The 131,831-nt window shown below is 39.0% G+C and overlaps 1 protein-coding gene and 2 pseudogenes across 5 annotated transcripts; 1 reads left to right on the top strand and 2 right to left on the bottom strand.

Annotated features, from left to right (window-relative positions):
* On the top strand, positions 2,682 to 3,400 carry Gm18960 (predicted gene, 18960; annotated as a pseudogene).
* On the bottom strand, positions 18,878 to 120,250 carry Homer1 (homer scaffolding protein 1). Of its 5 annotated transcripts, NM_147176.4 has the most exons (10): positions 118,705 to 120,250; positions 82,095 to 82,251; positions 77,307 to 77,438; positions 74,710 to 74,802; positions 67,928 to 68,067; positions 37,627 to 37,662; positions 36,327 to 36,483; positions 32,206 to 32,316; positions 30,899 to 30,979; positions 18,878 to 21,966 (listed from the first exon to the last, which is right to left on the bottom strand). In NM_147176.4, exons 1-10 carry the CDS (start codon positions 118,707 to 118,709, stop codon positions 21,778 to 21,780), a joined length of 1,101 nt encoding a protein of 366 aa, NP_671705.2. In that variant the 5' UTR covers positions 118,710 to 120,250; the 3' UTR covers positions 18,878 to 21,777. The 5 variants fall into 5 exon arrangements, with proteins under 5 accessions (NP_671705.2, NP_001271118.1, NP_687036.1 ...); NM_001284189.2 differs by lacking the exon at positions 37,627 to 37,662; NM_152134.3 differs by lacking the exons at positions 37,627 to 37,662; positions 118,705 to 120,250 and adding an exon at positions 115,647 to 115,973.
* On the bottom strand, positions 129,060 to 130,244 carry Gm2076 (predicted gene 2076; annotated as a pseudogene).

The following is a 131,831-nucleotide window of genomic DNA, read 5'->3' as shown; positions in this document are numbered from 1 at the left end:
ATAATAAGAAAAGAATGGTTCCCTATAGAAATCACAATTGTGGGCATTGTTGAAGTAAAATAATAGGAAGTTGACTGACTCAGGCCATCTGTAGGATGCCAGATTGCAAATGTCTCAGATTGTTGTTTGGAAGGGGTTCTGTAACCTGTTTGATTAGGTCTATACATTTTAAAAATAAATATTGCATAACATGTCTTTAAAAATGTTTTTACAGTTCTAGAAATTGCTCCTAGAATTCAGTTACTGAATTCTTTTTTTTTTTCAAAAATAATTTGCACTGTTATTATTAACAGCACTGGGGACCATATCTATCTAGCTGCTTCACTTTTTATTAGCTGGCCACTAGTGAGCCAGATCCAGTGCCACAGTGCTCTGGTGGCAGTAAGGACAGTGCAGGCTTCTCAAAGTAACCTCTGTACTGTTTTAACTGGGACTCTGTGTGTGTGAACTGTTCTGTCAAAGAGTTTTTGTTTTTGTCTTTTTAATGTATTTTTTCAAGTCAATATAGTTGTGATTTTTAAGAACGAACTCTGCTGCAATGCATCAGTGTTCAATAAGGAGTGAGGACTTGCCTGGTCTTGTAGCTCAGGCAGAAGGGTGTGTCTGTGCATCTCATTATTTGAGAGCTCTGTGAACCAAATAGTGTCCTGCCACACAGACCAGTATTGCTTGTCATTATCCGGAAGACAGTTTAGAAAGAAAAATGCCCAAGAGTAGAACAATGTCCTGTGGTTCTGAAAAAGCAAAAGTTAATGTTTATTTCCTCAATACTGAGTATTCATATGGCTTGTTTGCATCACAAAATAAACACTATTCAGTAAGTCACATTTTAAGTTAATAAAGACGGTAACTTCAGCTTTGTGGAAGGAATTGAGTACAGTCATGCACATGCCATCTGGTGTCTAAGACTTCCTGTACAGTCAGCCCCAAAGAAAAGTCCATGGGTTGATATGTGGGGAGGGAGGTTGTTAGGTGACAAAGTTGGCTTCCCACACTGCTGCTCTACCTAAAGCTTCCATCGCATACTGCAGTTAGAGGCACTGTCAACATTTCCACTGCATGGACGCAACCAAAACAGCAAAAAGGAATTAAAAAAAGAAAAAAACATAACAATTTGGAAATCTGGAAGGGGGATTAAAATCACTTGCATGCAAAAAGTAAGATAAAATACATCCATGAATATATTTTAATAACAATGATTATAATAACAACGATGAACACCTGGAAACCAACTCCATGACTGTTGAGATTACAAATTCAGGCAGGTGGATCTCTGAGTTTGTGCCTAGCCTGGTCTATATAGCAAGTTCAGTCCAGCCAGGACTACATAGTGAGATCCCAGCTCAAAAAATTAAAATTGAGGCCTGACACTGAAGAAAAGAAAGCTGCCCAGAAGCGAAGAGTCGACAGTTGGGAGGGTTAGCCCACCAGGACACGGCTAATTCTAGCCTGGGAGGAGGGATTTTCCTGTTGGTAGGAATTCAGGCTGGACTCACCTCCCTATGGAACCGCAGTTACATGAGGGACAGTTCAGCAATACAAGGACTTCAGTAGCTTGCAGGGGGAGCTATAAAGGACAGTCCTGATTACCTTAGAGGGATCCAGTGAAGTCTACAGAGTGAAATGGATGATATTCCATGAATATAGCTCCTAATACATTGTAGAGAATTGGGCAGGGTGTGTTTAAGGTAAAAGGCTTGTGTGATGTGCTAAAAGAGAAAAAGGCAAAGTAATAGGAGTCACTGTGCTCCCACTAGTTCGTTTATAATTAAGCAGAGAGCCAAGCATAGTGGCACCCAGTTGTAATTCCAACATTCAAGGGACAGGAGAATCTCAGGCTCAAGACCAGCCTAGGCTACATAGCAAGACTTCCAAGAAAAAGAAAGCTGGGTACCCCAGCACCTTTGCAGTATTATTTCACGAGCTAGATGCGGTGGGAAGAACATGCTCCCTTCTCCCCCATACCTACCCAAGTTCTCCATGGTGGTCATAGATCTGCTGTATTCATGAGAGGATTTTCCTTTGACAGTTTCTGTTGCCCCTCTGTATTTAAATTTTAAAAACAAAAACAAAAACATCACCAGTAATGGGATCCTACTGGATCACACAAGAGGAGAAGTTTTAATGCATACTCAGTAATTTGGCAATTCTACAGAATGTACTATACACACCTCAGTTTATGTGTATTCACAGAAAGAAGTCCAAGACACTTCCCTCACAGTATCCATCATAGTAGAAAGCTGGAGACCCATACTAGCTCCATCTGTGTTACCCATAGCACCTCCAGGCCTTAGACGGCAGCTCTTTCAGGCACCAGGAAATCCTGATTCCTTCTGCCAGGCTGATTTTCATTCCTTGTCTTCCTCTCAAAGTTCCCATCCTGATTACTAAGCCAAACTAGGTTTTCTGGAAAATCAATGAACACTCACATTATAGGTACTGTAGATACTCCAAGGGCCAGATCATAGCTTCCAGCCTGTGTCCTATGCCCATGTCCCCTGCACTGTCACCTGAGAATACAGTGTAACCTACAAAGGTAGTGGACTACCCAGGCCTGACAGCCCATGCAGTGGTGGGGAGAAGGGCAGAGCTATGGCTGACTATGGCTTGCCAAGCTGTCACTAGGCAATTACCAAGACCTAATTTATTCCCTAGCTATGACTGATTCACTACAAGAATGCAATACTCAAGTGACCCAAGCCAATTTCTATAGCCATGCGGAAGCAACAAAGCACTATTTCGATGTGCTGGACTTAAATTTCCACTTCCGGCAAGCCAGAAAGCACCTGCAGGGAGATGCGTGCACTGGAATGAGCATGCGCACCGCAAGCTCTCCTACCTGCTGCTGGCCCACATGGCCGATGCATGGGATGTGGAATTGCCCCAAAGAGACTCATGGGAGCCTGGTTTTGAGGCATGGTAAAGTTCAAGCCAGGTAGAGGAAAGGCAGCCCCAGGACAACCTAGGACCTCAGGTGTTTGCCCCGTCTCTACATTGTCCTTTTAGGCCACCTCCCCTTCTCCCATCCCCTAGCTTGCCCATAAGGCCCCCACCCCTAGTAGGATGTCCCCAGCCCCAGCCCCAGCAGATGCCCCCATTCCCACTCTATCCTCAAGTTTCCTATTTTTCCTCAGACCCTGTTTTCCAGTCAGACGAATTCTATATCCATTCCGATAGCCCCCCACCTACCCACACTGGATCTGCCTCTGAGGGTAACTTTAGCTTTTATCCCCAGCCACCTGTGCCCAACTTCCGCCCACCCTGTCATCAGTGTCAGGCCCCAGTAGTACATAGGGGCTTCCCAAGGCATTTTGCTCGTGGCCCCTATAATAATCCTTGGAGAGACAGACCCAGGCGACCGCCAAAACATTCCCCAGCCTGCCTAGAGTCAAGGCCCCAGTAGTGTTCTGACTAAGCCTTACCTCTGGATGGGGCCGTGTGACGTCTGTATTTTTTTTTTTTTTTGTCTCATTGTTGGTCTAATACAGTGACTTTGCTAACCCAACCCCAGCTAGTCCTGTCTTGGACTTCTCTTTGTTTATTGCTGTTAGAAACTGAGGCAGGGAAGAACAGACTGGCCCCCTCCTGCTGCCTGAGGCCATCTCTTCCCCCTAAGTGACCAAGCAAGCATTCTTACTACCTCCCCCTTGCTATCTTGTTGCCTTTTTGTAAAAAATAAAATTGAAGTACAGAAAAAAAAAAAAAAGAATGCAATACTCCTTCAATACTCCAAGAATATGTTGGCATTAAAATACTTCAATAGTCACTAAGAAAAAAAAAAGTACGAAGAAAAAGCATTACTGATAAAGCGACATTTAGAGGTGGTTCCTACTGAATAAGCAATTTTGTACTGTTTTTGCACATATAAATATGAATGGAAATTTAACATCCCATTTGCACCATGCAATGAACTTTTATAATCGCTGCCAAATTCTACAATAGTCTAAATGCCTCCCATTCATTCACAGGCTGAGGTTTGCCCATTGCTACCTCACAGCAGGCAGAGCTGAGAGGGCAATGCTTGGCTAGAACCCAATCATTTTATAGCTTGTGTAGGGAGTGCACTGAACACAGCCGTGGCACTCCAGAGGGCAGTGACTTTAGACCTTTTCTGGCTGTGCATGCAGGCCTGCCCCTTTCCTTTTCTGTTTGTGTCCCCACTTTCCTCCTCTGAGACATCAGGCTTGACAGAATCTCTAGTTTTCAAATCTTCCATCTTGTAGTTTTTGAGTCATGCTAACTCACAACAGGCCACTGCAGGTGGTCAATGAAATGGGAGTGCTTTATAGCCTCGGGCTTCTGCCCACCAGCACCAGGGGAATGGAGCCTTACACAGACGAGAACGGGTGCCAACTGGAGGCAGAATGAAAGAAGACAGGGAAAGACCAGAGGCTGTCTACCACTGTCTGTCCCCTCCTTTCTGTCCAGGCAGCCGGCTCTCAGAATCCACAGGGCCCCGGTGAAGAGGAAATGTCGCACCTGCCTGGCACAATGTTTCATCCTGAGGCAGATCTTGTTTGGGGGAAATTTTACCCAACTATTCATGTGTTTCCTACAAAGTCATGTATGTTGGTCATGGCCATAAATCCAAGGGGTCTTACTCGAAAAGGTTGCTTCAGCAACACTTTGCCACCTTGGTCCTACAAAAGTCTCAGTACATATATATCTCAGTACATATATATATATATGTCTTTGCTCCTAGTCTCAGCTTTAACAACAGCTTACACAACACCCCAACACCACCCTGGGAAATAATTTACATCTAAATTGTATCTACCTAAAGAAACACACTGATGAGTTTCTATGTTGTACTCACTGACAAATGCCAACAAGACAGACCATCCATAGCAACCTGTATTTCCCACTAGAGTCCTCCCTTCCCTCGATGGCTCCTCCATCCCTTCTCATTCTTTGTTGTGGATGGACCCTGCTCCACCACAAAGCTCCACCCCTGGCCAAGTCCTACACTCTACACTGTAGTCTTGTCTGCTCTGATTAAGATGCCACTGATCTGCTTGTTTGTCACGAGGGAGGTACACTTGCCACCTTTCACCCAGCATGGGACTCAATATTCATCATTCCCTTTTAATTTACCGGGTAAGCAGTCTATTGTACGGATGGAGTACTGTGGTCTGTTAGCTTACACCATAGTGATTTGTGCTTCGGATCCACTGAGAACCGATTCATACGCTTTGTCTATAGGATTGTGCACCTTTACTTTTCATAGTAAATAACTGGGAGCTGAATGTTGACTTGCATGGTAGGGGTATATTTAATATTTACAACATTTTGAGGTAACACAGGACTTCTGGGCCATTGCTTAGCCTTTGAAGAGAGAAAGATGAGTTTCTTCAGAGGCACAATCCTCAGCTCTCTCCTGTTCCCACAATGAGATGAATGACATGGGGACAAAAGGGGAGGTAGTTGTAAGCTACACAGCATTTTCCACATCTACAGAGGAAGAGGAGGCGGCCAGAGCTGAAAGCATTTGCTAAAACAGTTACAGGCTGTGTCAGCTGTTCAGGGAGTGTCCATGGGATGAGTAACAAAGGCAGGATGCATTCTTTGTCAAAGGCCATACCAGGAAAGGTTTCTGTGTCTCTCACTGGAAGCTCTGTCCAACAAGATTGAATGACCTTGGTCAACTGTTACTATTGGGTGGCACCTCTATAGTCTGCAGCTGGGGGATAGTGTCGATGAGGAATTTTATGAATTTTATTGACTTCCTGAAGTTTATGAATTTTCAAGAACTCTCATTTCTCTAGGCCAGCCTATGGGAGTTGGGAACAGTCCCACTCCTTTATGGGGACACCTCATGCCACATGGAATGTAAGATGGCATTCCTCATTATAATAAAAATGGAATCAAATCACTACTTGACAAAATATTTAGCTACAGACCTTTTAATATTAAACTATTTCAGTATAGGATTCTAGTTGAAACTCAACATTCTTCTCCATTGTGGTTGCTGGGTATTGTTCGCGGAAGGATATTTAAGTGAATTTTTAGTGACAGAAGCAAGTATCTTATTTTAGCTGAACATCCCTTGATACATGACATTTAAAGTACTGCAATTAAGTAGTCAAAAAAATAAATATTTTGAGGACAAAAAAAAAATCAAGTCACTTGAAGACTTAATCATAACCTCAACAACAAACAAAATTACACTTAATCCTTGTTCTGCCTAGTTTTGTGTCAACTTGACACAAGCTAAAATTAAAATCATCTGTGAGGAGGAAACCTTAACTGAAAAAGTGCCATCAGACTAGGTGGTAGGCAAGCCTGAGGGCATTTTTTTAGTGATTAAAGGGGAAAGGATCAGTGTGGGTGAGAACAGCCCTGGTCCTGTGTTCTATAAGCAGCTGAGCAAGCCATGAAGGGCAAGGCAGTACCCAGCCCCCTCCAGGGACTCAGCATCAGTGCCTGACTCCAGGTTCCCACCTGGTTTGAGTTCCTTTCTTGGCCTCCTTCAGTGAATTCTGATTCTGGATATGTACGGCAAAACAACCCCTTTCCTCCTTAGGTTGCTTTTGTATGTGTTTCACTGCAGCAACAGGACTATGACACTCTTCTACAAACACATGTTGGGAATTTGAGATGTGAAAAGATTATATTGGTTAGGTTTTCCTTGGTTTATTTTTTCTAACAAAGTGAAAAGGAATGGAATGAAATTCAGACATTCTTTGAACTAAACAATAAAAAGAATAAGAGCTTCTTGAGAGTGCGCTCTTCCTCTAGCTGTCGAATTTGTCTGTTCTAACGGAAGCCAGGCTCACAGGAAAACAAAGGCTCATCACTGCTTGCTGTGAGCCTCAAGACTAAGCCGAATCTCAAGGGCACAGGGTGTTACTATGTGGCTCTGGCTGTCCCAGAACTCATGTAGACCAAAATAGCCATAAACTCGAGAGATTTTCCTGTCTCTGCCTGCCCAGTGCTGGAATTAAGAGAGCATCACCAGCACCTGGCTTCCAAAACTCTTCTTGAACCTTCTATCAGGCAGAGTGATAGTGACCTGGTGTGCTTAGGAAGTCAGTCTCACTACAATGGCTCAGAAAAGCAAGCCTTACTCAGCTTACCTCAGAAGAACAAGCTATCTCATCCTTACCTTAGAAGAATAATTTGAGATGAGAGATCTTTTCTTACAAGGGAAACTAGGCATTGCATTGAAAACATTTCCCACAGCAGATCCACAAAGCCTGCAGCCATGACTCTTGACATGAATGGCAACTTTCCTTGCAGTAAATAGCAGGAGAACCACACAGGTCACAGAAGAGTAACCTAACTTTAGTCCTGGAGAGAATCCTGGCATCACCACACAGTCACAATTCAGCCTTGGGTTTTGATATGAGCAAAAACCAGTTTCCAATTAAGAGATTTTAAAAAACAATTGGAGCATCTACCTCGCAGTTTCTCTCATGCTGGTTGTTCCTACCTGGAAGCTCAGAACCAGATGTCTGCTGTCACTTTTTCAGGCCATGCTGGACTGTCCTTCAGAGTGTCCTTTCTAATTCCTTTCTCCTTGCATAGGGTTTACAATCAGGGCTTTCATGGGCTCCTGTCCTCTCTTCTCATTTTTCTGTCACGGTTGCATCCTTTTCTGGTAACCCTGAGTCAATTACTCCCACTGTTCTCCTGTGCAGGCATTAGATCAACAAGACCCCTGAGAAGCAAGCAAGCAATGCAAATTTATGTGGTCCAAAAGAACTCACCTTCAGAGTGGGCCAGGGGCTAGGCAGGTCTGTCCAGCAGCCTCCTTGCAAGTTCATGGTAGCAGATTCATTTTCTCAAGTTTTAGCTAGGAAATACAAAAAAAGTCTAAACGTCTATCTATTCACGGGTTAGAGAGCTGGCTGACCTCATCCCTGGATTCCACATGAAGTTGGATGGAAAGAACATAAATTTTTCCTCTGACCTTCACATGAGCAGGCTCATCTTACCCTAAACACATTTTAAACATTTATTCTGTTCAGTAGAGGAAAGCATGGCTTTTGTCAACCCAAGATTTAGGCTTTCTTTTCTTCCTTCTCTGGAATTTATCCAAGTTCCATGCCACGGTGATGGTACTTGGTGGGAGGCTGGGCGTGTGGTGGGCCTCCATCCATGCCGCCATGTGCAGGAGCACCCAAGCTCTTCTAACATTCACCAACAGGTCCCTCTTCGTGTTCTAGATCAGCCCGTGACCACATGCTCCTTATCCTGGCCTCTGTCTAGGCACAGCAGCCTTTTTCCTATCTCACCTCTGTTAAGGGCTGAGCAGGGACCTTTCGTTAGGCGGCTCTCTGGCTGGAATACTGCGTAGCCATTTATCCTCTATGGAGAATTATTCTGTAGGTCAAGCATGGACCCCTAGTTCTACTGACTACTTCTAGAGACTCCTATTTGTCATCAATGTCCATGGGATGGGAAGGAAGTCTGGGCCCAGGGTCCCTCCCTAGAGACTTCCCAACCCCAAACAGATGCTGCTTCTGCTGTCTTTCCCTACCACACTGAGTCAATTCTCAGCAATCCCAGGTGACAAAACTCCAAAGTGGACACAGTGCAGGAACCACTCTCCTGGGGGTCACCGACCTGGAAAGCTTTTGTGGGTACGGAGTTAGGGTGGGGTTGAGGAGTGAAGGGAACACTGAAAAGAGAATATTAAATATCAGGGAAGACGCAGCAAGTAAGAATGCCAAATGCCTCTGTCACTTATCTCTTGGCTGTGTTCTATGCTTTGTTCAGTGTTTTGTCATTTCCACTTCTTTTTTTTTTTTTTTTTTTTTTTTTTTAACCTGGACTGCTACAGTGAAATACCCTCTTGAATCTGACCTTGTGGAGTTTTTGAGCCTCTTTTGACTGTAATCCCAGTGACTTAATTTCTCTTTAGTGCAACTGTAGTCATGTTACTTCGAGGGTTTCACTGATTCTTATCCTTGGGAAAGTAGAGCTACTGAAGACACGGGCCAAGCATGCAGTCTAGACTGTCCTCTGTGCTGGGCCACTGGTGTGCCAGTCAGGGTCTCAGGGCTGAAACGGACTGTGTTCTCATTTCCCCTCATCCCTTGAGTTTTCAGTGGGCTACTACTACTCTTGACCTCTTGACAGCACAGTTCAAATGCTACCCCTTCCAACACATGACCCTCACATGCACTCCTTCCCCGAATGAGCTCTTCCTGCAGTGCTGATGGCAGGCATCTGAGTGGCTCCCTCACCAGTCTGTGTGCTCTTGACAGGAGGACTGGCCTTCTCATCTATTTCCTGGGCTGATGCATACCTCACAGGTGCTCGTGAAATGATGGGTGACCAACATATGGCATTGGATGCCAGCAGAGGCAAAGTGAAGGATGTGGCAGGTGGCTCCTGACCTGAGAGGGAGGCACTGTACTGACTGGCCATAGCCCTGGCATTTTTCTATTTCTTTCCATTCTGCCCCACCTTCTTGTTTGTTGCTTTAAAGACTATACGTATTATAAATCAAGACTAAAAAGCACCATGAACTTTAAACTACCTTATATTTTTTTCATGGATACCCCTGGTATTTCCAGGATTCAGGGAGTGGCCTAGCGAAGAGGAAAGAAAACAAGAGACTTTCTACTGAACTGTGCTTACCCATGGCAGTATGCCTGAATCATGGCCTGCAAATACTTGTAAAAAGGCAGTAAAATAATTTTTGAATTTATAACATTTGGTTCAGTGTGTTAACAGTACTTTCCCCATCACCCTGCAGCTCTGAGTCTGATCTCTAGATTGCATATAAAGGCAGAAGGAGATGGTGGCACATACCACAGTTCACAGACCTGGTCACCAGGCAAAGATGAGACGTTACAGTGGCTGCCCCTTCATCTAAGTAGGCAGTATGTCCAGCAGTTCCAGTCACTGTACCCTGTCAAACACACACTGCTGGACAGTGCTATAATTTAGAAGCAGTTTCACCAGGGGACGTCAAACATGTATTTTTCAGCTTTCAGGATTGTTCTTTACAGAGTTCATACTCTAATAATTGTGGAGTTTTACAGGCACTGTATATATTTGGTAACTGGGAAATAACCATGAATACTCTTAAAACTTCACAAATAATCTCCAGCTAAGGAATAAAACATGGAAATGCTTAATCTTATGTCCAAAATAGAGAACTCTATAGAGAAGAAAAAGGAATAAGGATTTATATGTACCAACTTGAACACATCTAATAGCATGAAACAAGGAAACAGTAGAAACCCCTATAAGTTATGATACAATTTACCCCACAAACTAAAGCTCTTAGTGTGTGTGTGCATTTATATCATTGTATATAGATGCACATGTATACATACTGAAAGAATGTCATTCAATGCATCATAGTAATGAAGTCAAAAGACAGAGAGGGCAGTCAAAAGTGATCTTTGCTTTATCCTTATTATTTGAAAGAGAGAAAATGCATGTCCAGTAAGATAGTTCAGTGGGTTAACAGTGTTTCACTTGAATTTGATCTCCAGAATTCATAAAGGCAGAACTGATTCCACATATGAACCGAAGCCCACATGCCTCTCTCCCATAATAATAAATAAAAGTTGCTTTTTTGAAGGCACATGAACCACTGTACAATTAAGACAATTTGTTTTGTAAAGGAGAGAGGTAGGGAGGTCAGAGACATAATATCATGTGAGATGGAAACAAGCCATTTGATTCTTCTTTTGACATGCTGATAAGTGTTATACATTGACAAATCTTTATACTCCCTTTAAAAAGGTGTTTGTATACATGGTTCAAGCCTGCTGCCATGAGTGAGCACTGTGTAGCAGAAGGCCTGTGCTTTCAGGTTGCCTCTCACCAGGCCAGTCCCTAAATTCTGTCCAAACTGGCTCTCCAGGTTAAAATTGGGGGTGACAAAACCACTCTGGTCATAAAACTGCTGTGAAGACTGTTATACTGAGCCAGCCACACCCCATAAACCAGGCAGCCATGTTTATGCTCACACAGTACTCATACACACAGCCCTGGATCTTACTGCACGAGCATACTCTAAAATAAAGGCTCTGACACAGGAGACAAAGATGAACAAGACAGAAAAAGATGAACACAAGCAACTTTAAAGTTATTGTTTATTTGACAATTCCCAAGTTGACTTAAAAAACTTATATGATATTTTCAGCAAACTGAATACTGGTGGCTTCTTTTTCCTTTCTGTAATGTCAAACATGCTCAATTTGTTGCTCAAGTGACAAATAATGTCTACTCAAATATTTCAAACTAATTATAAATGTAACTCAAACTAGAAAAAAAATCAAATACCACAGCAGACTAAAACCAAGTACAAAGAATATTTTTTGTTGCTACCATTTGAGATTATTCCTATGAGAGAGTAATTTATAAGTAGTTATGCTTCTGAGTTCATAAGAAAGAGGAACACTTAGGATAACAGAGTCATGAACCTTCTGAAGCAATGCAAATGTACATTGTTGACCTGGTCCTAGTCATGAATTTACTATCAAATTCACAAACTGAAAGACGTAACTTTCATGAAAGACTACAGACTTTAGCCCCAAGAACTTGACCACATGAGGCAGGAGAGCCACAGGAAGGCAGTGGCTCCCTTCTTCTGGCTGTAGCCTTTGAACCCGCCCCCTCCCCCCCCCCCCCCCCCAGCCTGACATAACAACATGAAGTCCAATACAGTGACAAACAATGGTATGGAGAATCTGATCAGCTCACCATTAAAGACAATAAGGCTGTTGTTATAAATGTTAAAATGAATCTCAAGGAGACACATATCACCTCAGGTGCCATTTCTGTGCTACACTGAGAAAGTCCTGATTCCTACAGAAATCAGCAGCAATCCTACCAATTTGCCTTAAAAATTAGTTAACCCAGATTTCAATATTTTTCCATGTTATATGTAGTGGATCTCAGTATTCTAAGATAGTACATTTCAGTTTGTTGGTTTTTAATTCCTTTAAACCTAAAATATATTTAAAACAAATAAAGGATCTCAATGGAACACATTTTAAAGCATCACCCTGAGACCTGAGTTGAGTTGTGGCTTTATTTTCATGTGAAATATGGCTTTCTGGAACTCCACTCATGGCTTCTAGAGGCCCACCATGCAGGCCAAGCCACCCCTCTGTCTACTCTTCTTCAAGCTGCACCTGGCCTTAATTCTCACCTTCACTTTGGGTTCTCCCTGTCATGAGGCTCCCAAGTGCTGCCACAGTGTCGACTCCTAAGTAGCTAATTTCAGCTCCCATCTCCCCCCTAAGTTTCACACCTAGACTCAGTTTCACTTGGGTATTTTTCATACACACTAAATTCATTCACACTGAAACTCATTTACTCCAGTCACGCCCAATCTTGCACGAAAGAGCAACAGACATGAATCCATGCTTCTGGTCTCTGCCTTCAAGCTTTTCCTTCTTGTTCAACTCACCCCATGGTTTAAGATGCCCAGCAGTCACCTTGTATTCTCCCACAGCACCTGGACAAGTTAGGACAGCCTACTCATTTCACCCCCTAGACACTCTTCAGACCCATCACTGCATATTTTATACCATCTCCAGGGCCAGACTCTCAGCAGGATTACTGTCATTCCCATAACTTCCTGGTTTTATAAATGCTATTTTGCATTACTTCTTTACAACAAAATCCCCTCACCATCTCTCCAGTACCGCAGAGTGAGCAATGCCTCGTTCAAACCTTGTATATAAACAACAATGTTCTAATGTGCCTCTGCCCCTCTTTGTCATGCCCTTCCCCATGTCCCAGTCCTCTGCACTGGCCCACTCTAAAATGGCCCCAGTGTTTTCCTGTCTGAGCCTTTGCATACGATGCACTCTCAGTCATTCTTTTACTCCTACAATTGACTAGCTCTTGTCCCTTCGGCAAGAATTAAGGAGGGTTCACCTCCTTTGGAAACTCTTCCCAACCTTCTCTGGGATGTTTGCTACCAGAGTCCTCTTTTACCACAGCACTTACAGTATAAATAGCTCTGTCTTGTACTCAACTATGGCCTTTTTTCTGTAGTTTCTATTTCAAAACCGAGCCTGGGCCATAGCTGGTGCTCAATATCTATAGAAGGAATGTGTAAAAGGCATGTGGACTGGCTGGTGAGATGGCTCAGGAGGTAAAAGTGCTTGTCATGCAAGCTTGACAGGCTACGTCTAAATCTCCACAGCTCAGTGTGGAAGGAGAGAACCAATCACAAAAGCTGTCCTCTGACCTCCACATAACGTGCACACACACTTTTTAAAAAGGCACGTGGGTCAAATATGAACCGATTACAAAACACCAGCTTGGAGACTCCAATTTCCCTGCAAGCTTACACCTTATCCTACAGCCTATTTTTTATATCTATCTCATTGAAACTTAAATCTTCTGCTTGCTCCTCAAAGAGTTAAACTCAGAGTTACCACCCACATGAACTGTTTATATCTTAGGTATGTAACTCCCCAAACTGTGACACAAAGACTCAGATCTGTATACACACGTTATTCATAGCAGCATTATTCACAATGGTAGAAACAATCGAACATCCATCAACAAGTGACTGGATAAACAGTATGGCTAATCTTCACACGACAGAATCTCATCAGCCTCAAGAAGCAATAGAATTCTGAGAGATGCCACAACACGGATGGACCTTGAGAACATTCTGCTACATGAAACAAGCCAGACACAAAAAGACAAACATTGTATGACTCCATGCATACAAGGACCTAGAGTAGACAAATGCACATTGGGAAATATACAGTCACCAGGAATGACAAGAAGGTAGACAGTGGTTATAACAACACCATGAAAGTATTTAAAGCCACTGAATTGTAATCTTAAATAATTTTATGTTTAAGTTATGTCTATTTAAGTCAAATTTGATGGAAGAGAAAAAGCCACCAAGAAGGCCTTCACAGCCCCACACCCAGCACAATGCAGATACTTTAGTGATCATTTACTGACTGTGGTCTCACTGGGACTATGCTATGTGACTTGCTCCTTCTCCATGCTTTCTTGCAGTCTTGATTTAATGGTTCAGAGTCAGCACTGACTATAGCCATCCAGAATGAGCAGCATACGTCTCAAGTGAGCTGCCCTCAATGCTAGGATGGGTTTCCAGGTTCAGTGTGTTTCACAGAGAATTTAAGAGTTGAGTTGTCTTCCTAAGGCCTTATCAGCTTGCTGCTTTCTAAAAAATATTTATTTCATATGTATGAGTGTTTTGCATGTATTGCCTGTGCAGTTATGTGTATGTCTGCTGTCTGTGGTGGTCAGAAGAGGATGTTGTCTTCCCTGAACCTGGAGTTATGGATGGTTGTGAGCAGCCACCTACATGGGTGCTGAGAATTCAAACTGGGTCCTGTGCAACAAGTGCTCTGAACTGCTGAGCATCTCTCTAGGATCCATTGGTTTTCTTTGTTTTTTTTTAATTTTTATTTTTTTGGTTTTTCGAGACAGGGTTTCTCTGTGTAGCCCTGGCTGTCCTGGAATTCACTTTGTAGACCAGGCTGGCCTCGAACAGAAATCCGCCTGCCTCTGCCTCCTGAGTACTGGGATTAAAGGCGTGCACCACCAACGCCCGGCTGTTGTTTTTATCTATCTATCTATCTATCTATCTATCTATCTATCTATCTATCTATCTATCTATCTATCTATCTATCTATAGGCGGGGTCTCTCTATGTAGATAAGGCTAGCGTTAAACTCATGGACATTTGTCTGCCTCTACTTCCTAAGTGATGAGATTAAAGGTGTATTCCACCAAACTCAACTTCTACTATTTTACTTTATGATGGGTTTTGCTAGGCATCCCAGGTTGGCCTCAAATTTGTAATCCTCGTGCTTCAGTCTTTCAAGTGCTAGGACTACCAGTATGTGGTTCCAAAGTTAAGCTGTTACTTAAGTTTAAGGAACTGGAATTCTGCATATGGACAATTAGTTTCTTTTTTTCTTTTTCTTTCTTTCTTTTCTTTTCCTTTCTTTTCTTTTTCTCTTTTTACTTATATGAGTACACTGTAGCTGTCTTCATTCACATCAGAAGAGGGCGTCAGATGCCACTACAGATGGTTGGGAGCCATCATGTGTTTGCTGGGAATTGAACTCAGGACCTATGGAAGAGCAGTTAGTGCTTTTAACCACTGAGCCATCTCTCCAGCCAAACAATTAGTTTCTTTAAAATCACTGAAAATTTGTAAGCTTTGTTTTCTTGAAATTGGAACTAAAACATGGTCCACGAATAAGATACCTGTAAAAATATGATGTGTAATTTACAATGGCAATAAGCATCAAGGAAGACTTAAGAGCAAACGTAAGATATGCAGCTATGAATCATCTGAACGGGGCTAGTGCTGTCACTCAAATGACAATGTTTCCCCAGGATGGATGAAGCCCTGGGTTCAACACCCAGTGCCACACAAAAGTTGACAGGATGGCACATGCCTACGACACTACAAATTGGGAGGTGGAGGCAGATCATCCTTGGATGTCGAGTCTGAGACCACCCTGGACTAGATAAGACATTAAAAAAAACAACAACAAAACAAATAAACAAGTGTAAAATAAGTTCTAATTGGTATTTTAGGGAGGCAAGGCAGATAAGTTAAGAAAAAAACAACAAACCCCGCACAGAAATATGCTCAAGAACTGTACCTCCTAACAGCCGTGCCAGACACCAACTGTGTGTGAACACAGCAGGGGCCATCATTTGAACCTTTCTCCTTTGCCCTCCTCTCCCTATGTCAGTGTAGTGACTGTCACAAAGTAGATGTACCCACTTACTTCCCTATAGAGGAAGCCCACACCACATACATCTCACCTCTGGTCATGCTTTCTGAGATGTCATCCATGAAAAGCCAGGGGGACAAGCAAGCCCACTTACAAGTCCAGAGACAGGGTACTTACTGAATGAGTTCCTAGCAAGGCAGTACCACTACAGACAAGACCAAAGATGTCAACAGGAAAATACCATAAAGACAGCCATGGCTTGTACTTATGAAGAGACCTGAGTACCTTCACTTGATGCTGTCATGAGAAAGCAGAGTAGAATTTCTATCTCTGGGTGTATCAGACATGAAAGTGTCTGACAAAGGTAGGTCAGAAGCCTGAGAACCGTGAATGTGGAAGCTAATGTCTTAGAGTCAGTTATATATCCTAACAAGTGTCAGGATTTTCTCAGTCTTTGAAACCCCTCAGGGCAATCCCCATTTATTTGGTTAAAAGCAGCAATGGCTAAGTGGTGTGGCACATGCCTTTGATCCTAGTGGTCTGGAGGCAGCGGCAGGAAGAGCTCTGTGAGATCCAGGGCAGCGTGCCTGGTCATGCAGCAAATGCCAGGCTAGTCAGGGCTACACAGAGAGACCCTGTCTCAAAAAACAAGTAAATATGTAACAGATAAGAGCAACTTCCAATGGAGTACGGTTTGGGAAGGAGGGTTTTGTGCCTCGCCATCTCGATAGACCTCAGATAAATCCAGTACTGGTGTTCCCATTGGCTGCATTCACGTTCATAATGGTAGTTCTGTCTCCCTCTCTCTTTTATTTATTTACTTTTAAAAAGAGACAGGGTCTGTCTTGCTCTGACTGGTTCCCAACTCCTGGCCTTAAAATCTTCTCCAGGCTCAGCTGTCTGAGCAGCTGGGAGTATGAACATGACTTGAAGTGTCAGCTATAAAGGACAGAAATCTGATTTTAGATTTTCTCTCTAAAGATAAGAAAAGCCACAGGAAGGTTTTTGTGTTTTTGTTTTTTTTCATGTTTGTAGCCTTTTATTCTAGTCCAGATGTGGGTTTCTTCACGTCACAAATATCTTTGATAAAAGTGACTTAAAGAAAAAAAATTTCTGTAATTTTATATTTTTATTTGCTTTTACTAAGGATTTAATGCATGCCTTTGCATATACTTAAGCATGTGTTCTCTCTCTGAACAATGCCTATAGCTCCCTTAAAGGCCATCTTCTTCAAGTCTCTGACTCTGGAAACTGTCCAGTTGTGGGTCTGTGTTACTATCTACTGCAAGCAGCAGCTTCTCTAATGAGGGGTGAGCAATGCACTGATATATCGGTCATATATCATCATATATCATCATGAGTCACTCACTGCTAAGTTCTCGCACAGAATAACAGTAGTAGGTTTTCCCCTAAACCCCCCACCCCATCTAGTCACACGTTCTCAGTTTCATTGATACTGTTTCAGCCCCGAATGAGACGTCTTTATCACACTTCTCCCCATATGCTCATGACCTATGCAGAAGAGGGGGCAGAAGGACTCTAAGAGTCGGGGTGGTGGATGATTTTATAGAAAAGACATTTCCTAGACAGTACAGGCCTGATGTCCATATGGATGCTCAAAGACTATGACACTCTAAGACCTGCACAAACCCCAGCCAGCCACAGTCCTAGCACTGAGGGGGAGAGGTAGGCACTAAGAGTCTCCACTAAACAAGCCCTCTGCAGCTGCTAGCTGCTGGCCGAGGGAAAGCTCCTGACTGTGGAGACACTGACTGTGCCAGGCCCAGTCCAGGCAGGTCTCATGCAGGAGCAGTCGGCCAACCAGGTCAGATCACACGTTTAAGTGGCTTCTCCCATGTCTCTTTCTCTTTCACTCAAGAGAAAGAAAAAGAAGTTGTGCAGACATGGATGGGGGAGATCTGGGAGTTGTTGAGGAACCGAAGAGAGTATGATAAAAACCATGTATGAAATAGGTCTCAAAGACTTAGGTCTCAAAGACTTAGGTGGCTCTGTGGTTGGGAGCAGTCTCTTGCAGAGGCCCTGGGTTCAGTTCCCAGCACCCACACAGCAGCTCACAGCCAACTCCAGTTCCATGGAATCCAATACCCTTCTGCACTTTGTGAGCACCAGACACGCACTGGGTACAGGAGCACATGCACATACGCTCACGTGTATCTTCTTTTGAAGGTACCTTCTTTACCTAGCAGTTTAACACATCTTTAGGTGGCAAAACTGTCAGTGATCTAGTTTCTCCCTGCTTATTAGGCTTAAATTTATTTTTCTTTATTTTTGAGACAAAGTCTTACTGTATACAGCCCGGGATAGTTTTCAACTCTCAGTCCTCCTGCCTCAGCTTTCTCAATGCTGGGATTAAAAGTGGGAGTACTGATGGCCAGTTTAAAACATATTTTTGTTGTTGTTTTGAGGACAACAGAATGAGTGAGTCTAAATTTTTAAAAAAATAATTCTTAACAAATACTACTAGTAGTCATATAGCGTGTATCCTATTAAAGATTTAAAAGAATGTTTCAAACTCAACTATTTCTTACCTGAAATTTTTCTTCTTTGTGAGTTTATATAGGGCTGGGAAGTAGCTCAGTGACACAGTACTTGCCTAGCATGTGCTAGGTCCTGCCTGGCTTTGACCCCAAGCACCATGAAAGAAAAAGAAATGATGTTAATTTACTTCATGAATCCTAAAAGTTTATGTTAATGCACACAGGAGACAAAAGATCAACGAAGTCTATTTGGTCTTTAAGAACAAAATTTCAAATGTTAAAATTATTTGGTATTCATCATATGCAAGGCTCAGAAAAATAACTCACAAGTGTTCCCACGGCCTGCCTCCTACTCGAGTCCCAGCATCCAGAGATGCAGCCTAAACCACATTCCAAAGGCAAACAACAGCACAGAAGGTGGAGGCTTACCTGCTGAAGGATAATGCAATCTTAACAGAGGAAAGCAATGGCTTCTTAAAGGTCATGTGGTAGCTTACCATTTCAGAGTCACCTGAAAAGACAAGCGACAAGCTCCTCCCCTAACTGCTCCCAACGTCCAAAGACAACAGAGCATCGCAGTTCTGAGGGTGCTGCAAAGTTCCTTTAGGGACAAGGAGCAATGCAATGTCATGAATGTTCATTTTTAAGTCTAGAGAGGCAGAGCGAGAGAAGGGGATGAAGAAAGAAGAATAAAAACTAATTTTCCAGGCAGGGAAATACTTATAAAACCTTTTATGTCAAAGTTAGGATTTTAAAACATCACATACTAATGCAGAATCCAGTAGCACCTGTAGGGTTGAAGTAAACGCTGCCGTCCCTTAAACGCTTAAGTAGCCTTAGAAGACTGAGGAGACGATCAAGTACATTCTCCAGAGAACAAATGTATTTCAAAATAAAAACTGTATTTTTGTTTTTTTTCCAGTTTTTGCTTTTGTACAAGATTTCATAGTTATAATAACTTATACACAGATGGGACTGACCCCTGCTCTCCTCCTGGGTCACTGCAAGTCCACATGTTCAGGCTATAGTCCCCAACACTATGTTCTGATCAATATATTACCACAGTTTGATCTAAATATAGATACACTATATAATATTTATCTCTGGGAAAAATCAAATTTTAATATGCAAATGTCTATATAATACAGCGGTGGAAAAGCTACAGTAGGCACACAACCTATAGCTCAGAGGCGATGAGTTCTGGAGGCTCTCCTTGTGTGAGTGACGTACCTATAGCTCAGAGGCTATGATTTCTAGAGGCTCTCCTCATGTGAGTGAAGGTTTAAAATAGTCAAGAAGAAGGTTTTATTTATATGTGCACTTGTGTCCACCTTATCCCAAACACTGTACATGTCTACTGACAAGCTGGGAATTTATAGGTGCAGCCCTCAAGAGATTGTTAAGTTACTAAAAAAAGAAACAATTAGGCTCTATTGGACATGGAAAACACTCACAAAATTTTCCAATTTTAAATTTCACAGCAGTAGGAAAATATTAAAAATAATTTCTGTATATACATATAGGTATATGTATATATTGAATTACACATATGCCTCACATTATCAGTACAATTCAAGTGGAGACATTTTGGTGAGTTATTTTCCCATTAAATGATCACTATGCCAAAATTTAAAAATATTTTATTACATCATTAAAATAATTCGCTTACCATATCAACAGCTTACACTGTTTTTTTTTTTTTTTTTTTTTTTGGATTTTTTTTGAAACTCTTCATAACTAAATTCCCTGATCCCTAGTGTTAGTCCTCTATTTAAATGAAAACGTGGTATTCTTTGATATTCAGAAACTCATAGATAAAATCATATGTTTTCAAAATTCTATCCATCAAATAAATTTTATTACCTGATTTCTCAGAGAAGTATCTCATCTCTGAGCATGTGTACCCAAAAGATTCCTTCTATAATAGACAGGTGAGGGAAATACCCTAAGGTTGATGGAGGTGACAGGCAGGATGGAATAGCACAGAGAATACATGGTGGTCCAGTGTCTGATACACATGTGTCAGAGACACCTTACTGTAGAAACTACCTTTAGAAACAAACGATTTATTTTCATTCTAATATAAATTAGTATGTATGTATTGACATACATACACATAAATATAAAACATACTAAAGAATCTGTTTGAGTGAGAAAGATGGGTTAATCTGCTTAATTTGTATTTAACAATTCAATCATTTGGGGTACAAACAAAAAAAATTGGGTGCATTCATTGACTCCAGAGTTAGGTACCCAAGCATACACTAAGAAGAACCCTCTTCACTATCACAGGCATTGTACAGCAAGATACACGATTCTGATGCAGTTCCTACTCGCAGAGCAGGCAGCACTTGGCTTACTTTTAAATTGTTTTGTGAAAGAAATGTATCATATAAAGAAATGCATGTTTGCTAAATGTCTTAAAATTACATCAAAAAAACAGTAAAACCTGCTCTTGGAGAAGAGTCTGTTGAAGGTATCTCCTGTTTTGAAATGCCTAGTTAACAGTTCAAAATATAGCCTTGTGAAGTTTGAATAAAGACATGGTTTCTGTGAAGACCCATCTGCCACAGTCACAATTTAGATGCAGTCCTCTCGGCTTGACCGCTAGGTGGAAGTGGCCGTCCTTGAAAACAGTTATATACCTTAAAATTATCTATAATAAACAGTGCCCCCTAACCATTATTTTTCATAAATTGAAATGCATTGATCACTCAGAAAAGATTTCTTGCCAAATATATAAATAAATGTAACTGCATATTTTCTGTAAATATACTTAACATTGCTAGACTAAACCGTCAAGGACGGACTGCTGTATTTCAGTTCTGTGTGTCAAATTTACTATAAATTTAAAAAGAAAAATATCTGAGGGACTCAGCTGCCTTTGTTTAGTTGGCTTTAAAATGTATAATAAACTGGGAGACAGTATCCTCTCATAAATACATGGAATCAATATGGAAAAGTAAACTATATAACAGACAAGATTGGAGATAGCAGAGTGTACCAGAGTAGTCACTAGAGTGAAAACACTCTCAGTACAAAAAGGGAAGAACTCCAGACACCCGTTGATAGTGAGTTTCACTTAGAGGCATAGCTCCCCAACTCCTGGCAAGGATTAATTGGTAATGGCCCTTTCTCAGCAGCGAAAAATTATCCTGAGAAATTATTCAGATAACAACAAAGACAGGGCTTCCATTACTAAGTTTTTGCACAAAACACAGCTGTAGATATCATAAATAAATTTAAAAAGCATATAATCTTCACTGTGTTGAACAAAAGAGGAGAAGGGACCCAGACATTGTTAATTCTCCCATTGGCTAATATCAGGGGGAAAAGATTGCATTAAAGTGTCTACTTATAACTTTCCAGTTAACTATGGCCAATATACATGGAGGTAATTTGTAGTTCAAGTTTTTCATGTCTTTTTTTTTCCCCAACTAGCTATAAGCTAAATTCTAAAATTTATACTGAAATATACAATTCCAATTTTCAAAACACCCTCCTCCTGGAGGAATGATATTCAAAAAATTTTGTGCAATCTTGGTACGGAGCCCAAACAGTCCTAGGAAGACAGACAGCATCTCTCCATCTATTGGCACTGAAATTTCACTCTCTTTAGCTGCATTCCAGTAGCTTGGCCAAATTATCTCGTAATTCTGTTAGTTCAAATATTTTTCCATCCAGAATTTCTAGGAGTGTCTTCAGGTTACTGCGGAAAGCCTCTTGTTCGTTCTGGCTCTTCTCCAGGCGCTGTTCTAGGTCAGACAGCTGCCCCTCCAGGTCTTTATTTCGAATTTCAACTTCCTTCAGAAAGAAAAGTATAACACACATACATGTCAGTTCATCCTTCAGACGACAATGCATTCCTACCATTCCTAGTGTCCTCCTGTAAGTCTGACAATCAGGCTGTGCCTCTGACATTCAACTTCATACAATTTAAGGAGATTTGTATTCAGCCATCTCAGAAAGCCACGGCTTGGTTATGATACACCTGACCTCTCATCAATAGCAAACCGCTGCTCCTGTTTCACGCCATGCAGTTACAGGGCAAGCACAACACCCTTGTTGTGGAAGATTATGTACAACTCCATTTTATTGCTACTCCTACGTAACTGAGAAATAAGATGAGGGTAGGCAGAGACAAGAAGGAAGTAAGTTCTAACCAGTAACTCTAAAGTTAGAGTTAGAAAGGAAGCAACTCCCTAAAATGAGAGTGCAACTTGGTCTTATACTGATCCTGATCTCACAGTCAGGATCAAAGGAATGTATGTTTAAGAATATATAATTGTTCAACTCTAGAGACTAAAATGCATAGATACAGTAACTGCATGTAACAGAAGTATAAAGTTGCCAATTCTATGCTGGCAATCCAGGAAAGAGAGAAATGACAACAAGAAAGCAAAATTTTGTGACAACACAAAATCTATGGCAAATACTAGATAATGAAGCAAGTCCAAAAAGCCAAAATTACATGAGTGATGATTTAGCTTAAGCTTTAAAAAAATCAAATTTAGAGTTGGCTCAGCAGTTAAGAGCACTGGCTATTCTTCTATAGGACCAGGATTCAATTCCCAGCACCCACATGGCAGCACACATCCATCTGTAACTCCAGTTCCAGGGAATCCAATGCCATCTTCTGGCCTCCACAGGCATTGCATGCATGTGGTACATAAATATGCATGTTGACAAAACATTCATACACATAGAAATAAAGATGTAAATGAAGGAATTCTGCTGTTTGCATTAGGAATACTTTTTTCTCCATATTATTTTTTTTCACAATATTTTCAAAAATGGAAGCGTTTAGAGCCAGCAAGATGCTCACCAGATAAAGATTCTTGTTTCCAAAACTCACAACCTGGGTATAGTATTGCACACCAGTACTAGGGAAGCAGAGGCAGATAGATCTCTGTGAGACCAAGGTTAGCCTGGTCTACAGAGTGAGTTTCAGGACACCCATAGCTACATAGTGAGACCTTGACTCATTCACTCACATACACATACACCATACACACATAGTGGAAATTTACAATCCACTGTGGCAAACACATAATAAATATATAAATGTAATTAAAACATTGAAGTCTTGAGAAAAAGATTTGGGTAAACTGATTTGAAAACATTAAATAAAGTAACAATTGGCCGGGCAGTGGTGGCGCACGCCTTTAATACCAGCACTCAGGAGGCAGAGGCAGCCTGAGTTCGAGGCCAGCCTGGTCTACAGAGTGAGTTCCAGGACAGCCAGGGCTATACAGAGAAACCCTGTCTCAAAAAACCAAAAAAAAAAAAAAAGAAAAGTAACAATTGATAATCCTCATCATAACCATGTGATCTGACATTATAGCATGCTTAGATGAGCTCCAATGTGTAGAAGAATCAAGAGGGAAACAGCACAGCTACAGTTTATAACTTAAGAGTCTAACAGCCCAGTACAATCTCAAAGTGTTTGCTACTTGATGTTAGCCACTTCAACGTTAGTCTTGCATGTTTTTAATCAATCTTCGAATAATCTGCAAAGTGAAGACATCTAATAAAAAATTTGAAATTAATAGTAATAAATTTAGAAGCTAAATCCATAGAGGCTGTAAACTATTAGAGAGGAAGAAGTCCTGTGATCAAATGTGAAAATTGCACTCATGACTGCAGAGTGTTCTTTTGCATTTCAACAAGCTTAAGGATTGAATGTTTCCAGCTACAGAAATAGACTGAACGTCACTCCTCATCATGTCCAGCTCACAGCCACTGCCCAGTTTGCCCTCTACAGCGTCCCTTAGAAATGAAAGGCCCCTTGTTCTCTTCTCCACCCAATGTAACATCCAAACATTTTAAATGGAACCTCACAAAACACTATTTCTTCAGTTGTTTAAAGCCGCACTATACTCTTTAGATGAATGTCCTACTCCAAGACAGGCCTCTGTAGGAAATGTACTAGTTAGGTAACATAGCAGCACTCACACTATACAGATGGCTGTGACCTATTTTTAGATGGGGAGAATATGTTCTAGGTAAGAATAGATAACCTAGAGAGTAGGGGCCAAGTAGTGTGACTGAAGTGACAGCCAGCACTCGCCAGTCTCCTTCTGGCCTTTGCTGCTCTCCCCGGGCTTGCCTTCTACCATTGCTTTTGTCAGTTAATTTCCTCATCTTTAAGGCACACGAGGGCCACCAATTTCATGCTGCACATGAAAAAAAATAATAGAACAGAATCTCAAATTCCTTTGTTAAGAGACTCAAAATAGATTTTTTTTTTAAATTACATATTAAAACTATAGCCAATGGGACCGGCTATACTAATTTTCACTACATTTAAATCCTACACCATTCAATCTAAATAAAAGCCATACAAAAATTGTCTTGACATCTGCCTCGCAGATTATACTTAAGATATCAAGTATGCACTTAAGATATATCTTATAATAGACTATGAACATTTACACATATCAGGATATTTCAATCGACAAGAGAAGCGTCAATAACTCATATCTACACAGCAGTAAAAGAAATGTATGTATTTTGAAGACGTTATCTAACAATTAGTTGTTGGGCAGATGCAGTAGACACTAGGGATAAGTTATTCAGCATGAGTAAAATGGTCTTTACTTAATGATGTCTAGAAAGAAGATATTGGCAATAAAAAAGTAGAAGCTGTTTCTGAGTGGACAAAGTAGTAAGTGTTTGTACACTGACATCTGCCAGCTATCCTCCACAAACCACAGGAACATGCACTGAGAATAAAGTTGTGCAAATGTCAGGACTTCAACTTTACTGAAGACAGAGAACACCACAAGCATCAGAGATTGTAACAGTGTCTGCAGGTCTGTTTCTGGGTCACAGAGAGAGTGTGGGGCTGGCACAGAGAAAGACCTCTGCGACTGCCTAACCCTAAAACAAGAGCTGGGCTGGACAGAACAGATCTGCATTTGAGGGATAACCCCATGAAACTTGTGAGGCAGTCTTGCAAAGCCTCTTCAGAAGAGAATAAAAGACAAGGAGTCTCTAGGAACAACGAAGGGCAAACGAAACAAGACAAAAAGTTAAGCTCTTGTTATATAAAGGAAAATTAAAACAGTGAAACACACACAACCTATCTCCTACTGCTCCTCGGAAGAGGGTGTTTTGAACTATGAGTTTATAAATCACCTTAAACTGTCATTCTGTCCACAAAAATGCAAAGATACAGGACTCATTTATAAGCACAATCAATAGAAAATACTAAAAACTCAGTAAAACGAAAAAAATTCTTGAAACCAACTATGAAGCAGAAAAAATTCTTAATATAATATTCCATGTTGAATTAAAGTTTATATAAAATTATTCAAAAAGGAGCTTGAATTGTGCACCCAAAACTAGGGACACAAGGTTGGCCAGATGGCTCAAGGGGTTAGGAACACTTGGCTGCTCTTCCAGAGGACGTGGGTTTAGTTCCTAGCACACACATGGCAGCTGACAGAGTAGGTAACTCCAGTTCCAGAATATTCAATGCTTTCTTCTGGCCTTCGAGGGTACTACAATGTGATACAAAGGCAGAACATGAAGGCAAAACACCCATAAACAAAATAAAAAATCTAAAAAAAATTGAGCAATAACAAAAATAAGGATGCTACAAAAATACATTGAAAAATGGGAGAGTTAGTTAAATTGGTGAAAAAACACTAGAAAATTAAACAAACAAAAAAAAAATGGGAAAATCCCACCTGAATTGAATTATAAGGTAAATCAAATCAAAACAAATATAGCTTTTACTCACACTTATAAATTCAGTTATTATTCCTTAATTATATACAAAAATTTCAAGAGAATAAAAGAAATATAAAGTAGGGAAAACCAGAAAATGAGTATAATTAGATATGTTGCAGAAGAAAAATAATAAGCAAGAAGAAATATTTAAATTCTATGTGCAACATGTTTTACTAACCTTTTTGTCACTGGGGATATCTAGAAAAACTGAAGTAAGGCTCTCTGCCACTGAGCTCAGACCCTAAAGGAACCTGGAGGTGAAGGTCTTGGATATACAGTATTATTGTTGACACAGGGTCTCATTATGTAGCCCTAGATGGCTGTACCTTGTGACACAGACCAGGCTAACCTTGAACTCATAGAAATATGCTGTTCTTAGGATTAAGGATGTACACCACACCCAGCAGAATAAGGAAATTAAAATGGCCAACTAATACTTGGAAAAAAATGACTTTCAACAATCACTTTGAGAAATATATTGGTAAATTTAACTTTTTAAAACAAAAAAGAAAAAGAAGTCCTCATAGCATTCAAGCAAACCAAGCCCAAAACGTATTAAGGCAAGAGAACCACAACTGGAGTAAGACTTCTCAGCAACGACAAAGGCTGGAGCAGGGATGAGCAGTAAAAGCCCTGGCTCCAGAGGACATGGATTGGGTTTGATTCCAGCACACACATGGCATTTCACAATCATCGCTAACTCTAGTCCTTTTATGGACTTTAGGGGCACCAGGTACACACATGTGGTGCAAAGACATACATGTAGGCAAAACACCGATACACTTAAGTTAACATTTTAAAGATGAATAAGTAATTTGAAGTGACATATTAAAAAAGTAAGGCCGTTAGAGAGTCGTGACTGGTGGTGGTGAGTGCTGACTTGAATTTGCCTGTCCAGGACTCAGGTACCACAACATCATGGTCCATGTGATGAGAGCTAACTATGAGGAGATCTAGGAAGAAGGACTGGAGTCAAGAGCAGAGCTCCAACCCCAGTGCCCATGCCAGGTTCAATGGCTAAAACACTCATAGATGAGAGGCTGAAGTCTGAATCCCCAGAGCCCAGAGTAAATAAATGCAGCGTAGCAAGGCAGATAGTTTTAACTCCATCCTTACAAGGTCTGAGACAGGGGGTTACCAGAGCAAGCTGGTTAGCAAGCCTAGATGGGTGTGCTGTGGCTTTATTGAGAGACCCTGCTGCTACATCCACTCCAGTAGTGACTTGCTTGACAGGTTTAGAAACCTGGAAGCAGTCCCGAGGCAAAGAGTTTCCACGGAAACGTAGTCTCCTGGAACTGTGGCATCCCATAGCACGTATGCTCTAATTTTGTCCTTGCGAATGGATCTGTGTGCTTTCTTTCAGTATTGTTTTGTTATAGGTGCCTCCAAGCAATGACTTGCCAAAAACCTAAGCAAAATCGAACTTTGCTTCCTGGCCTTCACCAATGCCCTAGGCAGTCCTTGAGCCGACTCTGGGCTTGGAATTCAGTAACAGTGTTGCCTATTCAGTGACATTCAGAATTGCCTCTAGTATTGTAAAAGAGATAGTGAAAGAAATCAGGCTTTACTATCTACTACATAGAGTTAGAATTTCAGGGCAAGCTTAGCAACGTAAGTTTAGAATTCTTATTATAGTTATGTATGGCAGACTACATTACTTATTAGTAGAAAGTCCCCCACACTATCACTCAGAATAAAAGCCTAGTCACTCCCTTATACAGGAATTTACAATGGTTTAGGAAGTAGATCTAAACCTGTGTTTAGAGTATTGCATTATTCATGAGAAGGTTAGCTAGAGCAGAACTCCCTAATTAGAACCATGACTTGGGTGTGAAAGCCCTTGCCCTAGGAGTGTAATGACCTCACACCTGGCTTCTATGACTATAGCTGACCTTAGATAGAGCTGACTTTGTCTCAGTTGTTTTATTGCCCAGTTCCTGCCAGTCTTTGTGTTTGCATTCCTCTGTTTTGTGTAAGAGTCATTGAGCATCTGGTAACCTCATTTGTACCTTGCCGATGTGTCACCTAACTTCCCTATTTTCTTCTGTATAACATGTCTGATGCTCAATTTGACAAATTACATTAAGATTCAGCACACTCCCTTGTGTCCTGTCTGTTTGTCACCCACTTTCGACAACTCCTTCGCCCACCTGCAACTAGAGACCTACTCCTCGAAGATAGGAGACCCAAAAAAGGGGTTAGTCTGTGGCACCCTGCCTCAATGACTAAGTTGGAAAGCAATGCAGGACATATTCCTGATACCAACCACAGACTTCCACATGTGCATGCTCATCTATACACAGTAAAACCATGCACATACACAGACTACAAAGACACCCAGAAGGAAAGAGAGCAAGAAAAATAGCTCATTTTAGGACCATGGATGAGAAACTGTGAGATGAGCCTGGAATATCCACTGGCTCTGCAATGTGAAGTTCTTCAAAGAATGACACGGCCATGAAGAGGACAGGACCTAGACTGAAGGCTCTCCTTGGCCAAAGCTGGCTCCCCAAGAAAAGCAGACGTAACCACCAGACAGAACACCTGATCCTGGAATGGATGGGACCTGGGTGGAAAACAATTTATAAATTTGCTATAAAGAAGATTAAGATAATTATAAGCATTTGCCTAAGGTATATGGATAAATAGTTTTGGTGGTTATATAAGAGAACATCTTAAGTTTTAGAAAAAAAGCAATATTTACAGGGAAAAGCACATGTGCTCCTTATTGTCAAGCAGTTCAGAAGAGAGCCATACATACAGAGTGACAGAGAAAGCAGGATGGATGTGAGAGGAGAAGAGAGAGAGAAAGAGGGAGAGAACAAGGGAACGAAGGAGGGTCGGAGGGGGCACTACAAAATGATGAAACAAATAGGGCAAAAATATGAAAGCTGGGGAAAGCATATAACTGACTTATTCTTGCAGCTTTTCTCTCTCTCTCTTTTTTTTTTGGTTAGTTTTTCCAGACAGGGTTTCTCTGTATAGCCCTGGCTGTCCTGGAACTCACTTTGTAGACCAGGCTGGCCTGTAACTCAGAAATCCACCTGCCTCTGCCTCCTGAGTGCTGGGACTAAAGGCGTGCACCACCACGCCCAGCGCAGCTTTTCTCTTAACACATCAAAATAGAAATGTCAGAATACATTGGAGCAAATAAGAGCATCTCAAATGGTGGTAAGTATAAGGTGGGAACGAAGCATGGGGACCGAGCACAAAACACACTGGGAGAGGGGCACTTAGGGATTTGAACAGTGCGACTGTGAGGAGTTAACATCTGAGCTAAGACCTCAACCACAGGGAAAAGCCAGGCACTCGACCTGGCAGCTTGAGGGTGTTTTGTATTCTTTTGTCCTGGAACTCACCCTGTAGACCAGGCTGGCCTTCTACTCAGAGAGATCTGTCTGCCTCTGCCTGCCTTTCCTCCCAAAGCTGGGACTGAAGCATGCGCTGTCACTGTCCGGAGGCAGCCCATGTGCTCTGAAGGTGAAAGCTCAACTGGCACCCAAAGATGTATGAAGATGACTGACAGACAGACAGCAGGTCAGGCAGCTCAGCAGGTGTCAGCTGCACAAACTTGACAGCCTTCAGTCTGAAGAACCCATAGGAAGATGAAAGGGAACAAACTACAAAGTTGTCCTCTGAGCTTCACATACACACTATATATGAACACACAAAGCTTAAAAAGTTTAAAGATCTATAAAAATGATAAATGGCCATAAACATGGAAAATTGTTCAGTTTTACTCATGATGAAAAAAACTGTAACTTAAGATAGTGAGGGGAGGGAAGTAAGGTCTAGAATGAGGCTCAGTGGCAGCCTACCCAACCACCACTCCTCCTCCTAACCCTCAGCTCCTACCTTCCTCTTCACTGGCCTCACTTGATGAATCCACTTGCTTCTATTCTAAAGTAAATCGAACCCTCCTTAAGGCAACTAGTTTAAGCTGGCAAAGGCAGCATAGTAATTAATTTTGAAAAATCTTTCTAAATCTAACTTCCACCAACATAGGATACATGTATGTCTATGGAGATGTTTTTGTGCACTGTGTATTCAAATGCTAAGTGCTATACCAGGAGATCTGGGTGCAGTCTAGATTCTGTTACTGTCATTATTACAAAGCATCTTCTGGATCAGTATTTTGTAAAACATTGTTCTCTATCATCTTCTGATTGGTCAATAAAGACCTGATCAGCCTATTAGCTGGGCAGGAGAGATAAGGCAGGACTTCTGTGCCCAGAGAAAGAAAGAGAGAGGTTTAGGTGAGAAAACAAGATTCACCATGAGGCATTAGTCTTGAGCAAGTCGCCAGGGAGTCACCATGAGGACACTGATGGAGCAGGAGCAGCCAGGACAAGACAAGATGGCTAAGACTAAGATGGCTGGGAGGTAGGCCAGGCCAGCACAGAGGCGTTAGAATAGGTCAAGCCTGACCAGCTTAGTGCCTGCAGTGTTTAATACAACACCAGGTCTCTGTGTTATTTATTGTGGGAATAAAAGGGGTAGGAGAAAAGCCCCTGAATTATCTTTTACATATGTCAATTAGAATCAGGAAGTATGTTACCTATGTAGAAAAAAAGTGGACAAAATTAATTAAGACCAAAGAAAGGAAAAAGGCACTAACTTTTGCTCCATTAAGGCACAAGGAATGCCAGATTTCAGATTTCCCAGCACACAAACACCAGCAGCTTCCTAAAGTGAAGTAAATCCATTTGAGGTGCTTTCCCTTAAATTTAGGGTACCTTTTAATGATAAAAGCAGAAGTTTCCAAAGTATCTTAATTTTTCCAAGGAAAAATGAAAAATGTCCACTAATGATTACAAACTATCTAAATGAAGTAATCAAAGAATGTCTAGAAGTGTGAATGTTAGGCATGAATCAGAGGTACTAGAAGGAAAAAAAAGAAAATGTATAAAAATGAAGGCTCAGAAAAGTCATTATGTTGTGAAAGACTGACGGATACTTCCCTGTATGAAATCAATAAATGTCTTCTTGGCTAGCTTACCTGTAGTTTCTGAGTCAAAGAGTCCCTCTGTTCTTGGAGTTCTCTGGCATTATCGATTTCTTGTTTTAATCTTTCTATTTCCTGGAAAAGGTAAGGTAATATCTTTAACAACAATTAACTTACAATAAGGAGAAGGAAGAACTAATTTTTCCATGAAAGTATATCCTAGTTCTTAGGAAACAGTAATTAAAAACAAACAAACACACACACACACACACACACACACACACACACACACACTCACACACACACACACACACACACACATACACACACACACACACTCACACACACTCACACACTCACACACACACACTCACACACACACACACACTCACACACACACACACACACTCACACACACACACTCACACACTCACACACACACTCACACACTCTCACACACACTCACTCACACACACACACACACACACACACACACACACACACACACACACACACACACACACCACCCTTTATTGATGTTCAGAAGGGATGTGTTTCCTCATCAGTTCATTGCCTGAAACAGAATGGGGTTTCTGTTTTTCTTTCTTGGGAGTGGGGCAGGATCTCACACTGTAGTCTATGTCTTGAACTCACTATGTAGCGACTCACTATGTATGTTGGCTTCAAACTCAAGACCCTCCTGCCTCAGCCCCCTAGTTTGGGACTACAGGCACAATGTCATATGCTCACCTCAGAATGATTTTTATCAACTAGTATATTCTGATGGCTTTAGCCAAGTCAATAAACAGCTTTAAGTTTAGATAAAATAATTTCTCTTGGTATGTAAAATAGCTCTTTTTGACTATATAAACCAAAGAAAGTAAGAATTTTCAAAAATTAATTTAATCTCTAATAGTTTCCTGTTGGTTATATAAATACAATTCTCATAAAAAGGCAACACCATAGCTCAATACAATTACTAAGAACAACAGAAATACGAGCAGGAAAACCAGGAACAAGCTTTATAATATTCAATGAAAGTTTATCTTAAAAAAGAAGCCCACAGGGCTGGAGAGATGGCTCAGTGGTTAAAAGCACCAACTGCTCTTCCGAAGGTCCTGAGTTCAAATCCGAGCAACCACATGGTGGCTCACAACCATCTGTAGTGAGATCTGACACCCTCTTCTGGTGCATCTGAAGACAGCTACAGTGCACTTACATATAATAATAAATAAATCTTTAAAAAAAAAAAAAGAAGCCACAATCTCACTTTATTCCAGATGGTGCTTTAGATCTGACAGAGTCTACTATGCTGTATACACGGTTAACCGGACTGTGGAGGACTGACTGGCGGGGCCTACCTCTTCCTTTACTTTCAGGGTCTCTTCCAGTTCCTGCACTGTCTGGTTCAGCTCTGTCTTGTGGCTGTGCACAGCGTTTGCTTGACTACTAACACACTCCAGCTCAGTGACCTGCAAGTGAAGGAGAGCACAGGGTCAGTTCAGTGGCAATCTCAGAGGCTTCCTGCTTAGGTCACAGCACCTGAGATGGTAATGACGTCTGAATTACTATAGGAAAAGACTATTAGATTCTCAGCATAAAATAAGTTTTTAAGATAAATATTTATGTCAATGGCAAAAACCAAAAGATAATTAGATGGACTGTGCTGCTCAGAGACAGGTTAGGGAAAACAAGTGATAGGTCACTATTAAAAAATCTTTAAAAAAAAAGTCTTCCTTAAAATTTATACAAGTCTAGAGAGCCAGATATTAGTCATGCACACTTTTAATCCCAGAACTCAGGAGGCAGAGGCAGGTGGATCTCTGTAAGTTCAAAGACAGCCTTGTCTACACAGTGAGGTCCAGGACATCAGGGGCTACACAGAAAAATCCTGTCTCAAAAACCCAAACCTAAAACATGTATACAAGTATAGATATGGGCAAAAAAAAAAAAAAAGTATACATATGGCCATCTGCTCTTAGAAGTAAGGATTTTTTTTCAAATAAATTTTCAAAATACAATAGAATTTGAAAGGAAAGATATGCTTAAAAATACCTTAAAAACTAGGATATTAGAATGACTTCATGCCAATTGTGCCTCTTATGGCAAAGAGAACAATTTTTCACTCACAAAGAATTTACCAAGAGCCTAAAAGTAATATAATTTCTTTTTTTTTTTTTTTTTGGGGGTTTTTGAGACAGGGCTCCTCTGTGTAGCCCTAGCTGTCCTGGAACTCACTCTGTAGACCAGGCTGGCCTCGAACTCAGTAATCCACCTGCCTCTGCCTCCCGAGTGCTGAGATTAAAGACGTGCGCCACCATGCCCAGCATAATATAATTTCTTAATGAACACTTGACACCCTTTTAATATACTAGGAAAAGGTCAGTATCCTTAAAGGTCTCCACTTCTAGTTATCCAAGAGGAAACCAGGTAAATAAACATTTACAGACAACCTTCCCCATGCCTTAGACACCAGCCTCTCAAAGTCTGCTTGACTAGAATAAAGCCAACCTCCCTTCAACTTTCCAAACAGCAAATCACCCTGTGCATTCTGGAGGTGTATCTTTCACAACCAGCCTTCCTCTCTGCTTAGGTGTCAAGATACTTCCTGACATAGACTTCATTGCTTAGGACTGAACAAATGGAATGTGCCTACTGTCGATTCAATTATAACTGTGGTCTTCTTAGAGAGTCTGCAACTGCTAACAAGTTAATCCTTCAGCATATGACCTTCAATGTCGTTTGCTTTTAACAATACTAATTTTCTTTTTCTTTTTCTTTTCACTAATAAGGACTGAACCCAGGGCCTTGTCCATGTGAAGCAAGTGCTACACCACTGGGCTGCATTACGAGACCACAATGGTGAATAAAATCCTAGGGTCTTTCAAGCATTGGCTGCAACCTATCTAAACATCTGTTTTGGCCAAGGTGTACACTTCTGACAGTAGGCAACTCTCTCTGTCCTGACATTAAAACAGGTTCATGCCTATCTTTTTGACTTGACTAGCCTAGATTGTCCTCTGAAGACCATTCTGATCTTGGGCAGTCAACTTTCAACTCAGCACCTCTCTTCTGAAAGCCAATCCCTTCTGCTGGAGCCCTCAAAGTTCTTTTCACCCTTGTTCACAAAATGGAGCATCTAATTTTAAAATAATAATAATAATAATAATAATAATAATAATAATAATAATAATAATACTGGGAATGGGCTGGCACGATACCTCAGCAGGTCAAAGCAGCTGCCACGAAAACCTGATAATCTGAGTTCAGACCCCAAACCCCAACATGGGAGCCACAACATATACTTACCCACAACTCCATAAAGATATTCTATCCACATGCACCCAGACATGCTCACACACTTAAAAAATTCTTTGTTATTTAATATATACAGTTGTCTTTGATTAAAAATTTCTTAAAGGGATTTTCAGTGCTAGTCACAACCTTTCCCACAGATTTAAAAAACAAAACAAAACAAAAAACCTGTGAACAAAATCAACAAACAGGACAACAACAAAACACTGAAACAACCCACTCTCTTAAAGCAGTCACACTAACTGTCAATGATTTATACATGTCTGTCTAACGGCACTGGCCAGGATGGCTGTACTGCTTGATAGACTCCAGCTGGAACTTTCAGCTTTATTTTCCTGAGTTCAAACATTTTAGAAGAGCTAAAAACTGGGGGAATTAAATGACAAAAAGACCTCTCACAAATCTTTAGTGGACTCCACAGCTGAGCACACAGAGTCAGGAAATAGGCGGTGGGGGGTAGGGTGGGGGATTAAGGAGGTGGTGGCAGTGGAGGCAGAGAAAAGCCAGACACTGGAAGGACTGAGCCATGGTGGTGCTGGCCATAGAGAAGGCAGTTTGAAATCTTGGCAAATGAACAAGACCTTAAAAACACTTCAAGCTTTCCAGGGAAACCTCAAAAGACTGAGTGGAACGAGGCTAAAGGATTTTTTTTTCTCTAGGATTTGGAAAAAAATGAAATAAACTCAAGCTATTGATATATAAATTCACAGTTCCACAAATTCAAGAGATCTACTGACTGCTGATGATAATATAAACTTTATAAAACCTCACTGTATATATAGTGGACTGACTCAAACAAAGATTGCAGACTGCTGAATTGGAAGTGTGCACTTCTTTTTATAAATTCTTTAATGTTGAATGCAGCGGACTGCTGCAAACCTTCTTTCTAGGAAAGGATCATACAGTCATGGAAACATGACTGATCTTCAGTGGATATTAACCACCAGCGGTTTGCCAGTAAGGCAGGCTTCCATTGAGATAAAAAAAACTACAAAAATTATCGTATCACTAAGTACATTCATGTATTACAAGCAGAGCTCCACCCTTTTTCATGTGGTAAACTGAAAGTTAATCTGTATGCACAGGAGTGGGTAATATCCATCGTGTTCTAAGTCCGTCCTCCAGGCTCTACTCCTCTCCTTCCTACACATCTGCCATCTGGGCCTGCTCTACTCAACACTACTCTGCTACTCAGCCATTTCCCTACTGTCTACCGAGCTCACTCACTTGGTTTCCTTTTCAAAAGGGGCACTGGTGACATCTGCTTCCTATGAGCTAAATGCATTTCTATGTTTCCAATATAGAGAAATTTTAAGAAATTGTTTTCTTGCTGCTATTAGCAATATTGGTATTTTTAATTTTCTATTTTAAATCTCTAATATTATTAATTTTTATTTAAACATTTCCATAGTTTTCAAATTGTTCCTTTATTACTAAAAACAAAAGATAATTAAAAATGTTTATTGTCTGACTGCAAATCAATAAATCTGTATAATCATATGCCACGAAAACCCTAAATACATAGGAATTGCACAGGATGTTGCCTAGGCTGGCTTTGAACTTCCAATCTTAAGAAATCTTCCAACCATATACGGCCAAGTACTTAGGAATACCTTTAAGCACCTTTGTGCTAGGACAGAAAATGTATTTTGTTATAATTGTTTTCATTTTTGAGACAGGTTTTCTTTGTGTAGATCTGGCTATCCTGAAACAAAGAGATCTGCCTGCCCCTGCCTCCTGAGTACTGGGATTAAGGCATGCACCACCACTGACTGGCACTGGGAAATGTATTTTTAACTTACTACAACTAACTATCAGTTAAGTATCTCGGTTAACTTTCAAGAAACTAGAGAGGATATCTATTATTCCTATGTTATAGATTAAGTACTGAGCTGAAAGAGAGACGTTCCCAAAGGCATGCGCCTAATGTGGCAGAGCTGGAACTACAATCAGTTCATTTGCTTTCAAAAGCTGAACAGTCTTCACTCTCATTATACTGTGAAGAATATTGTCTGACCAGCAAAAGCTGAAACTTAGCTATATATATTCTCTGATAACCAAAGAATAACCCCAGAAGATGTCAGGTGTTCATGTGCTGCATTTACATACAAATTTCCCTTCGCCACAGAACCGTTAGTTACCCCAATCCTGGCAGGGCCATCCTTACCCGCTTGTGCAGCCGCTCTGCTTCCTCCTGGTACGCAGCAAGCTGTTGCTTCCACTGCTTCACATTGGCAGTGGACTCCAGCAGGGCTGCAGTGAGTTTGGCATTGTTGCCTTTGAGGGTAGCTAGCTCAGCCTCCCAGTGTTTGCTGATTGCTGAACTAAAATGCAACAAGGAGAATACTGATCACTTCACTGAGAACTGTTTCTGAATGGACAATAATATTTAGTTCTACTACCAGGATTATAGTCTAAGAGTGTTTTCAAAGACAACCCCAAACATTAAAACAACAAAAAATACTTCTAGCAGAATGATGGAACAGATCAGTGTGACACAGATATATGTTAATATATACTGTACCCCAAACCAAAAATAATACCTAAATGTATGATATCGTTTAAGGGAATCAAAGTCCACTACAGTTTCTTTTCTCAGTGGGACAAACGAGGATGCTTGCATGACAGGTTGGGACAGGTAGTGTATTATTTTAATTACTGATTTATATGTGTATATTAAGAATGTTTATGTTCAGGGCCAGCCTGGTCTACAGAGTGAGTTCCAGGACAGCCAGGACTATACAAAGAAGCCCTGTCTTGAAAAAACAAAAACAAAAACAAAAAAGCATGTTTAAATGTTCCAATAAAATTTTTATTATAATTAAAATAAAATTATTTCCTAAGAGGCTAGATCAACAAATTGGTTCTAATAACTTCTATAATACAAGCAATAATATTCATTGGGAATTCTTGATAATTCTTGATAATTATTTTGCTAACTTTCCAAGGGAGAATCACTTTGTTTGAAAGAAAATCATGTTTTCTCTTTTTTGAACTTTATTCCAATTAGCCAAACTGTGTAGTGGTGCCTTTCAGTTTCCTGTACTCAATGGTTTTGTGTTAATGTCAGTTCGTATCACAAGGCATATGTTTTTATGAACTATTTTGTAGTGATTTTATTATATAATAAAAGGCAGTTTCCATCATTAAAATTTCTAAAGCTTAATGCCAGTTTTAAGATATATTCATATCATACCCCCTTCACAAGACAGAGAGGGACAGCAGATCATTTCAATGACTGTCTTTAAAAAAGCAATAACCGCATAGTCTAAAACAAAGACAAACAATATAATCCCAAACTTAAGGATAGTCTTCAAAATAATTGATTAAAATACTTTATAAATATAAATAAAAGACCGAGGACCAGAATAGAGGAGAAAAAATACACTGTCGGATCCTTGGGTAGTTTTTCAAAACAGAAAGGACACATTGAGACTGGAGGCGAAGTTTAGCAGTAAGGCACTTGCCTAGCATGAGAGAGGGCCTGGGTTCGATCCCCAGCACTGCCAAAGAAACAACACAGAAAAGAAAGGATCGTTAGTGAAATGCAGAGACTTAGTTGGTAGTATTGCAATAGTGCTGACTCCCAAGGTTTGACGGTTATATCACAATCATAAAAGGCAATAATTAAGGGACACGTGGTAAAGGCTATATGGGGACACTGCAGTTTTTATAATTTTACAGCAAATCTAAAGTTAGTTTACCAGTTAAGCAATACACTGAAGCAATAAGTGAAACTATCAATTTAGCAAACTATTTTTCTCAAAAAAGAAACTCTTTTCAAGTTCTTTCTTTGTAGAATGACATTTTAGATTTAGACTTCCTGAGAAAAAACATATAACTATTCACCAGCTCTAAATGGATTAGTTTTTATTAAAACCACCTGCCAGTTTCCCCCAGAAGTGTTTCATTTAAATGGGATCTTCAGTCTGATAACTGAAATCTTATTGAACTAATTTAAAAATTTGCTATAAGCAAATGTCAATCCTATTTAAAAATGAAAATAACTGTAAAGACTTATGTCTAAGATCTACTTGTCAAGAAACAATGCCATTTTAAATATGAACCACACCATCTTTATAGAGAAAGAATGAGGGCACTTTAATATGCTATTTTTCTTAGTTTTATTTTATATTCTATTGGTAGAAAGTCCATTAAGAATTTGGTATGTCTGTGATTCTGGACTCATCTCTTAACTACACTGATCCTCCAGTCTTTACATGGTAACTAAAAACATTAGCCAAGCATTACTCAAATGTTAGCCACTAGCTGCATGTGGCTATTTAATAAAACATTAATAGTTTACGTTTCAAGTCTCATTAGGCACTCTTCACATGATCAGTCAACAGCCACAAGCTGCACATGACTAATGGTTAGCAAGGACACACAACATGTCATTGTAGCAGGGGACTGTACTGGATCTTGTCACTCTGCAGGATCTCTACATGTGAACTCTGTTTTCAGTGTCTTCTATTATGCATTCAATGATAACCCCACAACTTAAATTTATATATCAAAGTCCTGACTCTTAGATCATCACAGTATCTGTATTTAGAGATAGGTTTTTAGAGAAGTAGAGTTTAAATGAGATCCTTAGAGTGAACCTAACTCATATGACCACTGTACTTATTAGAGAAGATATGACCATCTAAGTATATATTACAGTAGCCCAACAACATTTCCAACATTGACCCTAGGATTTTCCAGTGTTTTAGTTAGGGTCTCTCTTGTTTCAATGAAATACCATGACCAAAAGCAAGTTGGGGGTGTGGGGGGAAGGGTTAACTTGGCTTACACTTTCATACTGTTGTCCATCAATGAAGGAAGGTAGGACAAAAACTCAAGCACGGCTGCAACCTGGAGGCAGGAGCTGATGCAGAGGCCATGTTGGGCTGTTAACTGGCTTGCTCCCCATGGCTTGCTCAGCCTGCTTTCTTACAGAACTCCAGACCACCCACAATGGGCTGGGCCCTCCCCATAGATCACTAATTAGGAAGATGCCTGACATAGATGGCCATAAGAATTAATGGAAATCTGCAACTAATGAGGGTGGGGAGGTGGGGGGACATCTCCAGGACATGACAAAGACCAGGGATAAGGGAGGTGCCTAAGAAACAATGAGGCTAATCTTATCTGTAACTCACAGTATTGAGGATATGGAACCTGAAGAGGCAACTTCCTGTTTCTAGGCAGGAATCTCAGTGGAGAGATAGGAACACCAACCCACCTATAATACTTTCAACCCCAAATTTATACCATCTACAAGAAATGCAGGCACCCCTGTGGAGCAGAGACTGAGGGAATAGCCAGCCAATAACCAGCCCAACTCCCATGGGTAAGCACCAATTTCTGACGCTATTAATGATACTCTGTTATGCTTGCAGACAGGAGTCTAGCATGGCTGTCCTCTGAAAGGCTCCACTCAGCAGGTAACACAGACAGATGCAGACACCCACAGCCAAACAGTGGATGGAGCTTCGGGGACTCTTACGGAAGAATAGGGGGAAGGATGGAGGGCCTGACAGGGTTAGGAACTCCATAGGAAGACCAACCGAGTCAACAAACCTGGACCCTTGGGAACTCCCAGAGACTGAACCACAAAAGAACATACATGGGCTGGACCTAGGCCTCCCACACATATGTAGCAGATGTGCAGCTTAGTCTTCATGTGGATCTCGACCAACTGGAGCAGAGGCTATCCCTAAAGCTGTTGCCTGTCTGTGGGATATGTTCTTGTAGCTGGGCTGCCTTGTCTGGACTCTGGGAAAGGATGCACCTAGCCCTGCAAAGACTTGATGTGCCAGGGTACATCAGGGTAGGGGATACCCAAGGGAGGCCCCACTCCTAAGAGAAGGGGATGGGGTATGGAGAAGTGGGGAAATGGGGGATAAAATTGTGGGAAGGGGTGACCAGGAGAGGGGCAGTGAGTGGAATGTAAAGTGAATAAGGTTAAAAAAAAAAGGTGCCTGACAGTTGGATCTTATGGAGGCATTTTCTTAATTGAGGTTCCTCTTTTTAGATGATTCTGGCTTGTGTCAGCTGACATAAAATTAGCCGGAACATCTAGTATCGTCAAGTTTGCTGTTTATTTAGATTTAAGAAGGCTCAAGTTTAAGGTATAACCCCCCAAATGTCCAGTATGCTATAGTTAAATCCAGGTAAATATATTTATTCTCTACACCAAAAAAGTAATTATATGATTATATACATGGAATATTATCTGTTTATGAGCAAGAAAGCTATTAAAAAGCATTTCTAGCTGGGTGGTGGTGGCACACACCTTTAATCCTAGCACTCGGCAGATAAAGTTCAAGTCCAGTCCAGTCTACAGAGCGGGTTCTGGTACAGAAAGGGCTACCCAGATAAACCCTATCACAAAAATCAAAAACAAAGACAAAAGAGCATTTCTAAGAGCGGGGAGGCACATACTTGGGCAGAGGTGTTGCACTTCCCTGCAAGCTCATCTTCTATTAGAAGCAGCATGGGTAAGAGACTGGAAAGAGAGGGGGACAAAGGAGGCCTGGATGGACAGAGACGCCCTCACCATGTGACGCCTATAAAGCCCGCCTAGGCTTAGTCTCCTGGACAAGATAATCTCAAACTGTTACATCTAGTTCTCTGCACACAGGCAATGACCTATTATAGCTGAGAAACAAGAGACAAATCTCTATACCTTAGAAGATCAGAAAATAGTCTAGGATTAGGGTCTCCAGTCTCGAAGAGGGGTAAGAAACTCCCATAGAAGACCCTCCAAAAACAAGACTGAATTCACAAGCTACTAGAAGGTAGTTGTGTCCTTACCATCAAGCTGACAGCAACTTCCCCTTGTGGAAGGGATAAAGTATAAGACAAACCAAAAGGAGGTATCAGGAACTGTGGGAAAAATCTTTCCAGCAGGTCAGCACTGACACTAAGCACAAACTAATACGGGAGGTGGGTGAAAGTCGAGTTTAAACCCTGGGTAGGACGACAGAACTCCTAAACTAACACAAGAGCCATGTGCAAGTAGAGGTTGAAATGCAGTGCTGGCCCTCCATATCTGTGGGCTCACTCAACCACTGGCTGGAAAGATACGGAAAAAATTACTGTGTACTAAACATAAACAGCCTTCTTATTATTTTCTAAATAATAAAGTGTTAAGTATTTACATAGCATATTTATTATATGAGTCAACTTCATCTAAGATTAAGTGTACAGAGGGATAAATACACAAATACCATTCAACCTGACATAAGTAAGAGACTTGAGGACCCACAGATTTCGGTACTGACAAAGGGTCTTGGAACCAATCCCCCATGGATAAAAGGGACAACTGCTCTAAGCCACTGTTGCTTTTTATGCAATATTTAACATTCAATAGGTTGCAATGTGTACCAAAGAGCACTAAATATCAAAAGGGGAAGCATCCATGGGCTCTTACTAGAAGAGGAGACGCCAAGCTCTATCAGATTGGGAATTTTGGCAGAGAAATGGAAACTGCAAGCAAGAATCAAGTGACAGTGTTAAAAATAATGGAAATAAGAATGGATTTGACAGGTCCAGGGAAATTAATATAATTGCACAAAATTATTAGAAATCAAAGTGAAACACAAGGAGGAAAAAAAGAGAGCCCAAAACATGTATATTAATATCAAACTGCCCAGCAAAATATGCTACTGGACTAGTAAAACAGGGTTGAAGAGATAAATATTTTAAGACATAAAGACTCATAACAGCGTTAGTCACAGAGGTCAAAAGGTAGAGGGAAACTCAGTGTCTTTCAGTGGGTGGCTGGACCAACAAAATGAAGTATACAGGTACATGTAGTGGAAGGAAATTCTGTAATTGACTGTAACACAGATGAACCTCGAGGACATCATGCCACATGAGGACATCAGCCCGCAAAAGGCAAATGCTGTATGTCTCCACTCATACTGGAGGTACGCAGTCATGACAGAGAACGCAAAAATGCTGTCGAAGGAGGGAAGAGGGGTATGAAGTTATGTTTTGATGAGTATTGTATATCAGATTTGCAAAATGAAATTACAGAAAAGGGGCTAACTATAACGAGCACAGAGACCCTTATAGAACAGAGAACCTTTTAAACCTTGTGTTTGTAGGTTTACAAATATACAAACTGTTAAAATGTATGTGAATTTATGTTAGATAAGTTAGGGAATGCCACTGTATGTAGATTCTTTAATAAAGTTATTTTACTACCAAAAATACAATAAGAAGCTTCTTATGAGTGTTTATGTGTTCTTTCTGTGACTGCTTGGTGGAACTGTCTCAGAATTGTTCTATGGTGTCTGTTTTCTTGGCATGGGAAGAGACTGGGTGGGCAGGAAGCAGAGCAGCTGCATTGCGGGATAAGAAAAGGAGGTGCAGGGATGGTGATAAGAAATGGGTAGGGAAGGAGGAGTAAAACAACAGAGATATACAGAAGAAAAGTTACACAGTCAAGGCACAAGGAGCAAGTATGCTGGGGTTGTAAGAAACCCAAGCAAAGTCAAAGACCCAGGGTAGAAAAAGAAGGTACCCAGTCTGTTAATATACTTGTATATTTCCGTGAGTGTACCTTGAGTCCCTCATGTATTAAGATCTGGCACAGTCAAGCTAAGAGATTTTCACATTAATTTTTTTTACTCTTCAGAGCCCCCAAACCATAGTTGATTACACTAAAATAAGAAAATATTGAAGAAAATTCTCCTATCAGATTCTTTTTCATAGTGTAGTACACATGGCCACAGTACACTAGATCTTAGACTTGTGTAGCCTGGAATAAACAGCATAGGGGAATAGTTCAATATTAAATTTTTATGTTTTCTCCTTAATTCTTATTGTCTTATGTGCATGATATGTGTATGTGTGTGCATCACTTATACACAGTACCCAAGGAAGCCTGAAGAGGTGTCGGATCCCCTGGAACTGGGATTAAAGTGAGCTGCCCTGTGGGTGCTAGGAATCAAGCCAGGGTGCTCTTGACAGGCTCTTCACTGGCGAAGCACCGCTCCAGTCCCAGGCGTCTACACTCTCTGACACTGCTTACAAGGTAGATGAATGCATGATCTAAAAGTCGTCTGCCTACTACCAAAATGTCGTCACAGGGTAAATCTGAGTTGTTCAGAGGATACTCCGAGTTCCTGTACTTTGAGTTGTTTCCTGAGACATCATATTACTAAAGCACAGTGAAATACAGTGTCAAGTGTGTGTGCTTATCCAACCTCTGTACAGCCTCCCCTGTGGCTATCCACAGATCCTTCTGGCTACAAAGCATGCAAATGCATTTATCAGAGTGACTCACACAACTTCAGCTTCCCTAAACTCCAAAGGCTGCCATACTATAAAGAAAGTTCTATGACTGTTATTCCAGATGTGTTTAATTCTTACATGCAAATATACGTTTTAATATCCTTCTCAATTTTGGGGAAAAGGATGTTCCTTTATCTTCAACTCTAAGATACTGGTTTCCTTCCTACTGGATATTTAGTAGTAATTGATACCTTTGGATTAGCTCTGATACTGTAATTTTAAGTTGGTATTTTATATTTTAGAAATATTTTTAAAGATTTATTTATTTATTTATTTATTTATTTATTTATTTATTTATTTATTTAATGTATATGAGTACACTGTAGCTGTACAGATGGTTGTGAGCCTTCATGTGGTTGTTGGGTATTGAATTTAGGACCTCTGCTTCCTCCGGTCGGCCCTGCTTGCTCTGGTCAACCCCACTCGCTCAGGCCCAAAGATTTATTATTATTATAAATACATAGTACACTGTAGCTGTCTTCAGATGCACCAGAAGAGGGCGTCAGATCTCATTACGGGTGGTTGTGAGCCACCATGTGGTTGCTGAAATTTGAACTCAGGACTCAGTCAGTGCTTTTACCTGCTGAGCCATCTCGCCACCCCTAGAGATATTTTTTAAAAATGTTGAGGAGGTTGTTCCTTGCCTTGTACACCCAGGGCCCTGAGTTTGATTCTCACCAAGGCACAAACACTGCAGGTGTTCTTGGGGAGGACTTAGTCTCTTATTAGAGACGGTCGTGAAAGTTAAATCTTAATTACTCAGGAAGAAGGCAACTTTGTCTAATGATTCAGAGACACTGAAACACTATGATCTCATGTTTGAATGCTGGGATAAAGCAAAATAATTATTTATTCTTGTGGATGCTTTTGGTTGTTCAGTAAAGTTTCCATTTCCCTTCAGAAAAGACCAACCAGTTTTCCCTGAGCTTCAACTCCACAAGGAGGTCAGAACACTTTAAGGAAACCACCACCAGAGTTTCTTTATGCTGGATCTCAAATTCAGTTTCCCTCTATTTAAAGTCAAAGTTTTAGAAGGAAAGTATTAAGCTTCATGGAATTATTAAGTTAATATAAAATCAAAAAGAAAAGTACTTCAAAAACTGATGTACGAATAATGCATTTATTGAACCTCTGAATAAGCCCATGTCACTTGTGCAGCCTAGGACACTTGTACAGTCTCGTCCTGCTAGGCCTTCAGGGCTCTGGATCTGTCACTGGACACTCTAAATGATCACTTATAGCCTGTACTCTGTACCCATGTATATAATGTAGCACTAAGAAAAATATTTAGATTATTTTTTCAAAGTCCTTAAAAATAGGGTATGAACAGGCTCCTCCTCCTTTTAAAAATATGCTTCCCTGTCTCAAGAATGAAGGTAGTCCTTAAGTGGAAACACCACATAGCACTGGCTGATCTGAAGTCTGCATGCTGCTTGGTTCCTCACTTCCCAGCCGAAAAGGGAAGAATCAAAGTGGTACTGATCTAAACATGCTTGTGTTTTTGTATTAACTTTTGGCTCCAAGTTAGTTCAACTTAAAAAGAACGACAAAAAGATATATTTAACAGTTTAGGATCTAAGTTTTAGTTTCTTTTCTTTTCTTCTTTTAGACAAGGTCTTTCTACATAACCCTGGCTGTCCTGAAACTCACTCTGTAGGCCATCTAGACTCTAACTCAGAGATCTGCTGCCTCTGTCTCCAGAGTGCTGGGATTAAAGGCGTGTGCCACCACACCCAGCAAATTTTTGTTTTTTAAAACAACTTGTCTCTCTAAAGAAGAGAAATTGCCCTTTAATGAAAGAAGAACACTCTTTGTTATAAACACTACATCTGCCAAAAGGAAGTACAAGAGTAAGAGCTCTGGAGTTTGATAGGCAAATGGCCAGGTGTGTGAGGGGACTTCTGACTATGGATAAACCATAACTTCCTCAATATTCAAAGCCTATTGCCATTAATTCCTATGCATAAACCCATAACTTCAATACTCAAAGCCTACTGTTACTAATCAGGGTGCTTCCTTCAACCCCAGGGTGTGGGTGTTAGGGTCTTGCTACATAGTCCCAGCTAGCCTTAAACCTGTGTTCCTCTGCCCCATCCCAGTATTCAGAAGGTCAAATCAGACAGATTTCCACAAGTCTGAAGCTGGCCCGGACTTATACAGAATAAGCTGCCTCCAAACAAGTAAATAAAATTGTAGCATCAAGAAATGAATCAGAAGAGTGGGACTCCAGACACAATGAGGTCTTAAGAACTCTTTAAATCAGTTAGTATACCTCAGGTGTGTAGAAAAGTAATCTGCCTGTAGAGGCTGGGGATATTGCTCAGTGTTGGCATGAGGACTTAAAATTGGATTCCTAGCAGCAATGTACACAGCTGCGTACAGCTGTGCATACCTGCAATCCCTAAAGTCGGGAGGGGTGGGAGTGGGGGCTCCCTGTCCAGATAGTCTAGCTGCCTGTTTCCCGATTCAGTGAAAAACCCTATCAAAAATGTAGCTGGAAAACAAAATAAGGAAAATAATGTAAATGTTTGGTCTCTATGTGCACACATGTACACGAACTCTCCCATACCACAGGCACAATTTTAACAAAAGTAGCTTGTATTAAGGTCTTTGTCTAAAAGAACTACCATAGTTATAGTTTATAATAATTTTCCTTGGTGAAATGCAGTGTATGTTTTACAATCGATGACATTTTAGAAATCAGCTAAAATACAAAATTTACCTAGCTCCTATAAGGAAAGTAAAATATCACCGCCTTTAAGAAAGTTATAAAATTCATGAAGTTACTTCCAAATGTACAAGAAGGCCTCTCTGGCCGTCTATAAATACTTCTCAACTGTGAAGAGCGTGCACATTAAGCAAGAACTGACTGTTGAAACAAGTGTTAAAGCACAGGCTTGCGAGTTGGATGGCTCCAACATGAGTTAGGTATGGGGTCTTGGGTTATCCACTTAGCCTCACTGAGTTTCATCAGTAACATAAGGATTAATAATGATCTTTATAGCCTGCATGAAATATGTAATGAGTGCTCAAATATTAGGGCCTTCCCCGTATGAATAAGCAGTAAAGAGCCTTAAAAGCATCTCAGTGAGCTAAGAAAAAGCTAGAGACTTAATGTTAAATATTTTAAAGGGGCTCTTTTTGGTCAGTGATGTAAATAACTGAAATAGATGTAACTCAAGTCAAGTTAGTATCAGGTACTCACTGAATTATTTAAGCTTATTTCCTTGGTGTTGTAGATATGGTACTGATGACAAGTCTAAACCTTTGATATAGATCTCAACAAATCCAGCAAGTTAATGAAAAAGTACAAAAATGAGTAAACACAAGTTACAGTGGGAATGCCGCTGCCAGAGGCTGATGTCTGACAGCAAAAGGAGACACAGTGGGACCTGAACTTTATTGTGTTTAGCTCATGAAATATTCAGCTGTTGCAGCTTCCCATTAGACTTTGGATAGAGAAAAAAGAAAATCTAGTTCTTGCTCCATTTTTACTCACTAAGATGGAGAGAGTCATAATGGCTCTCAGAAATGTCCTGGATCTGATAACTGTATCCTGTGTAGTGAAAATGTTTCCACATAGACAAGTATATCTTACTTTAAAGGTGTACTACAGATGTGTGCCACATCTGTACACGTCTTGCCTGGCCTCCTGTGGTTGCTGTTTTCTGTCCTAATGTAGTTATGGTGAGAGAAACATGCAGCTGAAGGACCGCAAGAAGTCACAATTCTATGGCCACTTTCCAGTCTTGGGGGCTCCTAACATCAGATGTTAAAGCCCACAGAGACTCCTACTAAAAGTTTACAGCCTATTTTTTTGTAAGAAACCAGACGTGGACACTAAATTCCTACTCAATTATGTTTATTTATAAAAGACTCAATTTTCAAATAGATATTTTAAATACCTAAACATTGAAATAGTTTCCCTGTATCAGTAAATTTGCAGGACTGGGGCCCATCCAAAAGAGGGTAGCTGCTCCCGAGAGTCATTGGGAAGTGTAGCAAATGAAAACTAAAAAAGATCTGGCCCAAGTTGATACTACAAATTACAAATCTATTATATTAATAGACACCTGTATTTATGTTGATTTCCCTTTTAAAATCAGACAAACAACAACAAAACAACTACCCACTTACTAGGCTTCTGTTAGAAACCTCTCCTCAGCATTCCCTACTGAGAACGTCCCATGATATGAGCTTTCCTTACTAAGTGAAAATTGATGCTTCTTTCAAGTCTTATGAATATGTATCTGTCTTTTCAAAAACTGAGGTCAACTACATTCAAAACTGTCCTCTCATTTGCTAGATTCTAACACTGTAATCATGACCTAGTCAAGATAAATGTTCTACCTATATGTTGATTTAGCTTTCAAAGGACTTGAAAATACATTTTCTTCCAAAGATAGTCACTTAAGGAAAATTTACTGTAAAAACTGCTTGGTGTGCTATTAAGTATTGTTGGAGAAAAACGAGAAGCAGAAATCACTGTAGGAACTGGCAGAATTGAAAAGACAGCATTAACAGAGATTTTGCCAGAGCCATAATTGGTTGGAAGAAAATGGATGTTTTAATAATATTTTCCATGAAAACTTTTTATCTTTTAGATATTAGCACTAATCAGTATTTTAAACTTTTCATCTTTTAGACACTAGCACAGTCAGTATTTTAAATGGCCATTACATGGTACTCAGATTCAGAAAACTTTACAGCTTAATTTTGTTTTTGAAGAGGTTTTAATCAAAAGACAAAACTATTTAATGCTTCAGTGATGGCATGAGCAAATGTTTATTTGTTTCTGTTGTCATATAAGATACATTCATTATCTCCAACTCCGCTAGTGCATATTTAAGCTATGTAAATAATATGCAAAGGTAAGGGCCCCAATTCAAGGCTCTATGCAAATGACCTCAAGGGAGAGGGCAGAGAATGAATGACCTCTTGGTTCATTACCTACTGCTATGTTAAGGGGAGGTTTTGCTTTATCTTCTCAAGTCTTCCTGATCAGCCTGGATGGTGGTAAAGACCCCTGTAATCCAAAAAGCCCACTTACTTGCCAAGGGAATGGAGTCACACTAGTAACTTAGTTGAGCAAGAGTCAATATCTCAGCTGTAGGCTAATGATACAACTGAAATGGGCCAATGAAAATGTTCTTTGTTGTTCTTCCAGTAACAGTGACAAACTTGAGCATTCACATCACAAAGACTGCCTTCCTTGATCTGAACAATCCTCTTAGCAATCTGAGGCTCTTTAAAGAACTTCTGTTGTTTGTCTGTCTGTCTTTGAGACAGGGTCTTACTGTGTGGTCCTGGCTGATATAGCACTCTTATTAGAATAGAGTGGCCTCAAACTCAGAGATCCAAATATTTTGCACTCTAAGTACTGGGATTAAAGGTGTGCATCACTGCACTTACCTTCCGAAAGAATATTTCATGTGACATCATCATATTACAAATATATTTCATTGACATGAATTTGATTTTGAACTAACACAAACTATCCACATGCAAAGGCTATGAAAACTAACTTCCAGGTACAATGAAGGACTAGGGACTTGTACTGGGTGCCTACCTTACAGTTTCTCTCACCGGGCTATAACTTATCTTTTTCACATGGTCACTTAGCTTCACTGCCCAAGATAACCTATAATTGGCTATATGTGGTCACATGACAGGGTGCTGAGGATGAATGTCATGCAGAAATCATTGAAAAACTACATTCTAATGAGTTTAGAATGCTAGTTAGTAAAATTTAGTGAGATCAGAATATGCCAGTCACAAATAAAAATACCAAAGATAGGCTGAAATTCTTTTTTTCTTTTGAAATTGTGTTACGGGTCTTTTGCCTGCACGTAGGTCTTGTACCTGTTGTCCAGACAGCCAGAAGATGGCGCTGGATCCCTTGGAAACTGGAATTAGAGACTGCTACGTAAGAGCTGTCATGTGGGTGCTGAGAACTGAGCCTGGGTCCTTTGGAAGAGCAGTCAGTGCTTTTAACCTGGGCTATCACTCCATCCTTTGGGATGAAATTCTTCAATAGTCTGAAGGCTTACATTGTGGGAATGGACTGCATATGCCGGTATTTACATGGAAGTAGACAGTTATAATACACGTGCATGCAGACTGCTCAGAGTACTATTTTACTTCTATCAATATTCTCTAGGCTGCTTTCTATGGACAAGTGAGGGCTGTGGTGAAACCAGGAACTTCCTACTAAACACAGTTCAGGGTTTGGCTAACATCTTTCATGAAGCACAAAAAACACACTGTCCTAGCCTCTGAAACGCTCCCGTCACACACCCGCCCACAAAAACAGCCTGGTGGAATAAATGCCTTAGTGTTTGCATTTATAACTGATGACTTATTTTTCAACCAGATAGACTGTATCTCTGTAATTATTACTGATTTGTAGAAAACGTTAGGTGAAACTATGTAAATGTAGACAGGAAAGTCTAGCTGCCATGTTGTTTCTTCAAAAAATCATGTATTCAAAGCTGTTCATCTTAAGTTTGCTGGGGACTAAGTGCCAGGGTGTCATGTGAGCTGGGTAGGTGCTGAACCCACACCACAGAAGCATTTAAGAGTAAAATTACACCTCCAGGTACATTTCTATAAAAGCGAATAAAGAAGTGCAAGCAGGGAAACCTAAAATGACTGGACTTACTAACACTGTACTGTCACACAAACCCTTGGCAGGGTAAACGGTACTGGACTTTATAGACTCTTCACAAAGTCTTAGCAAGTTACAATTGTCTGACAATCCAACAAAATTTGGGTATTCATACATTTTGTCTTCTGAGTTTTATATGAAGCAGATTTTGAAATATCTAAAGTGTCTATATTTAAGATTTGCAGTTCAGAAGAACATGCTGCAAAGCCTGCTGGGAGCCAAGATGCCATTACCAGGAGCGGCACATGTCTGATGAGGAGCTGCAGAGTTTGGTGTTTGCCCTGCTGGCTTCCCGTCTTCCTGGGTATGTCCCAGTTTTCCTTTTTAGAATAGGAATGTTTACTCTATGCCACTGCATATTCCTAGCAGGTAATGTGCTTTTTATTCTACAGGGGCTAAGAGTCTGCCTTGAGTTTTAGCAGAGACTGTGGAATTTTGCAGGGTTGGAACTGTGAAAGTATAGAAGTTGAACTGAATGCATTCTGTATTAGGAGATGGCCCAGAGGCAGTTATGGTTTGAACTCACACTGCTACCCATGGGCTCGTGCATTTAAATAAACGGTCTCCACCTGGAGTTTCTGCATTGGGAACCTTTAAGAGGACAAAAGTGGACACAGCAGGCTGCTGGGAAGGGGCACACTGAGGGTTAGAGCCAGGCTTGGAGCCTGGGCTTCTGATTCCTGTCTGCTGTGATGTCACAGGTGGCATTAGGTTTTTACTACCCGCATCTGAGCCACTGCTGCAGCTATGCCTTCCCTGCCTTGATAGACTGCAGCCTTTCTATTGGTTAGGGAAAACAAATGCTTTTTCTTTTTCTTATTTCTTTCAGTTATTTTAACACAGCCATGACAAAAGTACTTACTATGGCAGCCAAGCAGCCCCACTTCCTTCCCCACCCCTTTCCCCCTTCCCTGGCCCACACTTTGATAATGGCAATGCGAGGCAACATTATACACTAATTACTTAGACTTGTAAATTAAAAAAAAGTCAAGTATGGGAGGAAAATAAAAATTACTACTTCAATAGGTTATATTATTCTGTGCCTGAAAATCAAAGGAAAATGAATACATTTATCCTTTCAAGAACATTTTCTCAGCATCTATAATTCAGTTAAAAAGATGGACTGAAACTGAAGTTTCTGTTTGCAATTTCCAGGATGACTCTGGATAAATGTTTTGCAAGTTCTCCTTTTTTAAAGTGGCAACAACACTACTTATTACAAACTACAATTCCTACTGATGTTGCAAGGGTTAAAACTAATGTATTCACAATTCAGATAACTGTAACTACTCAATATGTATTTGCGTGCCATGGTCACAGAAAGGCTATTTACTAAATAGCAAGCCTACCAGTTTATATATTTCACAAACTTAATTCAAGCAATCAATGTATTAAACGTAGTAAATCAATAGTGTTTTCTAATATTTTCAGGTGTTTTCATCATCCTCAAGGGATTTCTACCTTAACAACAGAAGGGGGAAAAGTCCAATATAGAAAAATTAACCACTCACTGATTCAATGTGTGTGATGCCTCTACAGCATGTCAAACACCATACCAGACAGTGAGAGCCAAAGATAAATAAACTGGCAATGGTCCTCAAAAAACTTAAGAGGATAGAAAACGAAAAAATACATCTTTCTTCCTATTCTTTATTCTTAAAGCTTGTTTCAAATTTTTCTTTCATCTTTCCAGATGTTATTTCTATGATCTAAAGATGAGAGCAAAGCTGTCTTAAACCTACAAAAATCATATAGTGGTCAAGCGCAGCATCAAAAGCCCTTCTGGCAGTACCTACTAGTCAGCCCCTCTGTTAGCAGTCATGTATTGAGCATCTAAAGGTGTATGAGCTCCTAGGTGCTGCATGAGGATAGACCAGGTAAGTGGTGTGGATGGTGACTTTACCCTCATCACTTGTTAAGTGATTTTCAGTGCATGTGATTATATATGCAATATGCACATAAATTAAACACCACAGAGACAACTGTGCCTTCCAAGTACCCTAACCTCTGGATATGTTAATTTTACAAAATTCTTTTGAAGTGATGTTGGAAGATTCAACTCTTAGAAGGCCTCTCTAGATGGTCTTGGTTTGCAATATTGCTTACATGAGAATCGAAGAACTCATACAGCATGTGTGTCAATGTGTGCTGATCCTATGGTGATTTCAGAAATGGATTGCTTAGCTCTATGCAGTGCTATGATTGACAGCTACTTGGTAAATATACAGGATGTAGTCTTACTTCTACATTACCTAGTTATAGAACAAAGAAATCACATACAAGGACATTTTACTGTGGCCTACACTCATGTAAATTATTCAAAGTTCCCCTAATGGTCCTATGAAAATATAAAGATAATCAAGACTACTAAGGCTACAAACACATAAGCATATGCACTAGACTTTAACTATTATAACCATTACAACTATGAAATGAACAAAATGTCAAATTGTCTTCTAAAGTATTTGTTTGTACCTATAGATCAGTGATGCTCAAGCTTGGACAGAGAAGTTTTGTTCTGTTTTGCAGCGGGCAGGGATTAAGGCAGGAACATTTATCTGGTCATCTGCTCTAAATAGGACCTCTTTTCAACGCCCCCCAGCCCACCCCTGCTCCAAGCTTCAGGTAACTTTAGCAAGGGGGAATAAAAACAATCGTAGAGACAGAAGATGGTGAGAGGATTGTAAGATGTCTTCTGAACATGGCATGGCCATGGCCTCATCAACAGCAGTTATAGTTTCTATACAGAAGGAAGCATGCCAGCATTCCAGGATGGATGGGGGAAGAGACTTATGAGCCTCACCCTTAGCTGAGGACTGAAAGGCTAAGGGAAGGACGATCCATTTTTCTTCAGGGGTATAGCCACAGGTTGTTTCCCATGATCCAGTAAGTAACACTACACCCATGCATATGCAAGCAACACTTATTAAGTTCTGCTGGATGTTAGGGGCTGGGGGAGCCTGAATGCAGGAGGGAAAGTTTGGGAAGAAAGGCTCCAGAGCGACTGGGGAGGGAGAAGAATGGAGGTAAACAGGATCAAATACATTAATTGCCAAGAATGAATAAATTGAGCATGACCACGTTGGCTTCATCTAAATGCCTAATATGTCCTCAAATTACTACGTAATACAGACTCAGTACTCACTATATTTCAACTGTTACTTTTTAGGCAATTCTAACTTATTTTTGTTGGAAATAATGGCTAAATTCTGTTAATCACTATTTTTGAAGTTTGCTTTCCTTTAGAGACTTACAATTTCTTTCCAACAGACCAAAGAAAAAAATTAAGCAGAGACAGAGAGGATTAGTCAAGTTCTAATTCTGGTTCGTACAGATTTGTAAAAGTTCCCTAACCAAGGTACGGTGACTGGTAGGCTGCCAACACTCTTACGGATAGCCCTAACCTATGCTCATGGGACTGCATGAACTGGAATCAGTGGGTTGTAAAAAATAAAAAAGTTAGGAGGAGCATGTCCTGGGAAGATGATCAATGAGGATGTGAAGGGGGTGGACATCACAAAGATATATTTATATATGTGTGAAAATTTCTAAGAATTAAAAAAAAATCCTTAAACCCCTAACATTCCTATTTTTCAGATTTTTTCCCTCTGTAAAAAAATGGGTAATTGTGTCTGTTCTATTTCCTATGAGGCAAAATAAAAATTTATAAAAATACAGGATAAATACAAACCTGGCTACTCTTAACGAGTAGATTTCTATACACCTCATCCGCTTAGTCTTTACAGGAACTAAGAATATTGCATACATCTGACATTCAGACTTTAGAACTAATATTTATGAATAAATGAATCATTATCAAATGTCTTCCCAGGAAAATGAAAAAGTCAACAAAGATGGCATTTCATTTGATATTATTGAATTTCAGAGACTTAAATGCAAGGGTGGTCTCTGTTAGTCCTTGGTTAAAATGCTTTATGAATTAGTATAAAGCTGGCTGGGCAGGCAGGTATGACTCACATGTACAATATCAACTAGCACTATTTAGGGTACTAGATGACTATACTAAATTTCCAAACATAGTAGTGTATCACTCATTGATTATTTATATCCTGCTTGTCCCCCAAACACTTGCTTATCTGATGTCATCATTTCCCATAGATTAGTACAATGATGCTAAAAAAGCCACTTTACAGGCAAATTTATTTTCAGCTTGCCATTTGTTTATTTGTGCCTGCATGCATGTGTGCATGTGTAGGATTTAACCCCTATTTAGGACTTCACTGTTCACTATATTCCCAGCCTAATTATTAGTAATGATGCTAAAGTCCAAATGTTCAAGTATAGATTTAATTCAACCTAAAAACTTTTAAACAACCTGTCTCCATCTTTAAGTTTCGTTACCAAATAGCAATATGTTTCTGAAACTTATCTCATTATAATAATTCATCCCATGAGCTTATGAATTTATCCCATATCTTAGTCTAGTGCTTTAACTTTACAAGAGTCTACTGTTGAATAGTATCTGATATACCACACATTTTGAATCTGTAGTGCCATCTGGGAGGATTTAAATAATTTCAATTATGCATGCATACTGTGCCAAAGCATAAAATACTACTTTTTCCTAACGTAATATTTAAAGGCAGAGCTAGCTAATTTGCTGAATGTAATGTGCTTCTTTATATAGCACAGTAACATCACTGTGTCTTAACAATGATAAAGCCAGTGCTGACTCCAGGCACAGCCGCAGAAGACAGTGAGAGGATATATTACCTATTTCTTGACTAAAGGCGGGCTCATATTAAGATAACCAAGTCAAGCTTGCTTAGAAATCATATGCTACCTTTTCTCTTCTACCGAACAGATGAAAACTGTGGCCCAGAGACAAAGCATGTGCTTAAGTGAGTAGCAGTGTGGCTGAGCCTGAGCACACAATCCCGGCACTGCTGACATGGTTAAGAACATTCTGCATTTTTAGAGACCAAAATGGTGGCAGAACCATTGCATTACAGATTAAAGCATCCCTTATCTAAAATGCCTTACATACTCGCTTTATGTTTTATATATATCTTACTAACATAGTCTGAAGATAACTTTATACAGTATTTCTGGTCCACTTGAGTGTAGTCGATGAGCTGCCACATGTGACCAGATACATCGTTTCCCATTTGTGGCATCCTACTAGTATTTAAAAAAAGGTTTCAGATTTAGAAGCATTTCATATTCAAGAATCATATTCTATTTCACATGCCAAAATTAAGGATATTCAATCTGAATTCATATTTTCCCAAGAAATTTATTCCTTCCTGAGTTAAATTAGATTCAAGATGCAGCCTATAAATTATTGCTGTAATAAAATTGGTAGAAGAAAGCACTGTTTTAAATATTAGACAGATTAACACTACTATGGTACTACTGTATGTCTCCATTATTTCCAAAGCATGTTCGTTAACTTTAATATTTGTTTCTATAATATATCAGCTAGAAAAGTAAGCATATACCTTATTAGATGTATTATGTAATAAGTATTTTAAGCAATAACTGGCTTCTGAAAATTAAAATTAATTTTTGGTATATAAAAAGTGAGGTTCAAGATAAACTCTGTAAGCTTTATTTTATTAATTCTTATATATAAAGTTTTATCAGTGATTTTACGATTGTTTTCAAATTTACTACACAGCTCACTGTTTACATATTTTTTTACCAAGAGATCAAAATTCTCAAAATATGCTTACTTAAGTATTCAAATGTATAAATTAAAATGAATATGGTAAACTACACTTATGGGCCACTTTCCCCTACTTAGATCAATAGATATACATGAAATCTTTAAAAGACTGCAGATCATAAAACTATTAAATGAGCAATCAGGTTGTGGATAAGGCTCACTGGTCACAAGCTTGTTAAACTTGTAAATATCCTAGGTTTGATTCTCAGCACTGCAAAAACAAAAGCAAACAAAGAAACATACATGCACACACACACGGGTTAGGGGAAAGAATGGAACAGGAGGGATGGGAACTGATTTAAGTAATTTCTTTCTCTAAACTGAGTCAGCAAAAGACAGGTCCCTTGTATAGTTCCCATCCCCACACATTTCTCTCTTGGGTGGCTTACAGCGATACTATAGAACAGTGGTAGGAGGTTTCCAGTGACGTTTGTAAAGCTTATCAGAAGGTATTGTGGTTTATGTGTTAAGAGTGGCGGCCCAGTACATGTGGCCCTCTGGGCTCCTCCTCCCCAGCACTGCAGACCCAACCAACCAACCAAGGACACCACCGTCAATACTCTCCACCTGGAGCAGTGGTTCTCAACCTTCCTAACACTACAAGGCTTTAATTCAGTTCCTCAAGTTGTGATGACCCCAACCATAAAAGTATTTTCATTGCTATTTTGTAAATGTAATTTTGCTACTTCTATGAATCCTTTTTAAATGAATCTTAATGTAAATATCTTGTGTTTTCTGATGGTCTTAGATGACCCCTGTGAAAGGGTCATTTGACCACCACAAAAGGGGTCACAACCCAGAAGTTGAAACCCACTGTCCTAGAGTTACGTTTGCTTTTCTTTTTAAACAACACATAGGTTAAATCATAAAATAAATAGTTCAATGATATAGTCATATAAGAAATAATTTTATTTATTTATAATTATTGAGTATAAACTTGAATTCTTCAATTCATTTCTTGATTTCCCCTGATTTAGTAGATATGAATTTTCTTTCTATATACTATGAAATATTCATCAAATCTTTATTTGTATAGTAATACCATCTAAATAAAAGGGAAACCCAGACGTTTTTACTATAGCTTTTATTATTATTATATAAAGGCTCAGTTGTAAAAGAACCAATTTAACATCTCATGCAGCCAAATTATTCTTTATACAAGGATGCTCACTAATGAACCAAATACAATGCCATTATCTTCCATTTAAGAAAATATTACCTAATATTCGTTCAAAGACATAATTTTGAAAATACACAGATACTATCAACAAAGAGCTAAGCATAAATTAGTATTTATAGACATTTGTGGGAACCATTAAAATGTGCCTCACAACATCCCTGTGAGGTAGGGAGGTGGATTGGTGACAAATACATGGACTTGAGCAATGTTACATGTGCCAAGATTACATAGAAAAAAGTTGCTATTTTGTTACATTTCAAAAGAAAGAAAATCCATGAACCAGCTCTATTTAGAAGTCCAAGAAAACCAGCCACTTGTTTTTTACTTTCTTCATCACGGAGTTACTCTGATTTTCAGCAGATCTTTCCCCCTTCATCAAGAGCTTTTCAGTCTTCTGGGTATTAGTGAAGCAAGGTCCATGACATTTTTCCAAAGTTCTAAAACATGAGCCTTCCCAAGTCCATCTCTTCCTTCTCTAGATGGCTCTAGCTTAGCTCTTCTTCTCACACAGAAGTCAAGCAGGTGTCTTCTTTTAAGAAGAACTATGTCTCCTTTTCATTCTTCAATGTTAAAATTGTGTGACATGAGTTGGTCTTTTTACACTGTTATGTTTCTTCCAGGTCATTTGTATCTTTCCAATTAGAATAAACTGCAGATCCTCTTCTTCCAGGGGAAATGGTGACTTCACTAATTTCAAAAATAACCAAGGCCAGAGGAGCTCTCCAGCAAAGAAAGTTGGCTGTCTTCACAGTAAGGAAAAAAAATCCATCTTGAAGAACTGATTTAAAAATAAAAAAACAAAAACCAAAAAACCAACAATTTGAAAAAAGCCTACTATCCAATAAGTATCAGGATGCAAGGGAGTAAAGAGTCCACAAAAAGAAAAAAATGTTCAAGTAGAATTTTTTAAGAAGTGGTAGTTGGGGAAAGGGATAGGAATCTATTTAGAAATATGATGTTTGTATTTATTTCTTACTGTCCAATATATCTTTCTCCAGCAAATCTCAATTATGCTACTCTATCCAATATGAGTTCAGGACTTGACTACTAGCAGGTTCTGCATGTGGTAAAGCTTCTAAAATCCCATTAAGAATCTTTCTTTCTCTTTGTCATGGAACCTAAGACTTTGTGGCCACATGTAATAGTGACAGAACATTAATGTGTCTTGAAAGACGTAGAACTACCAGCGAGGTGTGGTGGCAAACACTTGTAATGCAAGTACTTGGAAGGCTAAGACAAGAAGAAAATTTGAGGCCAGGCTGAACTACATAGCCAAAGCCCATCTCAAACAAAACAAGCAAAGCAAAGCAAAGCAAAGCAAAGCAAAGCAAAGCAAAGCAAAGCAAAGCAAAGCAAAGCAAGGGGGTAAACAATAGCAGTGTACTTGGAATTAGACAATACACATAATCTGTTTCATTAAATAATTTAGCATATTATTACTATTCACTCTCTGTATTGGATGGGTGAGTACTGTATCTTGTAGAGCATGAAAGTCCTTAGGTGGTCTCTTATAGTAACTTAGCTTACAAATAATCATACCTTAGAAAAAATTAGTTATAAAAATGTTATTAAGCCACAGGATCAAATATTTTTTCTACAAATATATTAACCTCACATTATCGAGACCAAAGTTGTGCCTTGGATTAAAAGAGCATTTTGCAGAACTATGCCTAAGGTTGCAGTTCAAGACTATCATAGACTACTTTTATTATTGAAAATTAAAACAACACCCCCCCCCCCGTGTCTCAGGTACATTGGGGTAAATAATTTCTTTAGGACTTTCTATTCTACTATGCATACAAAGCTTTAAAAATGTCCTATGAGATTATCATAGCATTCCTGCATTGTTTGAAGACTAGTGCAGAAGTTTACTAAACACTAAAAATGCCTGTGTCCAAAAACACAACCCCTCCAAAGCAAACCAGGTGGAAGACTGTCCAAAAACAAAACAAAACAAAAAAACAGATCACATATACATGATCATTTAAAATAAACAGTTTACATTTCTATTTTGCAGTAAGAAAAAAAATCATTTGTAGAACAATTATCTAGAAATCAATTATCTGAAATGAATAACTTTAATCTTCAAAATAATAATGTATCTTATAAACCAGATAGCAAGGGAGCTCTATTCATATCCTCTATATAAGAACTGCTTCCTATATGAAAGAGAAAAAAAAAAAAACACCCAGGAATTCTTCAGATTTGAATGTAGCAAAACTGAGACCCAGTTTTGTGTTTTTTAAAAATAGTAACATTTTTATAAGAACTTTTCCTTATCAAGTTTCTTTTTTCTCTTGAAATAGCCGATGGATATTGTTGTCTTTGGCAATGTACAGATATTAAAACTGTCACATTGTTGGAGCGTAAAAGAAGAAATCATTAAAAGGAATTAGTATGATGGAAAAAAATGTTAAAAATCTAGGAATACAGAACAGGTTTATCCTGCTAAAAATCCATAAAAACTGCACAGCTTATATCTGATGAAAGACTCTGCTCTAAGATCAGAAGTGCGATAAAGGCCTCTACTCTTCTCACGTGATGACCAATACTGTACTAGCTAGGGCTATTAGGGAAATGAAATACAAGGCACCTAGATAAAACTGTAATAAAGTAAAGCTGTATCTGTTGGCAGAAAATGCTATTTTATCTATAGAAAATCCTGAGGAATCTGCTTTAAAACTATTAAAATTAAGATTAATTTTAATTAGTGTTTATCAGAATGCCAACAGCTTCTTTATAGGAATTTAGAAGGAATTTCTATAGAATAAACTTTGCTTAGAAATTGTAAGGACTCAAGACTCGATCTTAAAAAAAAAAAAGGAAAAGGTTATACAAATCATACTTCCCAATTTTAAATATTAATGCCAAGTTAAAACAATGAAGGCAATGTAGTCCTGGTGTTAGAATAGAACTTGTCACTGGGCCAGAACTGAGAGTTCAGAAGTAAAGCTCCATTTTTAGTTTTTGTTCAGAACGCCAAGTTATTTCAATAAAGAATGGCCTTAAAAAGGGGGGGGGGGGTAGGGGTTAAGAGCACTGACTGTTCTTCCAGAGGTCCTGAGTTCAATTCCTAGCAGCCACATGGTAGCTCACAACCATCTGTAATGGGATCTGATGCCCTCTTCTGGTGTGCCTGAAGATAGCAACAATGTACTTACACATAAAATAAATAAAGCTTTAAAAAAGGGAAGGGAAAACTAGATAATCGCAGAGAAAAGAATGAAGGGAAGCCTCTACCTCATATTACATGCAAAAACTAGACCAGAGATGGAAACTGAAGAGCTGAAACTCAGAAGAAAATAAAAGTGTAGTAAATCTTATGACCTCAGACTAGTCAGTGACTTCTTAAAAAAAAAAACAAGCAAATAAAGAAAAGCATAAGTAAATAAAAATAATAGAAATAAAAATATAGAAATAAAGAAATGTTAAAATGTTTGTACTGAAAAGCACAACATCCAAAAGAGACAACCTACTGAATTAGCAAAACCATTTAAAAATCATTCTTATGATATGGGTTTAATTTCTAGATGTAAAGAGTGCCCACAAATCAAAAACAGGCAAAGCTCAATTGAAAGCGGGTAAAGGATTTGAGTGGCCATTTCTTTGAAGATACAGAAGTGATCCACAGGCATATCAAAAGATGCCATTAGGGAAATCAAAGTCACAACAAAATACAAATGGATCCAAGAGGATGGCGGTCGTAAACAAGGTGTGGGAAAGGGTGTTGCTCATGTAGAATACTTACTCGGCACACTTGGGCTCTGGGCTCAATGCCATCAGCAAGAGGGTTGAAGATATACAGTAAAGAAACTAGAACCCTTACACTCTGGTGATGAACGTGCAAAATGGTGCAGCTGCTCTCCACAACAGTCTGGCAATGCCTCTAAAGTGTTACCACAGAATGAACAAATGACTCAGTGTACACTATATGACCTCATATATATGAAATGTAAAGAATAGGCAAAGTCACAGAGCCATGAATATTCAGTGTTGGAAATGGAAGAGATAATGCATGGGGAAAATTACTAATAGGTACAGGTTTGTTTTTATTTTGGACAAGGGGTAGGAGAGTGGTAGAAATTCACTGTAGTTAAGGTTGTATAATTACATGAATATACTAAAACTGCTGAATTGTACATTTTTATATGTGACTATGAAAGAGCATGTGAAACATTGTTTCCCATGAATTATTTTGCTAAAAAGCTGTCATTAAAATAGAGAAGAGAATATTAACAGCTAAATGGGTTTTGCTAGAATCAGGGCATTAAGCTGATAATTCTTCAAATATATATACATATATATCTTTGTTAGTTCTACTAAATGTGTGTGTTTATGTTAATGAACAAGTTGAACCAACTTGATATACCTTGTTCTATTATCTCAGTTAGCAGCAGGAACAGAAAAAAGTCATTTATTTGTTCAAAACATTAACTTTTTACTGTACATCTAAAATAAATAAAAATGTATGAGGGATATCTAGAAATTCAAGTCAAATTGGGAATTTCTAAATAAGAAGTTTAACACTCAGAGGCACATGTTAAACAATAGTAAAGTTAGGAGGTCCTGGGAGTGTTTGAAAAGTGACACAGAAAACAAGCTTTTTAAAAGTTTACACAGAGGATCTCTCTAGGTTAGGTTAGACTCTAATGGCCCAGACTTTTCTCAGCTGCAACCCAGCCACTGGTATATAAGGCTGTAGAACATTCTCTGACTGTTTCCACTTTCTTAACGCGGCTTCTAAACCAGGTAATGGCCAAAGTTCCTTCATCTCCAAAATTGTAATATTTTAAACTTCAATGTAGCAAAAGTCATGAAAATTAACATACTGACCTACAAGTTAAACTATGAATGAAAAAAATGGCAAATGACCACAGCTGGCACGTTCATTTCACCAGTGTGGTCATGGCTACACCTTCTACACTCCATAAGGAGGGCATTACCGGGGCATACTTCCAACACACTTTAACACACTGTCATTTATTTTGATGTGACCTTTACAGAGGTTGGGTTTAAATCTCTAGAAGAGAAATTAGATGAGTCCCCAAGATGGCATCCCCGACTTCACTTCTTGAACATTCGAGTTTACCATAGACCTCCTCATTCTTTACCAGCACACATCACAAATTTTCATCTATTTATGTGGCTTGCCTGCCTCTGTCTAGGTTTGTTATAATTTGGCCTTAACCCTTAATACTCTTATGTCTGAAATCAAATAGAAACAAAAAGCATTTTCCATGTGTGCTGGAGCAGACCTGTCCAGATAACACACCTCTTTCCACTGGAATCCACACAGTGGTTTGCGAAGGACAGAAAGTGAAAGGGGAATTTTTAAACATCTTCCAAGGAAAGGGATCATACTCTAAGTCCGTCTCCTCCATGGCCAGCTCCCACATAGCTAACTCCAGACAGACAGCTGTGCATGCATGGGCAAAGGGATTCCCACACTGGAATTGGCTTACAGATATCTGAATCTCACAGAATAATTTTCTTGTAAGTAACTTATACTTAGTGATAACATCACTAAAAGGCTTTAGCAAATTTTAACATTTCCACAAAATCTTGGATGACTTCAGAAAAAAAAAAAATAAAGAAAGCAGTTTTTCAAGAATTTAAGATAGAAAGTTAGTTATATCTAGTCAGAAAACTATTTAATAATCTTGGTCGATAAACTGTATTCTCTGTTGCTCATTATTGTAAAAAATATAAATTGCTTCTCAGTTTGCAGAGAATGCAGATCAGTATTTAAAAGGCAAAATACAAGGCAGCACTTATACAACGCCACCCTTTTACTATTATGGAAAGTAAATTCTGCATTTTTAAATTGTTGAATCATGATCTCAAGTTATCTTAGCTTTCATATTAATTCTGAAAAATATAATTTTTGAGGCTTGACAATAAGAAAATCACAACTGTAACAGTTAAGGGAGCTGAAATATTTATAGTTTTTCACCCATAATTTTATCAGTGATAAAAATCTCTTCTGATGAAATTAAATCTCAGCTATATAGATTTATTCCAAATAAAAATTATATACAGTAATTATTTTTACTTTAGTGTAAAACTATAACCTTCTAAGTTCTGTTTACTACTTAAGAAGGAAGGAGACAATGTGTCTAAGCATGCATGTCATGTGGAAAGTTAGGCCTCTCTGAGACAAGGTCCTGCAGTAAGTAACCCTGGCTGCCTAGGGCTCTCCTCTGCCTCTGGAACACCGGGACTGAAGGCATGAACAAACACTAGGTAGTACTGAGACCTCTTAACGCCACTCACTTTTTCTTATTTGTAGTATCTGCAAATAAGTATAAGCTGTATTTAATTTATAAAAAGTACATTTTGCTGTACTTTGCCTTACTTAAATATAAATATTTTTTAAAAAATGGTTAAAATATTGCCTAAAGTATCCAAGGAAATTTAATTTTAAAAATTGTACAAAACCTCTAGATATAATTTCAAATTATTGCCTTTCTGAAGCTTAGAAAAAGAAATATAAATGGGGTGAATCAACCCGTGTTTATTATTATACTGTTATACAGCAAAAATCAATATACTAGAAAATATTTCTGCATACACCTTTAATGAGTTGTTGCAAACACACAAGCCACAGAAACATCTCAAACAGTGGAAGATACATGCAGTACCTCCAAAGTGCACAAAGTCCAGCAGCACCTGAGAATGTATTATCCAAACTTTACAAGAATCCAAATGTAGTCAGTGCTTAAGAAAGCCTACTTTCCATTACAGTAGCCAAACTTATCAAAATTTGTCAGTAAAAAATAGCTTCACAAACAGCTGCCATATGTTCTGAACTCTCAGAAAGATGATAGCAGCTATATATCAATATTATACTGCATTTCTGAGAGCCAAGATTGCAATTAACAAAATAAAAATTTTAATTTTCAGTAATATATTTCAGGATCACATTCCAATAACACTACAATAATATAAAACTAACTACTTCTAAGAGAATTTAGGCTGTCTTAAATCTAATTTTTAAAAATCCAACCACTTTCTAGAATTCTACACAAATGACACCAGGAAGCAAACAATTACCTTGAACGAGAGAGGAAACCTTTTTCCTACACAAACATATAACTTGGTCTATTAGGGTCTAATGACATTTTAGTCCCCAGATATAAGACTATGCTCTCAAAGAGCACCCTAAAAAGTCACTGTAGTTTGTTAATGAGCTTCTGTTCAACCTCAAAAGGTAATTATCATTTAAGTTAAAAATAATTTTAAAGAAAAAAGCAATTTAGAAAAGATTTAATAACACTCTCTCAAAGCGATTAGTAAGCATTTACAGTCACAGTCCTCCTGTTCCACACATCCTAAGCTTCTGACAGCGTCTAAAGAAGTACACCAAAGAGTGATCACTCCTTGAAATGTATCTGATGAGACTATTATTGCATAGCTATGACGAGGACATAAAACAGTACTACAGCTCTTAACTGAAAGTATATACGAACCCATGTTTACATTTAATTTAGCAGTATAGTTTTTAAAAACCAAAGAGAGGAGTAAATGATTCAAGATAAGGCAGTATGCCATGGAATTAGGTAAGATAAAAACTGAATTAGCTTAGTATAGACATTTCATCAAGAGTTCAAGATAATTTTAAGAAAATATTGTAGATGAAAATATGTATGTAGGATTTGCTTTAAAAATAAAACAATGTAGGTGGAGAGTTGGCTCAGTGGTTAAGAGCACTAGTTGCTCCTGTAAAGGACTTAGCTTCCGTTTCCAGCACCCATATGGTAGCTCACAACCATCTATGACTCCAGTTTTAGTTAATCTGACACCCTCTTCTGGATCCTGTGGGCACCAGGCATCGACATGCCTGTATGCAAAACACCCATACACATAAAATATAAAATTAAAATAATGAAATGGTAAGTCTAGGAGTGTGGCTCACTTGGTGCAGGGCACACCTATCATGTGTAAAGACCTGCAGTTGCATCTCAACATGCAATAATAACACATTAGTAGAGAACAAGGTGAGTGCACTGATAAAGTAAGACTGGCCATGCTTTTTCCCTGACTGTTAAGGCCGAAGTGGTACTTCCATTGGAGTCTATTATTGTAGTCTGTCTGTGCAATCTGAAAACCTTATATTAAATTATAATTAAAAACAAAAAACTTTCTTGTATTCCTAAATCAAAATAATTTAAAAATAAATCTTACAAGTACAGAATAGACTTTCACCAAATTACTAAAATTGTCAAGCCTAAAAGTCATAATAGCTTCTTTACTAATTACTGATTCTAGACATAGGATAAAATATGACTCTTAAGGAAAGCACCAGCAGCTGCCATCTCAGGTCACATGACTGACTGGGTCCCTATCCTTATACTTTTATCTGTTTGGCTTTTGCTCTTTTCACTATGTGCCGTGAGTATGGCCATCATAACTGTCCTAGTTTTCTTTTAAAATAGATACTCTAGTGATTTTGCTCTCTATTTAGCAGTAAAATTGGACTGAACAAAAGGAGGAAGATACTAGCCAAACCCTTTTCTTAAACTAGTCTCTTTTTGGTTAAAACAAGTACTCAGGAAGAAAAGGCAAAATGACAACCTAGGTAATCTCTAAACACAAGAGGAAAAAATAGTATATCCAATTTGAATATATGGGTACTTTAGACTTAGGTAATATTAATTATAATGTTCTTCCTGTTTCTAACTCATGAAATGCTAATCTCAACTCTATATAGGTCCTTACAGATAGGTACTTACATAGTGTGTGTGTGTGTGTGTGTGTGTGTGTGTGTATAGCGTGTGTGTGTGTATATATATATATATGTATATGTGTATATATATATATATATATACACACACACACATATATACTGTATATATTACATGTATTATGATATATATATACACACCCATACATACATACTAGGGCAGGGTTGGAAGAACTGAGCTATCAAATTAAAGTACTTTCTAATGAGCAACTGGACCTAGGACACATAAACTAAATGTAAAGATCTAGTTTTCTCACAATAAGCCAAAGGCATGTGCTTCCACACTGTGCTGCCTTACATTGTAACTCAGCACGCACATATAAACGCTTGACACCGAAACACTTACTACAGTGAACTTCACTGTCTTCTTTTTCAGAAGCATGGAAAACCTATTTGAAAACATTATAGTGTGGGAAATCTTAAATTACACCAACTCTGAGTTCTTCTACCTTGACAATCAGGGATTTTTGCAGTAGCTGTAAATAAACTACCTCACATGGAAATCTTTATTTCAGTCAAGGAAGTAAATGAATACAGAATCATAAAATCTGAGGAATACTTTCATAAGATGCTATAGCTGGAAATTCTTAAAATAATAAGAAAAACTATATGATTATAAAATGCCTTTACCATAATTATAAACTTAAATTAATCTAGGTCCTCCATAACAAGTCACAGGAGCAGTGTCTTTAAGGTAAAAGTGATTCCTATCAGGAACTCAAGAACAGGGAAATCACGATGAGGACCAATTCTAAGGAAGCAATACCAATACAATGAGATTAGCAAAACAGTAAACATTTAGAAAAATTGAGGTTATAAACTAGAAGTAGCTTCTTCAAATGTTAAATTTAAAAATTCTTATTCCTAAATGTCATAGTATTCAGTGCAGATGTCTCAATTTGGTGTTAAACCAAGTATACAGTAGATGTTTAGTGCAGTTCACTCTTTCCATTGGGAATGTAAAGGACTACTTAATAGGTAGGAAATGTTCCCGTCCTTATTAGAGTTAAAGTATTTTAAGATTTTATCCTAAAATAACATTCTTTATAATTAAATAACGTAATTTTTGTAATGCTATCAAAGAACTGCAGTCTTTTTTGTTAAAAGACTATGGTCACTAAATGAATATGAATGTGTGGGAGTCAGACGGAGGGATAAAGGTTTTCCGTGTCCAGCTACCTTTATAGCTAGAGAAAGAAAGCACTCGCACTACAGTAATTAAAATCATGAACAACTTTCTTCAAAATGTCTACCATCTCATAGAGAATTATGAGCATTAGCAGCAGAGTGTCCTTACATTCCAAAGTTCCCATATATTCTTAAGAGTCATCCCTAACTTCCTTGTTCCACAGCCTGCTAAGAAAAATCTTCCATGCTGGTCTAGTATGTTTAATCCTATGCCCCTATTAATGCAGTTCAAACACAATAAAAACTCACCTAGGAGAGTTTGAAATATCTCACTTTGCAATTTTTAATCTGTCAAAGAATATAATTTTCTAAAACTTGGTTCTTCAAAAAAATGTGCAGTCAAAAAACCCCTATTTTCTTAATTTTACCTAAAACTATTTAGTAAAAAGCATTTAAATAAGGGTAAAAATTAGTGTTAAGGTAGATGGGCTTTAAAAAAATATTTTCAATAGTGCCATTTCACATTCATGTTTACAGTCCAGTAATGCCACGGTACGGCCAATAACTAATGTTTGAAATGCATTTAGAACATGATGTATCTTTTAGAATACAGAATTAGGAAGTCAAGCCTTCCTTCTGCTGGCATCTGCCATCAATGCTAACAGGCTCGTGCTTGGTACCCTGTCTTCTGTGAAAACTCTGTAGGCCTGTGGTAAAGCTTTCCTTCAGAGTAGAAATTCTATGTTTCTAATTACACATTATAAATCTTACATAACATATATAAAAACAGAAAACGGGTTAACAAAAGGGATCTTTAAAATATAGATAGAAAGGAATTATATTTTCTCCATTTAAAAAATTTCTCCTATAATTAGCTCAATGCTCCTTTTTCCACATAGATAATGGAAATATAGTAATTCAGTCAACTTGAGCAACCAAGAACAATAAATTAAAGGAGTCTGACCTGAGATTTTTCACTCAAAGGTTGTAACTTCAAGAGTTTCTGAAACCAAATGAACTTCCATATTTATCCACCTTACTTAATCATGATTGCTGAATTGAATGTGTACCTATGTGGAAATGGCAATGCATTCTGAGTTGGCTCAGCCCTTGGCTCTGAGTTCTGTGTCACATCGGGTGTTCTCTCATCGTCTGTCCCATTGATACTTTCTGGTGTCAAAGGAGACTGAAGATCTCCTCCTGCTGATTCCTTTAAAAAAGAGAGAGAGGAAAAGAAAGAGTAAGAGAGTGTTTTAAAGTGTTACACTTTTGTTCAAGTACACAATTTCATCTAAATGAATTCTTTGTGATGAATCAAATGGCAGTTGAAATTTTAATTAAATTAAAAAAAAGACAATTATTTTGGCAGGAAATCAATTCATAAGGAAATTAATGAAAATATAATGAATTGTAAAGATAACAATTTAGAAATATAATTTCAAAAACCTGATGGGTTAATAAAGGTAACTAAACAGAATAAAGGTGGTAACTGCAGGGAGTCCCAGCACTCTGGGTGGGTAGGGGAGTGGGGGTGGGTGGGTAAGGGGGACTTTTGGTATAGCATTGGAAATGTAAATGAGCTAAATACCTAATTAAAAAAAAATGAAAAAAAAAATAAAAAAAAAAAAATAAAAAATAAAAAAAAATAAAAAAAATAAAAAAAAAAAAACAATACCAAAAAAAAAAAAAAAAAAAAAAAAGAGGTTGAGTCAGGAGGACAACGTGCTCAAGGTTGGCCCAAGCGGCGCCGTGCGTGATGCAGGCAGGGTGGAGGCATGCATGAGCAGCCCCGCTGCTCCTCACTAGGCTCTGCACTAATCCTAAGAAAGCAGGAAATGAAATTTCTTTAGTTTCATCCTTTTTAGCTAAACCGAAGCAGGCGCTTTATTACTTAACATTCACAAAGGATCTATTCTACTTCCTTCTTTCATACTGCAATAAAGCTGTCAATAGCTCTCTTTTCTGTATACAAATTTGACAGGAAAGTTGAGGGAGACACTTTAAAAGTTTGATATATAAAGAAGATGGAGTTGAGATTTCAGGCAGCCCTGTTATATTCTCTTATAAATTACTTCCTATATTTTGTCAGCATTCAGAACCACTGTCCTGAAACCCATTTCCTGGCAGCTGTGACAGTTCTTTACACAGGGCACAGTGCACGCACGCACAGCATGTAACAAGGCCGTAATTTCCTCTATTCCTGTCTGACAAGAGGCACCTTTACTTTAATTCTGAAATTAACAGACTTATCATTGAAGATTTGACAGAGTTCTAAATATAAAATCTAGCAATTTAATTTTAATTAATTAAAAATTAATAAATTAACTTAAACTTTTAATTATGTCAACAGTAAAGATTAGCAAAACACTTAGGAACATATCCCAGTACACTATTTTTTTTTAAAAGATTTATTTCCTAATTTATGTGTAAGGAAGAGTGAGTGTGTGTGTGTATCTATGTGCCCAGAGGCCAGAAGAGAGAGAGTCTTGGCTCCCCTAGAGCTGAAGTTACATGGTACTGTATGCTTCCTACCATGGGTCCTGGAAACTGAATGAGTCTTGGGTAAGAACAATGAAGTGCTCTTAACTGCTGAGCCGCCTTTCCAGCCCAAGCTCATGATGGGAAATGCACTGACTGACTCAAGTTAACCTTCACTCTCCTTCTATATTTTTCACTGTTCTACTCGGTTAACTGCATTAAATGCTTAACAAGAGCCAGCTGTATTTGCCTTCAAGACTGTTTATGCCAAACAAAATAAATAAGTGGACTAAACATTATGCAAATTATTGAAGTTTGAACACAAAACTAGGTTAGTTATTTTAATTAAAACCAAATGAAATTTTAAAATGTCTGAAAAGTAAATGGCTATAAAGTAAAATAAAAAGATGAATTAAGTATAAATAGTAGACTACATATTTTAACATAATATCACATATACTACCATGTATCAGAGAAATGATATAAAAATAGGACATTCGGAATTTTTTCAAGTACCGAGGTTTAACTTGAATTTATCTCTTTCTGCCTCTTGACTTCAGATGCCTCACCTTCTCTGCCATAATGAATTATATTCCTTTGAACTTCAAGCCAAAGTAAACTCACCCTTAAAAATAAGAACAAAACCAAACAAAAAACCAACCTTAAAACCAAAGAAAACTTGTAAAGGACCAAAAGGTCCTTGTATACACAGACAGGCAATGGAGACGCCAGGAAACATTAATACACAGCTCATCTCTCCAAAGGGAGAAGACACTTAGCTGTTCTCCCAGATTCCTGGGGGAAGTGTAGTTTACAACCACATTTGCTACCTGTTGGGCCAGGCTCTGCCCAGATTGCCTATAATATTACACTTGTTTATCCTGGACACTTTTCCCTGAACCTTGAGTTCTACTTCTGGGCCATAAAACCCATCCTTGTGAGAGGAGTCATTTGTACTTTACAACAGCCTAAGTGAGGTCTATGCTATCTTAGGGCCAGGCCAATCCTGTCTCCCATATGGACTGGGCTTACCCCGGCCATTCTCCATCGACCTGAGCACTGTTTCTAAGTCAGTAAGATCCATCGTACAGACAGAAGAGCTTCAACGTGAACATGTCTTAAGTACTACCCATGGGGCTGAGTTAACTGTTATCAAAATTTTTTCCCAAAATTGTGCTCTGCTTAAATACAGCAAAAATAAGCTATCAGACTGCAGGAAATCTTCTCTTAATGGAGCGGAACTAAACTTCATTCTCCCCTCACCCAGACTATTCTCCTGCTGGCTGTAAAGCCTGCAGGGACCTCCAGAGTGGCTATTAGCATAGTTAGGAAGACGACAGTAGGATTCATGCCAACAACATACTCAGAGGTTTTAGATTAAAAATATTGGGAGAATTAAAATTATTGAATTTTAGCATAAAACTTTTAAGTAAGAATCCTTTAAAATGGTGGTTCTCAACATTCCTAATGCTACAACCCTTTAATATAGTTCATGTTGTGATGACCTGTAACCATAAAATGATTTTCATTGCTACTTCATAACTGTAATTTTGCTAATGTTATGAATCATAATGTAAGTGTTTTTGGAGACAGACACTTGCCAAAGTAGTTGTTACCCACTGCTTTCAATTCCTTAACATTTTTCCCCAACAATGGGGACTGAGTCTGGGGCCTCCTGCACATTAAGCAAGCACTGTATCACGAAGCTACATACAGCTCAACCCTGGTTTTTACATACTGTTACTTTAAGACAGGATCTCCTTTATTCCAGTTGTCCAGACTGGCTCTGAAGCCAGTCTGTAGCCCGGGCATACTTTACAATCACACTGTCTCAACCTCCAGAGTACTTGGGATCACAGACCTGTTCTTCCAGCCTTAACTCTTTCTTGATTAACCATTTCTTGATCAACCATTAGTTTTGATTCCAACAGACAAAACAGAGCCTGTATCCCTAGTCTCCTGCTCTCCCTTTCTACTGTGTCAGACTTCATCTAGACTTATTACAACTGATACATATTTGACTTTTATTACATTATTACTCTGTCAGGCTCATGCTAGCTTTAACTTTCTCCATACTAAGCTGGATATAGTCTTCACTTAAGAGTTGAGCAATATGAAGTGGCGAACTGCTGTCTAGCTGGCAGACTGCTTTCATTTCAGGTCTTGAAGGAAGTGGGATGATTTGTTTGTTTATATCATTTCTTACAAAAGGCCAGTTGCACCAGTATCTCTGGAAAAGGAATCAGAGACAGTAATACCTGGGCTCCATCTTAGGCCTAGTAAATTAAACCCTGCAGCATGCTTTAACAAGACTTCAAGAGAACTCTGATGCATGCTGTACTGGTTGGCTTTTGTCCACTTAACACAGCTAGTCATCTGAGAAGAGGGGATGCCAACTGCCTCCATTAGGCTGGCCTGCAGGCAAGCATGTGAGGCGTTTTCTTGACTAATAATTGATATGGGAGGGCCCAACCCATGGGAGGGCCCAACCCACTGTGGGCAGTGATACCTCTGCAGAGGTCCTAGGTTATGTTAGAAAGTGAGTTGAACGGGATGTAAGGAGCAAGCCAATAAGCAGAGTTCCTTCATGGCTTTTACTTCAGTGCTGCCTCCAGGTTCCTGCCTTGGCTACCCACAATGGTCTATGACTCGCGTCTTAAAAAACAAGTAAACCCTTCCTCCCCAAGTTGCTTTTGGTCATGGTTTTACCAAAGCAATAAAACCCCTAAAACATATGGCATTTCTGTTTTCCTAACAGCTCTGTGCCAGACAACTTTATAATTATTATGCCAGACTTTATAATTATTATCCCAACCATTATGACCATATCAACATCAAGAGGTGCCTATATTTATTAAAAATTTACTATGTATAAGGATTTTCTAATCTTTATTAAATTCTCACAATAACTGAGAATAAGATGGCCTTATTTTCATGTACACACACCCTACTACCATCACTTACTTGTCTAATTTATAAAGCTAATAGAGGTTAGTGCCTCTCAAGCCGGGTTCTTGAGCACACATCATCCACTAACCATGAGTCGCCGTTGTCCTTAGCACACTCACCTTTCTGATTCAATAGCGGAAGTGATGTAATGGGTGTATAAGCACTCTTGGGTTAATCATCTTCCCCAGTCACAGAAAACGATTAATTCTGTCTGACTGGAAAATGTATATGTTTTTGTTCTGTGTGTTAGTCTAATTTATTGTTTGTTGTGTATTTGTGAGGTAGAAGGAGAAGAGGAGTTTGGAGGGAGGGAGGAAAGGAGAGACAGAGAAACACGGAAATGGAGGGAGGGAGAGAGAAGGGTCACAGAGTGTTACAAAATGAAGTATTAAGAGTCTAGAACAGGGTCTTTCCTTCCACCCAGAGGTTTCAGGGAGGTTTTAGGCTACCAGGCTTGCACAGCCTGTGGTTTTATACAGAGCCATCTTACACTCCCATCTCATTCTATTTTGATTTCTAGTACAGGGCATCTAACCTAGAGTCCATTAATACAAGCGATCTCTATTACTACACTACATCCCCATCCCAACACTCAAATACTCCAAACTAACTGTAGTCTGCCTCCTCAAAAATCAAAAACAAAAAACTAAACAAAGATTTTGACCATCTACTATCATCAGTAATTACATTTAAACTATTTCATCAGAAGAAAACAAGGAGCATTGCATTATCACAAATATAGGAAGAGGAGAAAGAAGAAATTGTTTTTTCTACTTTTCTCTCGGGCTCCTATAGAGTAAGTTAATAGACTTCAAATATTTGAAAAGAGAAATTAGGAATGTATTCTAAATGTTTATCAAATTATGATATTCTTTATTACTTTTATATCACAGCATTTTTCAAGTATGATTACCTTTTTTATATTGTTTTGATAAAGGCAAACATTTAAAGACTTCTTTTCTATTACAGAGAAGAAATTAGCTTACTAAATTGTAGTCATTTACAATTAATCAGACATAGTATTAAGTTATAACTGGAGAAACAGTAAGTAAATACAATGGTAATCTATTATCCACTCCTCTTTATTGATACTTTTGTGTATTCACTTACTTAATGTGCTGTGTGTTGCATCTTTTGGTAACAAGATCTTTCACCTAAAGAATTGGAACCCCGAACACATACTGGCACATAACTGTAAGTGGATTTATAACTCTGAACACATACTGGCACATAACTTTAAGTGGATTTATGCTTAAGGCAATCATTGGAGTAGAAAAGCATTTGACAAATAGATTCAACAAAGTTTAACTAACAAAGATCACCCAAGATTACCCCAGACTACTACAAGTATGGAAGAACAGACCTTGGCTTCAATCTGCAGTAAAGGTTAGTCTTTGAGGAAAGCACTTAGCACAACTCTCCTGATGAAAATAAAAATGAACCCTTTCATACTTAGTGAGGCTTATCAAGTAGTTAGAGATAAGAAGATTTTAAGATCAGTGTTTGTAATGTTTTGACTTTTTAATTGTTATTATTGTTATGCAGAAGATGTACAAACTAAAGCAGACATGTGGGGTACAGAGGACCAGGATGCAGGTCTCTCCTGCCACCTTGTGAGTTCTGGGGAGAGAACTTAGCTTGTCAAGTCTGCACATAAGTACCTCTACTCATCTCAATTATCCAATGTTTTGCAATACTTTGACTAGATATTCTATTTCCTCTAGAACTAGCCAATCCTTAAGAGAAACTATGGGCCTAATGGGGCCTGTGATGTCAAGTTAGCCACGTCAATATCAAACGTTTCTTTATCTGGCCTGTACTGCAGTAACATAATCCTTGTCTTCATCACCCCAAAGAAATGGAGAACCAATGAAGTTGTTCAAACTAGTCAACCCTAAACTACGGATGTTCTTCCACTTTCCCACGAAATCTCAATTCAAAGTCTAGCTTGGACTCCCTCCACTCTTTCTGCCTTTTAACTACTCCCTTCAGGCTTCCCAGCTTCTAGCTTCTAGGATATGAGCATAGTTTTGGTTTGTTTGTTTGTCTGAGCCTCTCTTGGCCTAAGGAGTCCTTTTGAGCCTCTAGGTGGCCAAACTTACCTTACTATTGCCTGCATAAAAAGAACATGGACAAAAAACAAAACAAAACAAAAAGAACATGGACAAAACCGTAGGTTGATCGTCTTGTCCTTTTGCTCTTCTATTGTTGGGTATATAAAGCTTATGTGGGTTAATACTGATTTAGAACAATATTCTTATAAACACTGACAAATTCTCTGTCAGTAGAGATTAATTAAGCAGTGTACTTCTATACCTACTTTGGTAATTTATTTTGCCACTATCCTTCCAAGTTTCACTCTGGCACAAAGGGGACAGTCTGAAATGAGCTAGACTCACACTTAAGAGCAGACTGTGACACCCACCTGTGAAGGGGTACTGGTCAGCTCCATCTTCTCCTGCGACTTCTCCTTTGCAAGCCGAGCAGCTTCCTTAAATTCCTGAAACTTTTCTGCGAACTGAACACACATAGACTAGGTACATTAACCAAGCAGCAGCATGCCACACACCCCAGATTTCCTTCATTTGTTGAACCGACTCTTACATAAATAGCAGACTCCCAAAAAATAAAGCCTGTAGTACGAAAAGATGGGAAATGAAGCCAAAAGTCCAAAAATTGTATATAAGTACTGTGATAAATCTTGTTCAAAACATGACCACATAAAGAAGTTATAATTTGGCAAGCTGGCTTATCTAAGTTCTTTTGTTATTAAGGCACAATTTAAGATCACATGAGTGGTAGAATCAATAGACAGGTACATGCTATGCTTTTTCTTAATTGCTAAGAAAATATACTCATTTAATTATCTACGTATATAACAAAATAGTAAAAAAGAGTTTTAAACTATTAATATGTAAATGCTCATACTGTATAAGTCAGTTATACTATATATCGTGACATTTAGTATTATCACCAACAACTAAAAAAAATTAGCAAAGTTTTGTAAACAGTCAATTCAGAAACAGAAAGCAATAGCATAAAGTTTAAAAAAGAAAAGAAAAAACAAAACATTGTTGAGATGGAAAAAAATTATACATGAAATGCTAATTCTTAGAAGCCCATAGGAACACTACTGTGACATACAGTACCTATTTACATTTGGGATATGGAAGCTATTCTATCATTATATTCAGAGATAGTTAGGTGAGCTACAAAATAAACCTAGAACCCAAATTCTCCACGTAACATGAAGCACCTGCTAGAGTTGGCAATAATAATGTGAAGTACATCACAATATTCAACACTGAATCAAAACTAAAAAATGCTAGAGAGAGGAAAAAAATAAAAGCCATCCCCAGACACAAACGGACACACGCACACACACTTAAAACAAGTAACAGGAGGCAAGATGAGACTGTATGATTGACAGGTCTTAACTCACCAATCTTTAACTACATTTGCTAGCTACCCAGTAACTTGGAAACATATAATGAAGGATCTAACATATTGTCAAAAATTACTTAAACCTATCTAAGAAGTATTTCATAAAAGACTGTTTCAGAAATCAACTTCCACTTTGCTCTTTGTTGTATAAATCATGAAATTCATGTAGTAGAAACGACTTACAATTTCTGTTAGCAAACAACCCACAGGAAGTTCTATAAAGTGAGAAGTGTCTAACGTATTAGAAAAAACATAACTTCTCAAGGAGGTCATTTCTGGAAAGGTAATATTCATCTGCATTGCTATACTGAGGAATGTTGATCTAACAACATGCCACAGCCCAAAACATATTCAGAAAGTAAGTCAAATCATGCAATACTTATGCTATAAGCATCTTACAGAAAATGGTTTAACAATTACAAAGACAACAGTTATAATGCCTTCAAAATTTGAGTTTTAAACTTTAATTTATATTGAAAACATCCATGTAAATGAATGTTTACAACTAAAACAGATGAAAACAGATTATTTCAACTACCAAACTAATTATAAATCAAGCCAATATTCACAAAAGTCTAAGACATTTAAACTGAATTATTTTAAAGGATCTGAACAAATCTCTACAATAAATAAGCTTATAGTTTAATGTAAATGTGAACTGTCTACCTACAAGGCTGTTACCTTGTGCTGGAATAATTTAATCTTCAGATCCTGTTTATACCAAACCTCATGCAAGCATCTGAAGTGAGGGCAGACCCTTAAACAAAACTGCTAACATAGAAGTTTTAGCATAAACCTTTACCTCTTTTATGTAAAATCTAGTGAACAAAGTGAGTATAATCATCTTAACTATCTAGCACCTTCTGACTGTTTCTCTCTCTTGTGCACTTTTTCCTTTCTGTCCTTATATGTAATAGCCACAAGAACTCAAGGCGCTGCTGAGCATGAGATGGCTTTATTTACAGCAGGACAACTGTTTTATTCCAGTATTTAGCTTGGTGATGCTCTGCATTTTATGTCTTTCTGGCCATCGTAATTCATCTGATCAGCATTATTCAAGAAATTCCTCAAGATACTGAATCTTACTCTGTACTGCAGACATTTCTACATCCAAGCAAATCACTGTCATACTAAAGAACAAATGACAACAAAATCCACCTGAAATCTATATTATGTCAACTTTAAATTTTAATAACAAATTTGGAAGTTTGATGGTTACTTATCTTGCAGGCCATCTCCAACTGAAGGGCAAAACCCATCCTAAACAGAGTTCATACCTTTTACTTCCTCCACACAGGTAATTCAATACAAGAAGCCCTTTTGAACCAGTAGTGACTGTTTTAATGTGCACGGTAAATCTTTACAAAGAATTATGAACAATAGATATTTTTAGTTTAGTATTGTTTACATTTATTTATATAACATTTAATATATTAATATTCTTATTTTAAAGTCACTATACTTCTCAGAATATTAAAGAAATTTGTCCTATATTTTATACTTTGCACTTCCTATTTATATTTAGGACACATAAATTAGAGATGAATATTTTCATGAAAATTTTCTGAAATAACTTACTTTTGAAAGATGATGCTCAGAGGAGAATCCCAGTCCATAAACAGTGTTTGCCCGGCTATCAGCCCATTGGCCAAACTTTTGAGATGTTTTAGTAAATGTCATGTTTGGTGTGATGGTGCTATTTATTATTGCCTGAAAAATAAAACAAACAGAAGCCCATTTCAGCTGTATAAAAATAGGATCACTTATCACTTACAAAGCTACACAGATAAAGATAATTTGAGTGGTGGACATGAAGAAATAAGTGGCTAGAAGAATTATAGATACATTTTTAATGATCTAAAAAATTCCAAAGGAGTGTGTGTGTGTGTGTGTGTGTGTGTGTGTGTGTGTTGGGGAAATGTGTGTGTGTGTGTGTTCATATGTGCATGTGCTTGTGGAGGTTGGACACCTCAGATGATCACATGTGCATGTGGCCTATGGAAGTTAGGCATCTCAGATAAGGAGATGAACAGCTTGTGTAGCCTGTGGAGGTTGGTCTTTGAGAGAGGGACCTGGGGCTTGCTGCAAAGTTAAGTTGGCTGGATAGCAAGGTCGTGGAATCCACCTGTCCTGACCTCCCCAGTGCTAAGGTTACTAACATGCTACCCAGTACAGCACATGTGTGGTAGAGATAGAACTCAGATCCTCATATCTGCATGTATAAGTAATTTACTAAGCTAGAAATCAAGGCCCCAAAGATGCATCTTGTAAAACCATCCTTTTTAACGAGCTGATAACAGACAGATGTTAGCATGCCTTTTATCTTGGTTGTAGAGCTAGTGCCCCTTTTTGGTAGCCTGGCCATCCAACCCAGGACCTTGCATACACTAGGTGAGCGAGCCTTCAAACAGCTCTGCATGTGGTCAACCTCTTCTTTTTGAAGGTTTAGGATCACTATTTATTAATTTTGGGTGCTGTTCTCCAGAAACAAATATGCTTTAGTCTTAACAGAATCTTTCAAAAATAAATGTGTGAGGGCTAGAGAAATATCTCAGTGGTTAAGAGAACTGGCTACTCTTCCAGAAGTATTGGGCTCAATGTGCAGCACCTACATAGCAGTTTCACAAGTGTTTATAACTCCAGTTCCAGGGAATCTAACACCTTCTAATGGGCTCTCCAAGCAACAGGTATGAATGTGGCGTCATCAAAACACCTACATACATAAAATAAAACTAAGTAAAAAATAAAGTAGCATAATATATGAATGAATACAAGTGATCCCCTCTCCCGACCCCACCCCCCGTGCAAAAGCAAGAGGTTTATTTTCTGGTGTGTCAAAATCGACATTCAATTAGTCCCTCAAGGCGAGTGACTAGGAAATGGCCCTGAATGGCTATTACAAGTAGTTTTTATACTTTTTAGGGGCACAGGTTACAATTCAAACTTATTGGCTAAGCACATTGATCTTGAGTCTACTGGCTAGTAAGCATGGGCAGATCATGAGACGCATTTGAACTCTATCTGGAACTTTCCAGAGGGTTAAGTGACTATCAGTCAGTACATTCTGTGGTTTTGATTTTGATATTTTTAAGATGTATAATAAAGCTTTGTTAAAAATATGATTTACATAAAATATATTTTCATTCAGAAAAGACTTACAATTATGTAGCAGGTTTTTTTTTCCTACTATTGGAAAAAATAAACTCCTAAGAAATATTTTCATTTCCTTTCTTATAAAATGACAGATTGTTAGCAATATCATTTCTATTTCACATTGTTCCTTAGAAAAAGTAGCATTTCATGTTAATGATTAAAGATTAAGTCTGGAGATCATAACATATTTCAGGTATTATAACATATTATTAACTATGTTCTCTGCCAGTGCTGGAAAAAGGATTATTTTTAGTTGAGTGGACTAATGCTCCCTAAAATTAAGAAATTTCTTTCCACCAATAACAAAAGCATACATGTCAAATTCAGAACTTGTTATCTAGCACACTGGTAAATGTGGAATGAAAATTCAGCATTTTATGAAAAAATGTTTACCAAGTAAAAACCACCACAAATATAAAATATGTATGAACTATCAGGTGTTGATGAACTTTCAACAAGGACATATGCCCTACTAAGGAGAAGAAGATGGCACAACAGAAACTGGCTCATTTCTTTCTCACAGGAAACAGATGTGTTATCTATAGCTACATAAGAGAACTTTTATCTTTGTACAAAACTTATATATTTATAAACCTTCCTCACCATTTGGTTCAAAACAGCTTCTACCAGCATACCATTTTGAGTATGTAAAGCATAGCTAACAAAGATTTTGACTTGTGGAATCGTCATCAAATAAGACTAGGCACTGGAGAAGTGGGTCAGTGGTTTGAAGCATCTGTTGCTCTTGCAGAGGACCTGGATGTAATTCCTAGCACTCACATGGTAGCTTAGAACCATCTAACTCCGGGATCTAATGCTTTCCTTTGTCCTTTTCAGGCACCAAGCATGCTCATGGTACACATGCATACATGCAGGCAAACATTATATGTGTGGGCAAACATTATATGTGTGTATGTATATGTATGTGTGTGTATATGTATGTATGTGTGTGTATGTATATATGTGTGTATATGTGTGTGCATATATATATATACACATACATATATATGTATATAAAAATAATCTTAAAGTGTTTTAAACAGACTAAAAATAAAGATTATCAACAAACAACAATGGATCAAGACTTCTCTGATGTTCTCTAAGGACCTACTGGCTACCAAGCTCAATTCTGAGACACAACAGTAAGAGAGGCAATGTGGTCACAGAGCTGGTTGGGACGAAGTAAAGTAATAGCTAACAGAGGAACGTCAGAGCATGCTAATACTTGTGGAGTCCCTAAAAGGACGTTAGTGGCCCTTCAGTGTTCTCCAAGAAACATTTGAGGAGAGGCCCAAGTGTTAAAAAAGGTGAAAAGGGAATGTTGGCATCAGACCCCACTAACTCTAAAAGACGTGGTGATAATACATTTCATAAGCAACAAGAAGGACTAACCAATGTGCTGGTGGACATTGGTGCTCATTTCAACCACTTCAAAATAACTTTTTTGTGACTTGTTAAAGAGATCTATTCTAATCTAAACTCTGAACCTTTCCTCGTTTCTGTATTATTAACCACTGAATCACTGAAAAAAAATGTTAAAGAATCTTATGCTTGAAATTTTTATTTCTTAGATTTTTTTGTTTAGGACATAACTAAGAACTTTTTTAAAAGAAAATTTTTAGTGCCAGATGGAGCTAAATAGTGAGAACCTGTCACCAAAAAAGAAAAAAAAGACAAAACGAACAGCTTCATGTGTTCATGTGTATAATTCAAGTGGGTGTGTGCATACATGCACGCGCGCACGCACAAAAGAATAACTGAACAGTTTCTTCTTAGGGTTCACTGGGCTTTCTAACACAATTTAAAAACAAAGGGATGGACGTGAGACAGCAGAAAAGACTTGAAAACACTGAAATGCATTTAATTCAATGCAAATTCTCCTCCTAAACATGGACTGCTTCAGCTGACCTGTATTTCCACCTTTTAAACCCTATCTAGTAAGAGCACATTATATTTGTACTTTGGATACGGTAAATTACAGAAACTGAAAGTTCAAGGAGGGAAAATAAATTAGCAGTCCAAAGCCTGAGGTAATAGTTAATATCCATTGTATTTCACTAAGCCAAACATTTATGAGCAGTTATTCTTCATTAAATAACACTTCACAGAAATTAACTATCATCATCTTAAGTCTTTTGAGTCATTCACATAACAGTGAAAAGACAGACTAATTATCTGGATAACAATCGTTTTTACATGTGAAAAACAGACGCACAGAAGTTAAATAGCTTGTGCAAGGCTGCATGGCTAGCAAACTGGAAGCAGCACAAAGTCCAATGAGGCGGTGAGGTTCTACTCTGCTCCTAACTTCTGCACTGAACTGACAGGGAAAGGCCTCACAGCTCCAAGTTAGTTATCCTTTAACTGTGTTTTCCTAAAGGATCTTTGTTGTTGTTGTTTTGGATTTATTTACTTAATGTTTATGAGTATTTTGCCACGTGTGTGCCTGGTGCCTGCAGAGATCAGAAAGGGGTGTCAGATCCCGGACCTAGAGATTCTGTGTGGGTGTTGGGATCCAAACCCAGGTCCTTAGCTCCCTGCCCCCTGATTCTGTGATCTGAAGGTATTCTAGAACATTCAAGTACGTGCAGGACCTAGAGGTAGGTAATCAGGACAGTGGAAATATGCTGTAGGAGGGTAACTCTTAAGAACTCCTTCAATTCTACTGCATGGACTGTCATAAAGACAGCAGGCCTGACCCCACTCAGCTCCACCGGCTCTGAATGTAATTACTTGCTAACCCATACGTTAGTTAATATTATCAAGTCATACAGTGCTGCAACCAAGAGAAGATCAGGGAGCTAGGGCTATATATCCTTTGGATTGTTAGCCTTCAAACTGTAAAGCTAAATAAATGCCTTTCTGATAGCTGGTACTGTTCTAATAATGAAACAGTGACTGACAGAAATTTTCTTATCATTTAACATTAATACAAAACAGAGATGCCAGGGATGTTCATTAAATAAACTAACCCATCATAAAGCTGAAGACTATGTTGCTTCATATAACTCAATATAATAAGGGAGTTAGTTTCTACAAATAACTTGAGGGGAAAATGCTATTACTCTAAGAATAATCACTTTTTGTTTTCTAAAGTTAAGCTTCAAAAAGTCTAGAAGAAATATTTTAATGAAAACAGAAATATGAATGAAACTGAACTTCTATGTTGTACAAAGCAAGAGAGTAAGATTATTTGAAGTAAATGTAGCTTACCTTTGAGCCATCTAAACTGATTATCCTATACACATTTCTTGTGCTGTCATAAAAATAAGATACAGTAACTGCATGCTTGCTGGTGGGTACCCAGTTCTTCTTTGTGTTCGGGTCAATCTGGAAGACATGAGCTCGAGTGCTGAAGATAGGTTGCTCCCTGAGGAAAGAACAGTTTTACTTCATTAGACAAGTGAACATAAAAGCTATACAAGTGACTACATTAACGAGAAACTTACATATATCCGCAAATAAAATAATCTTTCTTTCCAGTATGAAGTGTAAGTAGTCCAATATAAACTTTGTTAAAACAATTACACCCGATTCTTGCTACTCAGAGATTCTGTACACATGAATTCAGTTACCCACTAACGTCATCAGTAACTCTGCAGGCTTCTGTCAACTCGACACCACTAGAGTCACCTGAAGAGGAAACCTCAACTCAGGAATTGCATGCATTGAATTGGCTTTTGGATGCAGTCTCTGAGGAATATTTTTTGATTAAGGATTCATGGGGCAGGGGGTGTCCAGCTCAATGTTGGCCATGCCACCTTTGAACAGGTGGTTGTGGGTTGTGTCAGAAAGTAAGCTAGGCAAGGCAGTCGCAATGTTCATCTGTAAGTCCTGCTTCAGGTCCTGCTTCAGGTCCCGTCCAGGCTTTCCTCAATAATGAACTGTAAGCACTAAGCCAAATAAACCACTTCCTCCCCCAAGCTGCTTTTGGTTATTGTTTTATCAAAGCAGTGAAGAACCAAACTTAATAGTCAAGTAAGAACTTGTGGCTTTTTTTTTTTTAAGTTTTTGCTGTATACACAGAACACTGGGAAACGGGACTCACCTAGCCTATACTTTCCACCAGAAGATGAACAAGACAATACTGCCATCTTGTTTCAGCACTCAGACTATACAAGCAGCTGTCTTTTTAGTGGTTTGTTTAGCTTTTTTTTTTTTTTTTTTTTTTTTTTTGCATTTCTGTGCCATTGTAGATGCTTTCACTGCTTAAAATGGCCCCTCAGCAAAATGTTGAAGTGCTTCTAAGTGCTACATACTCATGGTGGAAAGTTAATGTGCCTTATGGAGAAAAGTGTGTTAGATAAGCTTGACTCAGGCATAACTCATACTATAATTGGTCACGTGTTCAATGTTAAAGCAGCAACAATAATAAATGAAAGCACACATCAACTGGGTGTTGTGCTCCCAGCATTTAGGAAGCAGAGACATGGAATCTTTAAGCTCAAGTCCAAACTGAGCTGCAAACATAATGAGAGACCATGTCTATAAATAAATTAGATAGATTGATAGAAAAAAGAAAGAAAGAAAGAAAGAGAAAATAAAGAAAGAGAGAAGGGAAGGGAAGGGGAGGGGAGGGGAGGGGAGGGAAGGGAAGGGAAGGGAAGAAGAAAGAAAGAAAGAAAAGAAAAGAAAAGAAAAGAAAAGAAAAGAAAAGAAAAGAAAAGAAAAGAAAAGAAGAAAGAAAGAAAGAAAAGAGAGAGAGAAAGAAAGAGAAAGTGAAAGAAAGAAAGACAGACAGACAGACAGACGTGTGAGAACTGTATGTGAAACAATGTTATGAACTGACTGGTTTATAAAAATGTGATGAGAGGCTTATAGAAACATGACATAATATTCCCTAGGAGCAAAAGTTCACCATTTGCTAATTAGGTATTCCTAGAACCTTTACAGATCCTGGTTGTTATGACTAGTAGGATATACCGTAGACTAGACTATAAAGTCAAGAAGTCCTTCCATTTGACCCTGCTGTAACATTTTACATTTACACCCCATGCATCATTCTGTACTAACTGAAAGGTCCCCTTCAATATACTATCCTTTCCTGAAAAGTCTATGGAGGACCAACTCAAAACCACAGACGGCACTTTCTTAAATCACGTAGGATCTAAAAATGTACAGCAAAGTTACAAATAGAAAAACAAAACCTAATCAAAGCTCAAAATAATATTATAAGGTGGAAAGGTAGGGCACAAGACAACCTGCAAATAACAGGAACACTATAGTCCAAACTTCCAAGTTCTGAGTAAACAAGTTTGGGAAACAACACTTATCAGTTTATATTTGCTATCTGTTTTTCCTTAGTTCAAACAAACCTCATCTTTTTCACTTTGTTGCATACCTTTCTTTTTTGAAGCAGCTCAAGATCCTAAAAATTTTAACTTGTCATTTTTTGAGAGAGAGAGACGGGCCAGGGGAGAGGTCTTGCTATTGCAGCCCAGGCTAGTTTTGAACTCAAGATCCTCCTGCCCTAGCTTTCTGAGGCCTGTGATTACAGTAGGTGAGTCACCATTCCTGGCTCAACTTTTAACCAGGAATATTTAATGTTTAAATCTAAATAAATCAAATTTTATTCTAAATAACTTAAAGTGTGTTTTAAAGTTTCAGGGAAACAGAGTATAGGAAAAGCAAAGCAAAGCAAAGCAAAACAGCAAACAGAACAGTGACAGCGGATGGAGTTTGTGGTAAAACGGCTCTTCAGAGCAAGCCTCATGGATGGGGCACCAGATTGCCTCTCTCCACATTAGCACACGATGGTCACTAATACAAAGAAGAGAACTCCTAGAACTAACGAGACCATTACAACATCTGATACAGTGTAAGAGCAAAAGAGTCAAAATTATCTACTACATGGCAACAACTGGGATAGAGGCTAGGAATATAGCTCAGGATCTCTGCCCTTGAACACTCTGAATTGGTGATGGGACACAGATTCTTTAAAAATAAAACACACTAGTAAAATGAGGCGTCTTATGGAGAAACAAATTCATGGGGGAAGTTTAAAACAAAATCAGGGCCCAGTGGGGAGGAAGGGGGCGCAGTACACTGTGTATTCAGCAAGCCCTTTAGTACAAGGGCCAGAAAGATTACTTGGTAGCTAAGAACACTGGCTGTTCTTCCAGCAGGTAGAGTTCAAGTCCAGCACTCACATAGCAGATCCTAACCGCCTGCAATTCAAGTTCAGGGGATCTGACACCCTCCTCTGGTCCTCTAGGGCACATACGAACACATGGTGCAAATGCATACATGCGGGCAAAACAAGCACTCACATATTTTTTTTAATTTAAATAAAGTAAGAATTTTAGTGAGTAAATATAGGAATGAAGAAACAGAAAAGCCTTCTTGAAGGTCTCCATTGGAAGCAACTGAAATCAGACAGGAAGTATTTGTGCAGTTTAAAAAGATAAAGTTAGCAGCATTACACTGGCCTACCAGGCACAAAACACTTAACACTCTAGGTTCAGGTCTTAAAACTGTGGGAAGTAGGGGGAGGAGAGAGTGTGCTGTTGCTATGTAACAGACAGGATGTTATTAAACACCTATATCGCATAGGATAACAAAGATTTATCTACCCCAAAATGTCAACGGTGTTTTGTGAGTCCTGATGAAGGAGTAATCCCAGTTTCCTGGATTCCAACATTGCTGTTAGCCAGCGTAGCAAACGAAAAACAGGATTTGAGATTGGAATGAAAGAAGAATACACTCTTGATCAAATTCAGACGACTAAGAGTTGGTGTGTAGGCCTGTCCAGCCAGAGATTCAACATCTGTTTAGAACTCAGATGAGGAGACCATGTGGAAGGCAGACTATGGGAAAATCATCAGATTGTAACCATGCAGTTTAAAACACTGCATGTTAATAAGTTTCTTTAGAGAAAAGCTTTGGAAAAAATAGTAGAAAGGGTATAACCAAATTATTATGTCTCATCTTTAGACTTCAAGTGCATTCCAAGCTGTCAAGCATCCAAGTGATAGACACTACTTTTTCTAATCAACTAGACAGCAATTGTTAGTAAAAGTTCATCATTTTACTTGCTTCACAGTAATTCACAAAAATACTAACTAAATCAAATAGTGTTTTCAAATATGTCCTATGGAACTATCTGAAAAGCAGGAATTCTACTTTCAGATATGTTTATTTCACTCCCAATTCTAAAGTATGAAAATGTATGTTTGAATAGCAAAGATCCTAACAAGTTCTACAATAAAGAAATTCATATGACTAAATAGTATGTAGACATTTTATCTCCAGTTTCTTCTTCATGCAGCTCTTATATTTCTAGTCATACAATAAAAATTAAATCACAAATTCTGAGGTATTATTACCTTACTGAAACTTGATCTTGGTATATTCAACATTAGTATCGATGTTACTAATTATACTTATGTAATAATGGTCACTGGGAAATATGTATATATAGAGACAATATAAAATTGAGGGTTTGTTTAATAATGACTAGAGTATTATTTATTTAGTAGATACATGTTAAGTACTGTCAAAGTAACCATTCTAAGGAACTTAACATCAATCTCAAATTAAATAGCAAACACATTCACTAAGAAATATTTTAAGCAAGTTCAGAAAAGCAAAACCACAGAGAGAGAGAGAGAGAGAGAGAGAGAGAGAGAAAGACCTTTATAAACCTTGTTATAAAGATGAGTCTTATTCAAATTAACTAGAGGTAACAAAGAATTATATCTAGCTCATAAACATCCGTGCAATAAGAAAGAACTTAAAAACTAAACAAAACAAATGATACTTTCCAGGGGATACTAATATTTTAGATTAAGGGAAAAAGTTCACATTTACCATTTGAATAGCCTTGACTTTACAAAGTACCAATGCCAATGCTGTTTAAGATGACTAATAAAAATATTGTAACTATGTAAAGCTTTGTTCCAAGGAAGTACAAAAGTACAGACCCTATAAATACAAGCCAACTGAAGAGAAGTGATATTTTCCTACTCTACCCTTTTCAGATATCTAGGGAGTAATGGGCACTTTAGCAAAGACAGAGAAGAACTTGACTTGGAATAGCTCCCTTTCTGCTTTATTTTCAAAAGACCATGGCCTGGTTATTGGGACTACAGTTGGTAATACTTTCCATTGAGAATTTGACTGTCAAGACATGTTGGTTGACTATCCACTCATTATCCTTCCTAGCTCCTCCTTAGGTAACCTCAGATATGCCACCTTCCTCTACAATTTTGTTCTTGCCAGGACATTCTTGGCCTATAAATGGTTCTCTGAAGCAAACATGGTCAATGAAATAACTCAAAAGTTTGTTAGAGTTTCCAGGGACATTTACCAAGAGATAACACATGACAAAGAATGTTGTCTTCAATACTGTTTGTTCATAAAAACTACACCTGAAGAAGCCATCCTACCATCGTAAGGAAGACACAACTGAAGGTGAAGGAAGGATGTGGAATACCGCCACAGTCTACTCAGATGATGATCTAGCAGACATTTAACATCCAAAACTATTAACTAGGACACAACAGCCTTTAAAGCTATGTGAGGACAACCACGGAAAGAAGTAAGTACTGGACTTTATTAGAGCAGCTGCCTCTGGCAATGCAGATGGAAGGGGGGCATGGGACAGAGAACAGATTACTTTTGCTTATAATTCTTCTTACTCCTGAAATTTTTTACCCTTGCAGAAGTATTACAGTAACTTTTAAAATGTCGTTGTTGAAAAGTTACATTACGTAACTTGGGAAATGAGGATTTAGGGAACATTTTCACAGAGTACCAAAGAGCCATTGAATGATGATGTTTAGTACCTTAGAGTCTGATGGACTTAGGAGTAGCTGGCACAAGTGTTTCTATTATTCACAGAAAATAAATATGACCGCTTAACAGAAGTACAGAAGGTACATCCAACTCCTGACAAAAATACCACCCTTGGTTAGAGTAAAGTAACAAGAAAACGAAATAAAACTCTGGGTTGGACTTTATCTGAAGTGGTAAGAGAAGAAGACTGACGCTCGGTGAGATTAAAGTTGAGAGCACGCACAGGGCAAGCCGGAGTGCAGACCTGATGCACACGCACATCCCTGGCTGTCTGCTGTGTGCCACCGAGGCAGTACAGCAGGCCTCAAACAAGCAGCACAAACCTGACTTTCTAAAAAAGACTGATCTTGTCCAAGTTCACCCTATAAACCGCTATTCTATAGTATTAAGTCTCAATCCCTTTCCCATCCCTTTCCAAAAGCACCTAACAAAAATTGTGACTAAAACGTTCAGTGTTTCTTGTACAAACCAATAGAAAAGTACCACATAAGAACTCTTATTACTAAGTTATATGTTTAATTCTTCTATATATATTTTTTAAAAAGTCTAGTTTAGCCAGGCGTGGTGGTGCACGCCTTTAATCCCAGCACTCGGGAGACAGAGGCAGGCAGATTTCTGAGTTCCAGGACAGCCTGGTCTGCAAAGTGAGTTCCAGGACAGCCAGGGCTACACAGAGAAACCCCGTCTCAAAAAAAAAAAAAAAAAAAAAAGTCTACTTTAAGGAATACGTTTCTTCTACAAATGCCTACTCAACACATAGTTATACTGTAAGAACTCCATCTAGTGATGAACCAAACACACAGCAGGTGGTGTGCATTATAAAACCTGCAAATATAAAATTACAACATGGCCTTGCAATACAAGGGGAAGATAAATACTTCTGCTTCTCCACTCACTTAAAATCTTCCCTGCTTAGGAACACAATTAAAACACTATGCGTTTAAAATGAATCTGGAGTTATTATAACATTTAGAATTATGTATAAAATTGATATTAACAGTTCTATTAAACTTTAGAATGTTCTTTTCCATTCTGATAAGTTAGTCTAAATAAAGCTAAATCTAGAGGAATACAGTATGTACTAGAAAAATCTGAGGAAGATTTCTCAGTAGACATTCAGGTCTTTAAACATAAAAAATGACTTAAACATTAAAAGGTCATTTAAGGTCTAAAAAGCACCTTTAAAAAAAAGATAATTCTCAACTATATATATTACACCATTCTTTATATAGGTGATAAACTAAACAAGTGAATACGTAATCCCTGAAATATCTAAACAAATAAATACTCTAAAAAAAATCAGAATTAACATTAAAGATACAAAGGTGTTGTGGCAAAATATTAATATTTGAAAAATCGATCATAGGTATTATGCATATACACACAAATAAAAATGTTTTAATTGCTCAAATAATAAAATCCTTCACCATTTCTCTAGTTTTACCAACAGTACATGCTTTGATTAGTTATTCATATGCAGGCAAGTTATTTTGATGTTTATATGACAATTACTATAACACGGTAGACATCAGCTACACAATTCCTGAGCACTTGAAGAATAGCACTACTAAGGTGAATAAATTTAAAGTCTGATAATCCAGTTACTAGAAAAAATAATAAGGAATAACTTTGGTATGGAAAATTTTTCAACAAACAATTCATGAAATATTATTCAGATGAAGTACTTCCAATGAAAACAGCGGAGTAGAAATATACATAAAATGGAAATACATAATAGATTTCAAAGCTAGTGAGTTTTTTTTTCTTTCTACACTAATTATCACATATTTAAGGATAATGTGCTGTCTCAAAATAAGCTGACATTGGGTTTGTTTTGAACTTCAAAAGTAAATTAAAATAACACACATCATATGTCTAGCTGTACTAATATGCTGTACTAGACAATGACTTCAGACCATATTCATAGAGATATCTCATATCTAGTACTAACTATATGTACTATAAAGGCAGTAATTAAGGTCAGTGTTCTCCGTAGAAGGGCTGAGCTACCTATTTTTCTAAATTAGTAGTATCTGTTTAAAAAGTACAGGGTAGATACAACATATATACTCTGTTCTTTTCCCAAAGATAAACTGTTTCTTCAATATAAAATTTTTATGTAATAAAAATATTAATTTTTATATAATAAACTGCAACACTCCTCTAAGTTTTTTTCAATGTGGAATGTTAGGAGAGTGGTAAATGTCTTAAGCTTATAGCTTTGTTATTTACAGTGTTGAAGGGTGGTGGAAGTACACACCTTTAAACCCTGGGAGGCAGAGGAAGGTGGATCTCTGTGAGTTCAAGATCAGCCTGGTCTACAGAGCAAGTTCCAGGACAGTCTGGGCTACACAGAGACACCCTGTCTCAAAAACCAAACAAACGAAAACATATTTTAAAATATTCACTCTATTCAGTATAAAACTTTTTTAGACAAGATATATTTACTCTACACATCAAGAGTAAAAACACTGTTGTACTACCAGTTAGGGAAACTACCAAGTAAGTTTTCAAACAATACCCACCACAACTCCACTCTCATTCACTGTAAGTCCACCAGGGAATACCTGGTACTTTACATAAGGCAGTAACACATCCTCAACTTCTACTTCTTAGCATTACCCAACTCTCATGCTTTCTCTCTGTTTAAAAAGTTTAAACTAAGTGTTAAAATTAAGTGTTGTTGGCGGGCTGCAGAGATGGCTCAGTGGTTAAGAGTACTGACTGCTCTTCCAAAGGTCCTGAGTTCAATTCTCAGCACCCACATGGTGGCTCACAACCATCTGTAATGAGATCTGATGCCCTCTTTCTGGTGTGTCTGAAGACAGCAACAGTGTACTCACATACAAGAAATAAATTTTAAAAATATAAAAAATTAAAAGAAAACTAAGTGTTGTTTATCACTTTTGTCATATTTTAAGGTACCAAAAATCACAAATGGAATTCTTTCATCAATGCTGTTTCTCAGCTATGTAGTCTGCAAATATGATGTTATTTCTGCTCAAACACATGAGCTGTATCTCCCAGCAGTTATGTGAATGGTTCAGTTGGCACAGCATCATAGAGACTCAAACATAGTTAACATTTGCTGCAGGAATACAGCAACGTGGCTTTGGGGGTCTTTCTCCTATCTAGTCTATTAGAAGTGAAGTCTATTAGCTGGCTTCTGAGTCTCAGGGGTGATCACAGTAGACACAAGACCCAGCAGCACCCAGCAGCACATAACTTAGAGCAGTGCTTTGCAGACTCTAGGCCACAACCTGGTTATGATCAATAGTGGTCAGTAAAGTGTAGCGGAATTTTCCCCTAATTAACTGAGAGATGACAAGAAGCCAATCACTGGAGGAGGGTCAGGCCTTCCAGGTCTGAGAGAGGAAGAGGGAATGCAGAGGAAAAGAACGCCATCTTTTGGACGGAGAGACGAGAGGGAAAGTAGACAAAAGGCAGGGACCGTTAAATCTGGTGGCAGAATCCACCTGAATCCACTGCTAGTAGATTTCTAATATAGAATTGTTAATGAGGATCTATCCTAGGATGATAGATTCCACGCCCAGCGGTTGTGTTATCTGTTGATTCTAAACTAAGATTGTCTGGTGTTTTCCATTTCGAGACAACTCAACTGAGTTCCCGGGGCAAGGTAACCACAGCTGAGCGTGGGTGGGCAAGCGTGCGCCCCCAGCTAGCCGTGGAAATTTGCGAGTGCTGAGTGGTTTGGCAGCAGCTAGGTGCAGGGGCTGGATGACTGGGTTCATCGGCAAGCAAACTTCAGGAAGTTGGGAGGACCGCTGCATGGGGGGGAGCCATGGGGCAGGAAGACCACCGTGGCAGGAGAGTAGCCAGGGAAGCATAGATTGATTTTTAACAATTACATGCAACAGTAAAACACTTATAAAAATAAGTATGAATATAAAAATCTCAAAGCAATTCAAACTTGCTAAGGAGGTATGAAACTTTAAGCTACAAAAAACTATGTATATGGTCAAAAGTTTAAAACTCTCAATTTTAAAATGCTTTAATATTCATGAGTAGCCTATAAAGGAGGTGTATAATATAAAAGTAAATGAAAGTCCCAAGTGGCTTAAAGTCACATAGCTAGCAACTGATACAAATAATTATTTAAATGTAAATGAAGAGAGAACTCAAGTCTACCTCACTAGAAATCAAAGAACTGCAAATTGAAAGCAAGAGTTACTTTTTCACTTGTTGAAACAGTGTTTTAAAAAATCTGACAAAATTCAATGTTAGTGAGAGTCAGAACTGACACTTTCAGAAGCAGTCAGTGGGTGTAGAGTCTTTCTGGAAAATACTTGAGAATGTATTTCGAAGCCTTTAGATTTCTGTATACACCCTCTGACAAAGCAATTCTATCCAAGTAATTATCTTATGTGACTGACTACAGAGATATGCAGAGACCTACTTATGGGGTCTGTTATCAACTTGAGACAAGCTAGATTAATTTGAGAAAAGGAAACATCAATTGAGAAAATGTCTCCAGCAGACAACCTTGTAAGCCTGTGATAGATTCTCTTGATCGATGACTGATGTAGAAAGTCCCAATTCACAGTAGGTGGTGTCCCCACCCCTAATCCCATGCTGGTGGTCCTGGGTGATATAGGCAATCAAACTAAATCCTGTCCAGACTTAAATAAACCCTTTCTTCCCCAAGTTGTGTTTTATCACAGCAGCAGAAACCCTAACTAAGACAGAGTTTATCACCACAGCTTACTACAAAAGGGTATGAGTTAAAATGTTCCATAATTTAAGATTAAATTAAAGTACATTCTAATGGAATAGTATTTAACCACGAAAAAATGGTTTCAGAATAGTCAATGACATAAAATATTCAATATAATAATAAATGAAAGTAGTTCATAAGTGAGTGGATCTATTATGTGTCTGCATGACTGAAACAACAGCAACAACAACAAAAAGTGCATTTTTTTTCAGGCTATCTCAAATCAGAAACCATAATGATCCTTGTTTTGTTTACAAAAAAAGCAACATTAAAATATTCTAGTGAAAAGGTGAATGTGCAGGGAAGGGAACAAAACAAAGTAAGCAAGTATGGTAACATATTAGATGGCTAGTGAAAGAAGACAGAAGATACTATTCTATGTCTGGGAAATTCCCTAATATATTCTCTTTTTAAAATAAGAAAACCAGACAGAAAAAAAATTCCCCCAAACTCTTCATTGGGTTCAGCATCTCCTCCCTTATGTAGCCTAGTGACTTTTTGCTAACTCTGGCTGCACAGTCGCACAGAACCAGTAAATAGTTTTTACGTTTCCAAGGTAATTCTTACATGTTGCTAGGAGGTCTTAGTCACTGTTCTATTGCTGTGAGAGACTTCATGACCAAGGCAACTTATAAAAGGAAGCATTTAATTGAGGCTGGCTTAGTTTCAGAGGGTGAGTCCATAACCACCCTGATGGAAGCATGCTAGTAGCCAAGCAGGCAGACATGACCTTGGAGCAGTAGTAGCCTTAGCTACTCACATCTGATTCATAAGCAGCAGGTAGAGAGAACCAGGACTGGACCTGGAATCAGCTTTTGAAACCCCAAAGCCCACCCCTAAGTGACACATCTTCTCCAACAAGACCACACCTCCTAATCCTTTCCAAATAATTCCAATTGGTAATAAAGCACTCAAATAAAGCCCATAAGGTTGGGAGGCATTCTCATTCAAACTACCACACCCTTTAACTTCATTTGCTTCAAGTCTTTTGCTTCAAATAACAATGAGCCTCTTGATGTTTCAGACTCACCAACCCTTTCCTTCAAAAAACACACACCACCACCACCACCACCACCACCACCACCATCACCACCACCACCACCACCACCACCACCATCACCACCACCACCACCACCACCACCACCACCACCAACACCACCACCACCATCACCACCACCACCACCACCTAAGAACTTTATTTAGTGTCCTTTTCCCTCAGATCCTCCCAGCATCTTCTTGTGTCTCCTCCTGGTCTTTGCTAAGATACTTTCTCAGTGAAGATGTACCTAGTATCTATATTAAAAAATTGTAATTTTGTCTCTTTCAAAGAAAAGGGCTTTGCTTGTTTTAATTACTGTACCTCCAGCAAAATAGCAATATATAAGGCATATGGAAAAAAATAAGTGAATAAAAAATTACACATCAAAATGCTTAAGACTTCTCAATGGTGGAATTACAAATGATTTGACTCATCTCTATTTTTTATATGAGAAAAAAATGCCTCAGCAAACAACTTCAACCCCATTTATTCATCTGTATTTAACTGCTCTTCCAGAGGTCCTGAGTTCAATTCCCAGCAACCACATGGTGGCTCACAACCATGTATAATAGGATCTGATGCCCTCTTCTGGTGTGTCTGAAGAAAACAATGGTGAACTCATATACATAAAATAAATTAATATTTTTAAAAAGCAAACACACACACATACACTGGCAAGATGGCTCATTGTGTAAGAGCACTGACTGCTTTTCTGAAGATCTTGAGTTCAAATCCCAGCAACCCCATGGTGGCTCGCAACCACCGGTAATGATCTGACGCCCTCTTCTGGTGCATCTGAAGTCAGCTACATTGTACTTATGTAGTATAATAAATACATCTTTGGGCTGGAGCAAGTAGGGACTGAGTGAGCGGAGTTGACCAGAGAGAGCAGGGTTGACCAGAGCAAGCAGAGGTTCTAAAAATTCAACTCCCAACAACCACATGAAGGCTCACAACCATCTGTACAGCTACAGTGTACTCATATACATTAAATAAATAAATAAATCTTTTTTAAAAAACCAGACACACACACACACACACACACACACACACGGAACACTGTCTTGGTGATCATATACATACACACATAAGTAAATCTGAGCCAAGAGACTTGAAAGACGTTGAAATGTCTTAATTTTAAAATTAGTCCCAGTTAAAAAATACTTGTAGCTGTAGGAATATTAGATTCATCAAAAAATAAAGACTTGGAGACACTCCTACCTATAAAATAATTCCTTCTTTCCAAAGGAAACCAGTACAAATCTTCATTGATGCAAACCTTTCCCACCAGGTCAGCTCAGAATTATATTCTTGGTGTGTAACAAACCTAGCATTATCCTACATAATAAGAATTCTACAGCTGCTTATGTGGCTTTAACTATAAAACTGCAAGCTCAACCTAAGAGATCCCACAACTAGTAAGAGAACCAATACTTGAGAGGAAAGTAAGCAAGCCAGTCATCTGAAACCACAGGATTTCCAAGCTAGTTCTCAAGCTAGCACAGCAAAGATGGAGTTAACTAAATGCAGATTCTTACTTAACCAGTTTATATGCAGAAGTATTGATTTTACTAAACCCTTTCCATCTAGCAGACTAATAACATTTAAATAAATATTATCCAAACCCAAATATAGTTATCTCATCCAACCATTTAAAAAAGTTATTTTAAGACCCATAAACGTCATACTCTAGAGACTAAATAAAGTGGTAGTATCTGTGGTTAAATTTTACCTTGTCAAAAAGTTATTCAAGGGAGTGGGAGGGGATATGGACTTTTGGTGGAGAAACTAGGCAAGGGGATAATATTTGAAATGTAAATAAAGAAAATAATAAAAATTATTCAAGAAAGAACTCTTAAGTCTCAATCCAACGTTCTTTTGGAATCCTTGAGAAAAGTAAATTATTAAATGAGGAAGGAATAAACAACAAAGGTACTGTGATCAAGCCTTACAGCTACAGCAATTATACATCGTGGCAATTTTAAAGAGCTTTTCACCATAAGGATGTAGACTATGGTGAAGAATGGAAAGCTGACATGATTTATAATCACACTGGAACACTTCTTTTAAAACAACACCATTCATTTTCTAGTATCCTAAGTGCATTCACTCTTTTCTGCTATTAAAATTGTCTCTCTGTATCCACTGGAGATTGACACCAGGACCCTCATAGGTGAAGACTCCAAAGTCCTGTATATAATAGTGGTATAATATTTGCACCTGACCCCCAACATAACCCTCACATTTTATCTCTAGGTTGCTTATAATACAAAATGTAAATGCAGCATAATAGAAATGTTATATAATTATCATTCTAATTTATTTAGGAAATGACAAGAAGAAAGCCCAAACATGTTCAATATAGACTCGTTTTTTTCAAATGTTTTTAATCCATAGTTGGATTGTCAGATGCAAATTTATAAAAAAGTATTAATTTAATGGCATGTAAGCTATCAGCAATTTCAAGAACCTAAGTTCTTTACAACCCTATAGGTGGAACAACAATATGAACTAACCAGTACCCCGGAGCTCTTGTCTCTAGCTGCATATGCATCAAAAGATGGCCTAGTCGGCCATCACTGCAAAGAGAGGCCCATTGGACTTGCCAACTTTAGATGCCCCAGTACAGGGGAACGCCAGGGCCAAAAAGGGGGAGTGGGTGGGTAGGGGAGTGGGGGGTGGGTATGGGGGACCTTTGGGATAGCATTGAAAATGTAAACGAGGAAAATACCTAATAAAAAAATTAAAAAAAATAGAAATAGGTAAGATGCATTTACTAAATTAAGATTTTTAGTTCTCAGGCAGGCATGGAAGCACAGGCCTATAAACCCAGCACTCAAAAGGCTGAGGCAACCTCCTTCCTATATATTCAAGGCCAGCCTGAGGTTCCATAAAGACCATATACTTAATAAAAGAAAAAAGAAAGTTCCAAAGGGGGATATGGCTTGTGTATATGTGTGGCACTGAACAGTAAAATAGTAGAACAGTAATATGAAAGCAAACTGGGGTATACTAAGTTAGAAAGGTTTGATTCGGGACGAGCTTGGGGAAAGAAGGGAGTGAAACGTACATGTGTGGAGGGGTGGTTAACCTAACTAAAAATATATTTTCAAAAGCCACAAGAAAACCTAATATTTTCATGTACTGGTATAAAAAAATTAAGATTCTGGGGTTAAGTATCCTGCACAGAAGGATAATACTGCTACCAGAAACCATGTATTACTTAGCAAAAATTACAGTGCCAAGTATGGAATACCTCCCTATAAGCAGTTGGCCAAGAACCCAGAGACTCTCAAAACAATACAAGCTACTGTTTTGTATGACCTTGCTCTTGACTGCCAACCAGAACTGAATGGTATGAGCCTATGGCTGAAGATACCATACCCTTCAGCTCCAGGAGACAGAGAAATCAAGCTTAGAAAGGTGCTATGAAGGCTGCTGGAAAAGATAAGTCTTTAATGCAAAAAGAAGCTTCTCTGAACAAAGCTAAGAGCAGCACTAACTTATGAGTATAAACATGAATATTTAAAGGACAGTTTGATAACACAGCTGTTTATGGAACAGCAGTAGTAGGTTTCATCTTAAGGCCTCTGGTGTCCTAGCCATGGGTTTCTGACCAGGTGTGCAGTGCCAGCCCTTAATCCTCAAAAAAAAAAAAAAATAGTTGGTACGCACCTCCCCCTCTGCCCCCCACCAAAATACACACATACACTAGTCATGCTACTGTTGCATCAGTGGGGACATCTTGCCTGAAAGGTAAGTACTATAGCCCACAGCTTCTTTTTCTAGGGAGGGGCAGGGAACAGCATAGTTATTGAAGAAAGAGTAACTGGTCAAAGTGCCAAGAACGAGTGACTGTTGAGTGCTGACCCCTCCAAGACTCAGGGGACATTGCAGACGAGGACTGGAAAGAATGTGAAGAGCCTACTGGTTGGAAAGAGCTGCTATAAAATGGGTTTTGGATGTGACAGCCATTGAATTCATGACAGCATGGCAGCTATCTCTGGGGACTTGTTTAAGACTGCACCTGTAAACTTCTATCATGCATGTAACCACGAGTAATTTGCCATGGTTCAGGGTTACTGAAGATGACTTTGAGCTATACCCAAACTCAGCACTCTTTCAACTCTCTTGTTTTGTAGTATTGGCTTAAAAAATAAAATAAAAATTTTCTGTAGAAATGAATTCTATATAATAAAGGTCAAAGACCTAATAAAAAATGAATGGCTTAATATCAGATATTGAATCAAAAGGTTAATAGTTACAGGAAAATCCTGTTAGTTTTTAACCTTTTGCAGTTGGAATTAAATGAGATCTTAACACTCTTATCATATAAATCAAGATCCTTACAAGAAACTGTTCAGAAACTTCATTTGTGCCAGAGATCAGATACTACAAACTAAGACATTTAGATATGCTACTCTGAAGCCTGAAGACAAAAGCCTACATTTACAAGATGTGGTAAATTCTGTCACCAATTTCTGGAGTTTGGTTCCAAACACTATTTGCATTAAACTTTTTAACCTCTGTAAATAGTTATTATTACCCTCCTTTTAGATGAGGTACCAACGGATGAAGAGGGTATGCAATTAGCCGAGTATATTATATCACCAATATCCACATACAGTCTGGTCTAGAACCCTATAATGAGTCACTGGATGGAAGAATTATTACAGAAACCTGAGTTTACTGCTGTCACCAAACCTATGCCTTGCCCATAGGGGAGGAGAGAGTGCTGATTTCTTGGGTGTTTTTGCCAGGAAGAAATAAAGTCAAAAATAGGAAAACTAGTGGTGGGAAAAGTAGAAAGCAATGTAAAGCTTATTTAATGGCAACATGCATATTCCTCTTGTTATGTTATGTTTGTCAGATGCTATGTGCCATGAAACCCAAACAATGGCTGAAGCACATAGGTGATTTGGACTAAGTATTCTATTCTGAGTTTCAAAGATAATATATATAAAATTTCAATAGGTTAACACTATTGTTTTTATTTACTTATCTTTTTACTCTATTATAAAAGTAAAATCATTCTTTCAATGATTCAAATGAAAAGTCTCCATTGCAAAAAGACTGAAGTTCTATGATCAGTGGTATAACGAAAAATACGTTTTTTGGTTCTTCCAAACCATACTACTAATCCAATTAAATACCATAGTAAGAACTGTCCTCAAAATACAAGGTAGTATCAGTACACATATACAGATCTTATCAAATTCTTAAGTAGCTTTTTAAAAAAGTGTTTACATGCACACTAACTAAAGTTATACTGCTGCACTGTATCAACAACATTCCAGCAGAGACAATTATGAAGATAAACCAAGCTTCTCTAATGAAGCCCTTTCATAACTGGGTTTCAACCTCCCCCATGTGAATGAACTTTCCTAGGTGATAGATAATCTTTAATATGAAACATGGAAGCATCTGATGCATTCCTCCATGCACACTTATTAACATCTACAATTTCCTGGTATTGTTAGGCACAGTGACAAGCTAAATAAACAGGCAAGGTAATTTCTTCAAACTGTTCACTACAGTACGAAGAGAAACTACTGAATAATCAAGAGCTACAGTTGTAACAATTATCCTGAAACAATGATGAAAAAGAGTTCAAAAGACAAACATCATCAGTTCTATTTGCTACCTAATGAATGCTTCTGACAACTGTTCATCTAAAACCTGTCCCTCACACTTTCTCTCATTGCTTTTCTACCATCTTCATGAAAGGAGCACTCACTGGGCAGCCCCTTCAGACCCCAGATAAACTTTGCTGTTCATGCCATGTTAGTGACATATCACAATTACGCCTTTAAAAAAAACAAAAAACAAAACAAAACAAAAAAACCTTTTCAGGTATCTAAGGGTCTACTACCAGACCTTGATGGAATCTATTCTCCCACCTAAGATCTACAATATTGAATAAAACACATGAAGTGTTTTCAGACACTGACAATACCCAAGATGACACACTGATTCCTGAGAAAAGGGAATGTTCCCACTCACTGGAGAGGGTCTGTAGACACAGCACACAAATAAAACAGGGCACTGTGTTTAGGACAGAATAAACTTTGGAACGGCAAAGCAACTAGATGCAAGAAGTGACAGGACCAAGAATTAGAGGAGAGAGCTAAACACAGGGAAAAGCTACACAAAAATTTCACTCTGGGTATTGAGGGGGCTTATCTTGTGTTCACAGCTGATTTCATGATCACAGCTGGAGTGATCAAAATGATTAAGATTAAAAAATTAGATACTGTAAAATAAATTTCAAAAAAAAAATCTACTCACCTGGAAGGTACAGGAATAAAAACAAAGGGTGTTAGTTTTTTGTTCCTGTTGTTTGATGAGAAAGAGAACACCAAAGAATGTAAATTGCAGCCAACTCTCAGATGAAAAGCTTACCAACTGGCCTGGTGTGAAATGGGATGACTGGAGTGGTGCCCTCAAAGCAAGACCCCACCCAGCTCATCCTGCAACTTGTGAGGACAAAGCCCCGAGGAATTATCTGTTCCTAAGGAGCCAACAGCAAAGCAAAGCTTTTGTTGGAAGTATATCTTTCTTTTGGGTTTTACAGGAGGCTAGTGTTAGGAGAGTGTCTTGAGTCTCAGAAGACTTTGTGCTTTTTATTTATTATTGAGACAGGGTTTCTCTGTGTAGCCTTGGCTATCAAGGAACTCACTCTGTAAACTAGGCTGGCCTCAAACTCAGAGATCTGCCTGCCTCTGCTGTGACTAAGGTATGCACCAAGTCTAGCTGAGACTTTGGACTTTTAAATAGTGTTAAGACTGGTAAAGATTGTGTGGACTTTTGAAATTGATTAATGCATTTTGTATTATAATATGACTATAAGCCTATGGGGGCCTAGGAGTAGAATACTGTGATTTGAATGAGAATCCCATAAACATGTAAGTTCCAATATTTGTTTCCTAGTTGGTGAACTGTTTGGGAAGGATTCAAAGGCATGGCTTTGTTGAAGTTGTGACACTGGAGGAGGGCTTTGATGTTTCCCTTTGTCTCTTTATCTCTCTGCCTTGTGGTTGTTGTCTCAGCTACGGCTCCAACACCATGCCTGTCAGTGTACATGCTTGCCATCATGATCATCATGGACTAACTCCCTGAAACTGGAACCCCAATAAACTCTTTTATAAAAGTTGCTTTGATCATTTTGTTGCTTCACAGCAAGAGAAAAATAGTTATGTGGAAATTTTTATTTAAAAATATCTCACTGTCAATGTAAAGAAAATAATGTAATACAGGGCTTGTAACATGAATAGAGATAAAGCATACATACAATAGCACAAAGGTAAAGGACTGACACTATTAAGTTGGCTCTCCATACCCATAGTATGCAAACCCATACCATGCCATACCTATCATGATTTTAACCAATCACAGATAGAAAAGCTATTAAAACCTTATAAGGCAATGCTTTTTCCCTTTCTCATTACTCTTTAAACAATACTAGTAAAAAATTATTTCCATAGTACTTACATTTTATTACCATAAATAAAAATTAAAAACAGAAAGCTGAGGATGTAGCCCAGTGGTAGAGAGCTCAGAGCATGAACAAAATCAAACATGAACAAACTCCTAGTGTAATCTTAGTACAACTAATTGAACTATATGAGATAATGTGTGTAAATTACTTGCAAATACTGTGCCATTTTATATAAGAGACTTAAATAACAGCAGATTTTGACATCCACATTTAACAAAGCTAGATACAGCATTATATACCTGTGTACGCTGGTTAGTACTGAGAATGTATAGACAGAAAGATTACTTGGACTTGCTGGTCCAGCCAGTCCAGCTAAACTGGTAAGCTCCAAGTTCAACAAGGGATGCTGTCTCAAAAAAACATGAAGAACAGTTGATATCAACTTAATGTTAGCCTCTCCCTCCATATGCATGGGCATTTGAAAGCTAAAAATCTTAAACATGGGCTGGAGAGAGTGTTCAACAATTAAAAACACTTCCTGCTCTTCCAGAGAACCAGAGTGTGGATTCCAGCACTCAAGTTGGGTGGCCCATATTCCCCTGAAGCTCTAGCTCCAGAGGCTACAGTATTCTCTTTTGGTCTCCAAACCCCTAAACACACACATACACACACACATAAATAAATATAAATAAATAAATCTGATTAAAAGCTATATAACCATAAGTAACAACAAACAAGGTAAAATCAATCATTTTAAAAATCTAAAATAAAGCAAAGCAGAGAGGAAAAACAGATGAGTCAAACAACAACAAGAACCCTACTAAAGATTGTAAAAATCCTAACATTCCAATCATATAAAAAGGCAAAGATTGTCAAGTGGATGTATATTAATACCCAAATATATGACAGAAAACCTGTGTTTACCCTGTGTCTTCTGTGTCCACCCAGATTATAAGTAATTATTTGTTAAAATTTGAAAATGTTTTCTTAATACCTGTGACAATTTCTACTTCACATTATTATGGTTCCCAGGCTACAATGTCATCATTGCTCAAAGTTTTAAAAAGTAATTTTTGTGAGGCTATCAACAGATTTCTTGCTGTTATCTATTTATTCCCTACCTCATCTCTGACAAAATCTGCTAACCAACTTTGTTAGTTCTGTGCCAAAAGTGAAAGGGGAGTACCTGGAGATTAGTGTCCTGCTGGCCCACAGTACCTAGGGGTTGGGGAAGTGGAGAAAGAGGAAAGAAGAAGGGAGGGAAAGAAGAAAGTGATGGTTTTCAACAAACCACTATGAAATTGATCTTCTAAGATTACAGAACGTTCTCTAAGAAGAAAACAAGCAACTAAAAGGAAAACATTAAAATAATTCTGAGGTCAAGTGTGGTAGCCCATATCTTTAACCCAGCAATTGGGAGTAGAAAAGCAGACAAATTTCTGTGAGTTTGAGACCAGCTTCATCTACATAGTCAATTCCAGGCCACCCAGGTCTCAAAGCACAAGCCAAAAAAACCTGAACAGAACAGTAAAAGTCAGACATAGTCCTTTCATGTTTCAATATAACAGAAGCCATGAAAATTCTTCTACCCACTTGAGTAGAACAGTCAAAGATCACCCAAACCTATGGTCATTACCTCAGTTGGGCCTAAAAGGCCCTAAAGCTATCAGAGGCCATGACTAGAAACCTCTCTCAGGATTCCCTCTCTTTCCAAGGCTCTGAGTATGTACTCTACACTCAGCAGATGGTTTAGTCATTTATCATTCACTAGATTCTGGTGATTAGAATATAACCTTCTTAAAGGCAAGGCTTGTTTATAGATTGATTCATACACTTAGAACAGTGTCTGGCACATTCATATATGTTAGAGGAACCAGAAAACAAATTGAGAAAGTGGAGTCTATCAACTAAAGAACTCCCTACAGGTCTCCTGCCCTCTAAGGTACAATCTTAATACAGTCATAGCCTTCTTTTCACCTTTTCCCTCAGTTTATGAGAAAGACATTTCTAGCAGTTAACTATTTTACCTATGTTCCATATCCCATCCTGTCCTATGTTTCAACAATTTTCCCCTTGTTATTTTAAAAATATTTCCAGTTGCTGGTTCTCAAAGAATGTCTATATTTTTTAAAACAAAAAAACTCAACTTTCTGAACCTTATAAAACTTTGAAACTACACTGATTTACAGATATTTCTGTGTGTGTGTGTGTGTGTGTATATCTCTCTCTCTCTGTGTGTGTGTGTGTGTGTGTGTGTGTGTGTGTGTGTGTGTCTGTGTCGGTCTGGGAGAGAAAGGGAGAATGTATGTGGTGTGAGCAGTATGTGCTCTGCTCTTTCATGCTCTGCTTTATTCCCTTGAGATGCACCTCTCACTGATCCTGGATCCAGCTGGTCACCAGCAAGTGCAGTGACTCTCCTATCTTCACCTATAGATTATAGAAGTTCCAGGCCTATAACCATTTTGAAATTTTTACATGGTTCTGCGGATTTGAACTCAGACCTTTGTGTGAATGCTCTTGTTGCAGCCATCTTCCTATCCCCAAGATACTTTTCATTAACATAGATGTCCATGTTCCTAATCTGCTCCTTCATCCTGCACCCTCACTCTGTAGCAATTTGGTTTCCAAGGCAGCACAGAGTTTTCAATGCAGTCTTTAAAGAACTCTCGAAGGAAACTCACTAGGCACTCCTTACTTCAGCCGGTCGTTCTACTAATCTGGTCCCAGGTACTCCCTTCTTCAAGCTCATTTTCTTAATTTGTATGACATGTTCTCTCACTGACAGCTCTCCCAGCTCCTCCGCCTGCTCCTAAAATGATGATTCCCAGAGAAGCCTAGCCTGTTCTTTTCTATAAATATCCTGAATGAGCTCATCCACACTCACAGCATCAACCAGTACTTATAGATTCTAATGATTCCCCAAACTCTATCCCTAGCCAAATTATAAGATATTCTCGATGATGATGACCATAAATGCCTCAACTTTCAATCACCACCTATTTCCAATGTAAACTTGCCTCTTTCCAACTGATTCTCTACCTCAATTCATGGTTAAGCAAGCCAACATCTTTACTCCCCTACTCTCCAAATGTATCTAGTTTACTGTCAACTCTAAGAGACATCACTATTAAATTTCTTGAATCCATGCCCTAGAGCAGTGTTTTAACTCAAACAATTATTCCTGACTAAACTGCTGCAACTAACCTACATTGGAATTAAACTCAAGTGTCTTTCGATTCCAGTTACTTCTTACACAACACTTGCCCACACTGTCAACTGAATGATTAATAAAATGCAAGGATGATAATAACTACTAGTTTGAAATTATTCTACTGGCCACCATTGCTTAAAGCAATATCGTTAGCTTCTTTACTCATGGCTACTTTTACGTTTTATTATATACAAGTATGTCTATTATATAAGTTATGTGCCTATTATACAAAATGTACTTATATAAAAATATGTATGCATATAGGACATAATTTATAAATATATCTGTATGAAGAAAGATGTTCCAAATCATTTATGGGTACGGGCACATAAAAAAACAAGAAAACCACTAACCTGGGGAAAAAGTACAACACTTTTAACATGATAGTCACGAACTGGCCCTAGAAGCTCTCTACTCATGTCTTTCTTATGTATCTTACCTTTCTAACAAGGATATTTTTACCAGAAACTGCCCACACTATCTCCCCACCTGAAATATCCCAACCACCTTCTTCACATCTTCCTCCAATTGTTCTGTTTTTCAAGCCTCATATCAAACTTAGCTGTCTTATTATATAAAAAACCTGACTGTCCAAGGAACTTCCTTCTCCGCATGCTCAGATTCTATTACAGTATGTAGTATAATTTCTTGTTTACATGTCTATTGCCAGTACCTAGCTTGACTCATGGCACAAATTAAGTGCTTAATGCTTTGCTTTGTTTTGTTTACAAGTGCTCAAGAGGCACAATGTTGGAGGACAACTCACGCGTTGGCTTGTCCAATACAGCAGGGAGAGCAAGTTATGCAGAGGTCTCTTTTTTGTTTTATTTTGCTTTTTTCTCTCTCTCTCTCTCAAATATTTTTATTTTAGTTTATGTATATTAGTGTTTTGGTTTCAAGTATGCCCGTGAACCATGTACGCATCTGGTTCCCAAGAAGACCAGAAAAGGATATCAGATCCCCTGAAACTGGGAGTTCTACGGGTTGGAAGCCACCATGTGGCTGCTGGGAATCAAAGTCAGGTCCTCTGAAAGATCAACAACTGCTCTTAACCACTGAGCCATCACTCCAGCTCCCCAATTACGTTATTCTTGAGTTTTCGGGTGTTAGTTACAGACAGATTTTTAGAAAGTATTTTTGTCATCTACCAAACTCCAATTAATCAATAGTGTCAACACATTCTGAAAGATGCCTTATATAAATTCAAGACCGAAAGAATCAGTGATTGATTAAACGTGGCAGATAATGACACACAATTATCTTCTTTTTCTAAAGTTGCATTTAAGCCAAAGTGAAGAAAAAGAAGGTATAAATCCATAATATCAAAGAACAGAAAATGAATTTCTCAAGTATAAAAAAAAGAAGTATATAGTAGCTGAATCGTCAGTACAAGGAAATGTGAACAGCCTACTGGCCAGAAGACAGAGGCAAGGTGACTGCAGAGGACTGAGGGGCTTTGCTAAAATCTAAGAGAGAGCACTGGGATCCCAACTCTACCTCTGCTCTAACGTCAATACCTTTTCCACAAACGGGAGCAGTGCTTGAAACAGGAGTATTAAGAAAAGAAGCTACAGGGCTGGTGAGATGGCTCAGCAGTAAGAGCACTGAGCGCTCTTCTGAAGGTCCTGAGTTCAAATCCCAGCAACCACAGGGTGGCTCACAACCACCCTTAATGAGATCTGATGCCCTCTTCTGGTGCGTCTGAGGACAGCTATAATGTGTACTTATTTATAATAATAAATCTTTGGGCTGGAACAAGCAGGGACTGAGTGAGCAAGGTTGACCAGAGGGAGCAGAGGTTCTAAATTCAATTCCCAACAACCAGATGGAAGGCTCACAACCATTTGTACAGCTACAGTGTGTACTCATATACAATGAATGAATAAATCTCTAAGAGAGAGAGAGAGAGAGAGAGAGAGAGAGAGAGAGAAGAACCACCCCCCACCACACGTAATGGAAAATATACTTATCTCAGGAATCTAAGAGGTATGGATATTGTGTGTGCGTGTGTGCAAAACCTTCTTTAAAGAAATTAAAATCTCATGCATGAATGAAAGGAGATCTGTTATAAAGAGGGAAGAGGAAAAAGGTAAGAAAATAGTTCTGGCCAGCACACATCTATAGTCCCAGTGCTTAGAAGGCTGAGGCGGGAGAGTTTAAAGCATGAGCTACAGAATAAGACCCTGCCTGATTCAGGAAGTAGGGAGAGGAGGGAAATTATTCCTTTAAGATACAAGAAAATCTCCAAACTTAGGGAGGTACGTTTCCAAATACTAAAGAACAAATGATTAGAAAGTAAAAACCACAGAAGAGCTGGGAATCTAGATCAGGGGCAGAGTACATGCCTAGCATGTAGGAGGCCATGGGTTCAATCCACAGCACTGCAAGCAAATGGACAAATAAGAACACTCAAGAAAAACACCCCATGTTGTATCATCAAGAAGGTCCAGAGCACCAACAATACACATCAAGAAACAAACGGCAGAAACAATCAGCTTCAATACCACTAAAAACTAGAACACAGTAGGAGTCTTTACAAAATGTTTTTCTATATAAATACACTCAACAACTGGGAGAGAACAATTTTACATATATAACACCTGAAAAACGTTATCTTCTACCTATCCCAGAATTATATTACAGTATAAAATTATAACAAAATGTGTGGTTAAAACACAAAAGACGCCAGGCGGTGGTGGCGCACGTCTTTAATCCCAGCACTCGGGAGGCAGAGGCAGGCGGATTTCTGACTTCAAGACCAGCCTGGTCTACAAAGTGAGTTCCAGGACAGCCAGGGCTACACAGAGAAACCCTGTCTCGAAAAACCAAAAAAAAAAAAAAAAAAAAAAAAAAAGAACAAAAAAAACCCAAAATGCCACGAAAGACATAGTATCCAGCAAATGAATGAAAATCAGTTCTGGAATGCATAGAGAGTAACCAGTCCATGTAGGAGCAGAAGCATAGACGGCAATTCTAAAAGGTTAAAAAGACTTTGAAAAAAATAAGAACCATGTGCAGTTGGTAGGATATGCCAATTTCAAGATGGCCTCCAAGGCTATCATTCCCTTGATGGGTACGTCCTGCATAATCCACCCCTGCCCCCAGTAGCAGCTCTCAACCTGTGCTTTCACAGCAGTCATCTAAGACCATAGATTAACACAGATATTTGCACTAGGATTTATAATAGTAGCAAAACGGCAATTTTATGGTTGTGGTTCATCACAACATGAAGAACTTAAAGGGTTACAGCATTAGAAGGTTGTGAACACTGCTCTAGAGAGAGGATGAACTGTTGACTACAGAGTAGGGGTGCACACAAATGACAGATCACAAATCTGCTGACTGTGAGGTAATCAAAAGGGAGGTTATTATCCTAAGTGGTCTAGATCTATGCAGGTGACTTCTGTAAATGGCTAGCCAAGAGGAGGCTCTTTGGTCTGGAAGGCACACAGCAAGTGAGGAAATTAATTCTAGTGACAACAACAGGAATATGAGAGTCGGTCAATGATCCCAATTCTAGCTTTCACCTGGACTGCCTTATGAGGAAGATTCAGCTGTCAATTCCTATACTCATGACCACAGAAACTTCTAGATAATAAATCGTCTTAAACCAGTAAGTTGTTTTAAGCCAGTAAAATATTACTAGCTTGTCACATAACAATAAAAGTCTAGTACTTATGACACACAATGCAGTCTGACACTAAGTAAAAAATCAGTAATTTAGAATAAAATCATTTTTTCCTAAAATAGAAAACTTCAGAAATCAAAGATATAACAAGTATTTTTACAAACAATGCATTTTAAAAATGCCAGAAAGCAGGAGAAACCCTGAATAGAAAATGGTTATACCTGTTGAGTATGGCTAAAAGCACTCAGGTTCAAAAGGATTGGCTTCAGACTGTCCTGGATCTTCTAAATTACAAAGAATAGGTCTGCTGCTAAATCAAGTGTTTCTGCCCCCAGTCTGTAATAGAGTCTTTCTAACTTTAAAGTGTATGGATCGTGCCTAGGGAAGGAGGTAAGGAGGGAATGGGAGACACTTTAAGAATCAGGTAAGCTTTCTGAAAAGACAGTTCTCGCGTTAGTGAGCTTCACTGAAGGAATTCAGCATCCCTCAGTAAGGTCACTATAGCAGCAGCAGCAGCAGCAGCAGCAGAAGCAGCACCACCTGCAAATTCATTAGCACAATTTGTTGGCCTACTCTTAGACCCACTGAATAAAAACCTCTGAAGGTAAAGAAAACCTAACAAGCCCTCTTGGTGATGCTGATACAGGCTCACAATTGAGAACTACTAATCTGATTTTAATTTCTGCCAGTATCATACTATAACAAAGTTTTCTTCCTGCTGTAGCCAAGGTAATGCATTTCAAAACTGTATCTGATCTAACACACCTCAACTGCTGTAAAAATGGTAATGATAATAATAATAGTTTGCAAAATAAATACTAGATCAGGCTAGAGCTGTGTTTCTTTGACTAGAGGTTTTTAGGACAATGTGTTTAGGGTGTGGATGGTCTCTTCACTTTCTCACAGTGCTCACTAACCCTACTCCTTTTTACCTTACACTACCATGTGTTGTTCTGACTGGCTAATGGCTACACTAGAGTTCAGGAGGAGGTAATTCCAAAAGAAGGGCACAGGACCTAGGGATTCAGTTAAGAATCCACACTGCAGCTCAGAACAGTTTGTAACTCCAGTTACAGGAGACCTCTCTTCTGGCCTCCATGGGCACCGGATAAGCGTGTGGTGTACATGTATACATGTAGCCAACCATTTATGCACATAAAATAATTTTTAAAACAATGATGACAAATTAGAATCTGGTACAGTATGATCCAGCTTTTGCTTACAGATTAGAAAAACAAGTGACATAGAAACCATATGATTCAGAAACGGCAATGTTATATCCTGGCCTTCCACTTGTAAGTCTGTGCTTTTTAGCATAGGAGAAATGTTCCAAAATGACATCTTAAGTGTCCCTCCTCCACCCACCAGCCTGAGATCTTCAGAGAAAAAGATTCTATCTGCATAAGTGTTCCAGAGGCTGAAGTGCCCAGTACTACAAGGAGGGTTGGCTTATAAAAATTTCAATTTAAAATCACTGGTAGAAACACTATATACCAAACATGTGCAATAATGTCAAATCACTTAAAGTACTTCAATATATTCCAAATCTAATGCATTAAGCAGATTTAAATACATTAAGGTAAAATGCAGGGTTTTATCATCTTAAAGACAAGAGACATGCATTTAAGGAACTCACCAAGATACCAAGTTTGCACTAAAATTGAATGTTCTAGAAGAACTCCGAGGGATTAAACACAGCTTTCCAAAGCAATCACTGAGCACCCACTTAGGTTCCCGGAACAATGACAAGAGCTCCCCCAGCTGCAAGATTCCACACATGCGCTATCACTTCATAGCTGTGCAATGTTCCACTAGGAACATGTTCCTTTGGAGCCCTTTCTCCATAAAGATGCAGATAGCATTAATATTCCGGTAACTGTCAACAGAATAATCCTTACATTTAAGGCAGTTTTTACTGGAACAGTAGAATAACTACTTCTTTAGTCAATCTTGGAAAATAATGAACTAAAATGTTAGATGCAGAAGCTAAAACTGATTTTTAAAAAAAATGCATAGATAACTGTATGTATGAGCAGTCGCTGACTTAAATGTATTCATTTTAGAGAAAGTACACACTTCAGAAAGACTCAAAACACCTCACAAGTAGTCTTCCTAGAAACATGGCAGCACTTTACAGCCCTCCTTTTCCATATTTGTTGTATATACAAACATACTTTGTGTATGCAGTCCTGAAAAATACACACTCTTTTACATTTTGTGTTTACTACTTTATGTGTTTGCCTACATTCATCTTTGTGCACTCTATGCCCGTCTGGTGCCCAGAGGCCAGAAGAAAACATCAGATTCCCTGGCCTGGAGTTACAGATGGCTATGAGCTGCCATGTAAGTTTGTTTAATAGAACCCAGGCCCTCTTGGAAGAGCAGTCAGTGCTCTTAACCACTGAGTCATCTCTCCAGCTTCATTATACACTTTAGCATCATGGCAAATATTACCATTTTTGAAAATATTCTATAGACTAGCTTCCTGCCACATTTAAAAAAAACTGCAAATTTACCTATGGATTAAATACTGATACTCAGAATACACTAATTTGTCACAAAATAAATGTAAACAGTAACACTGTCATTACTGTCTTATACTTTATCCCACATGGAAATAGGAGCACAAACATATTTAACACTAATAAAATATCAAATGAATGCAATAAAGAAAAAACACAATTAAAATTCTGTACATTACTTAAGCTAAATAGATATGTAATCAAACTGCTTTCTAAATATTTATAGCTATATCCTTAGATTAACACTGCTATTTACCTTGGCCAGAGAAACTTCCTATTCCAGTGGCTGACATTCAATACAGAGGCTCTTAAGTCGTAAATGCTGAAAATAAGAATGTTCATCCCTCAACTGCACATCTGTACCATCCCCTCCAAGACCCGGGGGATATCAAGGAAGAGGAAGCAGGAACACTGTTAAGTACTAGAAAAGTGGTTTTCAACCTGTGGTCATGACCCCTCTGGTGACTCTCTTATCTCTAAAAATATTTGCAATATGATTCATAACAGTAGCAAAATCACAGTTATGAAGTAGCAACAAAAATAATTTTATGGTGGGATGGGGGTGGGGGTGTCACTACAGCATGAGGTATATTAAAGCATGAACTGTATTAAAGGGCGGCAGTATTAGGAAGGTTGGGAACCACTGTAGAGGAGTCCTATAAAATGCTGGTTTCTAGATATGACACAGGCAATTTCATCAAGAACAAACACACAGCAGCTGTGACTACATGCACAGACCCACACTCAAAGTAACATGCAAAAGTGGGAAGGGGCTAGTTGGGAAGGAGGTGGGTATTTATAAAAGAGAAGGAAGCATAGGAGAGGGCAATGGGGTGACTGTTCACAACACACAGCATACATGCATGAACTTATCAAAGACTTCACAAAATAATACAATTCTTGACTATTAGCAGAAAAAGTAAAAGAACATCCTGCCAGATCTAGAACTACTTGTGCTTTTTTAATCAACAAAGAACCTTAGAAAAGCCAGGGTAAGGATGGCTTGAGAGACCTCTCACTCTGGTTTTTTTGGTTTTGTTTTGAGTCAAGGTTTCTCTATGTAGCCCTGGAACTTACACTATAGATCAAGCTGGCCTTGAACTCAGAGACCTGCCTATTTCTGCCTCCTGAATGCTGAGACTTAAGGCATGTGCCACCACTCCTAGCTCTTCTCACTCAGTTGAACCCTAGTAATACTTAGTGATCCCTAGTAATACTAAAAGAGTAGGTGGAGTCCTTACTAAGTAAAATGATGGAAGCTGGCAGGGCAATTAAGCAAACCATACACATTTTAATGATTTTAATGTTAGAAGCCAAAAGATAAACATTCGAAACAACAGAGTAAGATAGAAAAGAGCACCGCTTTACAAAAAAAACATGCCAAAAGGCAGCACACCAAAAGCTAAAGGGATAGCAGGTTTCAAGTAACTATCCAATCTAAGTTTAGGAATAGGAGGATATAGGGATAACATGTTTCTAAGTTGAGATGCTGAGATCTTTGATTGTTTATTCCATTCAAGATAATTTACTAGGGATCATTATGAGCCAGGAGAACCTGAAAGTAACCAGGGATAAAAATTCCAAATCACAAAAATACTTTACAGAATAACCCTGAGACGTCTCACAAATACTTAAGAAAAACAAAAAGGCTACAATAAGCTCTCAAGTGATCCTGAGGCATACATAAGTACAACAAATAATCTCTAACAGTCTACCTATAAAAAATAAAATAAAAAATAAATGATATCCAAATTACTAGAAATAAGGATTTTTCTGTATACTAAGAATGGAACCTAATTCACTCAATCCTTTCAGCTAATTTTAGAAGTGTGGCTCTGTATTGCAAACTCATCTGTTAGGAAACACAGTGTGATTTTCATCCATGGAAACACGTTAGAGGTAAGGCTCCCACTGCCTGTCTCCTTGAAGCAGTAGTTCAAGCATTGCATCCAGAGCCTCAGCTTGCTGGGCAGCTTGCTCCATCACTGAGCTGTATGCCCAGGACCTTTGGCATATTTTATTAAGACTCAACAACTAAAAACAGTGTGGAACTAGAAACAAATCCTTCTTTGATATTTAAGAAGTCAATGACATCCTCTTTTATGGTCTTTTGGACACTGCAGCACAGAAACACATGGATCCAGATACAACATTAGATATAAAACATGGTGACAATGACTTTAAACAACCTTATAATACAATAATGAAAATGCATGCTAACCATGATGGAATAGTTCTTGTTTCACTTCCACTCTAATTCTTATTTGGTAGTTTTACAAAAAGTCGTCAATTCTTACAACCCTTAGAACTTGTTAGTAACCCTTTCATTTCAAAGACAATAAGGAAGAGCTCTTCATGTTTTATAGAACACTGAAAGAAAATATCCAGAGCTAGAAAGATGCTTCCATGGTTTACCCAGCAACTGTGAAGCCGGGTGTGATGTTTGGATCCCCAGAACCCACATAAAACCCAGGTGGGTGGGGTAATTCCAGAACGAGGGAAGGGACATGGAGACAGGGCCTCCCTAAAGCATGCTGGCTAGACTAGCCAAAAAACAGTGAGCCCCATATTCAGGAAGAGACCCTGCTGCAATCTAAGATGGAGAGTAGTGAGGAAGACGCTGATGTCAATTTCAGGCCTCCATAAGCATTCCTGCGCATGCCGCTTCCTACACACATGCCAACACACCCCTCTCTAGACACACACATTCACTTAAAAAGAAAAAAAGCAACATACCCCCAGGGTAGAGTTAACGTTTGATAATATTAGGTTTTAAAGAGATTAACATGATTTCTCTAGAGCTAGAAAAACTGCACAAGTAAACCATTACTATAAAACTTTGACTAGACATTTTTTTATTTTCATGAACAATTTTATTTTCTAATTTAAAAATGAGAAAAATATTTGGTCAGTCTACCTTAAAAGTAGAAAAGATAACTAAGTATAAATGAAATTCAGTTAAAAAGTACTTTAGCTTTACAAAAGCCATAATGGACTTAAGATCCATTATAGCTTTTTTGAAACTATAAAAGCAAGACAAAAAAATAAAAGTAGAGAAAAAAGTCAAAATAGTACAAAGATATGCATGTCAATTACTCATAAATGTCTTTTAACAAACAAAGAGCAAGGATTAATTTAGTTTTGGGGTTTTTTTTTTCCTTTCCCCTTTCTCCTTCTTTACTTAGGGACACAAAACGGCCAACATGCTAGCTTTACAATTGTAAGGGAAGACTATCAATATGTATGATGTGTTAACAATTAAGAACATAAATTGAAGCTGAGTGTGGTTGCTCACCCCCAACACTCAAGGACTGAGGAAGCTATGGATCACAAGTTCTAGACCACCTGGGTACAAGATAAACCTTTCAAAAGTAGGGCAGGTTGGGGGTGGAGAAGGGGAAGAGAGTGGGAAAGAAGGAGGAAAGAAGGAAGGTGTCCAGATAAAGAATGTGTTGTTATTTTTAAGATGGTTTTTTTTTTTTTTGGACCTAAAAGAAAGAGTCTAGACACACAATTTTATTTATACACAGTGAATGGGGTTTTGTTGCTGAAATTTTAAGTATACTCCTATTCAGAAAGGGTTAAAGTTCTATGGAGTGTGGTGGTACACACCTATTCTGGGAACTTAAGCAGTAAGAGCAAAGCTGGAGGCCAATCTGAATTACTTAGCAAGACCCTACGTCTCAAGTAAAAAAAAAAAATCTGATTTTTTTTTTCCCAGTTCTCATACATGGACTTAAAGCTACCTAAAAGTTCCTTGTTACACACAAAATTTTCTGTAGTTAATTTGAATTCTTATAATTCTTCAAAATTAATCAGTTAAAAAAAAATAAAAGTTTCTGATCTCCAGGAAAATCTTACTTCTTTTACAAACGTAATGCATTTTGCAAAATGCATCGTCTCCACTGAGTGTATTAAACACAAGCAACACAGACAAAAACCTGCACATTACATTTAACTAGACAGGTCCTAACTAAACGTACTAGAGCTACTTAAAACCGTGATTTAAGCCTTAAAATAGGAATGGAGGGTACCAGATAATAGTAAATATTTGGGATTCACTTTCCTGGCCTTCTATTCAGTTAGCAATATCTAAGACTGAAAGAAAGCTCAATGCAGAACAGAGATTTGATCTTTTGAAATGTGAATGCTTTTTATCCTGACTGTCAGCAACTAAGTGTAAGGACAGTTTCTCTGCCACCTCTCCACCTCAGTGTTTCACGGCTCTCCTAAGTGATGAGGCCTCTTATCTGAGCACACCATGCAGTTCCCAACATTTCTAACTCTGTACTTGGGAACTTCTAGTTCTAAAGTCCAGCTACACATTTATTTCTCTGTCTCTCCCTCTGTACACTGAGATGTCCCAGGGCCTGTCACTTCCATTTCCATTGCCCAGTCAGAGTCACTGTTTTAGCTTGTTGTTTCTACAGGACACAACATACAAATCTGAATTAGCTTAGCCTTTTCTCACTACTTCTCTGATCCTTCTTGTTAGTGCTTTGATTGCTTATCGTCTCATATTGATTGATTCCTCCCATACCTCCAAGAACAATGTTTTTCTAAATTGCCAGTTGGAGCCACAGGTTTGTTAATACCAATTAATGGGTCTTCACTACCATTTCTTCTTGAAAATGAAATGGAATATAATTAAGTAGAAACTATCAGACTGCAATCACATAAAGTAAGAATAATATTTTATGTCATTTTATATTTAAATATGAATACTAGGTCACAGCATAAAAATGTATGCTGCCAATGGATCATATTTTTATTATCTGGTTTTAAAAACAAACAAACAATAAAACAAAACAAAAAACAAGCTCTTTCTATAGCCTAGGCTGGTCTTCTCCTGCCTCATTTTTCCAAGGACTAGGTTTATAGAGCATGCCATACAAGGCTAGGTCATGTCTCTTTAAGTTTAAACACCAGTCTATAGTATAACCCAGTCTTTTACTGGCCTACAAAGCTCTAGCCTGGCCCTGGACAAAGTTCTGGGGACTCGCTCTTCTATATAAAAGGAGCCCACACAAGCAAAGCTTTTATGGAGTGGTGCTGTCAATCACTATTCTACCTAAATGCCCTCTAATTTGTCCACAAGGCCTACTTGTACTCACCTTTTAGTATTTAATATCACCTACTCCAAAGTCTTTTTATCCTTCAAATAGCAGCAAATATCCCCTCATACAAATATACCGTGGGCCTCACAAATGCCCACTTTTACTGCTTTCAACATTTCACACCTTACTTTAACCATGATCCCCAGTTCTAAGCTATAAACTCCATTAGGGAAGAAGCGCATTTTACTGACTGTTCAATAACACTCAGCTGAGTCTATGACACATAACTGGTGCTGAAAGTTTGGTAAAATTAAGAAAGAACTAAGGACTTGTACTTACGTTGTTGGGCTGCCTTTACAAAGTGCACGCCTATTGTGATGGTGGATCAACATTTCCACATTTTTGCTACCACCCCTGCCATAAGCAAAATGAGACTCCAGGTAATAACGTAGCAGCACCCAGTTCCATGCTTTAAGGCAAGAGGAAGGGCTCAAAGTTTGCAAAGACAGATAGATAGCAGAAAAACAAACAAAAATCTCAACATCCTTTTGTAGGGAAAACTTCCATTTTAAACATAACTACCTCTTAATAGAAACAGGCATTATTAAGCTAAGTAAAAACAAAGTAGCACAAAATAACTGGTTGAAGTGACTTGGTATATGTTGCCCTCTCAAGTGCCCGACAGAGCGCCAGACTCACGGCCGCATTAGGATATATTACCTAACAGGCACGTCTCGGGAGACGCTGAAGCTTCTGGAGGTTTCATATTACATATGCAATTATCTTTATTTGTAAGGGGCCTGGTACACTTTTTACACACCCAGACTTCAGTTGACCTCACTCCAGTTAAAACTGCTGGTGCAACTTTGACAGACTCTGCCAACTGTTGGTTTCAGCTGTTCTTTTCCTTTTCCAGAGAGTTCATAAACTAGTATTACAGGAGTCATTTTTTCTACCTAATCATTTATTTTGGTTTGAAAAATAATTTCTTTACTCCCTAATTATAACTTTAATTAAGGTAAATGTAAATTCTATTATAGTCCATCTGTAATATATAAATTTCCTTATCCACGTGAAATTTTGGATATTTAGCCAAGTAAGGTAATTTAAGGACTGCCTGGGAAACTTTAAAGGTCACATAATATTAACTTATGCTTCAAAGAGGCCCAGATGGCTGTGTGCTTATGCACTTACAAAGGGTGGAGATGTCTGTAAATGCCTTTGCTGTATGGTATGTTCTTCTTTCTCCACCTACCCTTCCTCTTTCAACAATGCAGGTAAACCAAGCCACCCTCAATAAGAAGGTGTCACGTTCCCAAGTACAGACCTGAGGAAAATAAGAGCAAGTGCCCTTAACTGCTGAGCTGTCTCTTCAGCCCTTCTTTCTAGATCTCTTAATACTCAGCTATTGGCCATGAAGTTTTGGCACTGAGTTTTGGAGGGGCAAATTCAAATTACATCACTCACCAGGCAGAATTCTATTACAGCCTTATTTTACATGTCATTTTTAATTTTTTATTTTATTCATCCTTTAAATTTTAATCTATGTGTACTGGTGTTTTGCCTTCATGTATGTATGTGCACCACTTGCAAGCTTGGTGCCAGCAGCGATCAGAAGAGGGTATCGATCCCTGGGTGCTGGGAATCAACCCTAAATCCTCTTGAATAAGTGCTCTTTACACCTGAGCCCTAAAAATATAATTTTAACAAAAAGGCAAGTGATTTGTTTATAAACACATTATGCTGAGTATCTAAATGTATTTCATGTAGATAGCTTAATTTCATATTTCAAATAGTAGTCTCCTTTAGTATTAATCTCACTCTTCACTTGGTACAACAATGAGTATTCATGTAATGTAAGAGATGCAGAAAACGGATTCTCTTCTTTGATGATGCTACTCCAGTCTGAAGAATGAAGCATTCTTGGTGAAAAACTGCCACTTGATTTTGTGTGTAGGTGAGAGTGCACGTGACACTCCAACGTGGCTTTAAAAAACCACATTTTAAACTGTGAGGCTGCATATAACCAAGGGAAGGCATACTTCAAGTGTTACCAATATTAATTTTTTAGTATTTTCTCATTTAAAAATTGGTGCAACTGACCAGAACATTTTCTAACACCTTCATTTCCTAGCTTAAGTACTTATACAGATTAGAAGAAAAAAAATCAACTGCTGACCATTAAATGAGGGGAGAGAGAAAAAAAATCATTTTTACAGGTTGGAAAACTCTTATGCTCCTTTTTTTACCGACGAGGGCACTGCCCGTAAAGGTTAAGTAATTTGCTGAGGGTCACTATGCTACTAATAGCAGAACCAGAAATAGAATAAGGTATTTTAATTACATTCTTAGCACTTATTATTTAAGTATTAAAATAATTATCTACTCATAATTAATTCCTGAGGAAGAACTGCTATGACACGTGTCTACATTTTCAAAGTTGTATAAGCTAACAGACTTCAAATTTTAATTGTCAGGACAAAAAGCAACTATTCAAGAACTTTATAAAATGTGTGTTCCTAAGCTATCACAATGAAATTTCAAAATCCATCATTGCCAACCTTGTTCCTCAACTACTTATTTATCGGTGTTAGTTGGACCGCAGAGAAAGCACTGACAATCCACTAAAGAAATGAATAGATCACCACTCCATAACACATGTTCCCAGCTTAACTAAAGAACTCCTAGCATTTTATTAAGCTGTAGTCTTTAGAATGAAAAGTTTGGAAATGCACTCTAGACCGGCTTTTGGCTATGCTGAAGATGTAAATCTGACACCGCTGGCACCAGCTAAAGGTCTGAGGCAAACAGAAAAAGTGAACAAGTCCCTTCAACCAACAGCTTTGTCTCTCCAGCACCCACACCGTGGACATCGAAACACTGCGATTTTCGTTTAATGCCCAATAAACCAAGCTGTACATTTGGTTTCGGATGTTCAAGGATAAAACAGAGGGCACTGCCAGGGCACCAACTTACAAAGGGTCAGTTTCAAGGACTGGAGTCTAACTACTCATTACAATTCTCTCTTTGTAACAGCTGATTATTTCTACAAAGTACTGGAAGAATGCAGCTCTTCTCTTTGAACAACACCGTCAACCAAACCTAAGATGGCAAAATTTTAGTAACCTATATAGCAGTTTGATCAATTAAGAGGTACAGGGTAGACTAGTGCACTGTCTTTATATATATATAATTAATAAAACTATAACTGAGTTACAAACATTACACATTCTAATTAGGACCTCTGGTGTCGCTCTACAATAATGCAAATAAAATCTCTAATTTAAAGTAGTACCCGTTTTGCAAGGGATCGGATTTAAAAATATGGTCACCACCACCGTTCAACTCCACACAAGCATAAGCAGATTTAAAGCTGTGATAAGCACAAAATCCTTACCCCATTTTGCCCAATGAAAACTTGCTCTGAAGTTTCTGCTCTTATGCTACAGAAATAACTTCCAAGGAATTTTCTCCGTCTGTTATTTTGCAGTTGCTTTTCCACCCCCGAGATCTTTTCCGGAGGCAACTCAACAAGGCAGACAATTCAGTTAGTTCTTGTCGGTAAAATGATTTCACTCGCGCTGACACCAAAATGTTCAAACATTTGGAATTTGAAAAGGTTGCGCGGAGAATATAGCACTTAACTATTCCACAAAATTAAGCGTACGTGTAGAAAAAACGCAAAAGCCAGCTTCAGCAAGTCTGATAAAAAATGAGTTCGCTGGTCATTTCGCTCACGTCTTCCACGACACTCAGGCAGCCAGGTTACTCGGCCTTTTTGGGCTAAGGCGGTGGGTTCAAATTTCACCACACCAGGTCCCTGGGGGTGGAGCGTGCAACCCAACGCGACGTGCACTTGAATAAAAATCCTACAGGCAGCAATGCTACTGCCTCCCTTACGTTTAAAAAAAAAAATTATATAGAAGAAATCTCGAAGTGCAAACCCCAGCCGCTCCCGATGTGCACGGCACACCACATTGGAATCTGTCCTTTGAATGTTCGTCCTCCTAAGACTCGGAGCAGAGAGGAGGTGGAGAGCAGGCAGAGAAGGCTGGGAAGGATCGATTCGTTTTCCCGAGGAGCAGCAGCGGAGCCATTTCCAGGCTGGCAGCTAGCTGGGGGCGCAGCCGCCGGGGAGCAGCGCAGGGGCCCGAGCCCACCTCCTTTGGCTTCCCGGCCCCCGCCGAGCACAATGGAGCCCCGCTCGCGGCCGCCCCCTCTTCCCGCCTCTCCTCGCAGCACCCGCGGCCTCGGGCTCCCGACGGCGGAGAATGAATGAATCAGAGAACCCAACCCCGCGCGGTCCCCTGCACCCAGCCCCCAAGCTCCCGGCGGCCGCGCGCTGAGGCGAGAGGCTGGCGGCTCGTCCGAGGCACGGCAGCCGCGGCTCGTGCCCCCACCCCGGCTCGTCTCTCCCGCTCCGCGCCGCCTCACATTCCCGGGGCTGCCGCTGCCTCCTTACACTCCCCTCAGCGGCTGACTCCGTCGGCCCGGGCGGCCTGGCGCCCGTCGCTGCCTCTGACTCCACGGAGCGGGCTCCGAACCGAGCGCAGCCGAGGGCGCCGCTTCCCGGTCCGCGCCGCCGGCGTGAGACGAGCACGGCAGCGGAGCAGGAGAGGGGGCGGGGCGGGGCGGGGCGGGGCGGAGAGCGCGGCCCTCCCGGCTCGAGGGGCGGAGCGCTGCCGCCGCCGCAGGCCGGCGGAGGAGGTGGGGCGCGGCGGAGGCGGGGCCCGGGCTCGGACCGGGGCGCTGAGGAACAACACCGGAGGGGATGAGCTGGCCGGTCCGTCGGTCCGTCCCTTTTTCCTTCCCCTCCCCTAGCGGCCGGCGGCGGACGGGCAGTGCGCTCGGCTCCTGCGCTGGCTCTGGGCCGCCACGGCCTCGTCCGCTCCGCACGCCGGGTGCTCGCGCTGTGTCTCCATCCTCCCCGCAGAAGGACCTTTAAATAGCAACGTCAGCGCGCTCCTCTCCGCACATACGTCACCCTCCGCTCACGTCAGCTTGTGCGGGGGATGATGTCACGCGGCCGGAAGTACTGCTAAATTAGGGAAAGAGCTGGGGGAGGCGGGCTGAGCGAGCTGCTCCGGGCCCACCTGCTCCCGGTTCTCTCGCTTCTCCTTAAAGGCCAAGGCGCCGGAGACAGTCTGAGGAGAGCTCGGAGAAGGAAGCGGCGGGAGGAGGTTTCCTTGGCACAAATGTGCCATATGCGAATGAATCACTCATAGCAACAGTGCCGAAGTGTCGCCGGTAAAGTCCTGTCTCCCTCTCCCACTGGGTTTGCAGCAGCATCCCCGGGCTGTTCACATCCCAACCTGCAGGGAATCGTGGGAGGGAGAGTGATCACTGCTGGTAGACTCGGGGAAAACCACCGTTAATTTTAGGAATCCTAAATACCATTCTGAACATAGTCAACTTTTAAGCTTTCTCCCCTCCTAAAGGCGTGCGTTTTAACTTAAAAAAAAAAAAAAAAAAAAAAAAAAAGAGTAGAGTTAGGAGCAAACCTCTTGTTACAAAGGATAGTAATTAAAGCAGAATGAGATTTCCAAATGTTCTAAATGTTGCAGTTCGCTGCATAGCCATGGTTCTGCAAGGCATAATGAGTCAAATTCATTAAAGTAAACTTAGTTCCCTCAGATAATTACCCTTCTACAGCATCGCAAGTGCCAACGAATCACCTTAGGTCTGACTTACCAAGGATATGAATTACAGTCTGGAAACAAAGTCCTACTTTATTAACACAAACATACGTTTGGGTTCCTGATTATTTTGAATCTTGTAAGCACAATAGCTCTCGAGTATATTTTCATTTTTTTTAATGTGGCAAGGATGACTAGCCGTCTATAAATTTATAGCTGCATATGTGAAATTGTGTTTTTAAAGTCATGAAGTTTTAAAATGGCCCTGTGTTGTTAAGGGCCTTTTATTGGTTAGACTCACAGAATGAGTTTTGCTTTTATTCCATTTAACTTGACAATTGTGGTTCAGAAATAGAAGTGCTGCACCCTGCTAAAGGCCATTAGTACTTCAGTTACTCCAAAGAGTCAGTGACCACATTTTACAAACTAAACTCATTTGACATGAAACATGAAACTCACTTCATTCAAAACCTGAAGTGACCCGAGAAATCCAGGACATGATATTATTACAAAATCATTAAATTGTCCTTAGAAGAATAGTACATCAATGCCAATGCAGTTCAAAAGAAAGTCAGCTAAAATTCTATAGATCATGCCAGGAGTGGTGGGTTTTGTTTTGCCTTGTTTGATTAAGATCTTGAACACCTGGGCTCTCTTCCCTAATCCCTCCTAAGCAATGCAGTTACAAGAATGTCCCTTGCTTGCCTGCTATATGTGGTTTTTAATACATGTTTTTAATGTTAACACATGATTTTTTTAATTAAGGAACAACAATTTTGCTTTTTTTTTCCATTGACATTTTCTTGCTTGAGTTTGGCAAAGTGTTAGGGCTAATTTATAACTAATCAGACTGCCTGATCATTTACCTGAACATTATAAAGTTATGATCTTGCTTTAAATTTGAAATATTAAAAAGACTGAGAGGAGTTTTTTTTTTCCTTTTTTTTCCCACATGTGTGTATGCATGTGTGTGTGCATGTGCTGGAACATGTGTACACGATAGAATGGAAATCAGGTTTAACGTGAGGAGTCTTCCTTGATTGCTGTCCACCTTATTGATGGATGGAGGGAGGGTCTCTCTCTCTCTCTCTCTCTCAACCAAACTCATCTTATCAGGAGGGCTAATCCAACTGACCAGCTTACTCTGGGCATCCAGTCTCTGGCTTCCTAGTACAGGAGATAGAGGTGGATGGCCACCCCACTCAGGGCTCACATCCAGTCTCTGCCTTCCCAGTGCAGGAGCTACAGGTGGACAGCCAACCCCACTCAGGGCTTATGTGGATGGTAGGGATCTAAACTCTGGTCTTCACACCTGAGTGGTAACTCAGGGTCTGGTTTTGTTTTAGTGTTGTAATGGAAGATTAATGAAAAGCAAATATCTGCTTTCCAAATCGGCTAATATACCATTGTACTGATAGAACTGATACTAAGTTATATTTCAGACAAATTTTTACTTAAATATAAAATACAAAAACAATGACACTGTTATTTTTCAAATAATGTCATCTTATGATCCTTGCAAAGTACAAATGCAATGTGTTATTACTCTCTAAAATGAAAAAAAGAAAAACTTTAAAAAACTACTCACCTACCCTTATTCTCTATTTCTGGGTCTTTCTTACTGTGTTAACTAACACTTATGTGACCATTTTCAAACACATTCAAGCCTATGATTGTAGCCTCCTCCCATTTGTGTTCTTTATCAAACTGATTTTTACCCACCTGCCAAGACAGTCTGTGAGCTGCTTCGGTGCCTTTAGAGTTTCTTTAAAGTCCTTTGCTCGGTTTCTGTTTGTCACAGGGTGTGGTGTCTTCTCAGCTGCCTCTTGCCAGCTGAAAGAGCAACTTTTTGTACATACATCTGACTGTTCACTGTGATGTAATTACTCAAAGCCTAAGTGGTCATTTCAGCATCTTATTCTAGCAACAATTGGCCAAGTTTTATTCTTTCCCCATTTGTGTGGGATTCACATATCAGGAAGTAGCTGTGTTGCCAAAGGTTTAAGTAAAACCTAGAAACATAATATGAGAGATGTCCTAGGGAAAATAAATGCCCTTCCTATTACCCTACTTTGAAACATTTCTAGTACACTTCCGACAGGAGTCGGAGAACCATTATATGGCTTTTTATCCATCAATAGATATCTTTTCTGCTAAAATGAGCTGTCATACCATAAATTCCAACTCTAATTTCCTTCTGTTGTTTTAAAGTACTGAACTTCCTAGAAAGGAGTGGATTTCTCTCACCGGAAGAGGAAGAAAGAACTTCAGCAGCATTTCAGTTTTTAACAGTTCCTCTTTTCCAGTATGCTCTCAAATTTATGGGGCGGTTTATGAATACCCTCTGATTTTAGAATCTGTGGGCGAAGACATCTGTTTCAGTTTTGGGTTTATTTCCATGCCCTTAGCAGGAGATGGTAGTCTCCAATGGATGTTCATAGATGTGTCATGAAATGGGTCTTTTTCAATGAAAAGTCATTCATGAGCTAGAAAAAAAATGCAGAAAAGAGAGTTAAAGCCAGGTTTTATTTTTAATTGACTTACATTAGATAATGCCACTGTCACTTCAAATAAAGTCATAAGCAGAAATACTGGATAGATAGCTCCCCTGCAATAGAAATCCCACAAGCTTATGACAAAAAAAAATGTATAAGAAACTAAATAACCAGCGAAGACTAAAAGTAATAAGAAAAGAATGAAACCGTAGAAAACAATTTCTAGTGGGTGCTAAAAATCTCATTGCACATGCTCTAAGGTTTAGCACACACAGGCCATCATTTACTTGAGTTGGCTTGGATAAAGGCATCTTTCATTATTATTACAGTCTTCATCTCAGCAGAAATGAGGTGGCAGAAAAGTCTTTTCAAATGAATTTCAATTAAAAAGGAAAAACACAATCTCAAGAGTGGGAATGTAGGTGTTTGGCTTCTCAAGTCTAAGTCTTCCAGACAGATTTCCTCATCTGAGAACATCCATACATGATACTTTTTTTCCTCTTAAACAGAATCGTTTGTGAGTTGTAGAGGAAGAGATATTGAAGAGTTATCCACAGGAAAACGGCTATAGAACATGAGAAATGACGTCATGGCACTCTCCTGCTTTGGTTTTTATTGTAATCTCATTGCTGATATTCCAAGTATTGTTAGAAAAGTAAAATACAGTCCTAGGCTTCTAAAGGAAAACTCCGGAAGGTTTCCAGTCAGGTCCTGTCGAGGGCCTGAATAGACTAGAGGGATGATAATAATAGTAATAATAATAATCCTCCAATCAGGAAATCAATGTGCAGTCTATTTGTATTTTTTAACGTTCGGGGGATATAGTACCTTTCAAAAATTATCTGGCTTAACTTTGTTTTGTTGGCATTTCAAGCAGCAGTCACAGAGAACGGGCTGGGAAAGCAGGCAGTCCTCAGAGAACTACAGGAAAGAATGGGGGTAAAGCTGCACCTGTGTGGTTCCTTAGAATGGAATGCTGCGGAAGCTGATTGCCATAGTAACCAATAATCTTTTTCCTGAATGGGGAAACAGAACAACCATGAGGAAAATATTTTAGATGAGCTACCTCATTTTGTGACTCTTGGTGCCAGCAAGTATAAAAACAGCACCCAAGGCATTCAGGACAGGCAAGCTTGTAAAAGGAAATTGCCTTCTTTCCAGAGAAATGAGGCTGAAGCTGCGCATAATTGGTAACGTCTCGGACATGCCTGGAGCTGACAGAAACAATACCTAAAGTCTGTTAAATTTCTCTCCAGTATAAGCGGTCGGAAAAAAGCCTCAGCATTGGAAGGTTTTAGCTGTAACGTTTCATGAGTTATTTATGAGGCTTTTATGTATTTTAATCTGGTTCAGATCATAATGGCTCTAAAGGTTACATTAGAATTAGTGTTCTCTACAGAAGCAGACCACTATGACATATACACACAGACAGACAGACAGATGAGAGACAGATGACAGATTTATTGTAAGATTTGGTGCTCACAGTTTATGGAAAGCAAAAAGTCCCAATCTGCACATTGGAGAACCAAGGAGCTGGCATAATGATTCATCTTTAGCCTAAAAGACCCAAGAACCAGAGAAGCCAATAGTGTCTTTCTTAGGCCAGATTTAGAACCCTGAAAACCTGTGATTCTGATGTCTCAGGGCAGGGGATGATTGTCTAGATTCCAGTGGGAAAAAAAAAAAAAACATTGCCTGTTGTCTTTTTGTTCTAATCAAGACTGTCCACAGAGCTGGGCGTGGTGGCGCATGCCTTTAATCCCAGCACTCGGGAGGCAGAGGCAGGCGGATTTCTGAGATTGAGGCCAGCCTGGTCTACAAAGTGAGTTCCAGGACAGCCAGGGCTACACAGAGAAACCCTGTCTCGAAAAACAAACAAACAAACAAACAAACAAACAAGACTGTCCACAGATTTGATGGTGCCTGGTGAGAGTAGATACATTATTAGTAAGACCACTGGTTTAAATGTGAGTCTCTTTATATATGCCTTAGACATTCCTACCCACAAGGATTTACTAGTTATCTGTGTGTCCTTTAACCTCATCATGTTTACATCTAACTTGACCCTCACAACATCTATTATTTTAATAATGAACTATATTTTTATCATATTTTACGTTTGATAAAAAAAGTATTTTCCTATATTGATCAAGTATCTGCTGACGTCACATTGAAGGAAACCCAGATTTCCTATCTTACCCTAAGATGATTGCCCCCACATGATTACGGCCCCTCTTTTCCTCAGCTACCTTTAATACCACTTCCCACTGTGTGGGTTAGTTTGTTTTCAATGGCAAGGAACAGAAAGTCCAAATAATGGTGAGAGCTAGATGCATACTGTGTTTGTCTTTACTTGTTTGCGTAGCGGGAGGTTTAGGGGTGGGTCGTCCTGCAGTTGATTCTAAAGGTCCAAGGTGTTACCAGCGTCCCTTCTACCCCTTCACCTTGCTGTCTTTAAATCTGATTTGCTATCTCATATTTGTCTGATCATTATATTTCTGGACTTCCTATTCAGACAAAGAGCACCTAAAGAAAGAAAAAGAGGAGGAGGTGACACGCGTTCCTCCTTTTCTCCTACTCTTTAGGGAAAACAATCTTCTGCGCTGCCTCCCCACCCCAGTGCTCTTTCATGTCTTCATAGTCAAGACTAGATTGCATAGCCATCCCTGTACACTGGTGACTGGGGATAGGATTTTCATGACTAGCTTAGATAAGCAGTAGTCCATCCCTGTGTCAGTGTGTTGGGGCTGAACAAACTTAAGTATCTTGCAGCTCAGCAGAGGGGTCAGTGCCTTTTGAACAAGCAAACCACATATTGATAAAAATAACTAGGACTAAACCAAACTAATGATACCAAAACCCTGTCATCGTTTTTATATTTTTATGTGTTTGTGTATTAAATGTGTGGCATATGCACACAAGTGTAGGTTGGGAGTGTACATTTGTGTGTGAGAGCAGAGACTGAACCAACCTGAGTGTGCATGTGTGTGTGTGTGTGTGTGTGTGTGTGTGTGTGTGTGTGTGTGTGCGTGCAGGGAGGCTATCTCACTGAACCTAAGTGTGCATTTTTGTGTGGGTGGGGAGGCTATCTCACTGAACCTGAGTGTACATTTTTGTATGGGTGAGGAGGCTAGCTCATTGAACCAGAGTGTACATGTGTGTTTGTGTGTGCAGGAAAGCTATCATACAGAACCTGAGTGTGTGTTTGGGGAGGACGGTCAATCTCACTGAACCTGAAGCTCATCATTTTGGCTCATTATCTGACTATCTCTGCCTCCCAGCACTGGGCATACAGGCATGACTAGCATCCCAGCTCTTACATGGATCCTGGAAATCTGTCCTGGACTCACTGCAATCACAGCAAGCACTCTTACCCACAGTCATCTCTCCAATCTCACAGTGAAACCTTTAAAACATTGAAGAAAAAAAAAAACAAAACAAAACAGGTAAATGACACTGAAAAGACCCCTTCGCTTGCAGAGTTGCAGAATTAACATTGTGAAAGTAGCTGTTCTGAACATCTAATGCAACCCCACCACCACCAAAAAAAAGGCAAAGACATTCTTCATGGAACTAAAAGGCAACCCCACATTTCATAAGGAAGCTCAAAAGACACCAAATAACCAAAGCAATTCTGGGGGAAAAAGTCAACGTTGGAGGTATCAAAATACTGAATTTTATGTTATACTGCAGAACCATACTCATAAAAGAAACACAGTATTGGATCAAAAACAACACATGGACCAATGGAATAAAATAGGGGGCCCCAGAGTAAATCTACACAGTTTTAGACTCGTTTTAGACAGAATTGCCAAAAACACACATTGGTTAGAGAAAAGACAGCCTCCTTAGCAAATGGTTCTGGGAAAACTGGATATCCACTTGTAGAACAACGAAGCTACATTCCTTGTATAAAAATAAATTCAAAAAGTGTTAAAGGCCATAATGTAAAGCCTGAAGCTGCAGCAGCCAGAGGAAGTCACTTCAGGATGCAGGCACAGCCAGGGGCTTGCCAAAGAGAGCTTTAACAGCTCAGGAAATAATAGCAAATAATTGATAAATGGAATTGCATGAGCTTGAAAACCTGCACGGCAGGGAAACAGGGTGAAGAGGCAGCCTAGGAGAAGATCTTTGCCCGTTGTCTGTCTCATAGGAACTTAATATCTGGAATGTGTAAAGACCTATTGAAAAATAGACAAAGAAACAAGTGGTCCAGTCAATACATGGGCAAATGAAATGAAGAGACACTCACTCCTCAGAAGATGAGAGACAGGGCTGGGAGATGTCTCCGCAGTAAAGAGCTGACTGCAAAGCATGGGGGCCTGAGTGTGGATACCCAGCATGCAGTGTGCCCCAATAATCCTAGACTGGGAAGTGGAGACGAAGGGGTCAGAGACTCACTGGCCAGATACTCTATCCAACAGGTTAAATGATTGGCACCGCCTCAAACAAATAAGGTTGGTGCTAGAGGCTCAGTAGTTAAGAGCACTAACTGCTCTTCCAGAGGACTCAGGTTCAATTTCCAGTGCCCACATGGCAGCTTTCAACCATTTATAACTAGTTCCAGGGGATCCAACCCTCTTCTGACCTCTGCAAGCACTGGGTACACACATGAATATACATCCAGAAAGAATACCCATATGCATAAATTTAATATTTTTTTAAACATGGGGAGAGATAAGAGAAGGTACTTCATGTCAGTCTCTGTCCTCCATGTTCACATATATGGGCATGGACATCCAGAAACACACGCAACACATATAGCACACACAATACACACATCTACCTCTTAGGAACCTTTTCAGAGACCACTGCAAGGCAATGTCTATCATATAGTGAGTGATCAGCAAGTTGTTCCATGTTGAATGAACTATCATTTTCTGCTGTCCTTAAGCAGAAATTAATTGTATCAGGTTCCTCGTTCAGTTAGAGAAACAACATAATCTGGAGTAACTAGACCATGGATTTAAAAGAGTGGTCATACATAGCTCAGAAAAATTAGGGAGGCTGAGGACTCAGCAACCAGAACATTTAAATTGGGTACTTTGAGGGGCATTTAATAAGGATAGTACCCTTTACAAAGGTGGGATAGATGGGAAAAAGGAGAGAGAGCAGGACCTGGCCCAGCAAGATAGACCACCCTTTCTATGCTGAAAGGTCAGGAAAAGAACAATGGCTGGAACCTAGACCCAGAGAAGGCTGCCTGGGCAGCTGTGTCCTTTGCTAAAAGGATACAGATATCATATAGAGATCCAATATGTGGTCAGTTCTTACCCAATCCTCCCTCTGCTAGTGTTCTCTCTTAAAGCTGGCAGACAGGAAGCTACAGGGAGAGCCTGTAGTTGTCATCTTAGAGTAAAGAAGAGTGCAGAGTGAACCTGGAGGAATAGATAGAAGACAGTCCAAGTTACATTCCATTTGCCAGTCCTAAGAAATCAGTTATTTCCTAATTCAGCACCTGGGAAGACCAGCTTGTCCAACCAGTAGGAAGAATATAAATTTAAATATAGGTAAAGTTTGACACAGCAGGTCTACTACATGAAATTTACAAACATATTTTCTTCAGTATTCAAAGCAACATGTGCAAAGATTTTTTTTTGTATTGTTTTATTTTGGGGGCAGGTGCAGCGAACTTTATTGATGGTATTCAAGAGAGTAGGGAGAGCTCCCTAGGCCCCTCCTGTTATGGGAGTCTGGGTGGAAATTGTAAGGGAGATGCTCAGTGTTGGGGGCCAAGTTGGGATAGGAACTCCTCAGCAACCAAGGGCCTCTCTCTTGCTCTCAGTGTCCTTGCTGGGGTGGGTGGTCCAGGGTTTCTTACTCCTTGGAGGCCATGTAGGCCATGAGGTCCACCACCCTGTTGCTGTAACCGTACTCATTGTCATACCAGGAAATGAGCGTCACAAAGTTGTTATTGAGAGCAATGCCAGCCCCGGCATCAAAGGTGGAAGAGTGGGAGTTGCTGTTGAAGTCGCAGGAGACAACCTGGTCCTCAGTGTAGCCCAAGATGCCCTTCAGTGGGCTCTCAGATGCCTGCTTCACCACCTTCTTGATGTCATCTTACTTGGCAGGTTTCTCCAGGCGGCACGTCAGATCCATGACCGACACATTGGGGGTAGGAACATGGAAGGCCATGCCAGTGAGCTTCCCGTTCAGCTCTGGGATGATCTTGCCCACAGCCTTGGCAGCACAGGTGGATGCAGGGATGATGTTCTGGGCAGCCCCATGGCCATCACACCAGAGCTTTCCAGAGGGGCCATCCACAGTCTTCTGGGTAGCAGTGATGGCATGGACCATGGTCATGATCCCTTCCGTGATGCCAAAGTTGTCATGGATAACCTTGGCCAGGGGGGCTAAGCAGTTGGTGGTGCAGGATGCATTGCTAACAATCTTGAGTGAGTTGTCATATTTCTCATGGTTCACACCCATCACAAACATGGGGGCATCGGCAGAAGGGGCAGAGATGATGACCCTTTTGGCTCCACCCTTCAAGTGGGTCCCAGCCTTCTCCATGGTGGTGAAGACATCAGTAGACTCCACGACATACTCAGCACAGGCCTCACCCATTTGATGTTAGCGGGGTCTCGCTCCTGGAAGATGGTGATGGGCTTCCCATTGATGACAAGTTTCCCATTCTCGGCCTTGACTGTGCCGTTGAATTTGCCGTGGGTGGAGTCATACTGGAACATGTAGACCATGTAGTTGAGATCAATGAAGGGGTTGTTGATGGCAGCCCTGGTGACCAGGCGCCCATTACGGCCAAATCCGTTCACACCGACCTTCACCATTTTGTCTATGGGACGAGGCTGACACTGCACAAGAAGATGCGGCTGTCTCTGGAACAGGGAGGAGCAGAGAGCTTGTATTGTTTTAAATTGAAAAAGGAGTCAACTGTTTATCCATCTGAATAGAACTGGCAAATGATGCCTTAATCATTGCAATAAAATACAGTGCAGCTGTACAGAAATGCTAGAGGGGTCCTGCGTGCTGACACAGACAGATGCCTAACGCAAGAGGGGTCCTGCGTGCTGACACAGACAGATGCCTGATACAGAAAGGAATTCTGGATAGATAGTAAAATGAGGTTACCTTTTGGACGTGTGAATGTATATTTGGGAGTTAGAAATGAAGGCTTTGTTTTGTTTTTCTGGTTTTCCCTTAACAGACTTTAATTGAATTCTTTTTACAATGATCATGTATTATTTTAATAATATAAAACCAAACCAACTTGTTTTAAATATACCTATGATATGGGCCACAAAAGATAGCCCACAGAGTAAAATTAGTCTAGAACCCACATTTAATACCTAGCATTCACATCAAACACTGGGTGAGTCACTATGTGCTATGATCCCAGTGCTGGGGGGTCAAAGGCAAAAGATCTTTTGGATTCCTTTGGCCAACCTGTCTACCTGCATCTCCAGTCTCCAATAACAGAGGAAGACCCTGTCTTAAAAAATAAGATGGAGGGGCTAGAGAGATGGCTTAGAGGTTAAGAGCACTGACTGCTCTTCCCAAGGTCCTGAGTTCACATCCCAGCAACCACATGGTGGCTCACAACCATCCGTAATGAAATTTGATGCCCTCTTCTGGTGTGTCTAAAGACAGTTACAATGTACTTCATATAATAAATAAATCTTATGCTCATGGATTGGCAGGATTAATATAGTAAAAATGGCTATCCTGCCAAAAACAGTCTACAGATTCAATGCAATCCCCATCAAAATTCCAACTCAATTCTTCACTGAGATAGAAAGGGCAGTTTGCAAATTCATCTGGAAAAATAAAAAACCTAGGATAGCAAAAACTATTCTCAACAATAAAAGAACCTCTGGTGGAATCACTATGTCTGACATTAAGCTGTACTACAGAGCAATTGCGATAAAAACTGCATGGTACTGGTACTGTGACAGACAGGTAGATCAATGGAATAGAATTGAAGACCCAGAAATGAATCCACACACCTATGGTCACTTGAACTTTGACAAGGGAACTATAAACCATCCAGTGTAAAAAAGACAGCATTTTCAACAAATGGTGCTGGCACAACTGGCAGTTATCATGTAGAAGAATGCGAATTGATCCATTCTTATCTCCTTGTACAAAGCTCAAGTCTAAGTGGATCAAAGACCTCCACATAAGACCAGAGGCACTGAAATTAATAGAGGAGAAAGTGGTAGAAAACCTCAAAGATATGGGCACAGGGGAAAAATTCCTGAACAGAACACCAATGGTTTGTGCTATAAGATCAAGAATTGACAAATGGGACCTCATAAAATTGCAAAGCTTCTGTAAGGCAAAAGACACTGTCAATAAGACAAAAAGGCCACCAACAGGTTGGGAAAGGATTTTTACAAATCCTAAATCTGATAGGGGACTAATATCCAATATAT

Source organism: Mus musculus, chromosome 13, assembly GCF_000001635.26.
Source record: "Mus musculus strain C57BL/6J chromosome 13, GRCm38.p6 C57BL/6J".
Classification (NCBI taxonomy): Eukaryota; Metazoa; Chordata; class Mammalia; order Rodentia; family Muridae; genus Mus; species Mus musculus.
Note: the sequence above shows the minus strand (reverse complement) of the source record. Positions and strands in the feature narration are given on the sequence as shown.

What these genes read in the sequence shown, in the direction of transcription:
- Homer1 (NM_152134.3), bottom strand. Translation starts at nt 115,699, where the DNA reads ATGTTGATCCACCATCACAATAGGCGTGCACTTTGTAAAGGCAGCCCA. An exon ending in TCAGTTTAGATGGCTCAAAG is followed by an intron (nt 77,439 to 82,094) that starts GTAAGCTACATT and finishes TTTATTTTTCAG; the next exon opens with GCAATAATAAATAGCACCAT. An exon ending in CCCTGAAAGTAAAGGAAGAG is followed by an intron (nt 30,980 to 32,205) that starts GTAGGCCCCGCC and finishes TACCTTTTCCAG; the next exon opens with GAAATAGAAAGATTAAAACA.